Here is a 144,179-nt window from a genome sequence, read left to right as displayed (position 1 = left end):
CCATTCGTTTATGTCATCTTTAGGCAACGAAAACCAAACAGTTAATTCAGCCATAACTTCATTTTATGGTTTTACCGCATTGTACATTTCAGCGAATTTCGTTTGACTTATCGAAGTGCTAAAAAAATGAATTGATGACTCAAATTTTTTCTTATGTACTCAATACAACGTATATACGGACCCTGACGGTTAACAGAGGTGACGGTTAATGGAGAGACGGATAATCGAGGTTCCACTGTACATTATTTACTATAATAGAATATAATCTATCTGATTTCTAATTATATGGTGTGGATTGTGTCTCGGTTCTCGGATATTTTCGTGTATAAATACTTCCCTTTTTTGTATACTTTATTTCTTTTGTATGTTTATTAATTTTATTTTTTTGTTGCAGGTAAGTGTTTTGGATTTGCTGTTGGTATCTTTAATAGTAAGTAATATTCTTTCTACTATCAGATAAAGGCAATTCGCTTGTTATTAAGGATCAAATTTATTATCAGGGTAAAATTTAAGATCTATAATTAAAAATGGACCTTACACAAAATTAGCGAAGGCTCCAACAAAGTCTTTAATAAGATGTTTTCAACTTTATCCAAATTTAATGAATATTTAACAGATTACCAAAGAAAATACTTACTCCTCATAGTAAGACTCATAGTTGTAGTACCATTATCTCTTCAAATTTAATCCAAATAATCATCATTGTTCTGTTTTTCTGTATCTCATGTAAATCATTATTTTACTTAGCTGGTAATTTAGATCTTCTTCTATTTGTTTTTTGTTATTCTCTGTTATATTTTTATTTTTTTGTGTTTTGAGACTGTTTGAAATTTTTTTTGAGCTTGTTTTTGATGTCAGCTAGTAGAGTATTGTGGTCTGAACCGATATCAGTACTAAGATATGTCGTTATTCTGTTAACAATATGTTTGAATCTCTTATTTGCTAGAATATAATCTATCGTATCTCTGATTATGTGCAGTGGATTATCTCCTGGTCCCTTCTAGGTGTAAAGCTTTCTCTTGCGTGGTTTGTATCAGGTAATTGTTATTATTATATCGTGTTCTTGGCAGCAATGGTAAAACCTATCGCCTTGTTCGTTGCACTCTCCTAGCCCATATTCGTCACCAATTCGTAGCCCAAAATCACCAAGGATATACCAAGTTTATTTATTCTCACGTTCATTTATTTATTATTATTATAGCATTAAGCAAAATCACCGTAAACGAAATAGTTATTTATGATATAAGTGTTAAAAGTACACGTTTAAGGCACGCATGTGAAAGTTTGCAGAATGAGCGATAGCGAGTTCTGCAATTCACATGAGTGCCTTAAAAATGTACTTTTTAATACGCATATCATACAATATTTTTTCTACAAACGTAATTACAGGACAATATCTACAAAAACTTTTACTTGAACTTGACTGACGTTCCAATTTTATATTTTTTTGACATTACATCAAAATTGCATATACGGTCAATACGAACTACAGTGCCTTAAAAAATTTTTAAAGCACTAGTGCCTTAATGTAGCATTTTTAACGCTCGTATGGAGTGCTAAAAATTGCATTTTTAACAGGGTTGTAGAAAAAATGTTTTAAAATAACAATTTTTTGTATTATTTGTTTTATAGGTTGCAATATTGAATTTGTTTCTATGCTTTATGTGTACAATCCCTTTACAAACAACAATGTGATAAAAAAAATCTGAGATCACACATAGATCCATTTTCAGAAATTATTTTTCTTAGCAAGAAGAATTTTAGGAAACGAAGAGTTTTATTTACGAGCATTGTGCTATAATATGTAAATCTGACTGCTAGATAATTAAAAACGCTAAAATGAACCTTCATTACCTCAATGGTTCTACGCCACTGTTAAAATCAAAAATCAAAACTTCATTATACACTCAACATTCCTACGCCAATGTTAAAAATATACCGAAAACTATTCGGGTTTTTCATCCTCGTTACTTTAGTAGATAAATCGTCGTTTTTTGTGTTTGCAAAAATTTCTACTTTCCATTTATGTGTCAGAATTCGTATACTTCGTATAACACTGAGATAATCTCGCGTGACATTTATCTGCTTTAATCAATCATATCTATGGTATGCGACATGATGCAAAAGAAAATTTCAATTCAATCTGAACACAGCTGTTCCAGGTGCGAAAAGTGTATGTGTACCGACCGCGCAAATTTTTCGAACTACAGATCCTTACCGCAGGACAGTAGCGTAACTTGTATATCTCTTGTAACTTTTTGATATAAATAATAATTGTTGGACTGAAAACTTCCATAGTAATTTTTTAAATGTGAATCTATTATTCAATATAGTTAATACCTTCGAGGGCGATACAACAATTATAGCGGCCATACAACTTTTCAATACCATTTTCTTCTTCTTCTTCTTCTTTTTATATAGACATTACTCTGTCTGTTTTTCAATGTGCCTCCAGTAAGTTGTCATTCCATCTTTTTCGTGGTCTTCCCACTGATCGTCTTCCTATTGGAGAACCGTCTCTCGCCGTCCTTACTACTCTATTTGTTGTCATTCGGCTTATGTAGTCGTTCCATTCTACTCTTCTGCTTTTCACCCAGTTATTAATGTTGTAAACCTTGCATCTCCTTCGTATATCTGCACTTCTAGCTCTATCCCACAGCGTCTTACCATCGATTTTTCGCAATGTTTTCATCTCCTCTGTTTCTAGCATTATTTTTGTCCTTTCTGTATCAGGTCGTGTTTCTGCCGCGTATGTCATTATTGGTCTGATTTTGGTCTGATTGGTCTGGTTTTGTAAATTCTGCCTTTCACTTCTTTTCCGATGTTTTTATTTCTCCATATTGTTTCATTCAGGCAACCTGCGGCTCTGTTTGCTTTATTCAACTGATTTCCACTTCTGTTTCGAGCTTTCCGTAGCTGCATAGTGTGATGCCCAGATATCTAAACTCCATGACTTGCTCTATTATTTGACCCTCCAGCTCTCATTTACACCTTATTAGATCTGCTGTTATAACCATGCATTTTGTCTTTTTTGGGGAAATTAACATGTTAAATTTTCTAGAGGTTATATTAAATTCGTGCAGCATACGTTGTAAATCATCTTCACTTTGAGAGATTAGTATTGCGTCGTCTGCATAGCAGATTATTTTAAGTTGTTTTTCTCCCATTTGGTATCCTTTTTTTTGTTCTTACTTTTTTTATTATTTCATCCATGATCAGGTTGAGCAACAGAGGACTCAGGGAATCTCTCTGTCTTATCCCATTGCCTGCTTCAATTGGGTCAGTTAGTTCTTCATCTACTTTTACTTTTATTGTGTTGTTCTGGTAGATATTTTCGATCGCTTTAATTATTCCTAGAGGTACAATAAATGGATAACGCCCTTTAATCTGACCCTGTCAAATGCCTTCTTAAGGTCCACGAAACATAAGTATGCCGGTTTGTTGTATTCTAACGATTTTTCTTGAATTTGCCTCATTATAAATATAGCGCCGGTGCATGATCTCCCCGACCTAGAACCTTGTTGTTCTTCTGCTAATGTTATAATTTTATTCAGTTTGTTTGTTATCACTTTGGTCGTGAATTTTAGTGTTGTGTTTAATAAATTAATTCCTCTGTAATTCTCCGGGTCCGATTTTTCTCCCTTTTTGAAAAGAGGTATTAGGATGCTTGATCTTGATTCTTGTGGTATTCTGTTTTGTTCTATCATTTTTTGGATTAGTTTTAATAATTGTTTGGTCAGGTCTTATCCTCCATACTTTAGGAGTTCATTCGATATTCTGTCCTCTCCTGGTGATTTTCTATTTTTTAATTTCCTTAATGCTTCCGTTACCTCTGCTTCTTCAATATGTATTTCTTCGTTTGTTGTCACTTCAGGTGTTGGTGGTTCGTTATCGTTATCTTTAGCAAACAGAGATCGAAAATAGTCTGCCCAAGTTTCTTTCCGAATGTGTTTCGTTTTATTAGTTCGTTCATCTCTTTTATTTGTCCTCTGATCTTTCTCCATATTTCCTTTTGTGTTCCGTAGAAGTCGTGTTCCATCTGTTTTGAGAAACTCTCCCAGTGTTCTCTTTTTATTTGTCTGACTAAAGTGTTTGTTTCGTTCCTAATTCTTTTATAGTGGTTGTATGCCTGTTGTGTTTGTTGTGTTCTGTATTGTAAAAAGGCTTTCTTCTTTTCTTCACATTTTATCTTCACTTCCTCTCAAAACCATGGGGTTTTCTTTTTGATATATTAGTATTCCTTACTTTCCTCTCTCCAATACCATTTTTATAATACAATTTGTCATTAGCCTTAAAATAAGCCTCAGTTTCGGCGATTACGTCTTCATTGGTGCTAAATTTCTTTCCAGCGAGTATTATCTTGAGGTGATCTAGCAGGTGGTAGTCACTGGGAGCCATATCTGGTAAATACGGTGGTTGAGAAAGGAATTCAAAGCCCAATTTATGAAAATTGGCCATCGTTTTCATTGATTTGTGACAGGGTGAGTTGTCTTGATGAAACAGCACTTTCTTTTTCTTCAAATGGAGCCGTTTTTTCGCGATTTCATCCTTCAAACGCTCGAATAACGCAATGTAATAGTTGATGTTAATGGTTTTTCTCCTTTCAAGATAGTGGATGAAACCATGCGCATACAAAAATACTGATGTCAAAATCTTGCCAGCCGAATGTTGCGTCTTTCCATGCTATGGAGTCGGTTCATCCCGTGCTGTCCACTCAGCTGACTGTCGATTGGACTCCAGTGTGAAATGATAGAGCCATATTTCATCCATTGTAACATACCGATGCAAAAATTCGGTTTTATTACGATTAAAAAGCTTCAAACACTTCTAATAATCATCAATTCGTTGTTATATTTGATAGATTGTGAGCTCTCGCGGCATCTAATTTGCACAGAACTTTCGCATACCCCAATATTCATGCACAATATATCCAACACGTTTCTTTAATATCTTTAGAGTCTCATCTAATTCAAAAAACTTCAGTCTACGGTCATTCAAAATTATTTTGTAGACTTTTTTTGATGTTTTCGTCGCCATTCGTCGGTTCCTTTTTGGGGCGTCCACTGCGTGCTTCGTCCTCCATTATCATTTAAACTTAGCAAACAACTTCTTAACGATTGATTTTACTGGTATAGAGTCCGAATAATGTTTATCAAGCCAATTCTTGGCTTTAAAACTAACATAAGTTGTTTCACTCAAAATGCTATATCTCGTAAACCAATAGTTCGACAGCTGTATAATTTATACACGCATCTTTTGAAGGTTAAGGCTGACTAAAAATCATATGTATTTAATACCAGTAGTGCCACCTAAAAACATAAGAGAGATTGAAATTTTCGTCTATACAGGTTTCGTGTAAAACACTCAAAAGCATCAACAACATCTAAGTACAACCAGAGAACAACGATGGTCCAACCGGCGGTGATACTGCGCTCCGCCAGGCAACGAGAAACCACCAGATTATCATTCTGATTCTGACTTCCTGTAAGTAATCTCCTGTGGAGGTGATCATTGTTCCAAGGTATGCATATTGGTCGACTTGTTCGATATTGGCTCCGTTTATGAAGAGATTTTCGTTATTGCTTTGAGTTTCCGATATTCTCATAAACTTTGTCTTCTTGACATTCATTGTTAGCCCATATTCTTGTCCAAACTCTGCTATTCTGGTCACCAGTCACTAAAAATCCCCAGTATTTTCAGCTAAGATGACAGTGTCATCCGCATATCTAATGTTGTTAAGGGGATCTCCATTTACCTTTATTCCAGCGGTTTTACCCTCAAGAGCTTTTTTCAAGTTCCGAGTAGGCATTAAAAAGAATTGGCGACAACACACATCCCTGTCTCACTCCACGTCTGATTTCAATTTCCTCTGACAGCTGGTCGTTAACACGTACTTTTGCTCGTTGCTTATACTATAAATTCGATATAATCCTGAGGCATTGTAGTTTAGCTTCTTTGATTCTAGGACATGCATTAATTGTTCTCGTCGTACTTTGTCGAATGCTTTATTATAGTCAATAAAACACGCATACATATCTTGATTGACGTCCAGGCACCTTTTGTATAAGTATGTTAAGTGAAAAAAGAGCTTCACGAGTTCCCAGGTCTTTGCGGAACCCAAATTGTGTATCATTAGTGTCTATGTCCAGTTTATGATATATTAAAAACAGATAAACTATATAATATACATTAGGTAAACTATATACATTAGAAAACAAACTGATCAAGGATAATGTAGATATCTGCGGAATGTTTGAGACACCCTTGTATAGCCAAGGACATTGAGAGGTCACTCACCATACAGTTTTCATGTGAAGAGGTAACAAATCATGGAAAAAAGGCGTAACGCGTAACAATAATAATTAAAAAACATTAGGCAAAATATGTACAAGAATAATCAAAATAACCCTAATAGCTAAATTAGTCAACATGCACGTTGTACACGTAAACATACCAATATCCAAAGCGGCAGAGGATACAGTAGAAGAAACATACCACCTGATACATAAAACCATTAGGAACTCCAACGTTCCTAAAAAAGAACCAATGAATATAATAGAAGATTAGAATTCAAAAATAAGAAAAACGAAAATAGATGACCAGGTGCCGAAGAAACGGTAGAAAATAATAGGAGATTGGAATGCAAAATTGAAAAACGAAAATCGATGACCAGGTACGGAAGGAACGATAGGTGAGCGAAATGACAGAGCTGAACGGCTCCTTCAGTTCGCCATTGATACGAATCTTAGTATAATAAACACAATGTTTAAACATCATGATGATGCTACGGTAGCATTGGCGTCTTCAGCAGAAGAACGGAACTAAAAATGAATAAAGGAAATGAAAATGTAGTATGTCAAAGTGTGTAAATAATTTATTTCTTTAGCTGAGCGCTTTCGACATAAACGTCATCATCGGAGCTAATACTAAAATAAAATAAGAGATCTTCTAAGAAAAAGAAGTACAAAACTCTTTTTTACTTAAGTCAAATAGTAAAAAAGTACGGCCACATTAAGGTGTAATCATGTGCATCTTTAATGTGATTTTTGATTGCAAATGCTAACTTTTTTGTCCTCCGTACAACACCAAACAGTAAAAAACAGAAAAAACGGCCACATACACGTTGCACAAACACATAAAAACTTTTTTCTTGATATGGGTGTAGGTATCACCCATCCATTCTTAGCCTTTCTAGTGCTAACTGCTTCCATTTCTTGTTGAATTTTTTTATTGGTCTTTTTTATCTGTCTCTTGTTCTTTTTGGTGCCAATATTGATCTCATTATTTTTCTTTCTACTATTCTTAGATCTTCTTTATCATTTTGTCAGTGACGTGTTTTCCGTTGCCTACGTGATAACTGGTCTGATCAGTATCTTATTCATTCTGATATTTTTGTTTGTCATTGTCTGCTGATGTTTTTAGATCTGAGTAATTGCTTATTCTACAAATTAAAGTACTAATTAAAAAATAACGAAAATAGAGACTTTATCTTTAAGTGTCATAAAATGTGAACTAATTTTGTGTTTGTTGTTATCTGCTCAGCGATTAATTAAAGCATGATGATTTTAAATTTCTTTATCGCAGTTATCCTACCGAAAAAGGTAAGATAATCTGTTTTGCGATTAACAAGGCGACATGTATATGTTTCATAAACGCCGAAGAATTGCATATCAAAGAAAACACTTATTGTTCATTGTCCTAAAATATACAGTATAATAGACTGTTGTTTGACAGTTATTTTTGTTAAAAATTGTGGTCAGCAAAAAATTGCATGCTTTTGTGTAACATAAGTATACGCCAGGAAACAAAGAAGTAATTCATATTTCAACAGATACAAACGTCGATACAAACGAATATAAAAAACATGGCATGGTACGAAGTGGTAATAAAATTTAACTACTTACAGTTGAGTCCAGGAATCTTTACTCGTGTGTCATCATTTAAAGCATACGAGATAAGTCCAGAATACCTGTCATGGGACCTCTATTAACAGCATATAGGCGAAGCAATAAAGCACTAAAATCGGCCTTACCTCCGAAAAAAAAAGGACAAGACGGATCTTAATAATTATTTTTGCATTCGATTCGTGAATGCGCCAGGAAACTTTGTGAGCCGGAGCCATGATATAATCTTGAAAGACTGCATACAAAAAATGCATTCGTAAAGTGCATCTCAAACAGACAATAAAAAAAATTCAGAAATCGTCAATTATCGGCGGAAATGAGTTCAATTTTGTTACTCGCAGGTTTTGGGGTCGCTGAAAACGAATATGACGTCAAAAGTGATCTCCGGAGTACCTGTTGCGAAGGGTACCTACTGTTTACCTCGTCATTAAAATTCATTAAAAAATTAGTCAAAAATTATTACTTGGGGGGTTTTTGGGGCCGCTAACGACGAATATGACATTGGAAGTGATTTTCGGAGTACTTAGTGCCCAGGGTACCTACTGTTTAGCTCACTTATGGAGTTTTCGGCAAAAAAATTATCAAAAAATTAGTCAAAAATAATTACTCGGGAATTTTTGGGGTCGCTAACGACGAATATGACATCGAAAGCGATCTCCGGAATACCTGGTGCCCAGGGTACCTACTTCTTACGGAGTTTTCGACAAATTCATTAACAATTTAGCCAAAAATCATTTAACTCTCCTGTCATTAAAAAAAAACTATTCCTGTAAAGGCACGTCTATGATATTTCAGAGAATTACATTTTTTTTGATTTATCACTTACCTGAGAGGTGTACAAAAGATTTACGAGGTCGATACCTCTCGATGTTTCGTTGTTACCTTCCATCCGATCAGCATCTACAATGCAACAGTATTTGGATACCACTGCTTCTGCCTACAGTGACAGCGTACCCATTACAGGGTTGCACTAAGGAGTAATCTTAAAAGATTTTAGTAAAATAGTCACAAAAGTATGTTCATATTTGGCATTTTTATTTTAAAATATCTTAAGGTGTATCTATAAGAATATTCCGATAAGTGATTTTGTTAATTTTGGATGTGATCTTTGAAGACCTTTATCGACTTATAGAAAGCATACTAGAGAAATAGCCTGCCCAGGAAACAACTGTGGGAAGCAATGAGAAGAATGCACGTTAGAAGAGAAATGGATGAATATAACACAACACTGTATAAGAAACATAGTTGCAAATAAAGTAAGACAATGAAAGAACAAAAATAATCACTGCAACAAAAGTCCTCAGACAGGGATGTGGTCTATTGCCTACAATTTTTAACATATACATACATAATTTAATGGCATAGAAAATGCGGAACAAGGGGCATACCAGAACAAGAGAATAATATAATACCCTCACCACTTTTCTTAGATGTCCAAGTCATTTTTGCACAAGACAATAAAGACATGGAATATATGATAAGGAAATTAAAAGTAGAGTTTTGATATATTCCTAATTTCACATAAAATGTCTCAGTCCGACAATCCCTCTCATAAAGATTTCTACACTTCCTCAGGAATATCATAGATAGATTCAATAAGGTGACTTTTGGCCACACTGCGGCCATTTCAGATCTATTGTGAGATTACATTTTCTAGCCTGACTCTTTTTAACAGGTCTAAAAACTTAGAGACTGAATTTTCCATGTATGTAGCTCTTTGTGAGTGGCTTTTCTGCGCCTAATGCAAAGAACCATTTGCCAAGGTTGTCACAGTGACATACAATGTGATGTGATCTGCTGTTTCTTTCTCTAGGTAACAAAATCTGCATAGATTAACATCTAGCACTCCCATCAGCTTGCACGGCCTATTCAACTTTTGCTGGGTAGCAGACCTAAATATTATAACTTTGACTGTTTTTCTGTCTTTGCTTATTAGGTCTGCCAGAAATATCATCTGGTCCAACTGCTATACCTTTCTTTATGTTTTGAAATGTTTGAATAGCTTTCCTGAATGTTTAATTTGGTGGTTCAACTAATTTCCGTCAAATTCTTCATTTAATAAACTGTCAAAATATTGTTTTCAGCTCTTTGTTTGCATCAAATCTTTAGACGTTAATTTGACTGACTTTTCTTCAATGCAAATGAATGAAAATTTGCAGACATATGCATTCGCGGGTACAATATACGAATAGTCAATAAAAAAAAATGTTATGTTTATTAATTGTTTAAATAAAAAAAACCGATTTTAATAGAAAATGCTTAAATTCTCTTGTTGTTTACAATGTAGAAACTTGAAACGTTTACGGATTGTAGCTAATGATATGAACTATACATAATTTCACTTTTTACGTTAATTGATTACGTTATGCTTCATAAATAAACAATAAAGTTTTAAATTTTGAACGGCCATATATTTGTTTATATATAAATCGGCGTTTATTCGTGTCAAATTTTAATACGATACGAAACAAAACTTCAACCAATACTCGAATTAAAAAAATTCGTGTTTTTATCGTAGTCTTAGAAAAACCACCGGTAGAGACGTTTTGTGCTACAATTAACATTAGAATTTGTTTTGTCGTATTAATTAATTATTAAACGCTTTTCTTTAGTTCAATCGTTTGGGTCAAATCTTTGGACGTTAATTTTACTGCCTTTTCTTCAATGCAAATGACTAAAAATTTGTAGACATATGCATTCGCGGGAACAATACACGAATAGTCAATAAAAAAAATTTTTGTTTATTAATTGTTTAAATAAAAAAAACGATTTTAACGGAAAATGCTTAAATTCTCTTGTTTTTTATAATGAAGAAACTTGAAACTTTTACAGATTGTAGCTTATTATATGAACTATACATAATTTTACTTTTTACGTTAATTGTTTACGTTATGCTTCATAAACAAACAATAAAGTTTCAATTTTTTGCCGATTCCGATGTTTTATACATATTTTAATAAACATGACGATATATTTTAATGTTTAAAAAGTGTAAGACTAAAAAGTAAAAAATAAAAAAATATGAAAAAATATTTTTAAGAAACGCTTCTCTTTAAAAAAATCAGCTAAAAAGCAAAAAATAAAAAAAATGAAAAAAATCTAAGACATTCGTTAAAGATAAGCGTGGTGCGAAAACCGTTTGTTGGATGAAGATGCGCCACGCTTTTATTTGACGAATGTGTTAGATTTTTTCAATTTTTTTTTATTTTTTGCTTTTTGTTTGATTTTTTTGTAATACGTTTAATTTTAGTCACACGTAAACTAAAGAAAAACGTTTCTTAAAAATATTTTTTTCATATTTTTTTATCTTCTTTTATCTCGGAAACATCTAATCTGTTTAAAATATTTTGCTTTCTTTGCTCACACCTAAATACATACATAATATATTTATTTTGGACACCTCTAAAAATTTGAAAAATAAATTATTTCTCATAGGTACAATACGTTATCCAAAAACCTTGACCCTTTTGTAAAATACTGTAGATATTATAGGGACATTCATTACCAATGAAAAATCCCCGCGTTCATTTTCCGTTCATCGATCCAAATTCTTTTTATTTACAGAGCCCTTTGTTAGATATCGTTACTTTCAACAACAAAAGAAAAATTATTTTTTAAATGAAACGCCATTGGGAAACAACTAGATTTATAATAAATGGGAGAAAACGAGATAAACAAAAAAAACTGATCGGTAATTATTTCTACCTATTTTATGTTTGTTTTTGTAAAAAAAAATAACCTTTGCTGCTTATTGGTTAACTTTATATCGCCTTTAAAGTTTCAAGTAGGTATTCATTTAGCGAAGCTAGAAGTTAATTGAAAATGTTGGCAAATATGAAATTCTCTTAATTAAAATTTCCAGAGGTTAAGTTGTGTTATATACAATAATAGTGAAATATACATTTAAAAATATAATTACGAAAATATTAGGAAAACTAGACGAGGACTCTGAAATTTCCATTTCATTTATGGTCGGAGAGTTTGGTCAAAATTGAATATCGTAGAGCAGGGGTCACCAATTAGTTCCCCTGAGGATCCGTTTCAAAAACCTTCCGGGGTCCGGATTTATGCTGCCTGTGTCTGACTGTTCTGATTCGGTTTCTTTGTGGATTCTTGTTAAAATATCCTCTATTGGGACCATGCAAGTTCGGAAAAACGACACCTGGTTTCATAGCTCGGCAACTTTTTTCGCACTTTTAATTATATTGGCCAATCATATTGGCCCTGGTTACTGGACAATTGTCAAGGCCATAGCCCAAAAAAATTATAAAAAGAAAAAGTAATATTAAGGTTATGTTATTAGAAAATAAACAATTGTATGTAGTAAATAAAATTAATTATTAAAATGCACTACTACAAGCAAAATACAATTAATTAAATTTACTTTTATACATAATAATTGCATATCATATCAATATTGTGGAGCAACATATAATTTTTCTTCTTCATTGACAGTAGATATGAAATATACGTCAATTTGACAATTTCAATTGACAATGAATTATTTAAGAGGCTACAGTAGCGATCAACAGGTAGCAACAAACGCGTTCCAAGATTGCGGCTCTAATTTTGAATATTTTGTCGAGATATTTGGCACACATATTCGTAATACAGGGTGTCCCGAAAAGATTGGTAATAAATTATACCACAGATTCTGGGGTCAAAAATAGGTTGATTGAACCTCACATACCTATATAAAATAGTGCACACAAAAAAAGTTACAGCCCTTTGAAGTTACAAAATTAAAATCGATTTTTTTTCATACGTCGAAAACTATTAGAGATTTTTTATTGAAAATGGACGTGTGCCACTCTTATAGCAGCAACATCTTAAAAAAAAATTAAAGTGAAATTTGTGCACCCAATAAAAATTTTATGGGGATTTTGTTCCTTTAAACCCGCCCAAACTTTTGTGTACGTTCCAATTAAATTAATATTGTGTTACCATTAGTTCAACAAAATGTTTATAAAACTTTTTTTCCTCTTAGTAATTTTTTGATAAGCCAGTGCTTATCGAGATATTTTGAATATTTTTCGAATCCACCACATATTTGTATATGGTTAAGTACGATTATAGAGACCTGTTAATAATCTGAAAATTGATTTATAATTTATATTTTTAGGTATATATTGGTGACTTATCAAAAAAAGACTAAGAGACAAAAAGTTTTAAAAACACTGTGTTTAACTAATGTTATCACAATAATAGTTTAATTGGAACGTACACAAACATTTGGGGGGTTTAAAGGAATAAAATCCCCATAAAATTTTTACGTAAATATATTGAAAAAGAAGCCCCATCTCGATAAAAACGGGCTTATCGAAAAAACACTAGGAGTCAAAAAGTTTTAAAAGCGTTGTGTTTAACTAATGGTAACACAATAATGAATTAATGGGAACGTACACAAAAGTTTGGGGGGGGTTTAAGGGAACAAAATCCCCATAATTTTTTTATGGGGTGGACAAATTTCACTATAATTTTCTTTTAAGATCCTTCTGCCATAAGAATGAAACATGTCCATTTTCAATAAAAAATCTCTAATAGTTTTCGATATATTGAAAAAAATCGATTTTAATTTTGTAAATTCAAAGGGTTGTAACTTTTTTTATGTGCACATTTGTACTAAGGTAAGTTAGGTTCAATCGAACTATTTTTGACCCCAGAATGTGTGGTATAATTTATGACCAATCTTTTCGGGACACCCTGTATAATAAAGAATGGGTACAGAGCCCAATTTCATAAATATGTTAGTACGTGGAAATGACTCTATAACTAAATAAAAAATCGAAAAAAGGAGCCTGTACCGCCATTAAGAAGAAAACAAATAAACTTTCTTCAAATAAACTTTTTTATCCCATACCTAGATTTTGTGTAATCTTGGAACTACTAAAATCTGCGTCAGATTTTCTCTAATCTGTTCTGTCATCTTTATCGATATCTCTTCAGTGCAGTAGTGTGTTAATTTAAGAATTCGTTATTGTTGTTTCATAGGAAAGTAGTGTTTATTGATAGTTAATTTATTATATATTTGTTGTTGTATAACTTGTTGGCCTCTTCGAAAGAATAGATTGTTGTTAATTGTGAGTTTTAGTTATATGTAGGTAGGTAAGTATATTTTACGTAAAAATATTTCGAATTCTAATGCGAGTAAATACAGTTTTAGGAGGATTTTTTATTCTAAAAATATTATCAATAGTTTAACAAAATGGAAAAAGTAAATCAAACGAAAAATAAAGTGAAACCTTTCAAGAAAAAGTCCATTAAAAACCGTGCCAAAATTATGCAAAAATCGAAATTTGATTCGCTTCACAACAAAAAAAATGATTATTTATGATTGTTTTATTATTAGATATTTCATGCAAATACCTTTCTAAATACCTATCTTAACATAAAATTTTCACCCATTTTGGTTTATTTTTATAAATATCTATTTATTAATAATAAAATCGTTTTCTATTACTTCCATTTAGCGCGACTATGATATTGTCAAAATATTAATCTTAAATAATGTCAAAGATTACCACTGTTGCCAAAGTTTATGATACTATCTCCCGAAGTTATATTTTGTTGCTACCTGTTGATCGCTACTGTTTACTCTTAAGAAAGTTGCAAGATTTCTCCGCTATTCGCGCATTTTTTTTAACAAATTCAAAACATCACCTTTTTTGCCCGAGAAAATATGCTTTTAGCATTTTTGGGTCATGTTAAATACAAAAAAAAATTGTCATTTTATTAAAACAAGAGTTTTCAAACATCGTAAATGAATACTTTCGCATTTTTCAGATTTTAAATCGCTTATAACTCGAAAACTATCAACTTTTCAGAAATATGACAAGAGACCTTTATTATAATTACCCAAGAAACCTAAAAATACAATTTAGTGACGAAATCCCTCGAAACTGCAGGACGTGTAACTCTGGGCTCAGTAACTCTGGGCACCAGGTGCATCAGGGGTCAGTTCTGATTGCGTATTCGTGTTCAGTGACTCCAAAAACCCCTCGAATAACAAAATCTGGCCCTTACTTAACATGTTGACCTGCCTTTTCCCCTGCATTGCCAAAGAGTCATTTGAGTACCATATATGGTACTCAGTCCATAAGATAAACTTAAATATTGAGGACAAAATTTGGTAATCGATATAACTTAAAAAGCTAACACAACAAAATCGTCATGACCTCATGGCCCATGGGTCAAAACGCTCTAGAAGAGCTACAGCATAAATGGCAAGTTAACTGTGTACCTACCAAATTTGGTACTCATGGCTGTCAACCTGTTAATATACTAATTTTGACATGTTTATGCATTTTATGCACTTTAAAATACAATTATGCATTTCCACCCATTTTTTATTGTAGACTTGTTTGCTGACATCATCCTGAACTTAATGCAAAAAGTTTCAAGTCTCTAGCCTCAAGCGAATAAAACTAATTATTGAAGCAAGGAATTTGATACCGACACATCAATTCGGATTTAGAAATAAGCATTCAACAATTGACCAGGTGCACAGAATCACAAATATTATCGAAAGATCCCTAGAAGAAAAGAGAGTATGTTCAACTGTATTCCTTGATGCTGCACAGGCTTTTGATAAAGTCTGGCATGAAGGTTTAACATACAAACTAAAATGTTTTTTACCTATACAGTACTCAAAACTTTTACAATCATACATAAAAGAACGACATTTTAGAATTAAGCAAGACGACTGTTTTCAGACTTAAAAGAAATTAGAGCAGGTGTTCCACAAGGCAGTGTGTTGGGTCCGGTCCTATACCTACTATACACGTGTGATATACCTGTACTGGAAGACAACACAGTTGCCAGTAGGGGCGACAAGTGAAGAGGCGACCAACAAGGTCCAAATAACAGTTAACCAAATCCATAAATGGACACAAAAATGGAGAATCAGGCTAAATGAAGCTAAATCTGTCCATGTTAATTTCACCAACAAAAAAATACAATATATACCAGTTATAATCAACAATATCCAAGTACCATATGCAGATACTGCTAAGTATTTGGGTATACCATTAGATGCAAAACTACGCTGGAAGGTGCACGTTAAGGAAAAAGGGAAGAACTAAATATAAGATATAAAAAAATGTATTGGGTAATTGGAAGAAACTCCACATTGTCGATGCATAATAAGTTACTAATTTACAAACAAATATTGAGACCTGTATGGACTTATGGATGCCCACTATGGGGGTGTACTAGACCAAGTAATATAACAGTAATACAAAGATTCCAGAACAAAATACTAAGAAATATTGTAGATGCTCCTTGGTATGTTGCAAACAGTGATCTCCATAAGGACCTAGGAATGGAAACTGTGGATATAATCATCAAGAAGATGGCAGGAAGTCACGAGCAACTACTTCATATGCACGAGAATATTGAGGCAAGCCAGCTCCTCGATACCACTAGGCAAGTTAGAAGACTGAAGAGGACAAAGCCTTATGAACTAGTTTAAGTGATAGGTGATAGTGAAAAGCAGAGCATAGTGCTTATGCGCGTTAGTGTGTATGCTAGAATAGTGCACTATCTTGTTAGGTTAGATAAGCTCTTAATTTTAAGGAACAGTAATAATTTAGGTTAGATTAAAATTGCTCATTGGTCAAGTATGACCAGATTGTAATTGTAATAATAATCATCGTAGTGGTGATTATGGGAAAAAAATTTTGTAATGCCCTGTTCTAATATTTTCTATATCTTCTTCTTCTTTTGCCATTTAATTCATCTAATTTTGAACATAGTTCGTTTCTAGTTTTTCCTTTCTGTTCCCAGTGTGTTCCTTCTATGTTTCTAATGTCATCTCCCCATCTCATCGGGGGTTGTCCTTTTGTTCTCTTTCCTGTCCATGGTCTCCATGGTTGCATAGTAGTTTTCCACCTATTGTCCGTTTGTCTGGCGTTATCACCTGCGAAACTCCATTTTAGCCTGGACAGATATTGCCTTGCGTATTTGATTTTTGTTTTATATCTTATCCAGTTGTTTTGCTTTTTGTCTTTTAGTTTTACTCCTAACATTGCTCTCTCCATGGCTCTTTGTGCCTTCATTATTTTATCCATGTTTGCTTTGGTCGAGGTCCACGTTTGGCATGCGTAGGTGAGAATTGGGACTATGCCCTGGCCTCTGTTTTTAAGTATTGTTGTATTTCTTTGTTCTTTAAGACCCATTTTAATTTCTCAAATCCTACCCAGGCTAATCTTACCCTTCGTTTTACCTACGCTGTTTGATTGTCCGTATTTATTTTTATTATCTGTCCCAATTAGGTATACAGGGTGATTGATTAGTAGGGTAAAGCTCAATAGTTCCGCTATAGCAATAAAACATAGTAATATAACATAGTAGTATAACATAGAAATATAACATAGTAATATAACAATAAAAGTTAAAAACAAAAGTTTTCGATAACACAGTGGCAGACCTAACTTATGTTTTTTTAAATGGAACACCCTATATTTTATTTTATATTCGAAATCCTGTTAACTTCTCCATCAAAAAAATATAAAGATTTGTTATGTTATACAGGGTATTTACAAAGTTATAACCAATTTTATACGAAAATCGTAGCAAGTTCAACTCCCTGTATAAATAAAAATAAGCAAAACAACAATGTTTTATTAATGCCATATTTTTTAGCGTATTGTCAAAATTTTCAAGAATGGTCGATATTGCTAATTTTCTTTATATCAAATACAGGGTGAGTCAAAACTCAAGTACATTATTTTCGCAGTAATTTTAAATGGAACACCCTGTATTTTATATCACTATTAAAAAGTACCATTATCGTACTTTAATTTTTAGATAACATTCCCTATGACTAAATTTATTAGTTTTCGAGATATTTTCATTTTTCAATGGACCAGTAGCGTGGCCACCCAAATCACCAGAATTTAATAAACTGGACTGATTTTTTTGGAGTTACGTTAATAATGAAGTTTATAAAATACCTCCAACAACAAGGGATGAGATGAAAAATAGAATACAAAGTGTGTTTCGATGTGTTAATTTACAAATGCTCCGTAGAGTAAGTAGCTCATTCAATGATCGTTTTTAGGCGTACATAAATGTGTTAGGAGATAATTTTGAACAACTTATGTAATTAAATATTAAAAATATTTTATTAAAAGTAGCTTCTAATTTTTTCAAACATGTTTTTTTGCAAAATGTATTACTGATACATTATGTTTCGTTCTTTATTTGTTACATTGTTACATTTACATACAAAAGTAGTGTTTAATTGTCTTCACAAAATATTGTATTTTGTGTTTGTGTGTTTTTTTGTAAAATTTATTACTAATTTTCTTTGTTTATTTGTTGCATTGACATAAAAAGATAGTTTTTAATTGTTTCAAAAATGTTGCATGTAGTGGTTGTGTTTTTGTTTGTAAAATGTATTACTAATAAATTATTTTTATTTATTTATTTGCTATAGTGTTACATTGATTACCGGATTGATAATCGGTAATCTTCAATTGTCAATTCAGGCATGGCTTACTTAAAATTTAGATAAATTTAAACACCTAAAATAATTTGCTCTGAAGAATGAAAATATCTTGAAAACTAATAAATTTGGGCATAGGGAATGTTGTATAAAAATTAAAGTACGTTAATGTTACTTTTCAATAATGATATAAAATACAGGGTGTTCCATTTAACATTGTGTACTGAGAAAATAATGTACTTGCGTTTTGACTCACTCTGTATTTGAAATAAAGAAAATTAGCAATATCAATAATTCTTAAAAATGTTGACAATAAATAAAAAATATGGCATTAATAAACCATTGCTGTTGTGCTTATTTTTATTTATACAGGGAGTTGAACTTGTTACGATTTTCATACAAAATTGGTTATAACTTTGTAAATACCCTGTATAATATTACAAACCTTTATATTTTTGTGATGGAGAAGTTAACAGGATTTCGAATATAGAATAAAATATAGGGTGTTACATTTAAAAAAACATAAGTTAGGTCTGCCACTGTGTTATCAAACAACCTGTAACATTCTAACTAATTTTGTAATGTGAAGCTCAAAGGTGGCTAAAATTTTTGTTATTAACTTTTATTGCTATCTCTTACTACAGCGGAGCTATTGAGCTTTACCCTACTAATCAATCACCCTGTATATAATCATTAACCGCTTCTATTATGGTTTTGTTTAGTATTACGTTTCTATTATCTTGTGTGTTTGTCATTGTTTTTGTTTTGGTAAAATTCATTTTTGGACCTATTTGTTTGGATTCCTTTAGTCTACGAGTATATACCAGGGGTGGCCAAGCTTCTTGACAGTCCGAGCCATTTTTCAAAATTTTAAATGTTTCGAGAGCCGCAATTAAACAATTATCTAAAAAGTGTACAGAAGGTATTAAATTTTTCTCACTGTTTAGATTTCACGAATTTTAAAGTGAAATAAAATGGTTAACATCGTTGTTTCAAATATTCAAATAATTCTAAAGCAGCCTTTGGTAATTCAGGATACTTCGATTCTTCATCATTCATCCATCTTTTTCTGGGACTGCCTACTTATCTTCTATCGTCTTTCAAAAGACACCGTCTTTAACACTCTGTCTTCCTCTGATTTACCACATGAACTGCCCATCTTATCTTAGCAAATAATTATCTATACAGTCTTATTTAGATTGTCCTTTTAGCTGTTTAGATCTTAATAATGATGGTAGGGAGTATAATGTTCTATTCCACGCAACTATCCTTGCTGAGACCTCTTTTTAAATGAGCCCATTAGAATCAAAACCTGCTAAATCCTAAATTTTTCGTTCTGCTAAATCCAAACTAAAGTACAAATTTCTGAAGATGTAAGGGGCGTGCAGAAAAATTACAAATTAGTGTGCCATTGTATGATATTTATTGATGCCCATTTGATTGAAAAATACCGAATACTTTTTGGAAAATTTTCATTTTTAATGTTCTTTTAGCCTCCTGACAAAATTTCAACACATGGATCTAGCAGGTTTTGATTCTGTAGGCCTCAGATATAGTTGTCATATGTGATTATTGCCATATATTTAAACTCTTTTTTTTACCAATTCCAAATTGTAGTCATTAATAGTTATGTTCTGCCTAACTCCTTGGTCTTGGATTTTTGATTATTATCATGTATTTCGTCCTCTCTTCATTTATTTGAAGGCCCAGACTACCTGTTTTCTCCTAGAGTTGTGAAAACAACTCTCTCACGTCTCTTGTGTAGATTAAGTGACTGCACCTATATCATCAGCAAATGACAACAATAATTTTGATCCTCGATTCGCAAATCTTCCTGTCAGCTCAGATGATATTTTACTTATTACATATTTTTTGAGTGATACATGACTTATACAAGGCCAAATTGAATAGCAACAGTGATAAGGTGTCTCCTTGTCAAAGTCCTGATGTTACACTTAGTCTTTTATATTTGTTGTCAGTAATTTAAGACATTTTGAAAAACAAAAATTAAAAGTAAATTAGGTCCATTTATTGAGAGCCACAAATAATCCCTCAAAGAGCCACATGTGGCTCGCGAGCCACAGTTTATACTGCTATATACTATATACTATATAATATATACTATTCCTTTACTATATTAGTAAAGTTCCTTAACAGGAACTAGTTAATTAACATTCCTGGTTAGCATGGTTTGTAGTTCTTTAAAACTTGAAGCTATTATTACTACATCGTCTGCATATCTTAAGTGGTTTAGTTTCTTTACATTTATGTATTGTTATGATCTGCTTCTTATTAATTTTATATTAATTATTATTTATTTGATTAATTATTTAATTGTCGCAAATCATACATAAAAAATGAATAAAACAATCTCAGGGTGCCTTTTTATAATATTAAAAATTGTCTAAATTATCTTGCGTTATACTTATCTTCTCTCGTGGTTTCAGTATCTCTTAGTTGATCCTAATCGGGATAAAATAGGAAAAAGAAATAAAGCAAAAATATAAAATAAACATACAGAATTGTCTTTTATTTATCAAAATCAATACTCTAAAAATCTATCAAATCTAAAACCTGTGGACACAGATGTCCGAATGAAAATTTTACCACTTAAATTTATTCTAGTTAAAAAAAAACAATTTATCGGTTTGTTCCCGATGACTTTGGTAAAACAAAATAAACAAAACCAATTTATGTATTCGCAAGATTAGCTATACTTCCTATTTACTTTTTGAAATATTGGAATTTTTTAATTCATATGCTTGTTACTCAAAATTTTAGTTTCCGAACATAAAAATATCTTTCACATAAGTTGACTGACCTTTTGCTTCACTCACTCTGATGTCTTCTCGTGACCCAAAACAGCTCTCCCTCGTTGACTATGTTAAAGGCTACTCATCAAAGCCCTCTCCGTTCTCCAGCTTCAAAACTATCAGCATACCGGCACCAATTCTCCAACGAGCCAAAGCCTCTTTTGACCAGTACTCGATTCACACAAACTCCAAAAATTCTCTGCTCTCCTTCTCACAATAATACAGAACCAAAGAGGTATTTCGTCTAAATTTGATCTGTCTCTCGTTCCACTTTTCAGCACTATTCTCCACTATCAAACAACCACTGGTACTTGCTAACTACTTATCCACGAAAACGTCGAACTGCTCCTCAGCGATGCCAATAACATACTGCCTTCTTTTTCAAATTCACTCAACATTCCAACCACTTTTCCCCTTCCAAATTGCCAAGAATCAGAAACATTTCTCTTTTCCATTCGACAAACAAACAGTCATTTTCAAAATTATTCCGAGCCTCCTAATTACTTTCGGGGAACCCTACAACATTTACTCGGGTTGAAACAAAGATATTAAAATTCCAAACTTTCTTTTAAACCATTTTTCTAGAAAATGATAATTACCTCTACCTGTAGATTCTATAGTTCCCGTAATAAACAATCTTTTTCCATTTTAAAACTAAATACATCGTCCTTTTCACTTTAATTATTCACAAAAGTATTTAATGGTTCATCGGAAAGCTCATTAAAAGAGAAATCTACTTACATCCAAACTAAATTCTAATAAATATTTACAGATCAATATACAGGGTGTATCAAATTTATATGCCCGCGTTATTTAAAAAAAATTTAATTTAATTTTCATTTTGCCTTTGATTGATAAATTGAAAACACAATAGTTTATTCCCATGTTTGTCCATTTCATTGTTTTGAAAACATCTTCCAGTGCTAATGTAAATAGTTTAGAAGAAATAACACCTCCCTGTCGCATTCCTCTGTTAATTGGTATGGGTTTTGTGGTTTCTTCGATTTGTACTGTCATTGTTGCTTTCTTATATAATATATTGTGTATTAGCATTATGTATCTGGAATCTATTCTACAGTTGTTTATAGCTTTTTCTAGTGCCAACATTTCCACGCTGTCAAAAGCTTTTTCATAGTCGACGAACGCTAAGTGCAGATCTATATAGTAATCGTTAGCTTTCTCTATTAGTGTCATAGAAAAGTATCTAGAAAATAAGTGTTCTTAAAATTAGGACACTAATTTTCTAGATACTGTGTGTAAAAATAAAAAATGTGTGCTGCATCAGGCATATCTTTTAATTATTTAAGGGTGTCCATCGTGTCCATCAATGTGTTAAGTGATGAACCACGTTTTATTTCCTACATCCTTTTTCTTCGTATTTGTTTTTAATTTGATATGCAGTTCCACTTCATGCCGGATGAAGTTTAAGTTTACAGAGACCTGTAATATTCAAATGGAACCGAAACTTAATAAATAATTCACGTTCTCTTCACGATACAATCGGGAGTTAAACAACTTTATTGCTCCCTTGATATTTCCGTCATTAAACGTTCTGCATAACTCTTAGTCCACTAGATTAAATAAATGGTTTCAATTAATATTGTAGCTATTATTATTAATAACTAAGTAAAACGAGGTTTGAGAACGATATTCAAAAGTACAAGGATGCCGAAAAGAAAACAATAGAAGCAAATGCTCTATATTCTAAAAAAATTGTAATAAATCTTATAATTTTTCCTAAAACTGTTTACTCCATTATCAGATTTGCCAATTCTACCAAGAGACGGATATGGTTCTAACGTTCTAACGATTACATTTTTTAAATTACATCGAAGAAGGCTTTATACATGGAAAGCACCCGGTGCTACCCTTGGAAAAATAATCTTCTTAGCCTTCTATCGTCCATTTTTGGACATATCTCTCCCACCTCCTTCCGTCGGTCTCTATCCTGAGGAACATACTTCCAATTCGTTCTGGCTGTTATTTATATCAAGAGAAAATCAGAAGAAACCAAATTGATTTTATCAACATAAACAAACCGTATCGAAATTCTGTCACCTCAACAAAAACATATCAAGGCGCAGATGTCTTCTCAGGTAATAGACTATTAGTTAGCAAATATGTATCAACATACGACTCAAAATAATTCATAAGAAAGTAATGCCTACTGAATGAAAATAGCATGCAAGAAAAAGTAAAAACAGAGAATAATAGGAATTTTGCGAAAATATATGAAGACATCTATTAGCACACATTCGCATCTTAAATTAAAAAACAAAAAAGCAAGAACGGATGACAGATAAAATATGATAAAAGAGCGAAGGAAATTAAAAGGTAGGAATACCAATGAATGTATGAATAGGAATGAATAGGAATGAATAGGGATGAATAGGAATGAATAGGAATGAATAGGAATGAATAGGAATGAATAGGAATAATGAATGAATAGGAATACCAATGAATGAATAAAAAAAGTTCCATAAGAATTATACTTCTTCATTCTTTATCCAGCCTCAAAAGTCCACTGCTGAACATAGGCCTCCTCCCCTCGTTTCCAACCATATCTATCCTGCGCCGCTCTCATCCAGTTTTTATTTAGCTGTTAGCTTTATAATGAACGCATGAGAATTCTTAGATATTACGTCTTTAGTGTCCTCCTCTACGGAGTAGAAAGTCTTACAGAAGATACCATAAAACGGGTAGAGTTAGAGGCATTTAAAACGTGGTAGCATCAACATGTGTTAAGTGTCTTCTTAACATTTTCTCCTCAATAGAAAAGATAAAGAAATAATTAACACCGTAAAGAAAACAAAATTGGCTTACTTCGGGTACATTATTTGTGAGAGTCAATACAGAATTCTACAGTTGATTCTACAAGGCAAAATTTAATAGGGCAAAAGAGGCCCTGGAAACAGACTTATATCCTGACTGGCCAGTTTAAGGTATAGAATAGAATAGAAATATGCTTTATTGTCATGAAAAATTTAACAATTTTATAGACAAAGCTTACAAGAATCATAAATAAGAACAATAACAAATAACAAATACAATTTACTAAAATGATATAAATCGTCTATATAAATAAAAATTATGAAGAGAAACAAAAAACACAGTAACAATCTTTGCAAAATTTAAAAAAAAATTGCAAATTGCATAATCTACCTTAAGAAATTTAATAAGTTAAGTTAAGCTGCTGCATATGACACTCAAATATAGATTAAGATTATACTTATAAATAAGAATAAGAATACTGTACTTTCTTAGTTATTGGTTAAGAAACTCTGCTGTTGAATAATATGGTCTTTCAGATAAATAGGCTTTTGTCATTTTGCGGAACTTGGGGAAAGATGTTGCAGATTTAAGTTGTAGAGGGAAATGGTTGTATAGTTTTTTTGCAGAATATAATATAGATTTCTTTACTAACTCACTGGACGGGTTCGGTAAATAGATGTCAAAGGTAAAATTTCTGGTGGAATAGTCATGTCTAGGTCTTGCTGGAAAGACATGTAGATGTTTACGAATTAAGCAAACAGTTTCTAAAATATATAAAGAAGGTAGTGTTAGAATCCTGTGATCTTTGAAGTAGCTTCTGCAATGTGTTATTCTTCTGAGGCCAAACAGATATCTTATTGCTCTTTTTTGTAATTTAAAAATAACATCAGATTGGGCAGCCGTACCAGAACCCCAAAAAGAGAGACCATATCGAACATGTGACTCGAACAAAGAAAAATATGTTATTTTGGAAGAGGCTAAATTCATTTCCTTCGAAACAGATCTTATTGCAAAGCAAGCTGAGGATAGTTTCTTGCTTAACACATCAATATGAAGGGACCATTTCAGATTGCTATCTAAAAAAATACCAAGAAACTTTACAGAATCAACGATACTGATCTGGCTGTTATGAAGAGGTAAGGGTTGAAGAGCTCCTTTATAGGACAGTACTACTGTTTTATCTACGTTAAAAGAAAGTAAATTTGAATCGGACCAAGATTTTATTGTAAGTAGATCAGAAGTTATAGTAGCATGAAGAGTTGCGATATTTGAGTTGCTCCAAGTGATACTGGTATCATCAGCAAAAAGAAAAACTTTTCCATCGATTTTTAAGCTAGTGATGTCATTAATAAAGATAAGGAAAAGTAGAGGACCCAATACTGAACCTTGTGGTACCCCACATAAAACATTTTTGAGACTAGAGTCTGTATCATTTGCTCTAACCAGTTGTTTCCTATTATCCAAGTAAGATTGAAACCAGTTCGAAGAAATACCTCGAATTCCGTAGAAATCTAGTTTTTTTATCAAAATGTCGTGATTCACACAATCAAAAGCTTTGGCATAATCACAAAAAACAGTGGCAGTGTGCAGATTATTGTTTATTGCTTGATAAACCTCATGTAGTACAGAAAACATGGCATCTGTGGTACATTTATTATTTAAAAATCCGAACTGATTTTGTGATAAAATATTGTTATCAACGAGAAAGGACATAAGTCGGGCTTTTATGAGTCTCTCAATAATTTTGGAGAGTACCGGTAGTAATGCAATAGGTCTATAATTGCAGGAATTTGATTTTTCACCACCCTTATGAAGAGGAATAATGATGGCCGTCTTTAGGCACTCTGGAAATTTACTTTTCTCAAAAGAATCATTAATTAGAGAGATGAGGACTCTCAGCACACTGTCTGGGAGATTTGAGAAAATTTTTATGGATAGTCCATCGGTACTACAGGAAGATTTGCTTTTAATATTATTGATTGTCTGAATCAGTTCAGATTTATCAACCGGTCTTATAAAGAATGAATTCGAGACCTTTCCTGAATTAGGGAGATAGGAAATGGGATCTTGTTGTGACACAATAGTTGATGTTATATTTTTACTCACATTAACAAAGTATTCATTTAGATTTTCTGGGTCTGGAAGAGAAAATGTTTGAGCTGTGTGAGTTTTATTACGAAGATCGTTTATTATGGACCAAGTTTCTTTTGAAAAACTTTTAGAGCTTCTCAGACGATTTTGATAGTACAATTTTTTAGCTGATTTTATAAGTTTTAAATAGATTGCCCTGTACTTGGTGATATATTCAGTAACAGAGACGTTGGTAGTAAATTTCTTGATGTACAGTAGTGAACGCATATTTTTGGCTGATATGCGGACACCTTTGGTAGTCCAGGGTTTGTTATGTTTTGGCTTAATTGTGATTAAAGGAAATGCTTTATTGAAGATACAGACAAGCTTATTCAAAAAGTCAATGAAATTATTATCGACGTTCATAGAAGGAAAGGGCCACTCAGAGGTTAAGCATACATTTTGGAATTTACGAAAATTCCGAGCGGAAAAAATCCTGCCTAAACGTCGAGTTTTCGAAGAGTGCTTGCTAAAGATGTTAAACTTCATATAAACCGCTTCATGATCAGATAGTCCCGCATTAACAGTTGTAGCGCAGACATCACGGGGTGAGAAATCTGAGACAATATAATCAATTATATAATCAATAATGGACTGGTCTAAACGCAAACTGACCTATTTCAATCAGCTGTCAATAGAAAAATATGAGTCAAATTAGTCGCTAGCATCACTGGAAGATAGGCACCTTTAGAAGAACGTACGGAAAGGGAGGAAGTGGTCACATGATAGATGTGTATATCACTGTATCGTTAGAAGATGACTTATTTGGAATAAAAATCCAACTGTTTAGCATTTTCACAAAATCCAATGAATACTTTTAAGTATCATCACTTTTGAGTGATCAACTCTATATTTGGAGTAGGTTAGTATTAATTAGGTTACCTTTTAATTAGTTAATACAGTTAATAGTACACTAGTAAATAAACTAATACATACCAGTTTATATTTCACCTGGAAACCAACAGTGGGAAGAGTAGGAGGAAAGCAGTAAATATAATCTTAAAACGGCATAAATATAACTTTAAAGGGTAGTTGAGCATATAACTCCTAACCCTTTTATTGCATAAACACCTCGTAGTTTGCGCCGCATCGTTGATGGTCACTGGACGACGTCGTTTAATCTCTAAAACACCGAGGGAAGTACCTATTGCGGTCGTCAATAAACAAAGCCGTATCGTACGAAATGAATATTACTATCTAAATCAGATAACAATTTACAATGTTGTAGTAATAAACGATTTTATAGTCCAGAAATTAAAAAATTATGTATTAGCATTACTAGGCCTGGATCCCGCGTACCAAAAAAAGTTTACAGAGAAACAAGATATCCCGGTTTTATCCGCTTGTAAAATCTGCATACAGTTGAGACTAGGGTTCTTTACCCGTGCGTCATCATTTAAAGCATACGAAATAAGTCAGAAATTTACTACACGCAACAGCAAGTGACAGAAAGTAGATACTGCTTCGGTCACGGGTTATGTTATAAAATTTGACGTTATCAAATAAATAGAATGTCGAATGAAAGTTTTGCTTTAAAATGTTGGTGCAGAATTACAGCTGCATTTGAAGCAGCTTAATAAATTATTTTATAATTATTAGTGAATAATAAAAAAATAAACAATTTATAAAAAAATATAATTAATATTTCCTTTTTGTCGTTTTATTCACTTTGGCGGAAACACAACCCTTCCTTAACTGTGTGAATGAGGTTAGCTTTGTATGCTGTAAAAATTAAAGGCAAAATAAAATACAACTACCATAAAATTTCAAACTCCAATATAAAATTAGTTGTGAAAACAACTGTTTGTGTAATATAAAAAACTTCAAAATGCAAAAATTCGACAAAAAAAATACAGCAAAAAATTCAACAGACTGACAGCCACAAAAGTAAACAAACCAGAAACGTCAACAATTGTACTTAAAATCTAAAAACATCCGCAAGCGTCTTTTTTTGTACCTATCTCTTTCCGATGTACTGAGTCTAGAGCGTTCATAAACATAACATGTGTTTTTACTTAATAACATGCGGTAGCTGTTTAGAAACGTTCGAAACCTGTAACCTGTTTCACAATTAAAACTTCCCCTGTTCCAGTGTTCCCGTAGGTACATCAAAGTTTGTCCGACTAGACACCGACCGTTATTAAGCTATTAACAAATTTTCAGCTTGCTATTCTTTTTCTTTAAGTGCCATCTCTCCTGACGGAGGTCGGCAATCAGCATAGCTATTCGGATTTTAGAGGCGGCTGCTCTGAAAAGTTCAGTTGATGTACATTCGTACCATTCTCTCAGGTTGCACAGCCACGATATTCTGCATCTCCCTATGCTTCTTTTTTCTTGAATCTTTCCCTGCATAATCAATTGGAGCAAGTTATATCTCTCTCCATGTGTAATATGTTCGAGATATTCCAATTTTATTGTTTTGATGGTATCTAAGATTTCCATTTCTTTATTCATCTTTCTCAGAACCTCTTTTTTGTGACGTTTTGCGATATTTTCAGAATTCTTCTGTACACCCACAGCTCAAATTATTCTAGTTTTTTCATTGATGCAGCATTCAAGATCCCAGCTTCCATTCCATAAAACAAAGTCAAGAAAACGTAGCGCATAGCCAACCTAACTCTTAACTCAAATCTATTTTATCTTTTTCTCAATTTGTTAAACTTTGCTCTAGCCTTTTCTATTCTGGTTTTGATTTCCTGTAAGTAATCTCCTGTGGAGTTTATCATTGTTTCAAGGTATGCATAATGGTCGACTCGTTCGCTATTGGATCAGTTTATGAAGAGATTTTCGATATTTCTTTGAGATTTCGATATTTTCATAAACTTTGTCTTCTTGACGTTCATTGTTAGGCAGTATGCTTGTCCAAACTCCGCTATTCTGGTCACCAACCTCTGAAGATCCCCAATATTTTTAGCTAAGATGACAGTGTCATCCGCATATCTAATGTCTCACAATAAAACACTGAAAAACGTTTGTTTTTCTATACTTCCACAAAATTTATTACAACTATGTTATTACTACAGCTGGTTGTTAATGAGAACTCCATTTACCATTATTTCAGCTGTTTCACCCTCAACAGCTTTTTTCAAGATCTCTTCCTAGTAGGTATTAAAAAGAATTGGTGACAACACGCATCCCTGTCTCACTCCACGTCTGATTTCAATTTCCTCTGACAGCTGATCGTTAACACGTACTTTTGCTCTTTGCTTATAGTATAAATTCGATATCATCCTGAGGTCATTGTAGTCTATCTTCTTTGATTCCAGGATATCCATTAATTGTACATGTCGTACTTTGTCGAATGTTTTATTATAGTCAATAAAAAACGCATATACATCTTGATTAACGTCCAGGCAGCTTTGTATAAATATGTTAAGTGAAAAAAGAGCATCCAGAGTTTCTAGGCCTTTGCGAAACCCAAATTGCGTATCATTAATATCTATGTAATATAATATAATATAATATAATATAATAATCTAATATAATATATCATATAATCTATGTAATAAGTATGTCCAGTTTATGATATATTAGGTTATGGATGACTTTAAGTAGCAACTTTAGCACATGGGACATCAAGCTAATGGTGCGGTAGTCGCCGCATTCACTTGCATTTTTCTTTTTAGCGAGACAAATAAAGATTAACGCTAACCATTCTTTGGGCAATGGGCCTGAGCATAAATTTTGTTCAATCTTGCTATTATTAAACCTTTTTTGGTACGCGGGACCCAGGCCTATACACTGTTCTGTCTTAAGATTTGCATAGGAATGTTTATTGACAGTTCTAACGACTGTTTTACCTTTTTAATATGAAATTTGTTTCGTATACAAGTATCTATAAAATCGGTAATGAAATAGTTAGTGTTAATTGCTAATCTCGACAAATAAAAATAAAAGGTGATGCAAATGATAACACACTCATAAAAACTAAATAAAACCAATGACCAACATAAATAAATGAATAAACATGAACCAACCAATAAGTGAAATTTACAAGAATATGTAGAGCCTGCACATTCCTAAAAATATATTCTTAAAAATTATGCCTCAAAATATTTTCAGAAAACTGTAACAATCAGTTTGGCTTCGGAAACGCAATGGGTACAAGAAACGCCTAGTTTGCCCTTAAGGCGCAATATCGGCGCAAAGCTATATGTATGTTAACCAACCTCTTTATATCTGTTTCCTTGATTAAAACAAAGCGTTTGACAAAGTCCTACATAATCGCCTCCTACAGCTACTTAAAGATAAAAATCTGGATATGAAAGAAATTAGAATAATAATAAACCTTTACAATAACCAAGTTGCATCTGTAAAGGTTAGCAACGAACTATCAGGAGAAATAGAAGTACAACGAGGGGTAAGGTAAGGATGCATACTGTCTCCACTTCTCTCTAACCTCTATTTAGAAGAGTTTGAGATCAGAATCGCCGATGATACGTTAGTAATCGCCGACACTTGAAGATTTGCTGGTTCTGATGAATAAGATTGTAGATAGTAGCAATACTATGGTAGCAATAATATGGATAGTAGCAATAATATGGATTAGGAACACAGTACAACCAGACCATCGTCACCGAAAACAACGATTATACACAGAAGATAAAATTACGTATAGGAAAAGTCCGATCAATATTCAATAATATACGATGGGTTTTTGACAAAACATCGTAACCGACAAAACGCACATTTTACAGGAGACGACTTTTTCTTCTACCGACTTTTTGGTTAATATAATTAAAATTTTAAAACTATGATAGATTAATACATAAAAAAAATATCAATTTAAGAAAAAATAAACTGTAATATAACATTCTTTTAATAAATTATGTAACATACGATACTTTGTTAGACCTTGTCTGTGTAAATTTTAGTTGAAGCTTGTCGCTTAAGATAAACATACGATATATTATATACGATACTTAAGATAAACATACGAATATTCATCGTAAGTATCTTAACAGAAAAAATATTTTTAATAATAAAAATCGACAAAAAAAAAATAAAATTTAATACGTATATTAATCTGTGACACTCTGTGACACTGTACTAAATGATGTTCTATTCAAAAAAATCAGATTCAATCAAAAATTTAATTGAAATGATACGACGTCCCAAAAAATGTAATTTTTTTGAAAACTTTTTAAGAGGGTATTACTCAAGTTTGAACAGATATTACATTTTTATAGGTGTTTTTTAAAGCTTAAGATGTAATATTTAAAATGCACTAAACTATTTTGCTTTGGACATGAAATAAACAACTTATTTAATATCAAAATAAGTCATCAAAACCTTTTTCTGTACAACTTACCTAAAATACATTTAATAACAAGCTTAAAAAATTATAAATATAATTTTTTGAGCTCTTATACTATACAGTATATCTTTACTTGGAACCTATTGATAACTATTTATTATCAGATATTAAATTTAAAGAAAACTATCAGATATTATTTTTTTTAATTTCATACCAGGTATGTCAAACAATATGAATCTTGTTCAAGAGTAAAGTAGCTTTATATTTCACAATATCGAAAATTGTTAATAAAAAAGTTGTTTGGAATTAAAAATTAAGTTTCAATATTTGTTCTATATTGACTGCCCTGCATTTGTTTCAGGTTTCAGTGAACTTACTACAAGTTGATATATTTCTGTTGCAGATATAATATTTATGATATTTGCACAAGAACAACTAAAAAACATAGGATATGCCATTACCAAATTAGTAAATTAGACTTCAAGTTCTATTAAAAATACAATAAACCATAAAAACAAGTATTAAAAACTTGCCGCATATTATATTGAATAACAGGTTTTATTAAAACTACCACTATTTTCGTTTTAAATTTTTCTAGCGAAATAAAATTTGCACTGAGTTCTAACACATTTAAGATACCACTGAGTAATCCTAACGGTCATTTTGGTCATTTAATTTTATCGTAAGCGGCAAAATATGCAAACGTAACCGACAAGATTTTTGGCGTTTACTATCATCTGTCGGTACTACCTTGCCGTTTACGATACCAAAGGCACAAAGTGAGGTTGAAATGCGGTGGTTACAATAAAAATTAAATTAAATTTTAGACACTTAGGATGTTATTATGGGAAAAATAAATTTGAATCAGCTGTAAACTATCGTAAGGAACCATTTAAGATAAAAATCCCATTTTCGGAAAATTGATGCTTACGATGTTTTGTCAAAAACCCGTCGATTAGTTAAGAAAAGTATTTCGCAGCAATGATCTGTGTCTGAAACTCAGGGTACGAAGGTGTTATGTATTTTTAAATAAGGAAATTTCAGTATCTGGGTCATATCATGTCGATGATCTTAATGCGACCATTCAGAATTTTCAGAATTCTTCCAGGAAAGTTGTTTTCATCCAAATCAGTTGACACAGTCGTAAACAAGGATGACGTAGTCGGCTAACCTTGACTGTGCAATGGAACGAGATTGACTGTGAAAAGGCTAATGAATAATATCATTGGGGCAACGATAATCAAAGAAAAATACAAAGGAGAGGACGTCTTGATCCCTCGTATATCGATGATTCCAGTGGGCTTACGATTCAATTTTAAGCGTCTACAATTTACCGTGCGTTTGACTTTTGCAATGACTATAAAAAATCGCAAGGCTAATAGTCCAGGAACCGAAGCTTTTCACCGCGCAATTTTTACAGAATGGATCAATTTACTTGAAAATTTTTTGCTCAATTAGAAATCCAATGAAATCAATTAATTTGTGGTCATCTGATTGAATACAACCAATAAAACCAACATTATACTGAAAACAGATCCCATGGGCTGTTTTCACTCAATCATGTAGCTATGGATACCTACATTTCGTTTCATTTCGATTTTGACATTTCAAATATTCAAAATTTCAAAATGTCACGATTTGGTTGTAATACTGATGAGAATATTAATGAAATTATCGAATCAAATATACCAAAGAATACTGTTTACAGTAAAAAATTTGTATGGAAAACGTTTATGGACTTTTGCAATGATAGAAAATATGAATTAGATGGAAATCGGACGGTGGAAGAATTGGCGTCGATTTTAAAGGATTGGGCTGTGAACATGAGAAGAAAAGATGGTACAGAGTTTAAAGAAGCTACTCTCAAAACCATGTGGAACCTAACAAGTAAGCTTTTACAAGAAAAGTATTATAAGGAAATGAAAGTTATTATTGACCCATTCAAAAGCGTTGTATTTCAACAAGCGCGAGCTGCCCGCGATTCTATACGACGAAAACTACAATCGGATCCCTGTAAAAGGAAACAAAGTTCACAGGCATTGAGTGCAGTAGAAATAACAAAAATGATAAATTTGTGGAACGAATACACCCCTGAAGGGCTACAACGGAAATTCTATCACATAACCGCCGTAGAATTAGCTTGGCGAGGTGGGGAAGCTGCTGCTTGTTTGATTGACTTTTTTCGTATTGAAACAAATAACGATGGTTCTGTAACAAATCGAGTACAATATAACCCTGTATTCAGCAAGACTTGCCAAGGTGGTTCAAGAAGGTGTACTGACAGCAAATTTTTAATAGAAAACAACGACAGTAACGTATGTCCTGTCAGATTATTTAAAAAATTGTTATCAAAAAGGGGCCCAAATATTAAAACGGATAGATTATTCCTAAGAACAAATCGTTACTGGAAAACCGAAAATGATCATTGGTATGATAATATGCCCATTGGAAAAAATATGATTCAAAATTGGACAAAAACGTCTGCCGAAGCGATTGGCTTGAAAACCAAGGAAAAAAAAATTACTAATCACTCCAATAGATCGTCCGCGGTCAGTTGGTTGGCCAAAAGTGGTGTTCAAGAGCAAGAGCTTATAAAAATTACGGGGCATAACAATATCAACTCAATAAAACCGTACTTTAACATTGACGAAGAACATCATAATAAAATTATTAACAGCATGCGTAGTGGAAATACATCTTCATCAGTTATAGAAACTAACATGTCTGGATCTTCATTAAATTTTTCTAATTGTTCCTTTGTTAATTGCACATTTAAATAAATTGTTTGTGCTCTGTATTTTTTTTTTCATAACCAGCAAAAAATTTTCTATCCGAATAACCCTCGAACATTGATAAATGCTCAAAAATTTTTTAACAACTTTCTCAAGCTTGTTGCTTACAGGCAACAGACCTCCGCCTACGGCGTCGGTCTGTTTCCAAGCAACAAGCTTTCGAAATCTGTTATAAAATTTTTTCGAACAATTATCAATGTCCTTGGGTTATTACTACTGAAAATTTGAGAATAAGTAGGGGATAGCCCAAGGATTAAAATCTATATAATGCCAAAAGGCGCTTTTACCATGGGGGTGGTTGCCACCCCATCACGGAGGTGGAAAGTTTTTATTATATTTTGACTGCAAAAGGTAATAAAAACATTCTTCTAAGCAAAAAATGTTCCATACATTTTTTTGATAAAATGAATAGTTTTCGATTTATTCGCTATCGAAAGTGTTAGTTTTCTATCGAAGTGTTTTCCAATAATATACTAATTTACGATTCACTCAATTTTTGCCATAGAAAAATTTTTTTTAAACCAAGGTCTTGGGAATTAAATAACCTACAATTTCATATGTAAACATTTTTTCGTATCTCTGATGGTAATCTTTCTATTCTGAAGAAATTGACATTTTTACCAAACTACAAAAATTCGTTATTCGCTTTTAACTGCAGTTTTTTAAGAACTAGCCAGTCTTAGCCAGTCAAACTTCTAGAATCTATTAATAATACATAAATAAAGAAGAACAAATAAGGCCAATGACTAAAAATACCGCTAACTTACATTATTATGCTTTCAATTGGATTTCTCCTTTTTTTTTTTCAAAAAATTATATTGATTTTTTAGCCGTAACTTTTCTATTTTTTATCTTAGAAAGTTTGGTAAAAAAGAATTTTTTAGGTTTTTATAAGGTCTATAAGCCTATTAATATTAAATATTTTTAAAATCCTCAGTCGCAAAAAGAATTGACTTTGAAAAGGTTGGTAAAGGTGGTTTTTGTATGTTATTACAAGTTTTAATTATCAATAGCTCACTCAATTTTTGCAAACCAATTTCTTGTGAATTAAACAAGCTAAAATTTCATATTTAAACATTTTTTTGTATCTCTGATGCTAATCTTTCTATTCTGAAGAAAAGGCCTTTTTTCCAAACTACAAAAATTCGTTATTCGCTTAGAACTCCATTTTTTTTAACAAATCATTCTAAGCCGGTCAAACTTCTACTACCTATTAATAATATACAAATAAAGAAGACGAAATAAGGTTAATGACCAATTTTAATTAGCGTGGTGATTAGGAGGTTGCTTCGGATCACTTTTTCTCTGAAAAAAGTAGGGACTAACATTCTTTTCAATATACGTCACTTAATTTTTGAGCTAGAGACTTTGTTTTTATTTCTGGAGATAGATATTTTAACATGTTTTAAATTAGTTTGAACAAGTTATCCTCGAAAAATGCATAGTTTTACTTTTGACTTTGAAACTACTGTATTTAGCATTTGACGAAGAAGAGCTAACATTTAATAGTGTGTAGCTCGATTACTATTGGTCGTAAAAAAATTAAAAGAAACGGTTTTGTTTATTTTTTCAAAAGGTACATTTTTGTTAAGTAAAGTTGTTTTGATAAAACGAAAACTTTTGGAGTTATTAGCCGAAAACTTATTAACAACATTGATTTTTTCGATATAAAACTCACACTTTCGATATAGCGAATAAATCGAAAACTATTAATTTTATCAAAAAAATGTATAGAACGTTTTTTGCTTAAAATTAATGTTTTTACTAACTTTTGCGGTCAAAATATAATAAAAAATTTCCATCCCCGAGATGGGGTGGCAACCACCCCCATGGTAAAAGCGCCTTTCGGCATGATATAGATTTTGATGCTTGGACTATCCACTACTTATTCTCAAATTTTCAGCAAATCGATCCATTCTGTAAAAATTGCGAGGTTTTGTCCTATTTTAAGTTTCATTACTTGGACTATAACCGTTTTTGAATTTAACTCTTCTATGCTTCGCGTATGGAAAATTACTAGCGCATCGAAAAAACGTGATCGTTGTATATTATCACTTATTACACAACAAAAAAACCAAAAATCCTGTTTAACAATTTTTTTTATACTTAATATTTTTGAGCATTTTTTTTGTTTTCTGTTAATTTTTAATTATTAAACTTTGACACATTTTATAACTTTTATTTAATTTTCAAATTTAGGTAACTACAAACAAGCATTTTCTCTTGTATTTCCAACAAAAAATTTCTTTCCAGCAGCTTTCCCATATTCACCTGATAAATCAAATTTACCAGGATTTCATATTTTTATTACCCAGTTTTTGTAGCTCTATCCTGTGAACAGAAAAAATTTATGATCCTCTAAAGATATTAGTTTATGAATGTTCACTTTACCCTTACGATTTCCTTTCGGTTACGCCTGCCATTGTTTGCCGTATCATATTCCGCTACACCCTTTTACTTATTATGATTCATATTTTTATCTTTCCCAGGACCTCGATTCGTAACTTGTTGATACACGTTTCTACCTTCAGCCAAAAAAGTAAATCAAATAATTTTACCCACCACCCTTGTGTAATGCGAGATGGTGCTTCCTCACTTTCAATTCAAAGTTTTATGGTCGTGGTTGAGATATAAAATACAGGTTAGGTTAGATAGGCTAGCCCTTCTGATGTTATCAGGAGTGTACTTACAGCTTGTTGCAATTAATAGAAAACTCAGTTTCTGTCTATGAGGGTTTGGAATTGCATTGTTAGCTTTGTTGCGGTTTACAATTTTTTTTTACATTTATTTAATGTTGTCAAAACCACAGGGTTTATAGGCGTCAACAATCTAAAAACCGATACAAAAGTTAAAATATTAACAACATAGATTTTAATTTAAATGTATTTTATGCCTATTATACAGGGTGTCCCGAAAATATTGGTCATAAATTATACAACAGATTCTGGGGTCAAAATTAAGTTGATTGGACTTCACTTACCTATATACAATAGTGCACACAAAAAAAAGTTACAGTCCTTTGAAGTTACAAACTGAAAATCGATTTTTTTTTCTTATATCGAAAACTTTTAGAGATTTTTTATTGAAAATGGACATGTGGCATTCTTATAGTAGCAACATCTTAAAAAAAATTAAAGTCAAATTTGTGCATCCCATAAAAATTTTATGAGGGTTTTGTTCTTTTAAACCCCCCCCCCCCCCCCAACTTTTGTATACGTTCCAATTAAATTATTATTGTTGCACTATTAGGTAAACACAATATTTTTAAAACTTTTTTGCCTCTTAATATTTTTTCAATAAGCCAGTGTTTATCGAGATATTTTGAATATTTGTCGAATCCACCACCTATTTGTATATGGTTAAGTACGATTATAGAAAGCTGTTAATCTGAAAATTTATTGTTTTCACCCAATTTTGAAAAAAATGTGAAAACTTTGAATTATCCACGTCCGTCTGTCCGTCTGTCTGTCTGTCTGTCTGTGAACACAACTACTCCGTCATTAAACTAGGTAGAATGACAAATGAGGTGTCAAATGAAAGCTTATAATCCAAGGATGGTACTAAAGGTGATAAATTTGACCTAGGCTGTCTGTCCGTCCGTCCGTCCGTCCGATCGCGAATATAACTCCTCCGTCATTATACCAGGTAGAATCACAAATGAGGTAGAATGACAAATTAGGTGTCAAATGAAAGCTTATAATCCAAGGATGGTACTATAGGTGAGAAATTTGACCTAGGCTGTCTGTTCGTCTGTCCGTTCGACCGCGAATATAACTTCCCCGTCATTTTATCAGGTAGAATGACAAACGAGGTGTCAAATGAAAGTTTATAATCCAAGGATGGTACTAAAGGTGATAAATTTGACCTAGGCTGTCTGTCAGTCCCTCCGCGAATATAACTCCTCCGTCACGATACCAGGTAGAATGACAAATGAGATGTCGAATGAAAGCGTGTAATCCAAGGATGGTACTAAAGATGAGAAGTTTGACCTAGGACTTCCGTTTTTAGAAATGCGATGAGAAGTACTGTCTTAAAGTGACCGGAATAGTACAAGCGATATATTATTCGACGCGCCTTCGCAAGACGAGAACAAATATATACAGTAGACTCCCTCTATAACGAGAACTGAAACGGCGGACTAATTACCTCGTTATAAGCGGATCTCGTTATATCAGGCAACAATAATATTGAAACGAGTTGATGCCTCTTACGTAGTTTATTAAGTGCCGATGGTCGACCTGAATAAGGGGAGACTTCGGCATCGTAAATTGTAAATGTCCTACAATATTCAATATCGGTCAATAGATAAACAAGAAGTTCATTGCAGGCGGCGAGTTTAATACAGTACTTGCCTCGATAATAACAGATGTTGGGAATTTTCATATACAGGCAGTTGAGGTGTTTATTTATAGCCATTACAGCCCTAAAAACACGTAAAAAACATATTATTCGGTTTCGTTTTTCCTCGTTATAACCAAATATGCCTCGTTATAGAGGGTTACAGTTCAATAAGAATTTCATGGGACATCTAATGTATCTCGTTATAAGCGAAACATCGTAATATCAGTGTTAATTATGGAGAGAGTCCACTGTACTTCCGGTTTCATGACTATCTGTCCGTCTGTCTGTCCGTCCGCGAATACAACTCCTCCGTTATTAATACAGATAGAATGACAAATGAAGTGTCGTATGAAAGCTTATAACCCAATGATGGTACTAAAGATGAGAAATTTGACATCGGACTTCCGTTTTTAGAGTTGTAAACAATTACTCAAAATTAATAAAATCGTATATCAATCGACGCAAAGTTACACGAAGAAGTCAAATATCGACTTCCAGTTCTACTTTCGATTACTTTGGGCGAAAACCTAAGATTTACGAAGTTAAATTACTTGTTTATAATTTACATTATTAGGTATATTTTGAAAAAGAAGCCACATCTCGATAAAAGGTGACTTATCAAAAAAAGACTAAGAGGCAAAAAAGTTTTAAAACACTGTGTTTACCTAATGGTGCCACAATAATAGTTTAATTGGAACGTACACAAACAGTTGGGGGGTTTAAAGGAACAAAACCCCCATAAAAATTGTATGTAAACATATTAAAAAAGAAGCCGCATCCCGACAAAACTGGCTTATCTAAAAAATACCAAGAGGCAAAAAAGTTTTATAATCATTGTGTTTAACTAATGGTACCTCAATAATGAATTAATTGGAACGTACACAAAAGTTTGGGGGGTTTAAGGGAACAAAACCGCCATAAAATTTTTATGGGGTGGACAAATTTCACTATAATTTTGTTTTAAGATGTTCCTGCCATAAGAATGCCCCATGTCCATTTTTAATAAAAAATCTCTAATAGTTTTCGATATATTGAAAAAAATCGATTTTCATTTTGTAACTTCAAAGGGCTGTAACTTTTTTTATGAGCACATTTGTACCAAGGTAAGTTAGGTTCAATCGAACTATTTTTGACCCCAGAAGGTGTGGTATAATTTATGACCAATCTTTTCGGGACACCCTGTATATATAGCTGTTAGAAGCAATATGATGTTTTCTAGATTTTGATTGTCTCAAAGAAGCTCGGATATGTCATTGGGAAAGTTGAACTTACATTTCGATTCATGAAATATTATTTGCCTCCAGACCATCTGTACGCATCACATGACTAGATAGGCGGTGATTTTTTCGGTCACAATGTTTCGATTTCGAAGCGTACTTGTAACATACAGTTAGCTAAGAATAGAATTGTTGGTTTGGTTCTTCTTGCGGTCCAGGGTATTCACAATATTATTCGCCAGCAAAACATTTCAAACGCGTTTATAGTGCAAAAATCAGCATTTAGATCCATATAATAAAATGTAGAAGACCATTGTTTTAAAATCCTTAACTTTGTGTCCATGGTGATGTTGTGACTTTTCCATACTTTGGTGAGCTTTGTCATTGTTCCCTTGGCCATGGTTGATATTTTTATTTTTTGGTGTATCCAGCGGAATTATTGGTTATGAGGAGGAGGGGGGATCAACCAGGGCATATAAAAAATATATAAATGTAACTGGTCTTTCACAAGCAATACAAAAAATTTTGGTGCCCAAGCCAACCCCACCCTCCCAGAAGGAAAGGTGCGCCACTGTCCTATTGGCCATTCTAGTGAGTTAGTTCGTGGATTTCGTTTAAAAGTAATCTGGCTGGATATTTATCAATGATGTGGTGTACTGTTCAGCAGCATTGCATTCTCCACATAGCGGACTATCTGTAATGCATTATTGGTTAATTGATTTATTGCATACTCTACGATCTTCTCTGAACTCTGATTCGGTTCAGATTACATCATCCTCCATGAAATTGTTTGTAAGATTGTTAGTTGGTTTTGATATTTTAGTCTCAATTGGCTCTGGCTTAGCTGATCGATATTCTGATGACATTTAGCTTTAAAGGCAGCTAACCGCCATGTTTTGGTGGCTATTCCGATCAGCAGTAGACAGCATGAAGATTGTGTAATTTATTATTAACGTTCTAGGAGAACATACTATACTTTTTTTAAATTTTAATGGCATGGACTTTATGTCATTCAGCCAGTCACAACATGAGGTACTTAGTATCATGTGTAGTGTGTGTGTTGAGTAAGTGTCTTGTTACTTTGCAAAGTAGACGTCATTGTCTTTGCAAAGAGACGCTAATTGTATCCGAACAGAAGAAAGAAACTATCTTCATTTATTACTTTATAATAAACGAAAAATTCTTGACCCTGGTGAGATTCGAACTCACGACCATTCGGACCTTTCGATCCAAAGGTAGGCGCTCTTACCGTTGAGCCACAGAGGGGGTAACATACTATACAATAATACAATATGGCAGCTGGACCAGATGAAATCACTTCAGAAATACTCAAACCACTGGATGAACGGGGAATTTCAGCACTAAACAAATATTTAACTTTATTTATGAAACTGGTTGTTATGTTGCTATCCTCAAAAATGGTTACGCTCTACCTTTATTCCCTTACCCAAGAAAATCAATGGAAAAAGGTGTGAGGATCACAGACTCATTAGCCTAATAAGGCACACTTTAAAGATATTCTTAAAAATACTACATCAAAGATTATACAAAAAATGTGAATGGGATATCAGTGATTCTCAGTTCGGGTTTAGGCAAGGCTTAGGAACAAGAGAAGCAATAGTAGCAACACAGGTGCTTGTCCAAAATTGTTACGATCAGAGAAAGGACGTGTTCCTATGGTTTTTAGACTACGAAAAAGCGTCTGATCATGTCCAACACCACAAGTTAATGCAGACATAAGACCAAAATTTTGATAAAGACCAAAAAGACATAAGATGCATTGAAAACTTGTACTGGTATCAAACGACACAATTAAAAATAGACAATTCTATATCTAAACCCATACATATAAGAAGGGGTGTTCGATAGGGATGTTTGCTTTTCCCTCTTTTATTTAACATTTATTCGGAAGCCATATTTCAAGAGTCCTTGGAAGATGCAGAGATGGGAATCAAAGTGAATGGAGTATTGATCAACAACATAAGATAGGCTGATGAGGGTGTCTAAATTTGTGACAACATAGTCGATCGTCAACAACTTGTCACTATAATTGGAGAATACAGTAAGCGAATAGGATTAGAGATTAATACCAAATAGACCAAATTCATGATCATCTCCAGAAACCTGAATGCACTTGAAAACTCCACCACAACACTGAATACCAAGTCTATTGAAAGAGTGAGCAAATTTAAATACCTGGGAACGTGGATTTTTGAAGACTGGGCATCGGACAGGGAAGTAAAATGTCGCATTGTCGCATTGAGCAAGCTCGACAAGCTTTCGTAAAATTCTTGAAGTCACTACCTGTTCAGAGTTCGATCTTCAACTGAGATTAAGTTTTACTAAGTGCTACGTATGGTCGGTGCTGCTATATGGAGTAGAGGGCTGAACACTCAAAACGAGGGATATAGACAAATTGGAAGCCTTCGAAATGTGACTTTATCGCCGTATCCTAAAGATACCATGGACGACGAAAGTCACAAATGTAGATGTTCTTAAAATAATCAACCAAGAACGCCAACTTTTCGAAACCATCAAGAAAATGAAGACGGCATATCTGGGTCCCATCATGCAAAACGAAAAATACCATTTCATTCAACTTATAATCGAGGGTAAAATTGAAGGCAAGAGATGAATAGGACGCAAGAAAATGTCCTGGCTCCGAAACATAAGGTAATGGACAGGGATTAACGACATTCCATCTCTGATACACATTGCAAGAAATAGAGGGTTAATGGAAAATGTGATCGCTAACATCCTGGATTTGCATCTGAAGAAGAAGAAGGAGCATATAACAACTCAAGAAGAAAACGGACTCCATATAATGTTGGTATATTCTTCTTATTTAATCGCCCAAGAAATATAAACTTTTACAGATTAAAAAACTGATTTCTTTTTGCAATTTCTTTTTTATACCTACTTTGTTATACTATACTTTGTTATGCTAATAACCCTAGTGGTTGAAGCAAAAATAAATAAAAAAATAGAAAGTGATTTAACAAAAGATACTTCGTTCATGGTCAGATCATTGGAATAAAATAAAAACTACATTGCATAAAACCATTAAACAGCAGAAAAGAGAAATCTATTATTCGCCGGCTTTAAATAGGATACACACATCTCACACCCACTACCCAATGACGTCTGGCAATCATCCAATTTGGCAATGCTGTAATAATCATCTTTCCGTTAAACATGTGCTAGTGGACTGCTATCTGTTGTTCAGTATAGGACGAAGGAGAGTGCCATGGATGAAAAATTTAAGGGACTGGTTCAAATGCAGTTCTGTAGAACTCTTCAGAGCAGCAGTAGATAGAGTAAAGATAGTGATGATGATATCCAACATCCGATTGGGAGACGGCATTTTAAGAAGAAGTGGACTATTTTGGACTTTCTAGAAAAAACATCATCATCCTCATCAATCAGCCCTAATTTATCCATTGTTGAACTATTAAGAGCTGTAAGACTTTTAAGTATTTAGTGTCAATGATAAGCCAAGATGGTATTTGTATCAAAGAAGAAATGAAAATAGCAGGGGGAAAACAAACCTTGAACGACTGCATGGAGTGATATGAAGCAACACTCTAACTCGAACCAAAGAAAACAAAAAAAAAAGGATCTTTCAGAGCGTAGTGCTGAATACCACCCTATATAGAGCTGAAGTAAGGCCAATGACAACAATAATACGAAATAAAATACGAACAGTTGAATTGAACTTTATGAGATGATCTCTACAAATCACCAGAGAGGATAGAATAAGAAAAGAAGAGATATGGAACATAATGTAAGTAGAATGCTCAATTACAAAAAAGTTGTAAAACGGAGCCCCGCAGGGGTACGGGTATGTATAAGGAATAGAGTACATGGTACAGGTGACCGAAAAGATAATTGGACTGGGACCCACCAGGAATAAGACGAGATGAACACCTGCTATGAGATGGAAATCTTACATAGGAAATGCTATGATATATAGAGACCTCAGAGAAGGTGACTAGGGGAATAGAGTGCTTTGAGGACGAAAACGGCGGACCCATAATGGGAAAAAGCGGAAGAAGAAGAAGATCTCTCACTTCTTTGTCGAGGTCTCCATAGCTGGACAGTGTATTTACAAGGTATTTTATTTCCACTACTTGTTCAATATATTTTTGAAGTTATACTTCTTTAGGCGCGATTGAGATTGAGGGTGAATTTATATTGATCTGCGCGCATGCGCACACCGACAGTATGGTATAAGTCGTTATACGGGCTCTGATTGGGTGTTGAAATGGTCTGTCAATAATAAATAATTGTTCAATATGAAGGTAAACAAATGTATAATATATTAGTTTTATTGTTGTGAGGACAGAAACAAAAAAGTTTATAATTGTAGTGACTTTTAAATAGTTTTTAAAGCAACAGGTACGTAATAATTGTAAATGATCATAGGTACCTACCTATTTGAACCTACCAAAATACATAGTATGTAATACTTTTATTTACATAATTTGATTACCATCAAAATTTCTATTAATATTCACCTAATATATTGTTTTCTTACTCTATGTTTTGTTGTATTTTTTCAATTCTAAATCATTTCAATTCAAAATCAAAATAATTTGATTTACATAATTCAAAAATGTCAAAAGTTTAATCCGTTTAGTTAGTCGATCTTCACACATAATGACACATTGTCTCCGTGGCGAAGCGTTTAATGCGAATGAACCCCAATACAACGCCAATACCAACCGCGCTGATAAGTTGGTTCGAATCCTTATAGAAACTTTCATTTTTTTTTATTTTTTTATACATTTTATGATTGTAAGTATATTTATTATATAATTTTATTTTCAGAAAATACGTATTTAGTTAAAAAATTTTCCGACAATTAATGTTCAGAAATCATTTGTGGCATTTTTAATGTGTTTGTGTGTGTTTTATTCTTTTATTATTTTAATTTTTGGCACTGTTTTAATAAAAATGTTTGAGAAGTAGTAAGTATAAATTAGTTTAATATTTAAATAAAATATAAATAAAAAGTGTATTAATTTCGTTTATAATCATATAATCATATAATAGAAGTATAACTTCTTACGTGCGTACAAACTACACACACATCCTTTTTTTCATTATTTCTTTACTTGTTCAAAAATATTTTGTTGGGCGCTGTAATTCCTAAGCCGGACCTGTGCGTATAAATTCCGACACGACACAAACCACCCTTTTGCGTAACATTTGTTTCATAACGTAACACCTGAATCAACGAATTTTCATCAATTTATAGGGTGTTATTTCAACTAAGGTTCGGGGGGTGTCCCTGTCCACCCTAATAAAATCATTGCAAACGTGTCCAATGAGTTTTATTGTTGTCATAAATTTTTATTAACACAAATTGTACCCTGTAAAACTAATCGATTGGTCATAAAAATCAGCATTTGTCAGTGTGATTTATTGGTGACTATCAAACAATTAAATTTTAGTTTATTTTGTTGAAAAATAACAGTATGTATTTATGTCACTTTCTATTGATAATAGACGTTTGCACTTTGCAGCATTGGAATGACATTCATCAAGGTAGTTGGTGTTTTGTTGGTTTTAATGCCGTAAATATATCAGGTGCTTTTAAATGGGAATTTGTTAATAGGTATTCAAATTTATCACCAAGTTTGCTTTATTCCTATAAAAATACCCCAGTTAAGGACGAAAAAAGCTGAAAAAAAAATAACAAATATTTGAAGGTTCCAAAAGGTGTATGAGGGGTACCTGATGAAAAATCCTTGTGCAGACGTGCATACGATATTTTTTTTAAAAAGTCAACAGGAAAAAATATGCAGTTTTATTTTATTATAAATACATTATTTCCTTATAACAAAACTAAAGCATCCTTGATATGTAGTATTGCGTTAGTTGTTAGTTAGACGGCTCGAATTAATTTGGATTAAAAAGAAAATGAAGAAAATTTCTCTATAATACCTAGAAAGCTGAGAAAATACATTTTTTTAAGGTATACCGATTTTGAACTTTGAATGATTTTTATGATGAATGGTGATTATTGATCATTATATGATGATGAATGTAGTTTATTTTTGAATACTCGTACCTAAAGTATAATTTTTTTGTAATGTGATAACAAAAGAAGCAAAAAATGAAATCTATCAAAATTTGACGATTTCTACCAAAAAAATAGAAGCAGTCTCCCGAAATTTTGTCCAAGACCTGTGGCAGCACTGCTCAAATATTATATTTTCCAGATTTAGTCATACTCATACGACTCACACTTACTCTAAGGATCAAATACACTATTATAATCCCAGATACCTACGGTATCAAAAGGATTGATAGACTATTCACGACTATTAATCTCACTGGTCTTTCTTTACAATAAAGATTAACCTTTCAACCATCAATGGGTAGGTACGCATGGATTATCTAGTAAAATACACATTTTTATATCTTTATTGTATCGCAAATTTGAAACGTGGCTTTTCATGAGATAAGGTTTATACCAGTGTAATGTATTTGCATATTAAAATATCATTTTTGTTATTCTTTGAATTAAGGAAAATATTTCCGTTGTTTATGGTTCCACCGGTACCCAAACAAACACGCAGATTATTTTTCAGAGAAGGGTGTTTTATTAGATTTTATGGCTTCTTTCAATTATTTGGAAGCGGTTGTCGTGTAATTTAGTGTTGTACTGATGGCGTAAAGTTTAGAGTTAACAGAAAAAAATAATAAATAATAAAAAAATACTTATAGACTAAATACAATTCCATGGACCCGTTGACCCCCCCCCCTGTATCTGCACCTGATTACTAGTACCACACAAGGGCATTCACCAGTCTCATCTTGATATTTTGAGAGATAGATATGTCTTTCCAAACTTTAGTTAGGCGACTCATCGCATTTTTTGCCATACCAATACGTCTCCGGACTCCTGTTTCGCAGTAGTTATCAACGTTAGTTATGCTATACATCCGAGATAGACAAAGCTGCTTACTATCTGGTATTCCTGTAACATGTTAGTCAGTTGAATAGTGTGGAATCTGTCGACCACCATTATTTTTGTCTTAGCTTTATTGATTTTCAGACCAACTTTATTGCTTTCGCACTCAACTCTTCGCAGTATATCAAACATTTATTGCTCATTTGCTGCTATAAGTGTAGTGTCATCAGCTAATCCTAAATTGAAGATTTTCCTACTAGCTACTGTTACTCCACCGACCGCCATCCTTCTAAAGCCACCCTCATGGCATGTTCACTATAAATGTTAAATAAGTCAGGTGACAACACTTGTCAGGCATCCTTGTCTAACACCTCTCTTGGTCTTGAATTGGTTTAAGATGATCCTTCTTATGAATAGCAAAAACGGTAGTGGATGAAAAAATATGCCACATATAATTAAAACTTAATTACTGGCATTATTAATTATTAATCGTTTTCATCTAATATTGAATTTTTGCATAGTAATCTTCAAATTAATAAGAAAATATTTTCGTGATACCCCGTATATCTTAATATCTTAACGATCATGATATGATATATATCACATACATCTGACCGATGCTGTAATGAGCTCAAAGTCATTCCAACGTCACCGGTTTGATTTTTTTTCGAGATTATTGAAGCAGCAGTTGAAAATCAACACCATGTGGCAGGCCGTCGTCCAACCAAACTTTAATCACATAAATTATATAGAATGGTGGTGCCACGCGTTAGTCCAAAAAAGAAGAAAGGAGAAGAAAAAGTGGTTGCACCTGCCAAGAAAGCACTTTGGAATATAGGTACAGGAAACACGTGTTGAATGGACAGATGGAAGGCAATGTCGTATAATTTAATTTCTATGTTTTTTAAATTATCTTTTGATGACTATCGAATATTTCCCCTAATTTAGGACCGGGTAAAATTTACAATGTAGTGAAGTAAACATGGCTCAAGTCGAATTTCCGACTCTAATATGTTAACTAACGACAGCCGAAGAATAAAACTTAATTGTGGAAGAGTTTACATATAGAATAAGCATTCGCAGAAGCAGTGGCAGACTCTAATAAGGGTATTCAAGTAAACGACATATTTATTAACAACATAGAAGATCTTCATTGTCTTTTAAATGATCAAAGTCTTGCAAATGAAGCTATGAGTTTGGAGATAAATATAAAGAAGACAAAAAAAAGATTTAAAGTAGAAATAAGTACACAAATGCAAAGATACATCGTTGGTTTGGAAGAAAAACGTCACAACTCAAAAATTGCCATTTTTGAGTTTTACCCTCTAACCAACTCTAAATGTTAAACTTTATTATGGGAAAATTGTCAGAAGTTGCACTCATGTAATTACCGCTAGATGGCGATTTATAACAGTTTGACTTTGTCAAATCCATGCATTACATTTTATGGAAGAGCGTCGCAATATAGTTGTGTTTCAGTTGTTGTGGAAATTACCACGTGTTTTTTGGAGAACAGTATTACAAGTTAAAAAAGGAACGTATTTTTTTGGGATTTCGTGTTTAGTATTTAATGCAAGACAGTTACATTTCGTCTTAGGTAAGTATTCCTTACAGGATATGTGCGTTTATATAGAATTATTATGAGCAATACAGTAACAAATTTTGCAAAAAACTGTTATAAATGCTAATTACAGGTAGAAAGGTGAGAACAAGAAAGGTCTTTCTATTTATATTTAAATGATAATAATGGGCTCTTTAATAGATATTGTAAAAGATTTTACCTCTTATTTTTTACCTTACCAAAATTATAATGAAAACTAGCACATTAAAATTTTAAAACGTCGCTCCTGAAAATTAGAACTTTTCGACTTGTAACAGTGTTCTTCCAAACCAACGACATGTAGCTGGACAATAAATCAAACACAGTCGAGCAGTTGGTCTTTTTGAAATTACATCTTCTGAATGCGATCTGTTATTAAATCTCCTTCTTGTGGCCTGATAATTGGAAAGATGTTTATACCAATTGGTCTGTGCTGAGGTTTAGCTATGCGGCCATGTACTACTTATGATGAAGAAAAAAAAAGAAAAAAGAATATTCGAAAAGAAAATCCTCAGAAGATTTATGGGTCCTATAAGAATAAAAAACGGAAAAGTGAGAAAAAGGAACCATGTTCCTTTAGAACATGGTTCTAACATGTTATAGTTAGATTTATTAAAACAACCCATATATGAGAGATGATAACGGGATGTTGCTAAATGAACCAGAAAAAATAATGGGAAACTGGCAAAACTATTTCACAGAACTGCTAAATAAGAGCGAAGTACAAAAGGAAACAAACCATGAAATTGAAGATGATCAGATAGCAATAGAAATACCCACAGAACAAGAAATAGAAAACGAAATAAAGAGCTTGAAAAATAACAAAAGCCCAGGAATAACAGAAATATCGTCCGAAATGATAAAATCAGGAGGGAACAGACTACAGAAAGAGATATATGACCTGATAAAAAGAATATGGGAAGTAGAAAAAATGCCAGAAGCGTGGACCATAGCAAGGATATGTCCTGTACATAAAAAAGGTGATAAAATGCTATGCGAAAACTACAGAGGCATCGCACTACTAGAAATAGTTTACAAATCTTGGCACAAAGTATAAGAAAGAGGCTAAGCCAATATTCGGAAAAAGTACTGGGAGAATACCGAATACCAGGCAGGTTTTAGAAACAACAGATCAACTACTGACCAAATATTTGGCTTAAAAGAAATACAGACTACCTGTTCCTGTTACGAACATAAAACAGTACTATATGCTTTGTTCATCGACTTTAAGCAGGCCTACGACACAGTAAACAGACAGCAGATGTACGAATTGTTGAAAGAATTGGGGATACCAAGTAAAATTGTCAGGTTGGTAAAGATGACGATGGAAAACACAACAAACGAAATAGCTTGGAAAGGGTATACATCCAAAAAGTTTGAAACCAAGGAAGTATTACGACAAGGAGACCCACTGTCAACAAGTACATTCAATCTAACATTGGAAGGAATAATCAGGAAAAACAGAATCAACATGCAAGAAACGATATTTAAAATTTACAAGACTGTTATCAGACCTACAGTAGCATACGCATGCGAAACATGGGTGCTCAAAAAGTCAGAAACAGACATTTTAGAAAGATGGGAGAGAAAAATGCAAAGAGCAATATATGGAGGTGTGAAAATAGAAGGTCAGTGTAGAAGAAGGACCAATAAAGAATTGGAAGAACTATATCAAGAGCCAACGATCACGACGACGATCAAAGCACAGATAATACGATATTTGAGGCACATCGAGAGAATGGGAAGTAAACGAATGCCAAAAATGGTACTCTCACGAAGTACAATACAAAAGAGGAGGAAAGGCAGGCAAAGGAAAAGATAAGATGAAAGGACAGTGTGTACAAAGACTTGAACAAAAGTAACATTGAGAGATGGAAAGAACTAGCATTGGACAGAAGGCGATGGAGGGAGGTGGTGAAGGAGAGATAAAAAGACTGAAGTGTAATTAAATAAAATTTATAAGTTATGTAAGTTATATTAAGTTATTTATTAGTTATAATCAGAAATGTAAACATTTTAGCCCTAGGCCTACAAGGCCTGTTGCGCTTAATAATTAAATAAATTATTAAAGAGCAAATACTGAGTTGGCCAGGATACATGGAGAGAAGGAAAATGGCTTACTGATTAAGAAGGTCACCAGATGGAGGCCAGAAACTGAAAGAGCAAGGGAAAGACCAAAAGAGAGATGTGATGTCCAGGACATGAGGGACATTAAATCCTGAAAGTGAGAAACTAGAGGGAATTGTGCACAAATCGAAATGAGTGGAAGAAAATTGTAACGAAAGCCAAGTCATACAACAAACTTTGACAATACACAAAAAGAATGCGGAGTGATTCACCGCAATAAGTGAATCAAAGAGCCTATTTTTTTGAACTTCGATCCCTTATCTAAACTAATTAAAACTTTTTTTTTAATGTTGTAATATTTACAATCTGTCCTTAACTAAGAACAATAGGTAAATTATTTGACAAAAATTGAAAATTTGACCTGTAGCGGGAGATCCAGTGATCACCCTCTTTACATAATTTAAATTAAAACAAGTTAAAAATAAGTTGTGTTATCACAGATTATTCGAATCTTCTTGCTAGGTCCACTACTTTGAATCTCTTCAGGCGTCGTACATCATTGTGGTCATCAGTGAGGTTGCTGGCTAACTTGTTTGGATGAGATTCTATTAGTCTCTTGGAATATTTTTTAAAGTATTCTGTTATTACTGTTTTTATGGATGGCACATCGAGGTCTTGCTCTATCACATAGTTTGGCACGTACCAAGGGCATTCTGCATTGTTCTAAGGACTTTGTTCTGGAATCTCTACAGTATTTCTAGGTTAGTTTGACTGGCTGTCCCCCAAATGTTTGACATAGGTCCACACTGGTTTTAATATAGTTTTATATATCAGCAGTTTGTTTTCAAGAGATAGTTGAGATTTACGACCGATGATCCAGTACATTTCTCGGAATTTTATTCCTAGTTGTTTTCTTTTTGTAAAAATGTGCTTTTGCCAAGTTAATCTCCTATCAAGATGGATTCCTAGGATGGAGTTGCGTTTCATTTAGTGTTACAGATGGACATGTTTGTCTTTTCATGGTGAAGGTTACATGGATGGATTTACTCTCATTCGCCTTTATCTTCCATTTTTTACGCCATTTTTGTATATTATTAAGGTCTTTCTGAAGGGTTCTGGATGCTGTATTTGGATCATGGTGAGAAGCTAGTACAGCAGCGTCATCAGCAAAAGTTGCAGACGTTGTTCTGTTACTTGTGGGTAGGTCAGCAATGTAGAGTAAGTACAATATCGCTCCCAAGACACTTCCTTGTGGTACTCCGGCTTTTATTGGTCTTGGGCTTGTGTATTCATTATCCTGCTTGACTAGGAAATGTCGGTTGGAAATATAGCTTTTTAGGATTTAATAAAAAGGATGGGGAAGGTTTTTCTTTAGCCGAAAGAGCATACCAGCGTGCCATACCTTGTCGAAGGCCTGACCAATGTCCAGGAATGCAGCAGAACAATACCTTTTATTTTCTAGATCACTTCTGATATGTTTTACCAGTCTATGTACCTGTTCTATCGTTGCGTGTTGTGTTCTGAACCCAAATTGGTGTTGGAGAATTAGTTTCCTTTCTTCTATAACTGGCGATAATTGTTTAAGGAGAAGTTTTTCCAAGATTTTTGATAGAACACGTAGCAGGCTTATTGGTCTGTATGAAGTCACCTGAGTTTTATTTTTCCCTGGCTTAGGTATGAGAATAATTTAAGCAACTTTCTATTGTTCTGGGTAATAATCTAGCCTAAATATTGCATTAAATACTTGCTTTATCATTTTCAGACCTTTGCATGTCAATTGCTGCAGTACTTTCCCGTTGATCAGGTCACACTCTGGAGATTTTTTTTAACTGATTTCATGCTGGATCATATTTCTAACTTCTTTAGTGGTGATTTTTTGTATAAGTAAGTCCATCTGAATCTAGTAGGGCGATTCCAGGAAGTCATTTATTTCTTCCTCTGTGTCACCACCTTCCATGGGATGTGGCTGGAATACATTAGTGAGGTGATTTGCAAATGCTTCGGCTTTTTCCTTATTATTTCTACACCAGTTTCCCTCTTGGTTTCGTATTGGTGGTATTTGTTGTTTCGGGTGTTTGATTTTTCTCGTGGCCTTCCAAAGGGAATATTCACTATCTGCGTTTGCTGATAAACCTGTAAGATATTCTTGTATTTTATTATTTTTGGTATTATGCAATTGTAGTTTAATTTCCTTGGTGATTTTATTTAATTTCGTGTTGTTCTCAGGTGTTCTTTTTCTTCGCCACTCCTTTATTTTTCTCTTTCTAGCAATCATTTCCTTTATTACTGTTGGGCGATGCTCTTTAAATTCAGTTTGGTAGCATTAAAACTTAATGTGATTAAATTTAAGTTTATTATTAAATATCTTAAATTTGAATTTTGTTCAATATTTTCCAATTTACCTTGTAGGCTAAAAAATTTGTTTTTTGTATCTCTTATCTGGTAGTATCTACTTACTACAAATGAAAAATGTATACATCAGCGTACAAAATCACTTTACATGTCTATATTACCCGAGGACAAAGAATCCTCAATATAGACGTTTTAAAAAGGCTATTGTGTAACCGTAAAGCTATTATTTAAACAAAAATCTACCATTTACCACGGTGGAAAGCTACACCTCAGTTAAAGCTCCAACAGTAATGGTTATCCAACCTATAAGCGAATGTGAATGGAAATCTGATGTTGTAAAGTTGAGTTATGTCTGATACGCCGCTCCCAATTCTAATTCGCTAATGGTAAAACATTTATGAATACACCGTTTTCTCTTTGGAATAATAATTACAAAAGATGGGAGAAGACTGCTTGATGGTGTTTTACTTAAAATAACAGATAGCCCGATCAACGAACACAAAACTCTTCGAAAACCTCCAAAAAAAAAGGAAAGATGAAAATCTGGGAATAGGTAGTTGACATTGTCTATTATTAAATAAGAAAAAGTTTACAATTCTACATCCCATCCATTTTACAAAAATTGGAAAATACAATAATCGTGAAAAATATTTTCTCGGGGGCGAAAAAACATATGTTCAAAATAAGTCCGGAATTGGATAAAATGACTAATTCTAAGCAACTTTTGTTCTATAGAGCTTTTTCACTAAATCAACACTTTTTGAGTTATTTGCGAGTGAATATGTTCATTTTTAACAAAAATAAAACATGTATTTGGGCGGTTTTTCGTTTATAACTCAAAAAGTAAGTATTTTAGCGAAAAACATATGCTTAGCAAAAATATAGCTTATAAAAACATCAAAAAAATAGTGTATGCATGAAGACTTTAGACTCACTAGAAGCAGAGTTGTAGCTAATGAAAAGTAGGTTCTTATTCGTCAAATGATAAATTGAATATTTCAACGTGAAATTACCAAAAAAAGGAGCACTTTTCGGGAAAAACTCATTACAACTTTTTTAAAGTGTTTAAAAAAAGGTTTATTCTTGTTTTAAAAAAAAACTTCTAACATTAAAAATAAGTGAGTTATACTCAAAATATTGTTGGTCCCTTTTATTTTTTGGTAAAAAAATCGCGAAAATCACTCCCTAATTAGCTTCCTAAATAAAATTATTCGTTACCGCTTGATTCAAAGTGCTAATTTTTGAAAAAAATTGGTTTTAAAATAAAACATTTTTTTTAATTTTGAAAAAATATTCCAATTTTTTTCAAGGTAACTTAAAAATTATTAGTAATACCAAAAATCTCAAAGAGTAGTAAAATGTACGTTTTGCTTTTCTGAATATTTTGGATTTTTTGTTTTCTTCTTAGACAAAAATTGGTTATGCTATGGCTGTTCAAAATTTGCCTAAACTCGTGATTAGCTACTCGTTCAAGTCATTCTAACTACAGTCTTTTTAAAAATAAGCACTTTGAACCGATGAAACTTACAGATCATATAGAGAATACACAGTTATAGCCCAGTAAATGACCGGTTTGGCGTGTAATTTTCAGGGGCAAGACGGATTTGCTTGAAAATTTGGATTTAGGTTCTACTTACCCTATATTTCACAGTTGAAATTGTGCCGTTGGTTGCTTTTACTTGGGGGGTGAAATTTACCCCTTCTCGCGGGTGAAAAAAAGATATGTTTAAAATAAGTATGAAAATGGATAAATTGACTAATTCTAAGCAACTTTTGTTCTATAAGGTTTTTTAACTGCTTTAATACTTTTCGAGTTATTTGCGAGTGAAAATGTGCATTTTTCAACAAAAAAAAAACACGTTTTCTGGCAGTGTTTCGCAAATAACTAAAAAAATAAGTACTTTATCGAAAAAAATATTCTTAGAAAAAATGTAGCCTGTAAAAAAAGGAACAAAATGGTGTATTCACTTGGACTATAAACCCAGAAAAAGCAAAGTTGTATATCATGAAAAATACGTTCGTACTCGTAAAATTCCGAATCGAATGTTTCAAGCTGAAGTAACCAAAAAATGACGCACATTTCGCAGAAAACTCATAAACACTCTTTTAAAGCGTCTAAAAATATATTTATTTTTATTTTTCATAAAAGTTTGTAGCATCAAAATTATGCGAGTTACGCTCAAAATAAAGTTGTCCCGTTTTTTGTTATATATAATAAGTCGTGAAAATCTCCCCCTATTTAACATGCCAAATGAAATTAATCGTTACTGCTTTACCATTTACTTTATATATGTATTGCTAATATGATCTGTAAGTTTGACCGGTTTGAAGTGCTTATTTTTGGAAAAATCTGGTTTTATATTAAAAAAACGTTTTTTTTAATTTTGGAAAAATTACACTCTTTTCAAAATAACTTCAAAAGTATTAGTGTTACGAAAAATCTCAAACAGTAAAAAAATATAGTTTTAACTCGCATAAACACTCCGTTTTTTTTTAATTTTATGTAAGATAAAAATTGGGTAAGATATGGCTGTTCAAAATTTGCATACACTGGTGATTAGTAACTCGTTCAAGCCCTTTTAACTCAAACTCTTTTAAAAAATAAGGGATTAAAAATATATTTAAGTACTCTTATTGCCCTTAGAAAAACCTACAAATTGGTTTTTTTAGCACTTTATAGCTTAAAAAGTAACCTAGTTATGAGTAAAAAACCAACCACATACAGGATGGGGCATTAGTGCGAGGAAGTCCAATTACTCGTTTGTAGTAAGAGATACGAAAAAAGTTATTTAGATAAAGTTAGGGCAGAGATAGGACCATACCCTAAATATATTTTCAAATATACAGGGCCACTCGTATTGACAGGGTGACACAAACCTATGTTTTTTTAAATGGAATACTCTGTATATTTTTGCATTTTTGGATTCTCCTTGATGTCTTTTCTCTTAAAATAAAGGATTTTGTACTATTATATGAGATAGTTTAAAAGATCTATGGTTTTTGTCATTTCGTTGTAAGTCCATAACATTTCGAGGATACATTTGTATTTTAAAATAACTTACATATAAAATCAGAGTTTGTAGTGAATTTTGAGAGTAAACTAAATGTAAGGTCAAATACTTAACATGCCGGGTTAGTATAATAAGGCTTATTTTCCTGGTTTTTCCCTCGTGAGTCTTATTATGAGATCACTAACACGAGAATTTTGATCAAATACTACAATTTTTACTACAAAACTTAAAGTTGATTTACAGAGGAAAGGACTATCTTCCAATAAAGTTGTCGAAACAACGCAACTCATAAATATTGGCAGTATCATTTTAGTCATCGAATTTATAATGTATAATTCAAGCAATTGAACTCCGTAATTATGTTAAAGTTAACATTACTGAATGGAGAGTTGAATAACCTTTCAAATGCGCTACCACACGAGTCCTATTCCCTATTTAAATATAAGGGGTGGGATAAGTGGAAGGGAGGGGGTTGACAAATGACAGATGTATGTACCGTAAAAATGTGTCCCCATTAGATCAAAAATCAACCTGTTTCGTCATTTCGTTAAAATCTAATAAATACTGCCAAATATCGAGGTGTACTGTTTTCTTTGGCCCACACTGTATACACAATGTAACTATTCGAATTTCTTCGCAAGGGGTAATTTTTATAACGGTAGAAATTATGTGGCAAAAAATTTAATCATTAAAGGAATCTAAGTTTAATGTGACCGTATAATTAGATAATTCCAAATTGCTTGAATTTACAATTATATGATTTTTTATCATAGGGGTAGTTTTCACCCCTAAAAAAATTAAAATCAACTAACGGCAGTATTCAAATTTTGAAATAAAAGGTAAGTATAACCTAAATCCAAATTTGAATGCAAATCAGTAACGACATGGTATTCAATTACATTGTTTGTTTGAATTGTAACTATTCTAGGGGGTGAAATTTAAGGGTTAAACTGTGATAAAATCTTAAACTATGTTATTTCATGTTAATTGACATTCATTCATTTTATTAAAATATGATTTGAATCAATTACCCGCTTTAATTTACAATTATACGATTTTCTTTAATAGGGGTTGTTTCCTCCCCTAAAAAATAAAAAGCAACCAACGACACAAATTCAACTTTAAAGTGGAGGTCAGTAGAGCCTAAATCCTAATTTTCATGCAATTCGGTGCTGCCCCTTAAAATTACACGGTATCGCCGTATTTCCCGTTCATTTACTGGGCTATTAAAGTAACTTATGAAGCGATAACGATTGAATTTATTTGGGGTGCTAATTAGTGTTTCTTTTTACCAAAAAATAAGAGGGACCAACAATATTTTGAGCGTAACTCAGTTACTTTTAATGTTAGCACTTTTTTTTTGAAAAACAGAAATAAACGTTTTCTTAAACACTAAAAAACTTCCCCGAAAAGTGCGTTTTTTGGTTATTTCACATTGAAATATTCGATTTGGAATTTGACGAAGAAGAACCAACCTACTGTTCATTAGCTACAACTCTGCTTATACTGGGACTACAGACTTCATGCGTACACCATTTTTTTCCATTTTTTATATGCTATATTTTTGTCAAGAATATTTTTTGCGATAAAATATTCACTTTTTGAGGCACTTGCAAAGAACCGTCTAAAAATAAGCTTTTTCTTGTTAAAAATGAACATAAGTATTCATTCGCAAATATCTCGAAAAGTATTGACTTCGGGAAAAAACTCTATAGAACAAAAGTTATTTAGAATTAGTAATTTTATTTAATTCCGGACTTATTTTAAATGTATATTTTTCACCCCCAAGAAAGGGGGTATCTTTTGTAAAATGGAGGGGAATTGTAAACTTTTTCTTATATAATAATAGACAATTTCAACTACATATTTCCAAATTTTCATCCTTCCTTTATTTTTTTTGGGGTCAGATTGTTCTTTGATCGGGCTAAGAATGAGGGGATTAACAAGATATTTTAGCAAGATAGTAAGAGATATAATTGGGAATAAGGCGAACGTATCTAAAGAAGAAGAGCAATCTTATATCAAAATAGAACTATAGTGGACGCACTTCTTCTTCTTCATGTTCCTCATAGTCCTCATTCTTTTAGGTCATTAGAGATCATCATGGCCCATTTAACTCTGTCTGCAACGGTTCTGGTGAGTTCTATTTTTCTTTTTCCATTCCACTGCTTTAAATTTTTCAATCAAGACATGTGTCGTCTTCCCGGTTTCCTATTTTCCTTCCACCTTTTCTTGTATGACCAATCGCATCATCTTATAGTTTTCATTTCTTAGTATGTGACCAAAGTAGTTCATTTCATTTTTCTTTCCTTCATAGCGTTCAGTATTTCTTTTCCTTTTTTCATATTTTTTAATGTTTCCGTGTTTGTTTCGTATTGTGTCCATGGTATTGTCCACATTCTTCGATAACACCACATGTCAAAGCTGGCAAGTCTTTTTTCAATTGCGTCTCTAATTGTCCAGGTCTCAACTCAGTTCACACCCCAAATAGAAAGCGTTCAAGTGTTACGTAACGCGATTTTTTAAGATTTTTGACCCCCCTCCCCCCTACGTAACGCACTGTAATGGGCGTTTAACTATTACGTAAAGCAATTTTTGAAGATTTTTGACCCCCCCTAACCTGCGTTACGTAATAGTTGAAGGGTCACTAATTGTATCTGGTTACTTTCTCCAAAGCTTTTCCTCGTAGATTGTTTCGTCTTCAATTTTGTTACCATTGACAATCATCATTTTTGTTTTTTTTTGTGTTCAGAGCCATTCCATACGTCTTGCAGTACTTCGTAGTGCAATCAACCAGAAATTTGCAATCCTTCTCTGCTGTTCGGAAGGAGTATTGTATCGTCTGCATATCTGAAATCATTCACTAATATTCCGTTAATTGATATGCCTTCATTGATGTCTTCATGAAACAACTCTTTGAAAAGTCTAGAGAATTTCAAGTACCTATGATTAGTTGACTCCCAAAGTCAACGATTAGCCTCGTTGACTACCAAAAGGCATTTGATTGTGTAAGCTGGATAAATCTGTGGTCAATTTTAATAGAAATGGGTGCACCAATGCATCTGGTGACACTTATTAAAAATCTGTACCAGTCAAATATACCGACAGTACGACTAGATCAGAAGTTCTCAAACCAATTCATGACCGAGCAGGTGTTAGACAAGGATGCGTGTTGTCACCTGACTTATTTAACATATATGGTGAACATGTCATGAGGATGGTTTTAGAAGGATGGGCCGGTGGAGTAACAGTAACTGGTAGAAAAATCTCCATTTAAGATTTGCTGATGACACTACACTTATAGCAGCAAATGAGCAAGAAATGTTTGATCTTCTGCGAAGAGTTGAGTACGAAAGCAATAAAGTTGGTCTAAAAATCAATAAAACTAAGACAAAAATAATGGTGGTCGACAGATTTGACACTATTCAACTGACTAACATGTTACAGGAATACCAGATAGTAAACACCTTTGTCTATCTCTGGTCTAGTATAAATAACGATGGTAACTGTGAAGCAGAAGTTCGGAGACGTATTGGTATGGCAAAAAATGCGATGAGTCGCCTAACTAAAGTTTGGAAAGACAGATCTATCTCTCAAAATATCAAGATGAGACTGGTGAATGCCCTTGTATTTTAAATATTTCTATACGCAGTAGAGACTTGGACTCTTCGCGCATGCGATCCCCAAACAATTGATGCCTTTGAGATGTGGTGCTGGAGAAGAATGCTGCGCATAACTTGGACAGCTTATAGGACAAAAGTATCCATTCTAAACCAACTCAATATTAAAAAAAGGCTGTCCACAATATGTCTGCAACGAATTCTGCAATTCTTTGGTCACGTGGTTCGCGCAGAGGTGACGACAGTTTGGAGAGATTAATTGTTCCTGGAAACGTTCCGGGGAGAAGATCAAGAGGACGATCACCAACTAGATGGTCTGACCAAATAAAGCATTCAGCTGGAAACTCATTCTGCGAAGCTCTTAGAGCAGCTGAAGATAGAGACCAATGGAGAAACATTGTTAGGAATATTGGAAGAAATCACGATCCTCAGTAATGGGGAAACGACAAGAGAGAGAGATTGATGTCTTCTAGTGCGTCTTTAAACATTTCTTCTAAGCACATATTAAAAAGTAGAGGGGATAGTACACATCCTTGTCGTACTCCTCTTCCTATTGGAATCTGTTTAGATTTTTGTTGGTCTACTCGAATTATAGCTTTCTGAGATCGGTATAAATTGGTAATGATTGTCATATCCTGGTCATCTATTTCTGTGTTCCTTAATGTGTTTGGAAGCCTTCTGTGCCGTATTTTTTCCAAGGCTTTCTCAAAGTCAACCAGGCATATGAATACGTCACAGTTGACATCTCGACACCGTTCTATGAGTTTTTGTATATTAAATAATGCATCTCTAGTGCCAAAGCCTTTTCTAAATCCCAGTTGATTTCCTGTTATACTATCGTCTAGTTTTTTGTAGACTCGTTCATGGATCACTCACAAGAATATTTTTAAAATATGGTTCATCAAACTGATCGTCCTAGATTCGTCACATTTCATTGAGTTGGGTTGTGTTGTGTATTGGGATGAACTCAGATATTAGTCATTCTTTCGAAATTTCCCCGGTATAGCAAATTTCGTTGACGCAATACTGGACATTATTCTCAGTATTAGAGTGGATTTCAGCTACCAAAAAAAGACGTGGAAGACGATCCATATGGATACAAGAAGTAAAAAATAAGCTCAACACAGCGGATAAGTATACGGCATTGGAGAAAAATAACCAGATATATAGAATTGTGAAGAAAATAACTGAGAAAATTAAATAGAGAAAATGAGGATTAATATCGATCTATAGTTAAATTATTAATAACTCAAAATATAAAGTAAATTTTATATATAAAAAAGTAAATTTTATAATTTAATCTCTCATAGTTCTTTGTGCTTCATATATTACATTAACCCTGCATTGCATTTACATAGATTTATAAAAGCCAATTGGAAATAAAGAAATGCAGATATCAAAAAAATTATTGACATAATATGGAAAACAGAGATAAGAAACATACAGTAGTAACAGTGGAACTTCAGTAGACCACTGGCTAATAGCATAAAAGTCAAAACTGACAATAAACAAAGTTACGGTATGCAAAACTATTTTATTATTAGTCTGAAGATTTAATAGTCTACCACAAGAAGTCACACCAATATTTATAGTGGATATACATAAAAATACTTTGAATTTCTATTCAAAGTCTTTCGTACGTTCACTAATGCTCCTTTGTATATTTTAAACAAAACCATAATCACAAGACCTCAAAATGGCAACAATAAAGGAAAATATTTTCAAATTTTGCCATTTATATGAGTAAAGACTAACAGGCTATCCCATTTTAGTGCAAAACCTAATGAGATAACCAGTTAGAGTTAGACGAAATCCCAACTAGAGGCTTTCACAAAATTTCACCTTTGGATTGTAAAGATTGAAATTATAGTACATATAGTATAGTTGATCCAAAAGATGGTATAACCCAGACATCCAAAGTGAAAGTTATCCTTCAACACCAAATTGTTCTATATGGTCCACACAATGTCCAGAAAAAAGGCACACCATTTTGAGCGTCGGGTTTGGGGGGGACAGGGGGAGAAATCGGTAAATTCGTAGTTTTTTAAGTTTTTCGCTAATATTTCTAAACTATGCGGTTTAGCATGAACAACCTTCTATACAAAATTGTTTTACATTAAATTTGAAATAAAAAAGGCCCTATGCATAATCTTTCTAAAATGAATGGTTCCAAAGTTACGGAGGTAGTATAGTATAACAACTGGTCCAAAAAAGGCCTAACCCAAACATCCAAAGTAAAAGTTTTCCGCAACACCAAAATATTCTATATGGTCCACATATTGTTCAGTAAAAAGTTACACCATTTTAAGCGTCCGGTTTGGGAGGGAGATGGGAGAGAAGCCGGTAAATTAGTAGTTTTTTTACGTTTTTCGTCAATATTTCTAAAACTATGCTTTAGCGTAAACAACGTTATACATATACAAAAATATTCTACATGAAATTTAAAACAAAAAATATTCTATACATAATTGTTATAAAATCAACGGTTCCAGAGTTACGGAGGGTGAAAAGTCGAGGTTTTCGATACTTTTTATATTTTTTGGGCAACATTTATGATATAACTATCCCAAAAACCCAGACATCCAAAGTGAAAGTTATCCTCCAACACCAAACTGTTCTATACTGTAGGGGAGCAAAATACTCTCCCCAGCAAACCCGACGCTCAAAATAGTGTGACTTTTTTCTGAACATTATGTGGACCATATAGAACAATTTGGTGTTGGAGGATAACTTTCACTTTGGATGTCTGGGTTTGGGTCTAACTATACCATACTATTAAATATTTTACTCATTTCTACTTTTTTCTGAAGTTTTAGTTTTTTTTTCAGTAGTCTGCCCCTATTTATCCAGTATTTGCCATAACTATCTTACGGTATTTTCTATCAACACTGTATCACCAGAATATATTAAACGCATTAATTATTAGTGCAGTCACTGAAGGTGGATAAGAGCTATTACCTCAGATTTCGTTGAACCTTCATCGATTTGCATGAAAATTGGTGAGTGATTAGAGGATATCTCAAGGAACAAAGGTGACATGGTGCCAATTTGCGCTTTTGCCCTGGTGGTGGATGCATCCCTTCTGGGTGGTGAAAATTATTTTATTAAAAATAACCCCATAAATCGATAGAGAGACAAAGTCTAAACAAAATTTTCTATATAAAGTTATTCAAATAAATCAAAATCTTTTGAGTTATTAAAGATCAAAAATTTTATTTTTTCTTGAGAAAAATGCATGTTTTAAACCGATTTTTCAGAAATAACCCAAAAACTATAAGTTTTTACAAAAAAGATCTTATTACCGAAATTGAATCTAATAAAAAACGAAATAAACTCCTTACTTACAAAAACCTTTTAGTGTTAACTGAAAGTGAGTTATTTATTGAATGTATATTTTTTTCGGCGAATACCCAAATCTAAGTATTTAAGCTTAATTAACGGGAAAATTATGCATTTTATAACATAAACTTATAAAACATTAGTCAAAGCACTTAGAAATATCTATCAAATGAGCTGCAGAACAAGTTGATAACATTGAAATTTATGCTCCAAAAATTTTTCAAAATTTTTCCAAAAAATGTTATTGTTTTTCTTTTAATAACTCCGTTAACTTTTACGATGTCAGGTTCACCTAAAAACCGTTTGAAATTTAATTTCAAGGGTTATTAAACCACGTTAAATTTAATCTTATAAACCTCTCACTTTTTTTAAATATAAAAGGTTAAATGGCCCCGGTTACATGGTTTTCGCAGCACAATGTAAGCTTTAAACGTTTATATCTCGGTTATTTTTTACCCTACAGAAATAATAAACAAAATAAAATATTTGATACTGAAAAAACTAAAATTTAGTAATATATAATTTTTTACGTATATTGAGTATTTTTGGAGTTATTATGAAAAGAAAATAAAAATTACGATAATTTTAAAAATTCTGATAAAATTGTTGAAATCATTACTTATACTAACAGAAAGAAATTCTTGTAAGGATTACTATAAATTTTAATTTTTGTGGAAATGGCGTATGTTTTATTTTTCACTTTTTCCTAAAAAATTCGAAAGGGTTCTCTTATTTTCATCATAACTTGCTTAATTTTGATGCTATTAACTTCTTCTGGAGCTCATTTGGTAGGTATTCCAAAGTATTTTGACAAGTGTTTAGCAGGTATATTTTATAAAATATACCTGAAAAAAATACATATACATTTAAATACACATTTTGAATTAAAATTAGTTTAGTACTTATTCAACGAAATCGGAGGTGAAATCCTTCAGTAACTGCACTATATTTTCTGTGTGAGAAAACAAATTATTATTTGGTGTTAAGATTATTTTAGGGGATTATTAGACGGATTATAGTGTTCTCAGCTGCAGAAAAACCGGAGAAAGCAATTAATCCAGACTACGGTCTATAAACTCAGAAAACAAACTTCGATTTCAAAACACAGATCGCTAAAAAAACGCTGTGTTTCAAATTATCAAGTTAGAATATTAGCGATGTTTGCAACTATCTCCAAAATAATTTTTTTGTATAGGCACGTTTCTTTTTCTTGTTCATGTGCCATCTCCTCTAAGAAGGTCGGCAACCATCATGGCAATTCGCACTTTCGATACCGCTGCTCTAAAGAGATCAGCAAAAGTGCAGTTAAACCAAGCTCTCCAAATTGTTTAACCAGGAGATGCGTCTGCTTCAACGGCTCTTTCTACACAGTATTCTTCCTTGTATTATTAATTATTGCAACAAGTTATGACGTTTGCCCCTCATGACATGTCCCAGATATTGCAGTTTTCTAACTAACATTGTAACTTTAATAACTTTATTTTCTTGTTCTAGGTAAGTGTTTTGGATTTGCTGTTGGTTTTTTTAATAGTAAGTATATTATGTCCTTATCTACTAGCAGATAAAGAAAATGTGACTATTATTATAAATAACTATTGATTTAACAAATAGTTACTCTTGGCCCAACGCCTACGTTATATAAATAATCAAATTGGATTACTTACACTACAAAAAAAATATAAATATTTGATCTTGATATTTCGAGAATTATTTTTAGACTTCTGTTATCATTTCCACTTATCAGGACAACTATATCAACTACCTTTCTTTGATCAAAACACCGGTAACTATGATAAATTCCTTAAAGTAGACACAGACGGACAAAAGTAAAAAAATCCTTAATTTCCTTGTCTTTTTTAGCCTACGAAAAATAGTAATATTTCACCACATTTCAAATGCCTCTAACTGTTTTATAACATCTATAAGACTTCAGCTCTCTTCTCCGTAAAGAAAGACACTAAATACGTAACATTCAAGAATTCATATGCGTATATTGATACTTTAAGATAAGTTGCAAAGAATTAGACCGTGAACAGAGATTCTGGATTCTTTAATACAAATTTTTATTTCGTAGCTATGATCCCAGGTATCCTTAATGTTGCAGCCCAAATACTCGCATACATAGATTGAAGCATATCTTTTCACTATTTCTAACGGTGTATCGTTTATGGTAATTTGGGCGTTTATGTTGGTGTTCTTTAGATATCTGGGAGGTTTAGATATCTGGGAATAGATATAACCAGTTATGGAGATGTTGAAGAGGAAGTACGACAACAAAGCTTAAAAGCAAGTAAAGTAAAGGCAAGTAAAATGACGATGGTATAGGCCTACCAATCACAGACGACTTGTTGTACATACTTAGTTTTACAGTCATCTGTAAGTCTCAAGATGAAGAAGATTAGAAGAACTATTCTATACGCTTCAAAAATTGAAGGAAGAATACACAAAATCGACTGGAAATAAACCTACAAAATGCCGAATAGATAACAATAGAAAAAGAATCAGTGAACAACTTGGAACTAAACTAAGATAGGGAAATTAACGGCAAAGAAAAATTCAAATAATTAGGATTCATATTCTCAAACAATGGAACAATTGACCAAGAGATAATCAGCGAACTAGCACAGTTAATAACATGTATTAAACAATTGAATAGGGTACTATGCAAAGAAGAGAATATATAAAACCTTGGTTCGTATAGGTAGTACTGTATAGGTAGTGTAATAACTTATGGGGTAGAGAATTGGCTAATAAACAAACGAAACAAGTCCAAAATTACAACAACCGAACTGAACTTCATGACAAGAACCTATAGATACAAGACTGGATCCTATTAGAAATAATAATAATAATAATGTTTATTTAATAAGCGTACATTATAAAATAGATTTACAAGAGAAATAAATGAGGGGATAAAAAGAAAAATAGCAATAGAACAAAACATAACATACATACTAAGCTAGATTGAAGAAAAACGTTGAGTTTGGTTATAGTAGATATAGACAAGTGGGAAGAGCAAATCGTACAAAGTGGATAAAGTCGATTCGCTTTTCTGAGACACAACTGTCTAGTGACGTTAGTAATTTCTTTTTTGGGAAGTTCAGTTGCTAGTCGTGACTGGAAATTACTACAAAACCAAAAATACCTGCTCTTAGCCAATATTATTACTAGTAAACAGACATAAATAACATAAACCTTACGCCAATCAATAAGTATGTATTACAATTATTTATTGCCACCATTATAATGTATTGGTAACAAATGAGAAAATTATTTATTGTATAAAATAAAAATATTTTGTAGAAATAAACTCCACAAAATTTTATGAGATTAGTATAGGTACACTCCCACTATTTCTAATAATTCTTTTTTTAATGAAAGATTAAGTTGATTTGAGCAGTTTAGTGTAAGGTAAAAATGTTTGTGTTGTATGTTTCCTATACCGAATGTGTCAAAGTAAATCTCGGCAGAACGAATTCAGTATATCAAAGATTTCTGATTTGAACCCAACAGAAAAGACAAAAGAGGCAGACCCCGAAGATAATGAAGGGATGAAGTGGACGAGGCCATAGAAAGACGAGATCTTTAGAGAGGTAGAAGTGCAGGATAGAATGGACTGGTGACGTTGACTGCATCAAGGAAGACAGTGACAGTCGTAGAAATCCTTGGACGATAGTTCCTGCAATTTAGGAACCTCTGTCAAACATTGCAGTATTCTTTTGTTAATAATTCTATTGCAAACTATCAATACTTTTTCGAATCGTTTGGGATGTTTCGTTTATTAACTTGTAAATATTTATATTTTCTTTACAACTTTTTTTGAAGTAAGTAAGCGATATAATACTTTTTACAGGAAAATAGAAGATTTTAAATAAGAAAAAAATCAAGAATAATTCGCTTAATCCTCAGTCCGGTACTGAATATTTTCGAATTTCAATCTGAAATGTAAATCGCGTTCAATTGAAAACAAAAACGAACCGAAAAAAGAGTGCGATTGATTCCGTGTAGTGATGCAGAGAATTCTATTCACCTGAGAGAGTGTATTTTTTTCCTACTTTCAAGTTAATTGCCTGTAAGATCATTCCAGAAGTAAAAACAAGTCGAGTCAACTCGGGCCGTGGAACGTAAACGTCCGTACAAAAACACATAAAATCGAAATAAAAGCCCAAAAGGGTCCCATAGCCAACTCGCCTTTAGTATATAGAGAAATAAAAGATAAACAATCGACGAGCATCGTCTTGACGAGGCAGCTGCTCATTCTTTTTGATCAACTGTTTTTCAAAGCGCCAATACGATCGCATGTAAGAAAAGGTGGCTGGGTAAAGGTTGGTTTTCTTTTGTTCGAACCGTGTGCCGGCTGCCGGGTTGTGCTGGGCCTTTGGTGGATGGCATGGCAGATGGCAGCTGGCGGGCCAGGTGTGTTGCCCAACCAACATGTGTCTACTGGTACCCTATAAGTAGTGTAGAGTATGAGTAACCCCATCTTTGCGACCGACCGATGATAATGCCGGGAATATCAGATCGGTTTATAAGTACACAATCACAGAAAATGATTATTACACTTACGATTTTTATACCTATCTCCGCATATAAACTGCAGTAAATTTTTATAGCCTTTCATTTCAAACTACATGTCCGCTCGTAATTACCTGTCCTAATACTTGATTAATGATTATTTTTATGTATATTCTTCTTCTTTTAGTGCCTATTCGTTTCGAATATTGGCGATCATTCTGGCTATAATTATTTAATTAACTGATGCTTTAAATTTTTAATAGATTAGTTGTTGTTGTGGACAGAGCCTATTTTACTTCAAATCAGGCCCGAGGCACTACACAATTTTCTGGCCCCTAAATATGATTTAATAATACTAATAACTTTTTTAAATAAATTAATTGTTTAATAGAAATATAGTTGCACCAAAAATTTAAATTTTAAATAAGTTTAAATTTTTATTATTAATAAATAACATTTAAAAACGATTAAACGTTGTTTATTATTACAGTCATACAGGTTAGTCCTGTCGCCAAGGGGGGTACAACGGCCTCCTTAATTCAGATGGACTTACCCAAGTTTTTTTTATATATTTTGACCCGTAGAATACGAATTTTTTGGGTAACAGTTGATCCGGATGTCGATAAGATTGTTATAGACAAAGAACTTGAGGAATTACTTAACAGCAATTTCTCGCAAAACTAAACATCTTTTTGTATTTTTTGGGTCATTTTAAGCAAAAAATATTCCTACAAGTTTTTTCGTAGAATGCATAGTTTTCGAGATAACCGCGGTTGAACTTTCAAAAAATCTAAAAATTGCAATTTTTAAACCCGAATAACTTTTGATTAAAAAATAAAGTAGCAATTCGGCTTACCGCGTTTGAAAGTTTAAGTCAAATTATATCGGTTTTGATTATTTGCATTGCTAAAAATTAATTTTTTTATTGTTAAATAAAGCTATAAACACATAGTGTTTCCCGTGCCTAATACATGCGTTTTAACGCATGCTACGTAGAAATTGCCTCGCTTGCACTTGTAGCTACTCTACCTACTCGTTCGATTTTATATGAGAAATCTTTAAAAACATCACTCACGCACTAGGTTTTTATAGCTTTGTTTAACAATAAAATAACAAATTTTTAGCAATGCAAATAATCAAAACCGATATAATTTGACTTAAACTTTCAAATGCGGTAAGCAGAATTGCTACTTTATTTTTTAATCAAAAGTTATTCGGGTTCAAAAATTGCAATTTTTCGATTTTTTGAAAGTTTAACCGCGGTTATCTCGAAAACTATGCATCCTACAAAAAAACTTGTCAGAGCATTTTTTGCCTAGAATGACCCAAAAAATACAAAAAGATGTTTTGTTTTGCGAGAAATCACTGTTATGTAATTCCTCAATCTCATATGTCTATAACAATCTTATCGACATCCGGATCAACTGTTACCCAAAAAATTTGTATTCTGCGGGTCAAAATATATAAAAAAAACTTGGGTAAGTCCATCTGAATTAAGGAGGCCGTTGTACCCCCCTTGGCGACAGGGCTAGGTTGAAGGTTCACATTTTTTAAGATACTCAACTGAAATTTAAATTTTAATCGCGGCCTACTGCGAATCCACAAACAGGGTAATTTTTCTATATTTTACTTCGCGTTAGCTAGATATCGGAAAAAGTTATTTGAAAAAGTACTTCCAAATCTTATTCTAACCCCACATACCAAATTGCATGACAAAATTCGCACTTTTAGTTTTTTCAGTATTTGTAGTCAGGACCCTAAAATTCGTCTGTCCAGTGATGCATCTCAGGAATTTTGTTATGAAATTTGGTACGTGGGATTAGAATAATATTTGGAACATCTTTTTCAAATAACTTTTTCCGATATTTCTAACGGCAAGCAAAATATCGAAATTTTACCCTGTTTTTGGAGTCGCAGTAGGCTGCGTTTAAAATTTAAATTTCAGCTGAGTATCTTAAAAAATGTGAACATTCAACCTGCATAACTGTACAAAATTTCACATTTGTATTTATTTTGATAGTCAAAATGTATGGCTGTCTTCGTCTTAAATGCGACACACTGTATATATGTCATCCCCTTTTGTAAATAATTTGGTTGTTGTACCATAAAAGGATAGACCGTTCTTTGACAAAAATATAATGGTTGCTATTGCTGTTATTCGTTGAAAAAAGTTTTTCCAATGTGCCTTTTCTTCTAAATAACTTTTTTTCCATTAATGTTACAATTTTTCGTGCTATACTACTTCTCTTGACTAACATACCAATTGATGAAATATATTCAGGAGATCGCTCGATCATGTTGAATAACTGTCCTATTGATATTTTTTCAGTCATTAAGTATACCTATCGAAAGTTAGAAAAATAATAATTTTCGTGGAAATCAGTTTACAAACGTAACAAGGCTACATTTAGGACTGTACATTAACCACTCACGAAGAATTTTTCTCCATTAGCTTTCATGTCATAAAAAATTGCACTTTGCAAATGCCTGGTTTTATTATTATCCAGTTGTGTAACATATTCACTAATATTATCAATGTATTGATTCGGTCGATTATTTAATGTTTTGAAAATTTTCAGGAGGCTAAAAAATATTAAAAATGTAAATTTTCCAAAAAGTATCAGGCATTTCTCAGTCAAAAGGGTATCAATAAATATCATAAAATGGCACACTAATTTGTCATTTTTCTGCATGTCCCTTACATCTTCAGAAATTTTTACTTTTAGCTGGATTTACATAGCAGAACGACAAATTTAGGATTTAGCAGGTTTTGATTCTGATGTGCTCATTTATAAGATATTGTTGAAATTTCAGATTTAACTAAATGTTTTGGTCAATCCCCTATATCGCTAGGAAAAGAGTTATTGACATTGTCGTTTTCTATAGGAGATGACGGAGATGTACTTGTAACAGGTGAAATCGCTTGAAAATCAACAGTGGAGTCATCATTTATCATTTCCTGTTCGTAAAATGAAAGAATTTTGTAAATTTATTTTGTTATTGTAATAAAAATAAAAAATTTTTGGTGATCTTTCCGGGCCCTATTAAAATGCGGGCCCGAGGCATGTGCCTCACGGGCCTAGTGGTAAAATAGGCCCTGGTTGTGGAGAACCATTTCCTCAGGTTCTTTAACTATGATATTCTTCTTCTCCCAACTCCCTGCTTTTCGAATGCTTTACCTTGAAGGATTACCTTCAGTAATCTGTATTTAGTGCCGTTTCTCATTATGTGTCCGAGATATTCTAACTTTCTCCTTTTAATGGTATACATCACCTCTCTTTCTTTCCCCTGTCTTCGCAATACGGTCTCGTTCGTATAGCCACATCTCGAAGGCTTCAAGTTTTTCTCCATTGCTTCAGTGAGTGTCCAGGATTCAATTCCGTAATATAATATTGAGAAAATATAACATCGTTGGAGCCTTACTTTTATATCCAGATTAAGGTTGTGGCTTTTAAAGAGTTTGGCCATGTTACTGAATGCATTCCTAGCCTTCTCTATTCTACATTTTATTTCTTGTGAGTGATTCCATTGTTTGTTTACCATTGTTCCAAGATAGGTATACTGTTTTACTCGATCCACCAGTATTACTGATAAGTATGTAGTTAGGGGTCTCTAATTTTATTTTTGCTCATGATCATAAATTTAGTTTTTGATATATTTACTTGAAGTCCAAATCTTTCACTTAGGGACCGTTCAAGTGTTACGTAACGCAGGTGGGGGGGGGGGATCAAAAATCTTCAAAAATTGCGGTACGCAATAGTTAAGCACCCATTAGAGTGCGTTGCGTAGAAGGGGAGGGGGGTCAAAAACCTTAAAAAATTGCGTTACGTTATAGTTAAACACCCATTAGACTGCGTTACCTAGGGGGGGAGGGGGGGTCAAAAATCTTCAAAAATCGCGTTACGTAATACTTGAACGCTCCCTTTCATTAACTTTGTTTATTAGTTGCTGTAAACTGTTCAAACTGTCTGCAAAAATAACGGTGTGGTCTGCATAGCGGATGTTGTTTAGGCGTTCTCCATTTAGAAGTATTCCATGTTCGCAATTTTCCAAGGCTTCAATAAATATTTCCTCTGAATATAGGTTAAATAATATTGGTGAAAGTATACAACCTTGTCTAACCCCTCGTAGAATCTGGATCGCTTTCGTTGGTTCATCTCCAAGATTCGTTCTTATTGTGGCTGATTAATTCCAGTATAAATTTTGTATTATACGCCGGTCTTTATCATCCATTTGGGCTTTTGTTAGAACATCCATCATTTTTCGGTGTTGAACTGTATCAAATGCTTTTTGGTAGTCCACAAAGCAGGTGTAAATATCGCAAGTCATATCTCTGCATCTTTGAAATAAGACCTGTAGACTAAACATTGCATCTCTTGTACTTACGCCTTTCATGAATCCAAACTGTGTGTCTTGTATTCTCTCTTCGCATAGCTTGTATTCTCTTCTTCTTCATGTGCCGTGCTCGATTATCGAACGTTGGCTATCAAATTGGCTAGAGTAATTTTGTTAACGGCAGCTCGGAAAAGGGATGCAGAGGATCTGTTATACCATTCTCTCAGGTTTTTAAGCCATGACGTTCTTCTTCGACCTGGCCCTCTTCTTCCGTCTACCTTGCCTTGTATTATTAAATGGATTATATTATATCTCTCTGGGTGTCGCATAACATGGCCAAAATATTCAAGTTTTCTATTTTTAACTGTTCTGACGACTTCTGTGACTTTTCCCATCCGGTGCAAAACAACTTCGTTACGAACTCTATCCACCCAACTTATTCGTAGGATTCTTCGGTATACCCAAATTTCAAAGGCTTCCAATTTCTTGAGAAGAGTATCTGTTAAAGTCCAACCTTCGACACCGTACAAAAGAGTAGAGAACACATAACATCTCACTAATCTAATTTTAAGATTCAAAGTAATGTTGTTTCCACATAAAAGTTTCTTTATCTTAAAGAATGCAGCTCTGGCCTTCTCTATACGTATTCTAATTTCTTTGCTCATGTCCCAGTTCTCATTTAGATTACAACCAAGGTAGGTGATACTGTTAGTTCTTTCTAATTGTTCACCATAAGCTGTTACTACTTCCGGTTGTATTGGCGTCTTACTGACAACCATCACCTTGGTCTTTGCGGTGTTTAGCTTGAGTCCATATTCATCACACGTTGTGGTAATCCTATTAATCAGATGTTGAAGTTCTTCATAATTGCTCGCAATTAACACCGTGTCATCCGCATATCTCAAATTATTAATATTGACGCCATTAATTTTGATACCACATTGAGCATTATCCACTGCTTTATTGAAAACAAACTCAGAATAGATGTTAAATATTAGTGGGGACAAAATGCAGCCCTGCCTTACTCCTCTTCGTATTTGAAGTTCTTCAGACGTGTCCCAGCCAATCCTGATGTTTGCACGTTGATGCCAGTAAAGATTTTTGATAATGCGTAGGTCTTTATCATCAATACCCACTTTCTGAAGAATAGCAATCATTTCCGTATGTTTTACCCGATCAAAGGCCTTCTCAAAGTCAATGAAACACATATAAACCGGATGTCCGACATCTCTGCATCTCTGTACCATAACCTGAATACTAAACAGTGCTTCTCTGGTCCCAAGGTTATTGCGGAATCCAAACTGTGTATCACCAAGCTGTTCTTCTATTTTTTGGTACATCCTAGAGTGCAAAATTCGTAGAAATATCTTTAAAACATGACTCATCAAACTAATGGTTCGGTAGTCACTACATCTTTTCGCGTTTGCTTTTTTAGGTATCGTCACAAAAGTCGACAGCAGCCAATCCGTTGGTATATAGCCAGTTTGATAAACTTTATTAAAAAGATGAAGGAGAGATCTTTTACCTGAATTTTCGAAGAGCTTTATATAGCTTGTATTCTATGATGTATAATTTAAAAAAAAAAGTTTTAATGTATGGCTCATTAGACTTATTAGTAAAGACTGGATTATATGCAAAATGCATATGCATATATATGCTGCATATTTCTCATGTTTTTCATAAATGCATATGCCTTGCATATTTGGAGATTTAAGAGCATATAAATGCATATTTTGATGGGAATTTACTCTACCCCATTTAAAAATAAGGTATATATTAGTAACATCAACATCCATTAAAATAAAATGTGAAAGTAAATATTTTGCTGTTAAGCTCCTTTGTTGTTGTACCCATAAACATAATGGGCGTTATTTATAGCTGCAGGTATCATTATCCGGATATTTAAGATTTATAGACTTCTCAGAATTTACAAATTACCTAAGTAAATACCGATTATATTTTGAATAACATTACAAATATTACCTGTACTTTCTGCTGGTGTCGGCTAACTATGAATTATTCTGGGAAAACCAACCAAAACGAAATTTTAAGCATTTTAAGGGTAGGATAGATTATTTTATTTTATGAATGGTTAGTCTTAAATCAATCGCCGATTATTCAACTTTTGTGATTGCAAGTTATTGACTATACTGTGTAAAAAAATCATTTTATTATTATTGTGAAAATGCCTAAAGTAGCAAGGGAAAAATCAAGTCTTCTCAGAAGTTGGATTGGAAGTAACAATCATCTAAAAGTTATCGACAGTGAAAGTATGTTTTGCACCATTTGTGATAAAAAGGTAAGTTCTCCACTTCAATAGATTTTTAAACTTATCAAACTTCTTTGCACATCTATGTGTCTGTCTATTCTAAAATGACAAACCGTCCCATTTCTTCAAAAACTGTTTTTTAAAGTTCGCAACGGTTTGGCTTATACAGAGCGAGGTGTTGAGAGTGGCCCACCCTGTATACTACGGTACACTGACTGTACTTTATTGTTTGACGATTTCAATTTCACTTTGAGAAATAAAAAAAAATTGGGGGAGGTTTAAAAAGTTTGATCATTTTAATGTAGGTATCTATTTACGAAAACATCTAAAACATCATTATCATTATATTCCAGATTCCATGTCAAAAGAAATTCCAAGTAGTTCAACACATAAAAACTTCACTTCACCAAACTAAGCTATCAAAAAATGATAATAAACCTCGCCAGCAGATTCTACAGAACAGTTTGCAGATTCAGAATACGTCAGTTGGGCAAGAAACCTTTGCAAAGGATTTATGCCATTTTTTTTTGAACTGCAATATCCCTCTGCACAAGTTAGAACATAAATCGTGTCAAAACTTTTTAAAAACTTATTGCAAGATTAAAGATAAACCAGCTCAAATACCAAGTTCTTCAACTCTTCGGAAAAAATATGTCAGTGCATGTTACAAAGATGTGATGACGAGTATTAAAAATCAGTTAAAAGCCGAATATCTTTGGATTTCCGTCGACGAAACAACGGATACAAAGGGTCGACAAATTGCGAATCTAATTGTTGGAGTTCTTAACGACTCTGGCGATTTTAAAAACTCATACTTAATTAGTGTAAAATGTTTGGAAAAAACAAACTATGCTACAATAGCTAGATTTGTTAACGAATCCCTAACAAATTTTTTTTACCTGATCAAGTACCATTTGAAAAAATATTATTAATGCTTAGTGATGCCGCCTCATATATGATGAAAGCTGCATCCAATCTTAAAATCTTTTTCCCTAATTTAATTCACTGTACATGTTTGGCGCACGGCCTAAACAGAGTTGCAGAGAAAGTTAGAATTGAATTTCCCAATGTAAACACCTTAATAAATAATGTAAAAAAAGTATTTCTGAAAGCACCACTACGTGTACAGGTATATAGGGAGATGCTTCCCGATATTCCTTTACCACCAGAACCAGTATTAACCAGATGGGGAACTTGGCTTAAAAGTGCTATATTTTTATCTGAACACTACGACGACATCAAAAGCGTTATTTCAAGTTTTGATCCGACTTGTACCGCTATTGATAACTGTCAAAATATTTTTAAAGAAAAGTCTATTAAAAATCAATTGTTGTATATAAAATCGAATTTCGATATCATTGAAAGTTCAATTACAAAATTAGAGGCTCAAAATTTATGTCTTCACAATAGTATGTCTATTGTTGATTCGGTTAAACAGAAAATAACAAATCTGAATGGGGAAATTGGAGTAAAAATTAAAGATAAACTTGATGACGTTTTAAACAAAAATGAGGGTTTCACTTTATTGCGTTCAATAAATAATATAATCAATTTTGGAAACTTCGATGAAAATATTAATATGGATCCGTCTCTACCCACATAACAATGATGTTCGCATCATGTTCTAAGCATATCCTACCAACATTCGTCGAAGTATATCCTTTTTAGTATATGCGTAGTACAAGCATAGCATGTACCATTAAAAACATTCTAAATTTCATGTTCTTTGCAATACTTTGCATGTGCCTCAAAGAATATTCTTGCACCGAATATACTGAGCACATTCGGGTACGTAGTATCTCGGAATGTTCGTAAAAGTTTATTCTTAGAATATACCTTAATAGAATATTCTTAGTATATGCGTAAGTATATGCAAAAGTATATGCTTAACACATACTTGTATATACTTTTAAAATATTTTAAAAAGAATATACTGTATGTACCTATAGGAAGAAGAATAATGTTAGCCAATAGATTATCAACTTCGCGTTAAGAATAATTAATAAAATTTATGTATTTTGGTAGGTACTGAACTATCTAAAGCATTTTTTTTAAACCGTTTTAATTGTATGGTAAAAAGTTTAAAACTTAATTCTATTGAAGAAAAATGAGAAATTCTCGTTTCGTTTTCAGTTGTAATGAATATACCATTTTGATTTGAGTTTATACCATAAGTATTTTTACCTATAATTTTCGGGAATCCGGAAACGGCCATTCATTGTCATTCTGACCCTTGCATTGCATTTTATACCTACACAAGGGAAGGGGGTATAGGTAACAAAAGAGCAAAATATGAAAATAGTTTCCAGTACAGTTAGTTATGCATTTATGTCTACGCTGTTAGGTAGGACCAAGTATTTCTAGCTACAAGGACTAAAACATTCTTAAGAACATAAAAAGCAGTTTGAAAATAATAAATTCATATTGGTACTTCAATATTTCCTAAATACCTAGTAAGTAAAAGTATGTATAATGTATATAGATACCTATAAATTTTAGTAATTTACATACATATTATATATATTTGGCTATTATATAATTATATAAGCAGAATTTTTATTTTGATGTGCACATAATAACTAAATATTTTATATTACTTATATTTTATATGTAGGCTACTTACCCATATAATATTTATTATACATAGGTACCTATATAACTAACTAAAGTTTATATATTTTATACTTACTTTTTACGTAATATTGTAGAATGTAATAACTACATTCTCATATGCAATTAGAATATGTAAATATAATATATTAGTAGAACCAAAGAATACTAACACACCCAGTGGGTGTGTTAGTATTCTTTGGTAGAACCTATAGGATGAAATTGGGTGATGTTGAAAACATACTTCTGAGAAATACAGCACATCCTTGGAATATTCTTCCCATATACTAAAAATATGTGCGATAGTACATTCTAAGTATATACATAGAAGGTATATAGCACTTCCTTGGAATATTCTTCCCATATACTAAAAATATGTGCCATAGTACATTCTAAGTATATAACTAGAAGGTATATAGCACTTCCTTGGAATATTCTTCCCATATACTAAAAATATGTGCGATAGTACATTCTAAGTATATAAATAGAAGGTTTATAGCACCTCCTTAGAATCTTCTAAAAAGTATGTTCTTGGTATATACTGAAAAGAAGTGCGGTAGTACATTCTAAGTATATACATAGAACGTTTAAGTACTGTAATGTAGTATATACTCAGTATGTGCTCTGCACATTCTCAATGGTAATTACGCATATTCTAAGTATATACTTTTTCTGAAAAGTATGTTCTATGAATCTACTAAGAACATGAAATTGTTATGTGGGTAATAGCAAAGTTTAAATATGCCCCAATTACATCTTGTGACGTTGAGAGATCTTTTTCTGCCTATAAACAAATATTAACAGATAGAAGACATAATATTAGTTTAGAAAATATGAATCAATATATGATTATTTATTGTAACAATAAAAATATGTAAATTTGTTTTATTGTACTCTTTTTATAATATTAGTTTAGAAAATATGAATCAATATTGTAACAATAAAAATATGTACATTTATTTTATTGTACTCTTATTTATCTTGTGGTCAAAATAAAATATTTTGCCGTTTTATTTGTCACAAAACCTGAAGTTAAAAAAATATATTAAGAAATAATAATACAATTTGGTTTAAATTCAAACCTATTTATTTATTTTTATTATTTTTTATTTATTTATGTATTTAACGTAAACCATAAAATTATTCATATAAAAATAAGTGCATATATAAATGCATATTTGCATGTTAATTGTGCATATTCAGCTTGTTTTAAAATGCATATTGCATGCATATTTTAGACATTTTTTAGTGCATATTTTCCAGTCTCTACTTATTAGCCTTCTTCGCACTTTTTTGCTGCCTGTTTCTTTGGTAAGTTAATAAATTCTGAAACTAGCCAATCTTTTGGGATATTGCCTGTGTCATAGATATTATTGAAGATTTTACATAGTATTCTTAAAGATTCATCATCAAGAAGTTTACGAAATTCAGATTGTACTCCGTCTGGTCCTGGAGCTCTCCCTTCTTTTAGTGATATTATGCTCTTATTTCTGCCACTAGTATAGATGGTCCTGTTTCCGTAGGTAATGGGGACTGGTTCTCCCTGTCATCAAAAAATAAATTTCGTATGTAATTTTTCCAGGTATTATTGATACTCTCTTTGTCGTCTTTGTCCACGATTATCTCTCCACTGTCATTAACAAGTTTACTTCTCTTCTTGTTTTTACATCTGCCTGTAATTTCTCTTACCTTCTTATGCATGTTGAAGTCGTCGTATTTACTTTGGATAATTTCGATTTCTTTGCATTTTTTCTCCAGTTCTTTCTGTTTGGCTTCTCTGATCTTTCTTTGTATCTCTCGCTGTAATATTTTATACATGGAGTTATCGTTCTTGTTTTTCCTTCTTTCCTCCATTAGTTGCAGAATCTCTATCGTCATCCATGTCTTATTCTTACCTTCTTCGTTCTTCATAAAATTATCTTTAATGTCGTCTATCGTTTTATTATAAAGGAATTCTATCGTATCTTCTGTGCTTTCCGTTGTATTATCGATTTCTTTGAATTTTCTATTTAATGTTTTGTTGACTATTTCTTTTACTTCGCTACATTTCAGTTTTCTCATGTCATGTTTTTTTACAGTTTTTCCGCGTATTTTCTTTAACTTGGTTCTGTACACGCCCACTAAAGGATTGTGGTCAGATTGAATATCAGCGCCTGGGTAAGTTTTAACACTGTTGAAACTATTTCGATATCTTTTGTTAACAAGCATAGTCTATTTGATTTCTTATAATAACGTCTTATCCGTTGTCTCTAGGTGATTTCCACGTATACAGGCGTCTAGGTGGTAGTTTGTAAAATGTGTTTATTTGTAAATGTGTTTTATGTAGATAGGGTAAATTTCGCGAAGATAGGCGTAGCTTTTGTCAGACACTAAAAAATAAAATTATTGTATTTTTTAGAAATTTGTATTTTAAACCAGTCTTTAATCAATTACGTATTAAAAGAATTGACGAATTTTAATCGAGTAAAAAAAACATGAGTAAATCCTTCGATTGTTCATCTGTCTGATGAGTCCGGGATAGACGGCCACGATAGTTACGTGGTGATGTCCAATAGTTTACTCCACTCTTTTTTAGTTTCCTGCTATTCTTATCTTCTCTTTTTTCGGCATATTTATAGCACAAGTTGTCAAATTCTTTAGTTTTTATGAACCCAAAGCTGGGTAGCATAAGTTGGGTAGCGTAATAATTTCCCCACACCCAGCACAGTTATCTTGTTCATTTTTGGTATCAATATCTGAATCGCAGATTATTGGTTCTTCTTCGTCCTCACTGCTTTCTGAAATAGGTATTTCGAAGCATTTCGCTTTTCAATTACCATAAGCTATTTACAGCTTTATTCTCTTTTCTTGCTTCTAATTTTTTTATGTTTAACTTCTCTTTTTTTGGCGCTTTTCCTTGCTCTCTGGCTTTTCTTGACTATATACTCTATATTACATTCATAAGTTAAAAGAATGCCCATCTCTGCTTTGCCCGTTTTCTAGCTTTAACAGCTTTGTGTGATATTAGTGAAATTTCTTCCATCATTTTTGAGAGGGTGAAAATTCTTTCTCACGTTTTTCCACAATATCGTTATTAGAAGCTCTATGTTCTTACATTTAATTTATAGCTTGTCCTATGCCTTAGTCAACTAGGAGAATTTTCTTAGGAAGAACCAAGTGGTATTGATTGGTTGGTGCCGAACATTTTCTATGCAGCAGATGGCATTTTAGATGTTAGTATTGCCTCAACCATAGACGTTGCATTGTTGGCACAGGGTATTCGAACTTTTTGTATTCATTGTTATTTGTACCTTTAATTTCCTTTCGGTATCCCGCTCCTCGATGATCTACATCTGCAATATTTTATATATCATCCATTCTTGCTTCTTTTTTTATTTAAGGTATTCATTCAAAAGTGTGGTAATAGATGTCTTCATTTCATTCTACTGTTCTTCTATGCCACTAGTTGCTAGTAGGTAGTGCCTTTAACTATTTTCGCAAAATTCTTAGTAATCTCTGTTTTTACTTTTCCCTGGATGTTACTTTCTTTCAGTAGTTTCATATCTATTTTAGGCCTCGTTTGAATTATTTTAAGTCGTATGTTTATACAAGAATAAAAAACCGCTAAACGTCCTAAAAATGAATGCCGCATACAATATTCCAGCTATAACAAAAGATCTGATATGAATATTACGTGGCGCGAAAATGTATTTTCATTTTGATGCAAAATAAAATATTAGTTTTATTTTATAGTTAAAATAAAACTAAAATTTTATTTTGCATCCAAATGAAAATACATTTTCGCGCCACGTAATATTCATATCAGATCTTTTGTAGCTGGAATATTGTATGTCCCACTCATTTTTACGGCGTTTAGCGGTTTTTTATTCTTGTATCAGGAGTTTTTCAAAGATTTTTTATGAATTAAATGTATGAAGTTGAATGCAATTTTTCTCGATTACACGTTAAGCTTTATAAATGGTCGCCTTTGTCGCATTATCTCCCAAATAATCTAGTGTCCATCGAATGTACACTAGATTTTTTTCTATTCGAAATAGATTGAAAAAAATTATTGAGATGGCCGGTTAATGAACTCGGATTGCCCGTTGCCAGATCAATTTTAGCGTCGTAACCACTACAACTACATAAAGCATTTCGGAAATAATCGTTAATTTTATTATACTTTTGTAGCTTAATAACTTCTAAAAACGGCTTAACCGATTTTGATCACTAAACATGAGTTATTTGAAACGTATTGACAAGAAGTATCTGATGCATTTAAAGTTAAGTATGATAACTGAAGCTATTAACAGGAGTTATTGAGCTTGAAAAACCGTTTTTCCCATAGAAAATAGATTTGATCATACTTATGAAGCCTATAACTTAAAAATTCGAATTTTCCCGGATATGAGGTATAGGTATACCGTCAGATTCGTCTAGAGTCCTTCTACAAACACTCCCAAGTTATTGGCGCAATTCGTAGGTTGAAATTTTGAGTAATTGTCGAAAAACCAAAATTTTCAAAGTGTCTTTCAGTTTTTCGGCGATACTGACCCCTGTTTATGTCTGATCCTGACCGCTTAAACACCATTTGAAAGCTTAACTCAACACTATTGATTTTTGGTGTATTTGCGGTTCTTCTGTCTCTTCTTGAACCGAAGATATATACCCCCAAAAAATATGCCGTTTTGTACTTAGCAACTTTTATAGCTGGCTTATGGGTGGTCAAAAGTCACAAACTACACCGGTTCTGAATCGGCCCTGACCCCCTCTTCAAACACAGAAAAAAAAGTTCAGATCGGTTTAACTTTTCCAGCCACATACATACATATCCACAAACATTTTCCCTTTTTTAAATAGAAATTGAGTCATATTTTTGAGCTCGGTAACTTTTGAATGGTATAACCGATTTTCAAAATTAGACATGCGTTGGAAAGGTAATGATCAGTAATATAAGAAGCCGCAAAGGTCCGACTTAAATTTTTGAAGTTTTTGAGAGTTTTGGGAACGAGAACGAAAAACAGGCCCTAAATAGGAAGAGCTGTAAAATCCACACCCTTGGACCAAAATGGATGGTTGATATATGAATGGGTGAGTCTTTTCCTGACTTTAAGATGAGAGTTGGTACAATTTTCAATTCCGTCAGATTTAGAAAATCGAATATTTCGTGTATATATTGATGTGATCTTGATTATTGATATGAGATAATATTCTTATATGTCATTTAATTTAATCAATGTATTAATAATAATCTAATTAATTAACCAGATCACATATCAATATGTTTTCAATCTCAGGGCGAATTATAAAATTAATTACTTACTCTCGTGGCTTCTAAGTATTTCTCAATGGTTCCTAATCGGGATAGGAAAAAAAAGTAAAATAATACACACATATGGGTTACAATTATAATCAAAATATTGTTTATTTTATTTAAATGGCAATCACTGCTTAATATTTGCTAGATCTTATTTTTCTTAAACATAACATTTACAAATGGGAATCTTATTTCCTTTTGGTTTCCAATTGAAAGTTTTTATTAACATTTAACTATTAGGATTTATTAGCAACAATTCTATTTAAGTTTGATGAAGCTTTTCTGATATTATTTATTATGTTCTTCAATTTATAATGTGGTATTTAATACGAAAAACCCATACATTCATGTCCAAACAAATGAGACTGACCTTTTTCTGGTGAACTGAGAATGTCTTCACACAAAACCCGTTTCCTGCTATCCTTGGCTGCGATCAAAACCTCGTCCTGGTTTTCAGTAATGTTCTCCTTTGAAAACTAGCTCGTATAGCTCTCGCTCCTGCTTCTGTCGTGATGCTGTATTCTACCTTTTTCGAAACTGCAATCAGCTACCGGGACACTTATGGCTCAAGGAGGTTCTTTTACTCTCAACCTGGCCTACCTCTCGTTCCACGATAGATACTGTTGGGTTATTACTGTACTGATTTATTTATTTGTGAAATATTACGCGAATTGACTTTTAATTATTATTAAATAAATAAAAGACTTACTTGAAATTGTTTAATTTATAACACTTACAATTTAACACTTAATTTTACAACAATATATCTAATTTATTTTACACTTACATACTAACTTATTTAATTCATTTGCAAATATTTATTTATCTACTTTAAAAATACATTTCAACCCGTTCACAAAAACGTAACAATATAATATCGCGTCGAAATTAGTAACTGACTGGCCTGCGAATGAGTTTCGGTTCTTTATATATACTTCGGCAGCGCTCGCTCCGAACGCTGTGGATAGGAATGGTATTGTCTCGTAACCCCGGGAAGCATCGAGAATAATTAGGCCGGGTTGTGAGGCGTCACATTCGCCCCTCCTTAAAAGATGGTTCCTCCTGGAACCTTGTCGGGACTGGAACTGGATGCTGGTATCTGCAACTGGACCCTCTTTTACAACTCCCAGTTGTATAAAAGTGACAGGGGACGGTCTTCTCTCCGCACCAGTAACTATGCGGATTGCAACAGACTAACACCTGGACCTCGGTGTCTTGGAAAATTTCTTCTACCATATTTCGGATAACTCTCCAGTCTAATTGGCTGCATTCTAACTTTGGCATGGCTAACTTTTGCACGTCGGACTCCAACACGTGCTCTCTCAACTGAATTAATGCATCCCATACATCTTGGTAGGTAGGTTGGTCACGGACAGTGTCTTTTGTTACCAGATAGAATAGGTAACGTGATGCATCTTGGAGTTTCAATGCTTTGCCAGGAGCTGGCAGTTGGCATTGAAGTTCTGCAACTCGACCAAACTTCCTTCGGAAGGCGGATGCCAACCCTCGTGCGTCTTTGATACTGGCCGGGATGGTATGGGCCAGCGAATAGTCATCGGGAAGTGCGAGAAAATCTCGCTTTTCTTCAGTGGTAACACCATGTCTTGCTTTACCGGTACCTCCGTAGGCACTCATGAACTCTTCAAAGGTAAGGTCAGGTATTCCTCGAATTTGGTTGACTTCCACTTCTTCATCTACGTCATGGTCTCCCTCGTACGGCGCCAACCGGTTATGGTGGACTATCATCGGCTTTCCCCTAGGAATCTTGCTTATTCGGTAGATAACGTCATTGATTTTCTTGACAATGAGGTACGGACCCTCCCAGAACTGCTGCAACTTGGGAGAACAACCTGTTCGCTTCTTTGGATTATAAAGCCAGACTTTGTCGTTCTCCTTAAAACATCCCTTCTCGGCTTGGGTATCGTATCGTTTCTTCATTCGGTCGCTAGCGATCTGAAGATTAGAACGGACCAACTCATGTATATCGTCCATTCTTCTTCGCAATTCATTCACGTAATCCTCACCAGCAACATCTTCTCCAGGTCGACATCCAAACTCTAGATCACAGGGTAGACGCATCTCACGTCCAAATAGGACTTTTGCTGGTGTTTGGCCAGTTGATTCATTAACAGCAGATCTATAGGCCATTGCGAAGAACGGAAGGTACTGGTCCCAGTCTCGTTGATGATTGGACACCATCTTTGTCAAATACTTGCCGACTGTCCTATTCATACGCTCCACCATTCCATCCGATTGCGGGTGATAGGCCGTGGTTCTCGTCTTCTTCATGCCTAGTTTATCACAGATTCCTTGAAATAGATCGCTCTCAAAGTTCCTTCCTTGGTCACTATGGATCTCCAGAGGTACTCCAAATCGGCTGATGCAGTCTTTGATTAACACATCTGCAATAGTGGCGGCCTTCTGGTCTGGAATTGCGTAGATCTCCACCCACTTCGTGAAGTAATCCATTACCACCAACATGTATTTGCATCCAATGTCACTTTCTGGAAATGGCCCGGCAATATCCAAAGCTATTCTTTCAAACGGACTTCCAACATTGTATTGTCTCATAGGAGCCTTTCTTTTCCGGTAGGGTCCGTTACTTGTAGCACAGGTAGTACATTTCTTACACCAGTCCTTCACATCGTCGGAACTATTCATCCAATAAAATCGTTCCCGAATTCTCTGAAGGGTCTTCTTTACACCAAAATGCCCTCCTGATGGACTGTCGTGTAACTGACGAAGTACTTCGGCTACTCTGCTCTTTGGAATCACCAACTGTGTTCTCCTCACTGAACCATCATCATTTTCTATTACTCGTTTAAGCAAGCTGTCTTCCAAGATAAATGAGTCCCACTGGGCCCAATACGTCCTAACTACTGAGCCTAGGCTTGATATTTCTTGCCAAGATGGTCGACGATTTTCTTCTTTCCATTTTCGAATCTTCTGTAAAACTGGATCTTTTTCTTGTTCTTCCTTGATCTTGGTAGGCGTCCACTCGTCGTTGACCACTGTTGTTCTTAGTACTGCTGCTTCCTTTGACTCTGTTTTGTTGCAATGGGAACATTCTGCTGGACACGGTCTTCTAGATAGAGAATCAGCGTTCCTGTGGCTAACTCCGGCCCGATGCTCGATCTTGAAATCATATTCTTGAAGTCGTTCAATCCATCTGGCTATCTGACCCTCTGGATTCTTAAACTGCATTAACCATTTAAGGGCGGCATGGTCGGTTCGGATTAGAAACTTCCTTCCGTAGAGGTATTGATAGAAGTGTTCCACTGATTTTACTACTGCTAGAAGTTCTCTTCTCGTGACGCAATAATTTCGTTCAGGTTTTGAAAGCACTTTACTAAAATATCCAAGGACTCGTTCCTGTCCTCCTTGGATCTGCGACAGCACTCCGCCAATTCCCACATTGCTTGCATCCGTATCTAGGATGAACTCTCCTTCTGGCAGTGGATACCCTAATATTGGCGCTGTAATTAAATGCCTCTTCAAAGTTTCAAAGGCCGTTTGGTAGTCTCCATCCCAGCAATAATCCCTTGCTTCCTCTGTAAGTCGCGTTAATGGCTTAGCGATATCTGCAAACTTCTTAATGAACCTCCGGTAGTAAGTACATAGTCCCAGAAAACTTCTCACTTGATGTTTATCAGTTGGTTCAGGCCATTCCTTAATGGAATCGATTTTTCCTTTATCCACGGCTACTCCTTCTTTGCTGACTATATGACCTAAATAATTGACTTTACTTTGAAATAACTGGCATTTCTTGGGATTTAACATTAACTGGGTAGCTTTAAGTCGATTAAAAACGTCTTCTAAATTCTTCAGGTGGTCTTCAAACGTCTCTCCCAAAACGATTATGTCGTCTAAATACACCAGGCACGTTTTCCAAGATAACCCTCTCAACACATTTTCCATCAGCCTCTCAAATGTCGCAGGAGCATTACAGAGTCCAAACGGCATAACGTTGAATTCCCATAATCCAGATCCTATCGTAAAGGCCGTCTTCTCTTTGTCTACTGGATCCATTTCTACCTGCCAATATCCAGACTTCAAGTCCAACGTAGAAAACAATTTACTTCCAGCTAATGTGTCCAACGTGTCGTCGATCCGAGGCAGAGGATAACTATCTTTTTTGGTAACATTGTTCAACAAACGGTAGTCCACACAGAACCTCGTAGTTCCATCTTTCTTCTTGACCAGGACCACCGGAGAGACCCATGGGCTCGTAGAACTTTCTATCACCCCGTCTTTCTTCATTTCTTGAACAATCCTTTCAGCTTCCTCTCTCTTCGCCTGTGGTAATCGTCGAGCTGATTGACGAATTGGCCTAGCGGTACCAGTGTCAATTTTATGTTTGACAACTGTCGTTCTTCCTGTCTTTCCTCCTTTCGGTACGAATATGTCACGATATTGCCGAAGAAATTCCCTTAATTTTCTTTTTTCTACTTGGCTTAGAGACTGGCCTGCAACTGCAACCATTTGGTCGAACTTGTCGTTGGAATTATCTGATGTTGTCGTCTGACGGATTATGGACGTCACGGGTACACAAGTTCCTACTTTTGTCTCCTTCTTGATGGTCACCGGGTAGTCATTGACATTAATCAATCTCACGGGAATTTCTTTAGCAGAAGTAACCAATTCCTTTCCAATTATGATTCCTCGGCCAACCTCCTCGTCGTGGTTCCATGGCTCCATCATAACAGGTGTTCCTTCTTCTACAATTCCCTGTAGCCGCGCTACGATGATCGTTTCACTCCTCGCAGGCACAACTGTATCTTCTCTAATAGCTGCTAGCATAGTGCTGTCATCATGTGGATGGAGAAATACCTCCTCGTTGCCAATTTTGATTACCCTATTCTTAAAATCCAATTGAAATCCATGCAAATTCATTACGTCCATTCCTAATATAACATCTTCTTCGATGTCTGCAACTATGACAGTATGGACGAACTTTTCTGCTCCAATCCCTAATTGTATCTGGATTTCTCCATGGGTGTTGGCATTTTCACCTGTGGCAGTCCGCAGTCGCAACCTCGTTGGTAAGAGTTTCTTACGGCTGTTTAAAACTGACGGTCGTATAATGGTCCTGGTCGCTCCGGTATCCACCAACAATGTACACTTTTTACCATTTATTTCTCCATCTACATATACACTATCTTCACGACATTTCAAAGAAGCTATTAGTATTAGATGGTCTTTAGAGTGGTTCTGAGTCGAAGCTGCCCCCCTAGGGTCTGTGCGTTCTCTTATTTCCTGCTGGTGAGTTTCTTGATTTGCGTTCTTCCTTAAACTCCGTGCGTGCCCCTTTTCACCACAATTGCAGCAATTCATGGTCTTCGTTTTCTTCGATGTAAAGCCTTTCACCATATTTACCAGCTGGTCAAGTTTGTCTTCATCCTCTTCTTTCACAGTTCGAACTGCACTGTACTCACCAGAGGCCTGCGTAGCTGATTCGAACTCGAGGGCCGCGGACAATACATCGACCCGCGTCTTGTGACGAGCTAATCGCAGTGTTCTCTGCATTTCAAAATCACGAAGACCATCGGTAAATGTTTGAACAGCTAACATTTCCATCATGTCTTCGGGAGCTGTTGGATAAGCAAATCGCACTAGCCTGGCAATATCTAGCTCATATTCTTGAAGAGCTTCATCTTTCTTTTGTCGTCGATTTTTAAGCCGCGCCTGATAGACATACTCCAAATGTTCCTGCCCATAGCGCATGTTTAGTCTCTTCATAAGTTGTTCATAATCATTAGTTTCCTCTACTGCTACGGTCTCAAGTACATCTAAAGCCTCTCCTCGAAGAGCAATAACCAGGTTTACAGCTTTGTCTTTTTCAGACCATCCGTTCGCTCTTGCACCTGCTTCGAACTGTTTCACATAACTGTTCCAGGAAGACTTTCCGTCGAAAGTTGGAATTTTGACTCGAGCAGAACTTACACTGCCTTCAGTTATCGGCCGTGGCTCCGATTTGTATTTGGGCCTATCCTCTTCTATCTTCTTTTCCATCTCCTTGATCTTTACTTCAGAAGCAGAGACTTGGTTTTGTAGCAACGATACTAGTCCATAGATTTTGGTCACACAGCACGAAACTTTCGAAATTAATGAAACCAAAGCAGCATGCTTGTCCTCGAATAAATAGGCTTCTGGATCATGACCATCTTCTTTTAGGGCGTCCTTCAGACGTTTGACTAAATCAGCCTTTTTGTCAGTAGAGTTCAGGTCCCTTTCTTCCAATTCAAGCCCCAGATCTGCAGTTGTTAGCTTACACAAGGAAGACATGATCACACACTTTATTTATTACGATTTATATTTTATTTATTTTTAAAAGATTCAACACTATATTTAAGTCGAAAATTTATGTTGATTATATCCACTTCTGATCACCAGTTGTTGGGTTATTACTGTACTGATTTATTTATTTGTGAACTATTACGCGAATTGACTTTTAATTATTATTAAATAAATAAAAGACTTACTTGAAATTGTTTAATTTATAACACTTACAATTTAACACTTAATTTTACAACAATATATCTAATTTATTTTACACTTACATACTAACTTATTTAATTCATTTGCAAATATTTATTTATCTACTTTAAAAATACATTTCAACCCGTTCACAAAAACGTAACAATATAATATCGCGTCGAAATTAGTAACTGACTGGCCTGCGAATGAGTTTCGGTTCTTTATATATACTTCGGCAGCGCTCGCTCCGAACGCCGTGGATAGGAATGGTATTGTTTCGTAACCCCGGGAAGCATCGAGAATAATTAGGCCGGGTTGTGAGGCGTCACAATACTCCACACTCACGGAACTACACCGGCTTTCTCACTCTCCGTACACTACCGTCTACTACTGGACTTCACTTCTCGACAGCTCAAAACATTCTGATCTCTATTTGTCATTCATTCCCCTATTTTCTAAATATCCCTTCCAGATTCACAAATCAACCTTCCACCACCAACTCTCATTCGCAGTATTCCTCAAAACCAATTTTTAATCTTTCTAAATATGCTTAATGGATTTCAAAAAAGAAATAGTTAATTCCCATTCTAAAATTACTTTCTACTATTTACAAAATTTAATGACCTATTATCTACTTCAACTGAGTCTTATTTAGCATAGGCTAATGATCGAACCTTCCGCGAACAACGATAATGAACTATTATCTATTTCAACTGAGTCTTATTTAGCATAGGCTAATGATCGAACCTTCCGCGAACAACGATAATGGTACGCGCCATTCACTTTGTTTATTCTAAGCGCATTGTCCCGAGTTTCGTATGCTTCTTCTAATCACTTCTTAAAATTAAATATAACAATTTGTTGTATACAGGTTGTTCTAAATTTATATGCCCGTGGTTGAGAAAATTGAAAATATTTTATGTTAAATTGAATTCTGTTTATAATTATCAAAATTTAATTTTCATATCAAATAGAAATATAACAAATCCCCGCCTTGTATTCGATAAAATTTATCTGCATTTTTAAATAAATTTTCTCGAGGCAAAACCAACTCCCTGTATATTTCCTTACTTTAATCTACGTCTTATACCCCTTCTTCTTGTATTACTCTAATTAGTCCCACCTGTAGAGTAATTGTTTCCTTATTTTCAGTGTCCTCATCCTGTGTTAGAGTGTCGGCTATTATGTTGTCTTTCCCTTTTTCCCATATCAATCTTCTGTCTTTTTCCTCAGATTTTTCACATACTTTTACCGTGTATTCTGCATCCTCGTTTTCATATGCCTCCTCTTCAAATGCCACTGTTTCGATCATATCTTTTTCGCTTTCATTTGTTAGCTTTATTTCTTCTTCTCCTGAGCTCATCTCTTCTTTTGAGGAATCCCAGTTTTCTTTTGCTTTTGATACTCTCAATTTTTCTTCTTCTGGGCTCAACTCTTCTTTTGAGGAGCCACAGGTTTCCTTTTCTTTTGTCTTTTTCTGACTTTTTCTCCCTTTTCTTCTTTGTCCTTGCTTCGTTGCCAAATTCATTTCCACTGTTTGTTCTTTACCTGATTCGTCCGTATTTTGTTTCTCCTGTTCCTTGTCCTGTTCTTCTTCTTTTTCTTCTGTTTTCTCTTGGTCTGTCGGATCTGTTTCGGTTTTCTCGATATCCCTGTTCATTTTGTCTACCATTATTTCTGTTCATAATTTCCTCTTCCGTTGTCTCTATTTTCGTTTTCCCTTCTGGGATTAATATCTCGTCTTGTATAGTCCCTCCTATTTTGATTTCTATCTCTGTAATCCTGTGTTTCTCGGGGCCTGTAATCTTCTCGCGACCTTCTTGATTTTCTTTCTCTTAAATGTGATTCTCTTATTTGTAGGAATTGGCATAAACTATCTATGTCTTTGTAGTTTTGCAATGTGATATGGTCTTCCAGCGTTTCTTCGAAATGTCTTGCAATCAGTTCGACTAATTGTTCCGATGAGTAATTATATTGTAAATGTTTTGCGTTATAGTAAATTTGTAATGCATATGTCCTTTCTGATATACCCATCCTATCATTGTATTTCCCATTTTGCAATTCCTTGTTAATTTCCAATTGTTGGACTTTTCCCCAGAAATAATTCAAAAATTTTTGTTCAAATTGTTGCCAACTGTCAAATTCTTCTTCTTTGCAATCGAACCATAGGCCTGCTTCATATTTGAGATGGTTTCTGATAGTTTCTTTTGCTGTTTCGAAATTTCCGATGTGTTGTATTTTCTTTTTCAGGCTATTTATGAACGGCACTGGGTGTAATCTTCTTACATCCCCGCCAAACCTTATCTTCACGTCATCTGTGCTATGTATAACCATTTCTCTTCTTTCTCCTACATTTTGTTGCGTCCGATTTTCGGTGACTTGTTTTTCTATTTCTGTGATTCTTTTTTCCACTTCTTCTCTGTCTACTTGAATAGCATTTTCCAACTTATTTTCCAAATTTTCTAGTTCCTTTATTTTATCTTGAATTTTCATTTCATACTTTTCTATGCGTTCCTCCATTTTCTTGTTGTTCTCTTCTATGGCTTGTTTTGTTTCCTTCTGATTTTCTTGCATTATTCTTTTTGTTTCATCCATTTTTTGATCCAATTTTTGTTGTGTTTCATCCATTTTTTGTTGTGTTTCAACCCTTTTTAGTTGTGTTTCATCCATTTTTTGTTGTGTTTCATCCATTTTTTGATCCACTTTATCCATTTTCTTTGATGTTTCTTCCTGATTTTTATCCATTGCTTGTTTTGTTTCCTGTTGGTTGTCTTGGATTCTATCCATTTTCTTTTGTGTTTCATCCTGATTTTTATCCATTGTTCGTTTTGCTTCATCCATTTTTTGTGACTGGAGTTGCATAAGTTGTAATATCTTTTCCAATTCTGACAATTCTTTTTTTCCTGTCTCCATGATTGTTGTGTTTAAAATATCTTCTTGGTCTGAATTTTCCTCTTGATCTGAATGTTCTTTTTGTTTTTTGTTGTCTTTGCTTTGGCTTCTTGTCACAGACATTTGTTTTCAAGAAGTACTATCCCCGCCAAATATGAAATTTTACTAGTATGTTACCAAAAACGACTTTTTCTCCCCCAAATATTATAAATTTTCAAAAAATATATCAAATGTAAATATCGTAAAAATAAAGTATTAAATCAGTTATGTAAAATTTGTACCTAAAGAGATCTAAAATTTTATGTTATCAAATGTAAGTGTCTCACTTTTTACCACAGGCATATAAATCTTCAAATACCGGCTTTACTCTTTCCATCCTTCAAATTTGCCACTAGAAATACTTTTCCATGCTTTCCACGTTGGACGACAGTTGATGTGATCTTGATTATTGATATGAGATAATATTCTTATATGTCATTTAATTTAATCAATGTATTAATAATAATCTAATTAATTAACCAGATCACATATCAATATGTTTTCAATCTCAGGGCGAATTATAAAATTAATTACTTACTCTCGTGGCTTCTAAGTATTTCTCAATGGTTCCTAATCGGGATAGGAAAAAAAAAGTAAAATAATACACACATATGGGTTACAATTATAATCAAAATATTGTTTATTTTATTTAAATGGCAATCACTGCTTAATATTTGCTAGATCTTATTTTTCTTAAACATAACATTTACAAATGGGAATCTTATTTCCTTTTGGTTTCCAATTAAAAGTTTTTATTAACATTTAACTATTAGGATTTATTAGCAACAATTCTATTTAAGTTTGATGAAGCTTTTCTGATATTATTTATTATGTTCTTCAATTTATAATGTGGTATTTAATACGAAAAACCCATACATTCATGTCCAAACAAATGAGACTGACCTTTTTCTGGTGAACTGAGAATGTCTTCACACAAAACCCGTTTCCTGCTATCCTTGGCTGCGATCAAAACCTCGTCCTGGTTTTCAGTAATGTTCTCCTTTGAAAACTAGCTCGTATAGCTCTCGCTCCTGCTTCTGTCGTGATGCTGTATTCTACCTTTTTCGAAACTGCAATCAGCTACCGGGACACTCTTGGCTCAAGGAGGTTCTTTTACTCTCAACCTGGCCTACCTCTCGTTCCACGATAGATACTCCACACTCACGGAACTACACCGGCTTTCTCACTCTCCGTACACTACCGTCTACTACTGGACTTCACTTCTCGACAGCTCAAAACATTCTGATCTCTATTTGTCATTCATTCCCCTACTTTCTAAATATCCCTTCCAGATTCACAAATCAACCTTCCACCACCAACTCTCATTCGCAGTATTCCTCAAAACCAATTTTTAATCTTTCTAAATATGCTTAATAGATTTCAAAAAAGAAATAGTTAATTCCCATTCTAAAATTACTTTCTACTATTTACAAAATTTAATGACCTATTATCTACTTCAACTGAGTCTTATTTAGCATAGGCTAATGATCGAACCTTCCGCGAACAACGATAATGAACTATTATCTATTTCAACTGAGTCTTATTTAGCATAGGCTAATGATCGAACCTTCCGCGAACAACGATAATGGTACGCGCCATTCACTTTGTTTATTCTAAGCGCATTGTCCCGAGTTTCGTATGCTTCTTCTAATCACTTCTTAAAATTAAATATAACAATTTGTTGTATACAGGTTGTTCTAAATTTATATGCCCGTGGTTGAGAAAATTGAAAATATTTTATATTAAATTGAATTCTGTTTATAATTATCAAAATTTAATTTTCATATCAAATAGAAATATAACAATATAGTGTCGCGTGTAGGGGGTGTGAGTGTACGCCACTGGTGAGAACTCCCGTTCTCTGGTAATTTGCAACTAGTAGAGGTAGACTGATCTGAGAAAATATCTGCCTTTATTTGCTCTTGTTAAGGTGATAGAATTGCGAAACCTTTTGTTTATGTCAATAAAATCAATTTGGTTTCTTATGATTTTTCCTGAGGTATCACCGGGTTTTTTCCATGTATAAAGCCTTCTTGGATGGAATTTAAAGAATGTATTCGTTACAACCATATCCGTTTCTTGGCAGAGTTGGATCAGCCTTTCTACTCTTTCTTTTATTGTGTCAAGTCCATATAATATATCCTCAAAATATTCTTGACTGTACCTTGTCTTATTTTGGCGTCAAAATCGCTCATGATAATAATAGTTTAGTTCATGAAAAAGATAAAGGCAGTTTTTGTTTTTATTTGATTCAGAGTTGGACCACCATCTCCATATAGCTATTTCAGCATCTATGCATCCTCATTGAAGCTATGCAGTCACAACTCTGAAGCAAATATCAATAATCCTGTCTATTTAAGGGAAAACATCGCGATGCAATATTTCCACCTTTTGAGACGCAAAACAGCGACATCTCTCGTAATACGAAGAAAGACGAAAAGCCCTAGATACAAAGTTTGCTACTTTTATGCAATTAGAATAATTGAAATAAAAATAATAAACAATATTTTAAATCCAAGACTTTTCGTTAAGAAACTGCTTTCATGTTTAGTTCATGCTCAATTTAGTTCATGTTTTTTTGTCAGTTTTAGAGAGTCTGATAGAAATTCTCTATTTCTTCTTCAGTTGATTTGGATGTCAGTGCGTATACCTGAATGATTTGTAGGTAGATATCTCTGAGTCTAGATATCGGGCAACGCAGCCGCACGTTTTAAACCGATTGCATTTACAAAATAATTATTGAAAACGAATGAGTGTTTAGTCTTCAGGGTATAACAAAGGCGAAAGGTAAATGAATATATTTTCTATGCTCTCTGGTTTTCGAGAAAGCATTTGACAAAATTAGACACAGCCGAATGAAAGAACTACTGAAAGCTGCAAACATTGGATAAAAAGATATTAGACTCTTTGGTTGCTTTTACTGAGGTAAAAAAATTATACTGGGAAAAAATTTTCACTAGGCACTACAGGACAATCCGATCGGCATGAATATCAAGGGTATTCCATTTAACTAAGATATGCAGATGACACGGTTATACTACCAATAATTGTTAAGACAATGACTTGCAATATCTATTAGATCTAATAGTTACAGCTAGCGATGAGCAGAATTAGTCAGGTTGAATAAATGACAGCAAATTAGACAGATGTTTTCTTATTTCAGTGCTATCTCCGCGACAGAGGTCGGCAATCATCATAGCTATTCAGATTTTAGAGACGGCTGCTCTTAAAAGTTGATTTGAAGTACATCCGTACCATTCTTTTAGGTTGCGAAGCCACGATATTCTGCGTCTCCCTATGCTTCTTTTTCCTTGAATCTTTCCCTGCATAATCAATTGAAGCAAGATCTCTCTCCACGTGTAATATGTCCGAAATATTCCAATTTTCTTGTTTTGAGGGTATTTAAGATTTCCATTTCTTTACTCATCTTTCTCAGAACCTCTTTGTTTGTGACGTGTTCTGTCCATGATATTTTCAGAATTCTCCTTATTACACCCACATCTCGAATGATTTCAGTTTTTTCATTGATACTGCATTCAAGGTTCAACCTTCCATTCCATAAAACAAAGTCGAGAAGACGTAGCACCTAGCCAACCTAACTTTTAGCTCCAACTTCAAATCTCTTGTGCAGAGCACTTTTCTCATTTTGTTAAAATTGACAGATATAGATAGCGTTTAACAATATGACCGCTATTAACTGTTAAAGTTTGGAAGTCTCCATTGAAAGATCTATTATATGGTCGATACAATAATCAGTGGCAATATACAAGTTAGTATAAAGTCATTAAGGCTAACGATATGTTCCTCATTAATTAACATTGGTAATATAGGTACTTACTTCATTGTTCTTTATATCCTTTATTATCTTTATTAATTTATTGAAACAAGACCTTCGGTCGGTTCAAACTATTTGATAAAACTAATTACATTAGTACACACATGACCAAAAGTTTGGAATACGTACAAATAATATATCTACGCCTATGGTGGTTTCAAAACTGTTGTTGATATTCATTTTAGAGCGTTTTTAAATAAAAATGATAAAAAATTTGAATCGTTTCAGGGTTTTAGTCAAAGTGATATTGCGAATATTGTTGATGTTACTCAGAGAACTGTATCGAAAATTAAAAAAAAAATTCCAAGATGCAAATGACGTCAACGATCGTCCCAGAAGTGGTAGTAGTCGATGTACAACAGCAGCACAAGACCGGCAGATAATATTGATAGCTCGTAGAAATCGTATGGAATCTACAAGTGGTGTATCCAGAGAAATTTCTAGGCTTTAAGGGCTGAATATTTCACGGCAAACAATAACAAGCAGACTAAATGCGGTAAATTTGTATCGTAGAAGACCCTTACATGTTCCTAAACTAACCTACCAACACAAAATTGTAAGGTTGCAATGGGCTAGAGAAATGGTGCATCATGGTCCTAACTGGAATAACGTGATGTTCTTTGGTAAGTCAAAAATTGACTTGGTATCTGATTCGCGAACAACACTGGTTTGGAGGGTCCCAGGACGACAAGCCCGACTGGATACAGCCCAACCGCGTGTCCCATTTTAAGCTGGCAGTATTATGGTTTGGGGTGGTATTATGAGTGGTACACGGACGCCACTGCTGGTTCTGGAGAGAAGAGTCACTGGTGCTGGGTACATAGAGGAAGTTGTAAATCCTGTCGTACGTCTATTCCGAGAGGCAGTAGGTGATGAATTTGTGTTTATGCATGACAACGCACCTCCTCATCGATCAACAGCAGTACAACATTTTTTGGAAGAAGAAATAATATCTACATTACAGTGGCCCTCGAATTTCCCCGACATGAACGTTATTGAACATGCTTGGGACATTCTCAAAACAAGCATCGATAAGTGGAAAAATCCCCCTATTACACTTCGAGAACTAAAAGATGCTGCTCGTGAGAAATGGGAGAGAATTGCGTAAGCCCAGCTCGATCAGTTAATCGAGAGCATTCCAAATCGCCTACAGGCATGCATGCAGGCCAATGGAGGAAATACTAATTATTAGTTATGGTTTTATTAAAAATTATTTTTTACTACTTTAATTTATTTTTAAATGTAAGTTGTACATTGTAAATTTTTCACTCCAAGAGAATAAATCATTTTTGAAGTTATACTTCTTTACGCGCGATATGAGGGTGAATTTTTATGTGTTAAAACCTACAATCCCGGCGCATGCGCATTATAACTTTGTTCTGATTGGATGTTCAAATGACATGTCAAAAATTATCCAATATGGCAGCTGTAGCGCAGCTGTGGTTTGGACGGTTGACGGTTTGGTTATGTATGGTTGTTGCGTTTTAAAATTTGTGGGAAGAGGAACAACAAAGGTTAGTTAATAGTTATACTGCCTTTTTAAATAGTTTTCATATTATATTTTTGAAGTTATACTTCAAAATGTTTTAATTTATGTATGTATCAGTCCAGAAAAGATGTGGAAAGAATATATTAGTGTTTTTAAATATATTTTTCTACAAACGTGTTAAAAATGCAATTTTTAGGACTCCATAGGAGCGTTAAAAATGATACTTTAAGGCAGTAGTGCTTTAAAATTTTAAGGCACTGCAGTTAAAAGTGAATTCTCAAATTGTGAAACATCAAAATATTTATATTTCATTTATTAACATTAATATTAATAATACAACTTGCGCAATTTGAAAAAGGTGGTTTAAAAGGTTTTTTATTATAATTTTGTGTCTTTGGATTTGTCTTCCTTGGGCGTAAAATAATAAAACATCTATTTTTATATTTCACTTGTCACCGTGATGTATAATTATGTATATCTGAATGGTAAGTAGCATGCCGCTTGATGGCCTTGTTGGTAGAGCATTGGACCAGAGATCAAAAAATCGCGAAATTGCGGGTTCAAATCCCGGACAATTCATATTTTTTTCTTTTTTTTTTTTTAATATTTGGCATTGAAGTTTTGGTTCATTTTTGGTAATTATTGTTAATTTTTTGTATTGTAACTGTTAAGTAGGTATATTTATTTCGTTGAAATTATATTATAATAGAACTATAACTTCTTACGTGCGTACAAAGTACACACACATTCTTTTTTTTTGCATATCGTTTATCTGGTTTTGAGATTTATTTAGTATTGTTGAGAATTGAAGCAAAATGATGTTTGACTATTCAGAGGAGTTTATATTATATAAAAAATCAATAAAAAGATGAAATATTCCAATATTCCAAACTTTTGGACATATGTGTAGCTACATAGTTATGGTTTTAATACTCGTAAATACCATTAAATATAAACTAAACTGAACCATTGTCTTTTTCAACCTTTCGTTTCAGATTTACTCATACAAATTTAATCATATTCCCCCTACAACATTCTTCAATATTCCGGAATGCGACATTTTATTGCGACTTCTTTCAAAGTAAGATAATCTTCAAACATTTTACTCACTTTTTCGATTGTTAAGTTTTCTCTTATATCAAATATTACGTTCAAATACGAAATATATGGATACGTTCCTCTAATACTATCAAAGCAAGACCTCTTTTCCTCTTCTTTTATTCATACTTAAATCATATTTAAAACTGAAAAAACGAGGGAAAAACATCGCAGGATATTGCTGGAGCGTGGTTTCACATTCGGATCTTTTAAAAGTTTTACAAAGATTCACGATAACAATATAGGTTTCTGTACGCTGGATTTCAGATTGTAGGCCAGTAGCTAAGAGGATAAAAATTTAAAAAAATACTGTTATAAGAAACTGCGCGAAAAATGGCGAAGAATTTGAGAACATTGAAAGAGCAATTTTTGTTGTCCATCTATGGTCTTTCATTTAAGAACGAGTGATAGAATGATGTCAGTGAAATTTGTAATTGATAAAGAGGTATTGAATGTTGTGTGTGTATGCTCCTCAAACAGGTCTGGGTGAGAATGAAAGAAGAACATTCTATGACCAATTAGGAGACGTACTGAGTGATATTCCAGCAGAGGAGAAAGTTATAATAGGAGGCGATTTCAATGCACATGTGGGCCAAGCCAAGACAGGATATAAAACAATACATGGGGGATTAGGCTTTGGAACTAGAAATAAAGCTGGAGATGTCATGCTTGAATTAGCAACAGCATTGGATATTGGATATGGCGATTGTTAACACATTCATTAAAAAAAAAGAAACTCAACTTATTACCTACAAAAGTGGACAACATCAATCCCAAATAGACTACTTCATGATAAGGAAAGAAGACATACGTGAATGCAAGGTAATAGTTAGTGAGACAGTAAGCCAACAACATAAGCTGCTTGTTCTGGACATCGAAGTAAAAAGCGAAATTAAACAAAAATATCGGAGAGGACCACAAAAAATCAAGTGGTGGATGCTAAAAGATGAGAAAGAAGGTCTGTTCAGGGAAAGAATAGTAGAAAAAATATGTTGGAACATGAAAGGAAGCCCTAAAACAATTTGGAGAAAAATGGCCAATATTATTAGAGAGATGGCTATTGAAATACTTGGGAAAACGTCAGGAAAAAAGTTTGAGGATAAAGAGACTTGGGGGTGGTCAAATGAAGTACAAGGAAAAATAAAAGAGAAGGGAAAATTATATAAAAAGTGGTAAGAAACCAGATTGGACATAGATCTTCAAAACTATATGGTCGTCAAAAAGGAAGCGAAAGTAGCGGAGGCAAAAGCTAAAGCAGAAGCGTATTCAAACCTATTCGATCAACTTGATACCAGGGAAGGCGAAGCAAAGATATATAAAATAGCCAAACAGAGAGCAAAGAAAGCAAGAGATTTTAATCAGACGAGATGTATCCGAGATGAAAATAATAAAATGCTAATTCACGAAAAGGATGTCAAAAAGAGATGTAGAAAGTATTTTGACAGTTTAATACATAAAGAATTTGACAGACAGCCTGTGGAGACGGAGACAGTAACAGCAATGGTTACCAGAATAACAAACGAGGAAGTTGGACAAATGCCAGACGAATGGAGAAGCAGACTATTAGTACCTGTCTACAAAAACAAGGGAGACATACAACAATGTACAAGCTACAGGGCTATAAAACTACTTAGCCACACCATGAAAATATGGGAGAGAGTAATTGATAGACAGATACGTAAAGAACCCGAAATATCCGATAATCAATTTACTTTATGCAGGGCAGATCAACAACAGATGCAATTTTCATTGTAAAACAACTGATGGAAAATACAGGAATAAGGAGACCAACGCTCATATGGTATTCATTGATCTTGAGAAAGCATATGATAGAGTCCCTCGAGAGATTCTGTGGTGGGCACTTACTAAGAAAGGAGGCCCTAGCGAATACGTAAAGATTGTGAGAGATATGTATGAGGGAGTAACGACTAGTGTTAGGACAGGTGTGGGAGAGGTGAAATTTCAGGTGAAAGTAGGATTGCACCAAGGCTTGGTGCTTAGTCCTTATTTATTCTCATTAGTTTTACAGGGTAGCATTAACTACAGGGTAGCATTCCTTGGTGCCTAATGTATGCTGATGATGTAGTGTTAATAGGAAATAGTGAAAGAGACATAGAACAAAAACTGGAACAGTGGAGACAAGCTCTGGAGGAAGAAGGTTTAAAACTTAGTAGGACAAAAACAGAGTATTTGGAATGTCCATTTAAAGATAGAGTGACTACAAATAAAATGATATCTTTGGATGGTCAAATGATTGTGAAAAGCAATAGTTTTAAGTACCTAGGATCGGTATTACAGAGTAATGGAGAAATAGATGGAGATGCATGCAGTAGAATTAGGGCTGGATGAATGAAGTGGAAAGAAGCGAGTGGTGTGTTGTGTGACAGAAAAATTCCAGTGAAGCTGAAGGGAACATTCTATAAAAAAGCCATAAAACCGGCTATGATGTACGGAACTAAATGTTGGGCAGTGAAAAAGAAAGAGGAACAACGAATACATGTGGCGGAAATGAGAATGCTTAGATGGATGGGTGGGGTGACAAAGAAAGATAAAATTAGAAATGAGTATATTAGGAGAAGTCTAGGTGTGGCACCAATTGATGCCAAAATGAGAGAGCATAGGTTAAGATGGTTTGGTCATGTTCAACGTCGAGACGTTAATCACCCAATACGAAGAATAGCTGAAGTGCAGATTCCTGGAAGGAGTAGGAGAGGAAGACCAAAGAAGACCTGGGGGAGACGCTAAGGCAGGACATGTCGGTAAAGGGGATTAATATTGATATGACCCAAGATAGAATTGAGTGGAGAAATGAAATTAGGGAAGCAGACCCCGCATAGGGATAAGGCAAGGAGAATGATGATCTATGGTCTTTCATTTTTGCTTGAGTGCAGACCACGAACGGACAAGTGAAGCCGAGGAAGATCTCAGAAGAATGAAGAAGAACCAAGAGGTACTTCCAGGAGGACCACTATCAAATCTCGAAAATTACAATAGTTTGGACACATTATGCGAAATAGTCTAGATATTCCCTCCTACCAGCAATCATCATCATCATTTTCTTTGCCTTTTCCCTATGCGGGGTCTGCTTCCCTAATTGCATTTCTCCACATCATTCCTAGGATTTCTATCAGCAATCCTACAAGGAAAAATATTTGGAAACCGAGGTCCAGAAAGAAAAAGAACATCATGGTTAAAGTACCTCAGAACCTGGTTCAACACAACATATGTGCAGCTTTTCTGCGCTGCTTCAGATAAAATAAAGATCGCCATGATGATCGCCAACATTCGTCACGTTTAGGCACATCAAGAAGAAGAAGAAGAAGAATGCTAACTTAAAGAGGCCTTCTTATTCTTTAAGTGCCGTCTCCTATGTAATTGGAGGTTGGATCACTATCTTTACTCTATCTACCGCTACTCTAAAGAGTTCAATAGAACTGCATTTAAACCAGTCCCTTAAATTCTTTAACCATGACACTCTCCTTCTTCCTATACTCCTTCCGACTCTTATCTTTTCCTCTATTATGAGTCTCAGCATTTCATATCACTGTCCCCTTATTACGTGTCCCAGATATTGTAACTTTGTTATTTTTATTGTGTTTATTATTTCGCATTCATTGCCCATTTTTCGCAATACCTCCGTGTTCGTTTTTTTCTTCTGTCTCCATGCTATTCTAAGCATCCTTAAGGGGTGCTATTCTAAGCATCCCCAAACGCGTACGGTTTTTTCAAAAAAAAATAGGGCAGATATTCAAATTCACGTGCCAAATTATTCAGCTTTACTGGCAACAATCAGCACAAAACCGTAAAGTGTGGAAAAAATTGGAGGAGACTGATGTCCAACAGTGAACGTAAATTGGTTGGATGATGACGTTGATGATGATCCAACTTTAAGTTTAATCTCATTCTGTAGATTAATCTTTTAGAATAGTTATATTGTACCTATAAATAATTTAATGTACCTATGTTTAAAGCCTCGTTTTCACGCTACGTCTTATTGTACGTTTTGTGTGTCATGCAAAATGTACGTTTTGTCAATACGTGGATTTCATCTTTAGATTCGACAAGACGTACGTTTTGCTGTTTACACGCCACAATTATTATTGTATAGGATTTGTCCTATCACACAAAACGTACCATAAGACGTACAATAAGACGTAGCGTGAAAACGGGCCTTAATGTGGCGTGTAAACAGCAAAACGTACGTCTTGTCGAATCGAAAAATGTATAGGATTTGTCCTATCACACAAAACGTACAACAAGACGTAGCGTGAAAACAGCAGAACGTACGTCTTGTCGAATCGAAAAAATTATATCCGCTTATTGACAAAACGTATGTTTTGTCGTACGTTGTGTGTGACACACATAACGTACAATATGACGTAGCGTGAAAACGACCCTTTTAAAGACGACAAATCGGACGAAAAATTAAAAAAAAACAATATTTGACCAAACTGGTTTTCCCTGAGCGGAAATTTGGTCTCAATTTTAGATATTGCGCTGTTACATCTCAGACTCTTTTAACACTTTTCCTGTTTATTTGTTTACATTATTGAACACAGGAATGCAACAAGTGGTCCTCCCTATATTTACCTCTGTGATGGTGATAAAACACTATCCTCGTCAAAAAGTGTCTGAAGGTATTCTTTCCACACCGCTGTGTAAATTATGGCAAGTTCTGGAAAAATCCCTGTTAATGTAACTTTAATAGAAGCAGTGCAAAAATTCTATAACAGATTATCCGATATCTTCATGGTGAATAAGGGACTACGACAGGGATGCAGCTTATCGCCAACACGGTTTAAAATCTATATAAATGAGGTCATGAATAAGTGGCTGAAATCATGTTCTGGAATGAGGATACAGCTAAACGACGACTCAACACTATACAAACTACATTTTGCTGACGATCAGGTGGTAATTGCCCAGGATAAAGATGGTCTAATATTCATGACAAACCGGCTGTTTCGAGAATACAAAAAATGGGGCCTATACGTCAATATAGATAAAACCAAATATATGTATAGGAGCAGAGAAAAATGAGTTACAACTAGAGGATGATATGGTCTGATTATGTATACCTTGGAACGAAAAGCCAACAAAGTGGAAGGACAGAATTCTAAATAGAGGAAATAATTGTGAAAGGAAAGAATGCAATAGAAGCTTTGAACTTACTACTTTGGTCAAAAACCATATCAAAAGAAAAGAAAACGCTATATCATAGTTTCTTTAAAAGCGTGGTACTGTATTGATGTAAAACCTGGCAACTGAATAAGCGAAGAGAACAGAAGTTCCTCGCACTGGAAATGGACTTGGCGAAGATCAATCTGCACCTCTAGAGTCTCACACGTAACGAATTAAAGAGTACGAGATATTATGAGAAAAACAAACATAATTGAACAAATCCAGGAAAAACAACTTGGTTGGTATGGCCATGTACAAAGCATTGAGGAACATCGACTAACAAAGCTGATATTGGAACGGCAACACTCGGAAAGAAGGAAAAGGGTCAGACCGAAAACTACCTGGATAAGTGCAATCCAAGAAGCAAAAATAAAGACAGATCGAACTAAAAATAAAAAAACTAATATTTGACGAAATGAGTTTTGCTGAACTGAAATTGTGTCTCAATTTTAGAGATTGCGATGATATATCTCAAAACTGGCCTAAAAATCAAATACTCCCCGGGTTTTGTTTTTACGCGGAGGAAGCATTAAAAATAAGCCAAGAAAATACTCCCACTACGACACTTTTAACCCTATTCCTGTTTATTTGTATACATTATTGAACACAGGAAAGCAACAAGTGGTCCTCCCTATAATATTTACCTCTGTGATGATGATAAAATATTTACAATAGCTACAAGTTGATTTGATGTAAAAATAGCGGTGTGCGGTGTGGTAGGAAGGCAGCTGCACATGCGATGTTTTTTATACATACATTCAAAACCTCAGCTGCTTCAATATTGCGTATTACTTTTTTATGTCCGGGCCCACTTGTACATTAATTTTAGTATGAAGCAACAGTTTATAATGTGGAACCCGGATTCATTAAAATGATTTGGTCTCAAAACTACTTAAAAAATATTTATATGAGTTGAACATATTATTTTGTTCTACCCAGTTACCAATAATTTGCTTTTGACAACAGAACTGTATAATTAAGAAAGAACTTAGGATGGTGAATGTAGCCAGATAATGTACAGAAAAAAAAACATTACTGAACTGCTTAACATATTCTTTCAAATAAGAGAAACATCGTACTAGGTACAAAAGTGAAAAAAAAACGCTGGACGGAAAGGCCGCCCGTGAACTTTCTCGTACCGATCTATTATCGTTATGGTACTAGATACTGGCATTCTATAAAAATAACAAGAATTACTCGTTATTTTGATATTTTAGAAACAGCTTCTGTACTTGAAAGTATTTTATGGTTCTACGCATCATTAATTCCTGCATTTGAGAAAATGTCCGATGCCATATTTCGAGGACACACTATAGATGTATAGATTATTGCATAAATCAATAGAATATTATAGTCATACTTTCATTTCAAATTACATAGTTCATTTTTCTGAGAAATTAATAGTTTACAATATTTGCATTTCATTCTACATATTTCCATTACGCCAGTGAATGCGCGAGATTAAGAATAAGATATTATCCTCGAATTCTATCCTACTGCATGGATTTTAATGAAATTTTGGGAGTAGCCCAATCTCCTAATTCAAAAAAATTGCTCTTAATTCAAAGTCTATCCTATATACTATGGCGCTTTTATCATGGGGGCGGTTCCGACCACTTCTCAGGGGTGAAATAATTTTATTTTCGAATTACATGGAGAAAAAGGAAGATTTTTAAGAAAATTTAAAAATTCATTCTATAATTTGATCACATTTTTTACAAAAACCATTCATTTTAAACCCGTTCAACTTTTTGAAAGTAGAAATAACACTATATTAAAAGGTATTGCAAAAGAAAAACCATGCATTTAAATTATGGTGGATGGGGAGTTAAATGTATATACTTTTCATTTTTCCTTAAAGTACATTACCCATTAATTTTTTGCACCATATCTCGCTTAGTTTGTATGTAACCGACATTTAACGGTGCTCGTTTTAAAGGCCTTTTAAAACACTACAAAAGGTGTTGGTAGCATTATATACCTAAAACCTACCGTTCCTCTGTTATTTCAAGTTGAATACACCAATTTGAGCATGCACCAAAAAACAAACTATTTTCACCTACCATATCTCTTTTTGTATTATAAATAGAACATTTACGAAGGAACGAATCTCTTTATTATTTATAATCTAAAAAATGTTTTATATAGTGTTTTTAGTTCGATGCATAGTTTTTAAGATATTCACAAAAAATCAGTCCGAAAAGGTGTACTTTTTCAATGAAAATGGCCAATTTTCAACTACGCATAACTCAAAAAGTATTGAGTTCTCAAAAAAAAGTATAGACCAGTTTTTGCTTAGAAATAGGTTCTTTAGCCACTTCCGTGATTACTTTGACCAACAAATTTTCCACCCCCTTGAAGAAGTGGGAACCTCCCCAAGATAAAAGCGCCATAGTATATAGGGTAGATTTTGTTTCTTGAGCTATTCCCTACTTACTGTGAAAATATCAAGTACCTCAATGTAGTAGGATGGAATTCGGAGCCAAATACCCTCATTGACTGCCCTACAATATATAATGCTCTGCTATGATCGCGTGAGAGAGGACACACATAAGATTATAGCAAAATTTCTATTTACTGTAACTTTTCGAGTTTTTGAGCTACATCAATGAATTTTATGTCATTAGAAAGGTAATTTTGCATTCTTTCAAAATATGTAAAAATATACAGGGCATATCTAAAAAACTTAAGATTTTTTATTCATTTCCGGTTCAACCGGAAGCCATATTTTTGGTAAAATTTATTGAGATAATAGATAATAAAGTACCATATATGTCTGCAAAATTTCAAATTTTAGTTTCTATTAAGAAGGAAGTTACGGGCACTCGAATATTTTTTTATAAAAAAGTCATAACTCCCCTCCTATGAGGAGTTAAGGAATCTGACTAATGTCAAGTTACCGACAGGATATCAAAAATATATCAAAAAATAAAAAAATTCCTTGGAGCCATTTTTGAGAAAATCTAGTTTAAATTTATGTCAAATTTTGACCCATTAAATATAGGCAACCCGTAACTTTTTCTGAAAAACGATAATATTCTTCTTATAGGCCCATCTTTAGGCTATATAACGACTTTTTCAAATTAAACTTATCTTAAACAAGTTTTTAGATAGGTAGGGAAATGTCTCGGGTGGGCGGTCGGCCATGTTGGCCGCCATTTTGAATTTGGAAATTTCAAATTCCGTATTTTATTTACCTGTCAATGAGCTTACTTTGAGTTGAATTTCATTCATTTCGGTCAAAGTTTGCAAAAATGGGCCCTAAATAACCCCCTATTTCGGCCCCCCTTTGAGAGGTTTTTTTTTAAAGCTTAGTTTCTGGACAAAATTTTCTTAAACTTACTCATACCGAATATCATCAAAATCGGTCTGGTAGTTTTTGCTGGGCGGTGGCGACATACGTACGTACGTACATAAGTACGTACGTACATACTTCCGACATGTTTTTTTTATTTGCTTTTTAGACTCAGGGGGACTCAAAACGTCGAAAAAAAGTGAAATCTGAAAAAAAATTTTTGCACGATCCTATAACTTTATCTATTATACTATACTACGTATATAGTACGATAAAGTAAAACACTCCCAAATATATATTATTTCGTCACAAAAAGAAGATATACATGAATATAAGAATTGTAAGTTAATATGTTTTATCCAGATAATAAGCCAACAACATAAATAATTACTTCTGGACGCTGGACGAGCTGGACGTCGAAGTAAAAAAGCGAAACTAACCAAATAGTCCATTCTTTCACGGTTTTTGCTCTAAATTTTAAAGAACCGCTTGGATTGACATAAAATTTGGCGTACGCATAGCTTACACGTCAAAGAAAAAAAGTGATATTGTGCCGATATGTGCTTTTGCCCCGGGGGTGCTTTTAACTCCCTCTTGGGGCTGAAAAAGTATTCGTCCAAAGTATTCGGAAATTGATAAACTGACTAATTTTCAGTAGCTTTTGTTCTATAGAGTTTTTTCACTAATTCAATACTTTTCGAGTTATTTGCGAGTGAATATGTTCATTTTTTCAACAAAATAACCACGCTTTTAGACGTTTTTTCGCAAATAACTCAAAAAGCAAGTATTTCGTCGAAAAAAACGTTCTTAGCAAAAATATAGTCTGTAAAAAAGTAAAAAAATGGTGTACGCATTAGGTCTCTGGACCTCGTAAAACCAGAGTTATAGCCAATGAAAAATAGATTCATATTCATCAAATTTCAAATAGAATATTTCGAAGTGAAATTTCCAAAAAATTAAGCACTTTTTGGGAAAAATCCATTATAATTTTTTAAGGTGTTTAAAAAAACTTTATTTCTGTTAAAAAGTTTCTAGCATTAAATTTAAGCAACTTACGCTCAAAATAAAGTTGGTCGCTTTTGTTTTGGCAAAAAAATCGGGAAGACCACCCCCTAATTAGCAACTTAAATGAAATTAATCGCTAGCGCTCCACAAATTATTTTACTTATGTTGTGTTTATATGATCTGTAAGTTTCATCGATTCAAAGTGCTTATTTTAGAAAAAATAAGTGCCTTAAAAATTTTAAAGCAATAGTGCCTTAAAGTAGCATTTTTAACGCTCCTATGGAGTCCTAAAAATTGCATTTTTAACACGTTTGTAGAAAAATATATTTAAAAACACTAATTTATTCTTTCCACCCCTTATCTGGACTGATACATACATAAATTAAAAATTAAAACATTTTGAAGTATAACTTCAAAAATATAATATGAAAACTATTTAAAAAGGCAGTATAACTATTAACTAACCTTTGTTGTTTCTCTTCCCACAAATTTTAAAACGCAACAACCATACATAACCAAACCGTCAACCGTCCAAACCACAGCTGCGCTACAGCCTCCATATTTGATAATTTTTGACATGTCATTTGAACATCCAATCAGAACAAAGTTATAATGCGCATGCGCCGGGATCGTAGGTTTTAACATATAAAAATTCACCCTCATATCGCGCGTAAAGAAGTATAACTTCAAAAAGGGACTAACTTTATTTTGAGCGTCACTTGTTTACTTTTGATGCTAGAAATTTTTTTTATAAAACAAAAATGAAGCTTTTTCTAAACAATTTAAATAAGTTGTAATGAGTTTTCCCCGTAATGTGCTTCATTTTTGGTTATTTCACAATATAAAGTATTCCATTTGGAATTTGACGAATATGAACCTATTTTTAATTAGCTATCACTCTGCTTCTACTATGTATAGAAACGTGATATGTACACCATTTTTTTTTAATTTTTTACAGGCTATATTTCTGCTATGAATGTTTTTTCGACAAAATACGTACTATTTGAGTTATTTGCAAAGAACCGTCTAAAAGCGTGGTAATTTTGTTGAAAAATGAACATATTCACTGGCAAATAACTCGAAAAGTATTGACTTAGAGAAAAAACTCTAGAACAAAAGTTACTTAAAATTAGTCAGTTTATCAATTTCCGGACTTACTTTGGACGAATACTTTTTCACCCCCAAGAGGTGGTGAAAAGTACCCCCGGGGCAAAAGCACACACCGGCACAATATCACTTTTTTTCTTTGACTTGTTAGCTATGTGTATGCCAAATTTCATGTCAATCCAAGCGGTTCTTTAAAATTTAGAGGTTTTGCAATATTTTACCGTTAAAGAACGTACTAAAAATATCGGAGAAGACCAAAAAATCAAGTGAGGAATGTTAAGAGATGAGAAAGGAGAAGAAGAAGATTCAGCTCAAGAATAGTAGAAAAAATATGTTGTAACATGACAAGAAGTTCTAATACAATTTAGAGGAAGACGACCAGTATCATTAGAAATACTGCTATTGAAATAGTTGGAGAAACCTCAGAAAAGAACATTGAGAATGGACAGAGAAGAGCTGCAAGGACGCTTAGGCAGGACATGTTGGGAAAATGGATTGATATTGATCTGATCCAAAATAGAAACTTATAAAGAAATGTAATTAAGGAAGATCACCTCGCAAAGCCATAAAGGTAAAGAGTGATGATATCGTAGCGAGACGTGAAGTGTTATAGTCCGTTCTTTAACGGTAAAATATTGCAAAACCTCTAAATTTTAAAGAACCGCTTGGATTGACATGAAATTTGACATACACATAACTAATAAGTCAAAGAAAAAAAGTGATATTGTGCCGATATGTGCTTTTGCCCTGGGGGTGGTTTTCACCCCCTCTTGGGGGTGAAAAAATATTCGTCCAAAGAAAGTCAGGAAATGGATAAACTGGCTAATTTTAAGTAACTTTTGTTCTATAGAGTTTTTTCACTAAGTCAATACTTTTCGAGTTATTTGGCAGTGAATATGTTCATTTTTTCAACAAAATAACCACGCTTTTAGACGGTTTTTCGCAAATAACTCAAATAGTAAGTAGTTTGTCGAAGAAAGATTTTTAGCAAAAATATAGCCTGTAAAAAATTTAAAAAATGGTGTATATATTACGTCTCTACACCTAGTAGAAGCAGAGTTATAGCTATTGAAAAATAGGTTCATATTTGCCAAATTCCAAATGGAATACTTTAACGTGAAATAACCCAAAAATGAAGCACATTTCGGGGAAAACTCATTACAACTTATTTAAAGTGTTTAAAGAAAGCTTCATTTTTGTTTTATAAAAAAAAATTCTAGCATCAAAATTAAACAAGTTACGCTCAAAATAAAGTTAGTCCCTTTTGGTTTTGGTAAAAAAATCGAGAAAATCACCCCCTAATTAGTATCTTAAATGAACTTAGTCGTTACGACTTCACAAGTTTATTGACTCATGTATATATTTTTTATATGATCTGTAAGTTTCATCGGTTCAAAGTCTTTATTTTTGAAATGGCTGTAGTTAAAAGGGGTTGAACGAGTCACTGATCACGAATGTATGCAAATTTAGAAACACCAAATCTCAATCAATTTTTGTCTAACAGAAAAACAGAAAAATACGTGATATTCAGAAAAGCAAATCTGACTTTTTTTGTTTTTCTAGATTTTTGGTATCTCTAACAATTTTCAAGCTATTTTGAAAAAAAGCATATTTTTCAAAATTTAAATTTTTAAAAATTTTACTTTGAAACCTTTTTTCAAAATTAAGCACTTTGAATCGATGAAACTTACAGATCATATAAACACAACATAAGTAAAATAATTTGTGGAGCGGTAACGATTAATTTCATTTAAGTTGCTAATTAGGGGGTGGTCTTCCCCATTTTTTTTGCAAAAACAAAATGGACCAACTTTATTTTGAGCGTAACTTGCTTAAATTTAATGGTAGAAACTTTTTGTAAAAACAGAAATTAAGCTTTTTTTAAATACTTTAAAAAAGTTATAATGGGTTTTTCCCAAAAAGTGCTTAATTTTTTGGATATTTCATGTCGAAATATTCTATTTGAAATTTGGTGAATATGAATCTATTTTTCATTGGCTATAACTGTGGTTCTACGAGATCCAGAGACCTAACGTGTACACCATTTTTTTTACTTTTTTATAGGCTAGATTTTTGCTAAGAACATTTTTTTCGGCAAAATACTTACTTTTTGAGTTATTTGCGAAAAACCGTCTAAAAATGTGGTTATTTTGTTGAAAAATGAACATATTCACTCGCAAATAACTCGAAAAGTGTTGACTTAGCGAAAAAGCTCTATAGGACAAAAGTTACTTAAAATTAGTCAGTTTACCCATTTCCGGACTTAGTTTGGACATATATTTTTTCACCCCCAAAGGGGGGTGAAAGTCACCCCCAGGGCAAAAGCACACATCGGCACAATATCACTTTTTTTCTTTGACATGTAAGCTATACGTATGCCAAATTTCATGTCAATCCAAGCGGTTCTTTAAAATTTAGAGCAAAAACCGTGAAAGAATGGACTATTAGTTTGCTCAAAGTTACTAAGAAATGTCGAATTGAAAGAGGTGTACGGCAAGGGTCTAAATTATTAGACCGCAAGCTATAGTAGAAACCCGACTGTAGACCGCATACTATAGTAGCACCAATACTTTTTAGTTACTCTTACTTTTATTACTAAAAGTTTTGTTTATTTTTAAGTTACTTGTTTCTTCTTTGTTCTTCAACACAAGAAACGAACAAAGTAATTTCATAAAAAAGAACTTTTTGATACATGTATGTATCAGAATAAAAGATAATAGATTATAGATAAAATGTTAATATTTTGCCTGTCACAGAAAAAATCATTTTTGCCACAGAGTAAAACAAGATATTTCAACTATATGATTTATCTATGGGCAAACTGCATTAAATGCAATGGCCCACCCCGAACGGACAAACGATACGAGTGGCCTGTGACGTCAGACCTCAGGTCTCGCTTTTGAAGTTGTTTAAAACGGAAATTTTAGGCGCGGAACTTTGATTAGATGTTGTACGTACACTATTCATTGTTAAGACGTAATATTTTGAATATGACATTTTAAAACATAAATTAACAATTTTATGCAAAACAAATTTTTGGTGCAAGTTCCCTATTGTCACAGATGGTGCCAATACCCTTCTCTATATCATTCTTTCAAAGGAAGTTTATTGCTTTTTCTGTCATCATCTATATTTGATGATGATGACAGAGCGCCATATGTTGCTATTTTGTCATTTATTTCCCTATGGATGTCTTTTGATCCAAACACTTGCGACAGAGAGAAGTGTGGCAATCATTATTCTCTGCATTATTACCTCCTCCTCGCTGCCGTCCTCAGTTAACTGTACGGCCAGGTATGTGAACTGTTTTGCAACTTCAGTATTTGGATCATTGTTAAATTTTGTAAATTTCGTTGTTTATTGATTGTATCAGGACTTTCATTTGATCTACGTTGAGAGCTAGCCCTATTCATTTTATATCGTCTTCAAACTTCACATAAAGTTTCTTGTGATTCAGGCCTTCAAATTTACATTATTTGCATACATCACAATCTGTTTAGATTGATTAAACAATATATATTTTGGGTTTACTAACACCTTGCTTTAGCATATTCCATAACTTCTATAGTTTTTGTAGCTGAGTTTGGTCTTCGGTCTTGTGGATTGGGCATTTAAATGGTTTTTTCCAGTCTTCTGGAATTTCTCTGGTATTCCACACGTCTTTTATTAGTTTATGGAATCTACCTATCAGGTTTCGCACTCCAAAGTACTACCTATAATATTAATAAATATTTAAAAGTCTAAGTTTTTCAACCTAATAAAAATATTTGTAAAATAAATTACTTTTAAAAAAAGAATGTGTGTGTACTTTGTACGCACGTAAGAAGTTATACTTCTATTATATGATTTAAACGAAATTAATATACTTTTTATTTATATTTTGTTTAAATATTAAACTAATTTATACTTACTACTTCTCAAACATTTTTATTAAAACAGAAATTAGAAATTTTGATGGTAATCAAATTATATAAATAAAAGTATTACATACTATGTATTTTGGCAGATCAAATAGGTAGGTTTATACCCATGATACATTAACAATTATTACGTACCTGTTGCTTTTAAAAAATATTTAAAAGTCACTACAATATTATAAACTTTTTTGTTTCTGTCCTCACAACAATAAAACTAATATATTATACATTTGTTTACCTTTACCTTTACCTCCAAACCACAGCTGCCATATCGGATAATTTTTGACATGTCATTTGAACATCCAATCAGAACAAAGTTATAATGCGCATGCGCCGGGCTGATAGGTTTTAACATATAAAAAAATCACCCTCTATCGCCGATAAAGAAGTATAACTTCAAAAATTTTTAATTGAAAAACTTATAGGACCATCTTCCTGTGACAACCTCCATGGCTTCTAAAAATTGCAAGCCAGATGGATGCTGCAGTGAAGACAAGAGAGAATTCTAAAAAGTTGCAATTCACAACATCGTCTAAAGCTTGGTAAAGTTCCAACGGAAAATGGACCTAGTTACTCTATAGAAGTAATACTAATAGAAAATAATAATGTATACCATTTTTATTCAGTTGCAATGCGAAGCCAAAACTGTCTTAATCTTTACTTAGGTTAGAGAGCGCAACCAGCACCCTTATCGACGATTTCACCTCTTGTTAGAGGCTCTTCAGAGAATGCATAGGCTGCTATCTCTACTCCTGGTAAAAATTTTCGACACTTATTAGTCCCCCATTGCAACTGACGTGAAGGTGCGTAGCGGCATATAGGACAATTTTCCTGGTGACAACCTCCATGGCTTCTAAAAATTGCAAGCCAGATGGATGCTGCAGTGAAGACAAGAGAGAATTCCAAAAAGGTGCAATTCACAACCCCGTCTACAGCTTGGTAAAGTTCCAACGGAAAATGGACCTAGTTACTCTATAGGACTAATACTAATATAAAATAAAAATGTATACCATTTTTATTCATTTGCAATGCGAGGCCAAAACTGTCTTAATTTTTACTTAGGTTAGAGAGCGCAACCAGCACTAGGGTGGATCGAAAAACGGTTTTTTTCTGTTATACAATTCTAATAGCACGGAAAACTTGCGCATAGACGTCATTATAAAGGGAAAAATAATAAAAAAAATGTTTTTTCAAATTTGAAATCGCGCAGAATGCCTAAAGTTACAAAAAAAGACAAAGTACCGGTAATTTTCAAAAACACGTAAAATTACAAAAAAAAGTCTGTTTTCGTTCTAATAGTAAAAAAAGTGTTGTCAAGAGTGTCCTTAATGCATACAAAAAATAATTAGACCTGTTCCCGTTTATCTGAATTCGCGCAAAAAGCCTAAAGTTGCAGGTTGTTTCGTAAAATCACGATATTGCATTATTTTTGACGATTTTTAGACATATTCCAAAACCATACCATTTGTATTTGTAATTTGTAATAGTGTGAAAACCATTCAAAATTGTTTTCCTAATCCATAAAAAAGACTTTCAGACCTGATATTCCTTAACTGTATTCGCGCAAAAGAATAACGCTTACTCCCCGTCGCTCGCCGGCACCAAGTGGACTCGCCCACCCGTAGTTGAACTCGCACACGTTACTACTTGATCAGTGAGCCAGGTGGTAAATACATTGGTCATGTCACACCAAAGAAAGGGACCGCCAATGAAATTGCAGACAGTATTTACGAACATTTAGAAAGGAAGGAATTTGATATAAGATATAAGTGCAGTAGAGGCCATCGGATGTGATGGAACAGTCACAAACACTGGATGGAAAAGCGGTGTTGTACATAACATTGACGTTAAGTGTCGTCGTCCTTTACAATGGTTTATATGCTTGCTACATTTCAACGAGTTACCTTATAGGCATTTGTTTGATCACTTGGATGGAACGACAACAGGACCAGTTTAATTCAGCGGTCCAATTGGAAAACAACTCCCTGGCTGTGAGAAACTCCCTGTTGTAGATTTTGAGCCGATCCAATCAGAAGAAGTCATTGATATCACTAAAACCGATCTGAGTATAGATCAGCAGTATCTCCTAGACATTGTCAGAGCGGTCAACACAGGAATCTGTAATCCAGAATTGGCTGCTAAGAATCCTGGACGCATCAGTCACTCTCGTTGGCTAACCTGTGCTAACCGGGTTTTAAGATTGTATGTCTCCCAAACTACTCCAACAATTGAGTTACAGACTCTTGCAAATTACATAGTGAATACATATGCACCTGTTTGGTTTGATATAAAGAAAAACTACACTGTGAAAGATGGACCGAGGCATATTTTGAAGGTATTAAAACAACCAGACATCTACCGGACAATATCAAGAAAATCCTTCATCCAGTAGTTCAAATGTTGTTCTGAAGCTATTTTCTTGTGGCATTTTTACAATTTTAACTATTTAGAATGGGAAATAAGCCACAATATTATTAAAAAATGATTTTTATTAACGTTTCGTTATGAAATATATATAAAACAAAATGATTAAATTGTGTCGCAAATTCCTCGGTGGAATGCAGTAGGATGTGGATACCCATACTGAAAGAGGAAGTCAATAGAAAGAAAATACCACAATTAGTAAGTCAATAGTCGAGTTAGTACATATTTTATATTTTAGTATTACTTATATACCCATGTATTATTGATATTATTTATAATTTAAACAAAATTATAGTAAAGTCAGAATTTGGTATTAATTTTGAGAGTAAATTAAATGTAAGACCAAATACTTACGATGTCGGGATAGTATCACGAGGTTTTTCCTGGTTTTCCCTCGTGATTTACTATGAGATCTCTAACGCGAGAATTTTAATGTCACCGTTGCATGTGGTTGTCTTTTTAAAGACAGATCACATGCTATGATTTTTTGTGACGGATATTCTTGAGTTGGGGTTGATTTCATGTAATCGAATGAACTATCTTTCAGTAAAGTCGTCCCAGGAACGCAACTCATAAATATTGGCAATATCATTTTAAAGTCTTCTACTTTAAAATGTATCATATGTATCTGAATTGCCGATATAAATGAGTCAAATTAAATAAATTATTAGAAGAATTTTTTTACTAAGCAACAACATTTTTGTTTATATTAATAGTATTTTGTATTTTGACAACGGCACCCGATTTGGGCGTCGAAACGTTAATAAAAATCATTTTTTAATAATATTGTGGCTTATTTCCCATTCTAAATAGTTAAAACAGTAGTTCAAAGGAACGCATTCTTCTGCTACCCTGAAAATATGATGTTGGCTATGATAATGGATGAAAGACCACACATTAGGAAACTTGGCTACAGGAGGATCCTAAAATCCAGAAATGAGCCATCAGCTGAAGGATGCGTTAGGGAGTTTAAAATACCTTCAACAAATTTCAGTGCAAACGACTATACCGAACTTATTGATTGGTCAATCTGTAAGTTAACACCACCGCCACTACTGTCCAAGATACCAACTGCACATATTACTTCTTTATTGAAAGACAAAACTTTACCAGAGCTTAAATACCTCAAATTCCCATGCCACACAGTCAGTTGAGAGGTGTGTAAAACTGGTTACGTAAGCAGCAGAAAAATTGTGCGGGCATGAAAATCGAGATGGTTATATTCGAGCTATACTTTAAAATCAAGGCAGCTGATGCCCACATTTAATTCAAAGTCAGAATTTAAAGGGGCTTCTATGTAAATAACCTTTTGCCTACAACAAATACATACATAGTACAGAGTAAATAATTACTGTAAATAACATTCACCCTGGTTGGTTGGTTTGGTAGGGTGGGGGTGAGCCTCGCCTTGCAGCCACGTCCTCGTCGTGAGTCCTGGGTCATTTCAGCACAGATTAAATGTTGAAATGAGCTGAGAGCTGCAATATGATGTGTTGGCTAATAAATTTGTTTGTAAATCACTTGTTATAGTCTTATTACAAACCTTAATGTGTTAAAAAACACTCATCAGATATGGAAAACCGCGTTTTTACGGGACTGTACAACTTACGTATACTACACTTTAGACCAATTGCGCTCATACAGTTAAGGAATAACAGGTCCGAAAGTATTTTTTATGGATTAGGAAAACCATTTTGAATAGTTTTTACACTGTTACAAATTAAAAATACAACTTGTATGGTTTTGGCACATGTTTAAAAATCGTCGAAAATAATGAAATATCGTTATTTTACGAAACAACCTGCATCTTTATGCTTTTTGCGCGAATTCAGTTAAACAGGAATGGGTATAATTATCTTTTGTATGCATTAAGGATACTCTTGACAACACTTTTTTCACTATTAGAACGAAAACAGACTTTTTTTTGTAATTTTACGTGTTTTTGAAAATTACCGGTATTTTGTCTTTTTTTGTAACTTTAGGCCTTCTGCGCGATTTCAAATTTGAAAAAAAATTTTTTTTATTATTTTTCCCTTTATAATGACGTCTATGCGCAAGTTTTCCGTGCTATTAGAATTGTATAACAGAAAAAACCCGTTTTTCGATCCACCCTAACCAGCACCCTTATCGACGATTTCACCTCTTGTTAGAGGCTATTCAGAGAATGCATAGGCTGCTATCTCTACTCTAGCAGGCGGATCACGAAACTCGATTATCGACTTTAGTCGATCGAGTTAACTCGATAATCGGGAACTTTGTTTCACGACACTCGATAAATCGACTCGACTCTACCAAAATCTCTCGACAACCCTAAAGGTGTCGAGTTAACCAGTTTTGAAGGTTATGCTAGTAATTATTAGTGTGTTTTATACGAAATGAAATTTTTATTTTATATAAAAACTCTATATTTGTAATTATTTTCTATAAAAACTTAATCTTATATAAAATCACAAGTGCTTTGGACCAAATTTGTTAATTTCTTAATTAAAATAACAAGTATGCTGCCAATTGTTCGAGAACATTTACTGAAAATTCAAAGAAGGCAAGAAAATCTTGCATTGGTTCGTAAACGTGGATAACTCAGACAAACTGCATTTGAACTCAGGCATTTGAACTGCCTGAAAATAGATTTATAGAGTTATTCAGACTCTCTAAGGACTTAGCATCAATACTCATCCAATTTGTAAGCCATCATGTAGCAGAGAGAAGAGTAGCTAGAGGAATAACTGTAGAAAGTATAGTTCTGTGTATGTAGTTTACGTTTTTACGCAACAGGGTCATATCAAAGGTGTTTGGGAGAGGAATTTAATTTTGGTATAGCCCAGAAAAAATGAATCTAATAAAATTTCCCACTGTTTTGGGGTTGGTCTAGTTGACATTGTTATTTCAATTTAAATCAACCGTAACAACAATAACGACAATTATTTTAACCTTAAACAACGAAAATAAACGTTTTGAACGAGTCTTCGGTTGCCTACATAAACTGAACAGAAGTTAGGTACAATCGAGAAACTCGATTTTCTACTCGTTCGAGGTTCGTGAACAACTCAATAGACTCGATAACGAGTTAAGTCGATTTAGTCGAGTCGAGTTTCGTGATCCGCCTGCAGGTAAAAATTTTCGACATTTATCTGCTTTCTGGCTTCACGTCAGTTGCAATGGGGGACTAATAAATGTCGAAAATTTTTACCTGGAGTAGAAATAGCAGCCTATGCATTCTCTGAAGAGCCTCTAACAAGAGGTGAAATCGTCGATAAGGGTGCTGGTTGCGCTCTCTAACCTAAGTAAAAATTAAGACAGTTTTGGCTTCGCATTGCAACTGAATAAAAATGGTACACATTTTTATTTTAATAAATATTTACTTAATAATAAAATCAGTTAGACAATGTTCGCAAGAATATCAAGGTAAACCACAAGTTTGGGCAGTAGACATTTTATTAAGTTTGTTAATTCATACAATGATAAAAATCTTAGCACAACTTGGTTAGACCACTACATAGTAAAATTACTAAGGCTTTGATCATATCAGCTTCCTAGCTCCTCAGTCAAAAGGGGGACTCTTCAATACCTGTAAGTAAAATTTCTTTGAACCTTGTCATTTTACCGACAATTCATGGGGAAAAGCTAGATGCTTTACAGGACAATAAAATAGGCTACAGAGGCCATAAATTAGAGTTTGGTATTAGCCTAAGGATCACAAATAACAAATTCTGAGAGAAATTTCGCTATTTCACGTTGCGTTGAATCCTGTCCTCAGTTTTTATCTTTTTCTGTTACATTTTTCTATTTGTCTCGGCCTGCCGTGCCCACGTTCCGTAAAATTTCTTTTTAATAAGTTATCAATTATATGTGTTTTCATTCTCATTTTTAAGTGTATTACCTTTATCATAGACATACCAAATTCTACCAACTTTAAGAAATGTTACTAAATAAAATATCAAGCAAATAATATCATTTTGGCAAAATTGAACATATCAAGTTTTGCCATACCACTATAAAACTGTAGGTCCCTAAATCGGTCGCCTTTTTTACCAACAAATAAATTCAAAAGATTGTGATTGTGTATTGACCTTTTTTTCATAATTCTGCATAAAAAAATATTGTATCTAAAAAGACACTCTACAACATAATATAAAATCTCAACTGTTACTCAAACGAGTCATAACTTGTTTCCTATAGATTTACATACGGCTGTGTGACTACCTGTGTGTTACGTTCCGCTCCTTTGTCGTAAGGGCAAGGACATCCCTTCTCAAAAAACTCATTTTCACACCAACCACCACGAAGAAGAATTTCTTTTTGAAATGAGCCAATTCTACACCTGGATACGACAAAGAGGATTCAAACACGTGCAGACTAATTCTTATTCCTTATTTATTTTCTAAGATCGTTCATAAAGGATCAAAGCGGAACAACTAGGGCATAAAAAATTATTTGATCGAAAAAACTTTGTCTTTCAAATAGAACCAGTAGCGGTACCAAAAACTGACAGTGAAAATGGTCATAGGAAATAAAAATTATTATATTTTTTATGCTGAGGTGTATTTTAAAACCAAACAACTAGCAAATTGTTCTCTTTAATGTCGAAATGTACTTTACTTGTCACTAGATAACAAAATAGTTCCTATTGCCGTTCTTTGAAACGTACAGTATTGTGCGAATTAATGTGAACACATCAGTTTTTTTAACTAAGAGAACCGAATCAACCATAAAAGTTATTGGTTAAGATGGCAAGTACTTAAAATCAAATACACTTCTCCAAGAAATAAACGCAAAAATTGGTAATTTGTGATGTCTAGAATCTCCTAAACCTGCTGTCCGATTTAAGTGATTTTTTAATATGTTATAGCCTTATTCTTTAGCAATATCGCTGTAATAATAGTACCAATCAAACTGTGTTTTTTTTTCTCAAAATTCGCAAAACCCCCTTCACTATTGTAGCATTTATAAAATATTGAACTACTATAAATAGCCTCAAGTTTTCTTAACATTTTGTTGTGAGCGGCCGTAGCGCAACGGCATAATCGCTGGCCTCATACGCCAGTGCACGTGGGTTCGAGCCCTGCCAACGACAAACAATTTTTCATTTCTAAAAATGATACGAGCCGTCTCACCGTGCCTCGGAGAGCACGTTAAGCCGTCGGTCCCCCTGGACTAGTTGTACATCGACACTAGTTATTTACTTGAAACAGGGTTAAAGATGTAAATGGCGCCGGAACCTGTCCGAAAGGATCTCCCCGGCAAAAATGCCATACGATATTATTATTATTAACATTTTGTTTTTTGATTCATTCACTTATGTTGGACGATAAAGGAAGTTAGGTACTTTAACAACTACTATCCATGTTTTTCATCAATATATCCTTTTCTTCTCCCAAAAGATCTCGTTAGTCACATCATGATCATCACCATCATCATTCAACCCGGATCTATCCACTGCTGGATATAGATCTCCCTCAGTCTTCTCCATGCATTTCTGTCCTGTGCTGTCTGCATCCAGTTTCTGTCGATCCGTTTGATGTCATCAGACCATCTGGTTGGCGGACGTCCTCTACTTCGATATGCTTCTTGTCTTGGTCTCCAGTGTATTATTCGCTGTGTCCATCTGTTATCCGACATTCTAGCTATGTGTCCAGCCCAGTTCCACTTTAGGGTCATAATTCTTTCTACGGCATCCGCCACTCCTATTCTCCGTCTTATCTCCCTGTTCGTAATTCGATCCCGACGAGAAATGCCTAACATTGAGCGTTCCATGGCTCTTTGGTATCATGGCACATAGGTAGTTCTGACTTAAGGACATAGCTCAGCTTTCCGAATTCCACCCAAGTGAGTCCTATGCGGCGGCTTAGTTCGCACGTTTGATTATCTCTTCCTATGCGTATCTCATGCCCTAATTACTTATAATAGGTGGTTTTTTCAATAGGCATGCCATTTACTAAAATCTTTTCACTTAACACAAGATTTTTCATGATTTGCGTTTTTGTATGGTTGATTTTTGGAGGCTAGGTATAGTTTTTTTGTTATGTAAGGAGGCTAGGTATAGTTTCTGCAGTTGCGATACTGCATCATCGATGCTGTCAGCAAAAAGAACAATATCGTCAGCGAATCTCAAATGACTAAGTATTTCTCCGTTGATATTAATTCCGTTTTCACTCAGATTTGCGTTCTTAAACATATGGTCTAATAATGTTGTAAACAATTTTGGCGAAATTGTGTCTCCCTGTCGCACTCACAGTTTTATTTTAAATGCGTTGGTCTTTTTATCTGAGAGTTTCACGCTTGCATTTTGATAGATGTATTTAATCATGTTTATATAACGATGATCTATACGACACTCTGTTAAGGCTTTTAACATTTTTTGATGACTTATGGGTCAAAAGCTTTTTCGTAGTCAACAAATATTAGGACTAATGGCTTGTTATATTCAACACTCTTTTCTATTAAGTTCTTAATTACTTGTAAATGATCATTTGTGCCATATCCTGCTCTAAAACCTGCTTGCTCTTTTGGCTGATAGAAATCCAACTTATTTCCTAGTCTGTTGGTAGTTGGTAATAACTCTTGTGAATAGCTTATATACTTGTGACAACAATCTAATGGGTCAGTAGTTTCTAAGGTCGCTGATATCTCCCTTCTTGTGGAGTAAGACGATTTCTGCGTTGTTCCACTGCGTCGGTGTTATCGCTTCGCACAGACATTTATTAAATAATTTAGCAAGTGCCAGTAGAAGTTTATTGCCTCCTAGTTTTATGCTTTCAGTCATTATTTTGTCTTCACCTGGGGATTTATTGTTCTTTATCTTTTGAAGCGCACTTTTAATTTCGCCAATAGTTATGTTCGGCATTAACTCTGAGCCTTGATTCTCTATTTTTGGTAAAGGGCACCTTTCATCGGATTCACTTGTTTCATAAAGTTGTTTGTAGAAGTCTTCTACTGTTCTCATTATTTCTTCCTTATTAGTCACAATGTCGTCCTGTTTATTTCTTAACTTATGTATGTTCTGTTTTCCTGTGGACATGTTGTGTCTTAGAACTTTTAGAATTCTCTTTTCCTCTACAACCTTTGTTACCTCTCTCATGTTATGTTGCCTTATGTCTTTGCGGATCTCCTTGTTTATTGTTTTACTGAGTTGAGTAAGTTCTGCGTAGTTTGTGTTATACCTGTCCCTTACCCTCCTTCTTTCTTCTATAAGATTTTTAGTGTTGAGACTTTTTTTCATGTTTTTTCTTCCTTTTAGGACAACATAACTTATCCGCTTCTTTAATCGCATTTATGATATTTTCGTTTAGAACTTCGACCTCTGTTTCGTCGTTGATTTGTTGCAGATTGTGGTCAATGTTGTCACGAAAGTGGTCTGTATTTTCAGGCGGGGTCCATTTACGCTTGTCTGATTTTATCATTTTTGTTCGTTCATTCTTTAAATTGAACAGAATTTTTGCTCGAATCAATATGTGATTGGTTAATCACAGTGTGCACGAAATTTTGGGCATAAAAAAGCTGTTGGCGTGATGGCTGCCGCATTTTCTAACTCCGAACAATAAACGCAACCATGAGACCACTTCAGAGCAATGTCTGATGCTATTTAAGCGTAATCCAAATGAGTTTCTACGTTGTTTGGTATCCGTCGACGAAACATGGTTGCACCGGTATGGACCAAGAGCTAGCAACGTCGGGAAAACAGTGATTTTAAGACACTTGGTTTTTTAATATATTTTTCCCTATGCTTCCTTGAACACCTTACCGGCCATCTGGCTACTGAGACAGGTTGCGTTCATTACGGCGCAGCTCACCTGTACCGGTAAATATATCGAATTTAAAATTGTTTTAAGACGAAAAATTTTTTTGCCATTACTTTTTAAACATTATTAGAAATATGAATTATAATTGCCAGGCATTTCTGTGGTTGCTAAATATGCGCCAGGCGCTATTTTTTATAAATAATAATTAGGGGAGTGCATTTAGATTTTCACTTCGGAAAAAATCAAACAAGATAAAACTTTTTGTAATTTCATTAAGAAATGTTTAATAAACAACGTATCAAAAAGTTCTACTCGAGAAGTGGGTGCTTCATTTTTTATTAAACAAATGAACAGCGAAGTTAGATGTTTTTTTAAATAACTCCGAAAATATAATTTTTAGAAAAAAACTGACTTGACCATTGAAAAATTCAGAAAATTTTACAAAAAAAATCTTATATAAAGATTTTTCTAAAATTAAATCTCTAGCTTCTGTAATTTTTTATTTATAACGCTAAAGTCACCCTTCTCACACACATTGGCGCACTGTAAACTAGCGTTGGAAGAAGTGCACGGCTGAGATTTTTAATGTAATTCTTTAACTAATGGATCAAAAGAAATTTTACAAATTGGACATGAAATAAGATGAAATAAGCTATCTTATGGTTGTAATAAAAAGAAATAAAATATATGGACATAAGTACGGTGTGGGCGGAAAGTGAGCCTTACATGAATTTTGTTTAAAAATGATTTAAAAATGTGTAACTAATACAATTTTACTTACAAAACTCTCAAATTTGCACAACTTAACTCTCAATCATCTTACTAAACGATGTTTTATTAAAAAAAAAATCTCAAAAATTTAATTAAAATAATACGATGTCTCAAAAAATGTAATTTTTGAAAACTTCGTAGTTTTACAGAATTCCCACCATTTTAAGACGGTATTACTCAAGTTTGAATAAATCTAATACAATTTTTTTGCTATTTTTTTAAAGCCTGGGATGTAATCTTTAAAAAACACTGAATTATTTTAGTTTAAAAATGAAATAAACAATTTATTTTTGAGAAAACTAAGAAAGATAACAAAAATGTAATACAAAAACCGAAAATTACCAGCTGAAAAAATGTATATACAGAGTGATCAAAACTTTTTTCTGTAAAACTTACCCAAAATACATTTAACAATAAGCTTTAGCAATAATAAATGTTTAACAAAAAAATTTTTTTTAGCTCTTATACAGTATGTCTGCGTAACTTGGAACCTATTGATAACTTTTTTAATATCAGTTTTACGAAAAAAAGTTATTCTTTATAAAATACTCCGCATCGTATATAACATAAGATGCAACCATCAAATATCAAATTTTGTTAATTTTGTACGAGGTATGTCAAAAAATATGAATTTCACTCAAGAGTAATGTACCTTTATATTTCACAATATCGAAAATTTTTATAAAGTAAAGTTGTTTGGAATTAATAACTATGTTCCAATATGTAATTATATCCTTCTAATCGAAAATTTGTTTTTTTTTTAATATTCTTTCTAATACATTTTAATTTTTAATATTATTGTGAAAATTTTTGTTTATCTTTTTTTTTAAGAATGAAATTCCATATTTGTTTGATTGGATTCTACTTGTTTTTCATTTAAATATCCGCCATTTTCGATCCGGAATTTTGAAATTTAAATTTTTAATCTTTAATTCAGATTCAACAACCTGTTAAAAATAAAGACAATAAATGTTTTAGAAAAATGTTCTTTTTTATGTTCTTTTTAGAAAATCCGCATTTTGGATCCGCCATTTTATAGTTTATAATGTTAACATTTAAGTTAGGTTTATCAAAGCACTCAAAAATAAATATATGTAGAAATAAATATATTTTGTAAAGAAATTATGATTTTACAACTATTTTTTAAGTTATTCGCCATTTTGGATCTGCCAGTTTATAATTTAAATTATCGAAATTTGATTCAGGTTCAGCAACCTCTCAAAAATATCCACATATATGCAAACAAACACGTTTTATAAAAAAATTCGGATTTTACAACTACTTTTAAGGATTTTTTGGAAAAAATCCGCCATTTTGAATCCGCCATTTTGAATTTGCAAATTGTAATGTCAGATTCGGGTTCAGCATAATCAAAACTAAAATAAAAACATTTTTTATCAAAATAAAATGTTGAATTCACCCAAATTCTTAACATTATTTATACAAGACAATTGTTATTGTTTAAACAATTAATAAACAATTAGCGGCGAAAGTTGTGAGTAGAACTTTTTACTTTAACATATTTATAAACTAACAAAGAAAGTTTTAGAAAAATATAACCTTGTTTGATTTTTTCCGAATCATTGTATCTTTTCGTTCTAATTGCACTCCCCTAAATTGAAAAATTTAAATCATTTTAGTATGTTTGAAATTTTAATATTATAATATTTACACATAAATAAATCCAAAATTAATTTGCCAGGAATTAATTCGGTTGCATTCATCAGCCAGATGGATTTAAAATCATAAAAATAATGTGTATTTTCAGCAAAACGATCGCTGGTTGGGTTAAGAAACTAGACAAACAAAAGATACGACAATTTCGGGGGTGAATGTTGTCCGCACATGTTATTAAGATGGGTCAGTCACAATAAATTCACAGTTTGTTAACGATTCTTGTCGAGTTTCTATTTAGTGAAAAGTAATTGTGATCCAATATAATGGCAAATAAAATACAATGTGTGTTTGCAAGGAAAAAAACGAGAATGAAATAACTTTTGTGGATGAAAAACTATTAAAGTGCAAATAAGTTTTGAGTGCGCGTGCGCGTGCGCGTATTAAATAATAATATAATTTAAAATATAATAATTTACAGTTACCGGACCAAGTGAATACCACTGATGGATACCATAAAAAATGTTACAATTCTTTTGCAGCCTTAATGGCTAAGTATCGTAACATATCTGACATTAATTCAGTTTAGTCAAATCTTCGTCATACATCAAGTTCTTCGCTGTCAAGTGTGAGTGACACTGTTTTAGATAGTGATGAATTTTCCAATTTATCGTCGACAGTTTTTTCTGGTACATCTAGTTCTAAGACATTATTACCAAAAACTTCAATTAGTATAAGTGAAACAGTGGCATATGACGAGGCTTCTTCAAGTTCATGTATCAATTCAAATTTCCAAGGAACAAACTTTTGTCCTGAAATCCCGCCGATTGATGATCATCAGTCAACAGACACAGGTAATAAAAGAATATGTTTTTATTGTGGAAAAGATCGAAAACAATTGAAGTGTAAGAAACAAATTTTACATTTATGTAATGATGTTAAGATATATGATAAAATAACAGAGTGGGTAAAAAATTACATTCCTGTCTTTTATTCCTGTCTCTTTCCGCCAGTCTACTCTACCGCTATCTGTCTGTAATAATTAATATATTACTGGAATACCCTACAACTTTAATTTGATCTGGCTGATGACTACAACCGAGCTAATGTCTGGCAAATTAATTTTGCATTTATTTATGTGTTAATAATATAATATTAAAATTACAGACATACTAAAATGATTTAAATTTTTCTATTATTATTTATAATAAATAGCGTCTGGGGCGCATTTAGCAACCAAAGAAATGTCTGACAATTATAATTCATGTTTCTAATAATGTTTAAAAAGTAATGACAAAAAAATTTTTCGTCTTAAACTAATTTCAAATATATTTACCTGTATCTTTTGTTTGTCTTATTTCTTAATACAGCCAGCGTACGTTTTGCTGAAAATATATATCATTTTAAACGATTTTAAATCCATCTGGCTGATGACTGCAACCGAGTTAATGTCTGGCAAATTAGTTTTGCATTTATTTATGTATTAATAATATAATATTAAAATTACAGACATACTGAAATGATTTAAATTTTTCTATTATTATTTATAATAAATAGCGTCTGACGCGCATTTAGCAACCACAGAAATGTCTGGCAATTATAATTCATGTTTCTTATAATGTTTAAAAAGTAATGACAAAAAAATTTTTCGTCTTAAACTAATTTTAAATATATTTACCTCTATCTTTTGTTTGTCTTATTTCTTAACACAGCCAGCGTACGTTTTGGTTAAAATATATATCATTTTAAACGATTTTAAATCCATCTGGCTGATGACTGCAACCCAATTAATGTCTGGCAAATTAATTTTGCATTTATTTATGTGTTAATAATATAATATTAAAATTACAGACATACTAAAATTATTTAAATTTTTCTATTATTATTTATAATAAATAGCGTCTGGCGCGCATTTAGCAACCACAGAAATGTCTGGCAATTGTAATTCATGTTTCTGATAATGTTTAAAAAGTAATGGCAAAAAAAATTTTCGTCTTAAAATAATTTTAAATTCGATATATTTACCTGTACAGGTGTGCTGCGCGGTAATAAACGCAACCTGTTTCAGTAGCCAGATGACCGGGAAGGTGTTCGAGGATTCATAGGGAATAATATATTAAAGAATCAGCTGTCTTAAAATACTTTCTCGAAAACGTTGATAGCCATTTAGACTATAGCGTCTGGCACGCATTTAGCAACCCCAGAAATGTCTGGCAATTATAATTCATATTTCTAAGAATGTTTTACAAGTAATGGCCAAAAAATTTTTCGTCTTAAAATAATTCTAAATTCGATATATTTACCTGTATAGGTGCGCTGCGCAGTAATGAACGCAACCTGTCTCAGTAGCCAGATGGCCGGTAAGGTGTTCTAGGATGCATAGGGAATAATATATTAAAGAATCAGCTGTCTTAAAATAGTTGCTCGAAAACGTTGCTAGCTCTTAGACCAGTATACGCCAGAGACCAAGGAACAGTCGATACAGTACGTCTGTCTGTACAAAGTTCTCTATTATCGTTTCTATTTCTCTCTGAACCTTGATACTTATTTCTTTTTTCCTTTCAGAGTTTTTCACTTGTGAGATGTATATTTTTCTTGTTACTTTTCCTGTTTTAACTTTCAGAAATCGATTTACTCTAAAATCAATTATAACGGGATTATGATCACTATGAATGTCAGCTCCAGGGTATGTTTTAGTAGATTGTATGTACTTCTAAAAGTTTTGGTCTTACAATATGGTGTCAATTTGATTCCTAACAATTCTATCTTTTCACGCCAATGAACAAGCAAAATTGCTTATATAGAAAAAGAAGAAGAAGACTTATTTTAATATGTGTAACTATATCATACTGCATTCTAGTGGATTCTTGGAATGCTTTTATTTAGTAAAATTGGATCAACTTCTTTGATTTTTCTTTTTGTATTATTCGTTTTTTCAACTATTTATCAATTATCCAAGACTATTGGTGAACATTCTATTGGAATGATGATGTTTCCTTTTTATAATGCAGTCAGTTAGTTCATGGTACTTTTTATTACAATAATAAACATAATAAATAATAAACAAACCGGCAAACTTATATTCGGGTAAGGATATAGTTTTATTATCCCCATTACCTATCCATTTTATAACCGTTAAAAATTTTACCTATTAAATGTAACACTGAACTCTTTTTATGCCATCGTTTATTCGGATAATGAAATTCCCATCAAGAAACTGCCAATAGAAGGACCTAACCTAACCGGGGCCTGGCAGTATTTAGGGGAAGTGTCTCTTAATGAAATAATGAAGCCAATAAACTCTCTCTCTTGCCTAACAAAGGATAACTCAGTATAAAACGTATTTAATAAAATGCAGGCAGGAACAGAAATATCCTTTCATTAGAACCAGTGGTTATAATTTTATTTTCGCTCCGGATCCTTTGAACGCGATATTTATTATTGAGGTCACATTCAAGATTAGGGTGCCTTCTTACGCAGTGGCGTACGAATTCAAGAAGTTTTTATAGGAAATACGTTGGATTAAGTTAAGAGAGATTAATAAAGAACTCATTAGATTTGTTATAATTAAGGATCCTTTGGAGACAAAAAGCTTTAAAAAACGGAGAATACAAAAAATCTACTAAGCAATGGAGACAGATTAAGGCGAATTGAAAGAAAATGTAGTTTGATAGAAACGTAATAAGGTTAGTAACATATCTTTTAGTATTTGTTTGAGCTGTCCGATTTTCATGCATTCTATTCAAGGTTTACGAAATATTCTGATTCTTCTTCTGCATTTTCTTTATGCCTAAGCAATGGACCGTGATAGTGTGACGTCAAAACGTCAAAAAGGTTTCCAAACAAAGCAAAAGTTTGACGTGTGTCAATTGATTATACATGTGATTTGTGTAATCATTTGTAATTTTATTTTGTTTTAACAATCATCTGCACATTTTTTCTAAAGACACAATCCTTGTTAGTCATATCAATCATGTTGCTTTTAATTTTATAAATGTCTTTACACAAAATCAATGATTTACATACTACATAGTACTTACTGCGTTTCTTCAGGTTCTTAACCAGTCCTATTTGGAAATATGGTGCATTGATTACAATCACGGGTACCCAACACATTACCATTTTGTAAAAATTAAACATCCTACAAGCAATATATTCCAACTATAAAAACGAAAACAAACACCACGTGTGAATTTTTGCTTTGTTTGGAAACCTTTTCAGAGTAGCAAACATTGATTTGACGTCACGACTATCACGGTTCATTCTGCTTGTTCATTGGCGGATTGATACTCTTATGGAAAGTTGTCACTTCATCTGTTGCGGGATTGTCTGATACTTCTACCGGTTGGTGATTTATCTCTTGCTATTTGACTATAGGAAATTGTCTCCATTCTGCTGAGCAGTCCCGGATTAAGAATCTTGAGGCCCCTAGGCAACCGAAGCTATGAGGCTCCTTAAGGCCTTTGCCTTATCACTCCAAAACCACCTCGGTTAACCCCTCAATCTCCATCCTCCATTTGCAGCTTTAAGTTAAATCTCTTCTCTCTGTAATGATTTACTGACAGCATTGATGCATTCTAAAATTGTTACCCAAAACTCATTCATTACGAATGTTTCTTCTTTTACTTTTCTTTCAACAAACACTTAGCCTCTTGAACTGTTTCATGCTTTTGATTAGTGTTTTCAGCAAGAGAATCCACAGCAGATTTAAATACGTTGTAATTTTTGGACAAAGCTCTTGTTGCACTCCATCTAATGCTGCTTGCTCTTTTAATGACTAGATCGTGGCGAATGGGATCACTTTGTGAAATTTTAGTTAAGCATTTGATCATAACTTTCCAACGGTTGGCCGAAAAAAAGTTGTATACGGACTGAACAAACCCAAAATACGATATTTCTCCAACGCAACTTTCAACAGCTCTTCATCAACAACTTTGAGTAAACTAAGCGAGTGTGTTAAACTGTTATTCGGGTTTTCAAGTGTTTTTTGAACTTCCTGTATGTTGGTGTTTTCGGTTCTAGCGTCATGTGTTGCTCCTCTTTATACATATAGTTTCTTTCGATAATCAATAGATGTATCCCTTTCTATGTGTTTTAATATATTCTGTGTTGATCTGATATTTATTTACCACTTCACTTAGTCATCTAGATTCAATTTCTACATAAGTCTTATTCTCTACTTCATATTTCTACTGCAAATAGGACTGCAAATTATAGAATCCATTAACAGCTCAATTATATCGTACGCCACAGAAAAGTTCGGGATGCGAATTGAAAAAGTGCTGCTAAAGCTCTTCGTAAAAAGGATTATCACAGCGATTAGGAGCAGAAAATCAATATTAATTAATAACAGAAGTCACTTATAAACCCCGACCTTAATGAAAAGTACATAAAGATTTATTATAGCGAGAATGTGTATATTAACAATTTTTTATGAACGTTTTCTGCTTTTTAGGTCATTAGAGAAATTAACACACATTAACGGAGATATTGCAAACTACTTCCTTCACAACTTTTCAGGCAAAAATTTTTCTAACAATAAAAAACTGAAAACGTTTGTTTTCTATACTTCCACAAAATTTATTATATCTAAGTGACTACAGCTGTTTCGGCGGAGTGCCTTTCTCAAGTAATATAGTTTACAATGTGTTTGCCTTTTTAATCTTCAACTGAAGAGGTTGAGGAGTGGGGAGCTGTTTGTCTCGAGTTGGTCATTCAGAATTATATCTGTATTTTTCAGTTCATTAATTTCCATAGATTCTAAAAAAGATAGCTTAAGGCCTTTATTTTGGATATGCAGAATTTTAAACTCTTCATTGAAAGAATGATTATGATCTAGAAGGTGAAGTGCGTATGTAGAAGTGTCTGTTTTCTATTGTATAATCATTCTTTCAATGAAGAGTTTAAAATTCTACATATTCAAAATAAAGGCCTTAAGCTATCTTTTTTAGAATCTATGGAAATTAATAAACTGAAAAATACAGATATAATTCTGAATGACCAACTCGAGACAAACAGCTCCCCACTCCTCAACCTCTTCAGTTGAAGATTAAAAAGGCAAACACATTGTAAACTATATTACTTGAGAAAGGCACTCCGCCGAAACAGCTGTAGTCACTTAGATATAATAAATTTTGTGGAAGTATAGAAAACAAACGTTTTCAGTTTTTTATTGTTAGATAAAATGAACTTCCATCAACTAACGGTCGAATCCATCAATTATTTACAAAAATTTTTCATTTGAGGTCGCTGCGAAAATCCTTATTTTTCAAAATATTTTACAAACATTACTATGATATAAAAATTTCATTCTTAAGTAGTAGGGTTGATAGATGTACTAACACAGTTTTAAATTCTAATATGGATAAATAAACAAATTATGAATTTTAAAATGATTAATTATTTATATGGGAAATAAGCCACAATTAAAATGAAAAAAATAATTTTATTAACGTTTCGACGCCCAAATCGGGTGCCGTTGTCAAAATACAAAATATTACTAAAATAAACTAAAGTGTTGTTGCTAAGCAAAAAAATTCTTCTAATAATTTATTTAATCTCACTCATTTATATTGGCAATTCAGACATATATTATACATTTTAAAGTAGAAGACTTTAAAATGATATTGCCAATATTTATGAGTTGCGTTCCTGGGACGACTTACTGAAAGATAGTTCATTCGATTACATGAAATTAACCCCAACTCAAGAATATCCGTCATAAAAAATTATAGCATGTGATATGTCTTTAAAAAGACAACCAAATGCAACGACAGTAAAATTCTCGCGTTAGAGACTTCATAGTAAATCACAAGGGAAAACCAGGAAAAACCCTGTGATACTATCCCGACATCGTAAGTATTTGGTCTTACATTAATTTACTCTCAAAAAATAATACCAAATTCTGACTTGTAACATGTTTAAATTATAAATAATATTAATAATACTAGATATATAAGTAATACTAATACTTTTTATGACGGATATTCTTGAGTTGGGGTTAATTTCATGTAATCGAATGAACTATCTTTCAGTAAGTCGTCCCAGGAACGCAACTCATAAATATTGGCAATATCATTTTAAAGTCTTCTACTTTAAAATGTATAATATATGTCTGAATTGCCAATATAAATGAGTGAGATTAAATAAATTATTAGAAGAATTTTTTTGCTTAGCAACAACACTTTAGTTTATTTTAGTAATATTTTGTATTTTGACAACGGCACCCGATTTGGGCGTCGAAACGTTAATAAAATTATTTTTTTCATTTTAATTGTGGCTTATTTCCCATATAAATAATTAATCATAAAAATGCCACAAGGAAATAGCTTCAGAACAACATGAATTTTAAAAGTTCTAAAATCTAAGTTATGGTATTTTCAATAATGGTTGAGTTATCTCAGCAAAAACTGGTACTATAAAATGTTTTTATATGTTTGAAAAATTGTCTGGAACACGAATATTAAGAAAGTATTTCAAAATTTTTAATCCCCGCGACGTTATTTAAAAAAAAAACAAGTAATACACCAATTACAACTGTTTTCAAACGCCATTTTGGAGTGAGTTTATTTGAAATTTTGATTTTTCACCATATTTATCGAAAGTATATATACCTAAAAACAAAAAATAATAAGACCTTATAAAAGTGTAATCAATTCATGCTTCATAAACTGTTAGTCCTGTCGCCAGTGGGGGTACAACGGCCTCCTTAATTCAGATGGACTTACCCAAGTTTTTTTTATGTATTTTGACCCGTAGAACACAAATTTTTTGGGTAACAGTCGATCCGGATGTCGATAAGATTGTTATAAACAAAGAACTTTTTTGTTTTTTTGTTTTTTTGACGATATATTTATTTCTAATCATCGTAAAATCATTTTTTATTGCCTGTAGCATAGTATTTTTTTCAAAATATTTGGCGCAAAATTCAAATTTTTTTTTGGTTTTGAAATTTATAAACTTTGTTAAAAAAAATAGATCGAAAAAATGCCGAAAGAAAATATATTATTTGTTGGGTGTCAAATTATCTCGCATGATGTTTGTTCAGATTTTTGTAGGCTGGACATCATGGTCAAAATAAGAAAAAATAATTTTTCATTATTTTCTTTAACCGTTTTGACTCTTGATTCAAGTTTAAAATTTTTCTTCAAGTACATCCCAAGAAAAATCAACAAAATTTTTAGCTTAAACATAATCTCAAAAATAATCGAAACGTATTTTTTCGACGGTATTTTCGGTTCTAATCCTTGTAACAATTTTTTTTTTAATTTGTAGTTTTTTATAAAAATAAATTTGAATTTCGCGCCAAAAATTTTGGAAAAATTATGTTTTAGGCAATAAAAAAACTACAAATTAAAAAAGATGTTCCTACGATGTTTAGAACCGAAGGTATCGTCAAAAACTAATAATATGTTTCGATTTTTTTGAGGTTATGTTCATTTCTTGGGGTTTAAATCAGACAGAGGCAGATTTTAAAATTACATCAGGAGTCAAAGCGGTTAAAGAAAATACCGAAAAAACGATTTTTTTTCGTTATTTTGATCCTGATGCCCACCCCATAAAAATCGGAAAAACATCATGTGAGATAATTTGACACCCAATAATTAATATTTTTTTTTTCGGCATTTTGTTCATCCATAGTTTTTTTAAACACAGCTCAATAATTTCAAATGAAAATTTAATTTCGCGCCAAAAATTTTGGAAAAAGATACTATGCTATAGGCAATAAACAATCCTACAAATTAAAAGAAGAATGAAGTTCCTACGATGATTATAAATGAATATATCGTCAACAATCGAAAAAAAGATTTTTTAATTTTTGGGGGTTATGGGTGGGGCTAGGGGCCTAAAAATTGTTTTGGTCGAATACGTTTTGATGTAGAAGAACATGGTATTTTTATTTTTGGAATATTACTGGACCGTTTTTACCATGTTTTTACTATCTTACGGCTAGACACTTTAAGTATATATTTAACCATATTTTATCAGTAGAGTTTAGAAGTTGGACCCCTCAAGTTACTGGATAAATCACAGCTTTAAATTACAATATGTATTGTTGTAGAATTGTTTTTTTGGAAAAATTCAGAAAATAAAGTTATATCAAAGATCACGAGATCATAGATTTTCTTCACCCAGTATATGACAAAAAATTGTATAGATTCTAATTTAGTTAATAAACAGTGCTTTTTCGGGGAAGGTGAAATCGTTAATGTAGTTTTCGTTAATGGGTTTTTTTTAAAAGGATTCACAATGGGTCGAACATATTGGAAAGTGCATCAATAGGATTTTTGTAAATAATTGATAGAAGATTTAAACGGTAAACAGATTTTATTGAGTTTAGAATGTAAGGCCTTTTGTTTAGTTCTGTGAAAAAACGATAGTAATTTGATGTCTCTTAAAATTTTAACAAAATGGAAAGTTGGATACAAATTAAGTTGGTTTCTTAGGAAAGGAAAGTATCAATGTTTTGGGTAAAAAAAGATCGATGGAAGGGATGAGAATGTGGAGTCTGAATTTGAGAGAGAAAAGATAAGTCACTGTGTGATTAATATCGGGAGAGGGCAGTCCAGTTTTTGAAAAGTGAGAAGTCAGTGTAAAGTGGTGAAATCGGCCTTTGCGAGCAGAATCAAGTTGAAACGAAATTGTTGACCGGTTGAGAAGTAAAATTTTCCTGTGTCCGAAGAAGATTCCTTTGTTCTGTCTAGAACGACTAGCTGATTGGTATCTATTTGCACAAGGTATCGAGCAAGGAGAAACTGAGAAGAATTCGAGCAAGTCCTGGGTTTGTTTGTTTTTTGAAGCAGTTTGGACGAGAGGGACTTTGTCGCAACATCCCAAGAGTACGTGAGGAAGAATCAAGGACGACGCAATCTGGGAGAAGAAGGAGTGAAGAAACAGAAAGATTAGTCAAATCATTTGTTGAAACTGGGAGAGTTTGTTTTTATCCACACCATATTATATTTTTTTTGTATTGAACAGTTCTATAACTCAGTTAGTCATTCCAACTTTAAGTAATCAATTCCAAAGAAAAAAAGTAAATGTTATTAAATTTAGTATGAATAAATGAAACTTTTTTAAATAATTCTTTTCTGTTAAAACAAGGAGACATCAGAGTTAAAACTTGATTTATTAAGTAAGAAATTGTTGCAACAAATTTAGATTTTAGTATTTTTGTTAAATCTTATCTATGCGGCATATTGGATAAATAAGTAATAGATTATATTTATATGATATTGAATGTGTTTAATTTCCCTGTCTTATCCTGGAAGGAGTAAGCAACTAGAGATACTGGAAGCCACGAAGTAAAGGTATTGCATCGAATACAAAATTAGCCATGAGAATAAAGTTTATTTGAAAATTTAATTTGAATTTGGTTTGTTTACATAGGCAGCAATTAAATTAATTGAGTGATTAATTAAATTAAGAATTTGCTTATCAATCTAATAAAAGAGATAAAGTAGAGCATAACAGTATCTATATTTAAAAAAAGTTTTAAAGTGTACATAATTTTTATATCACCACTTTTCTTTTCTTTTTTAAATCTAATAATTAACAGTCTTATAAATTTCGAGATCGTCATTAGTCCAGGGCGGATCTGTTTTGAGATGGACGTTGAGAGGTGACTCAAATTTTTTTGCAGAAATTGCTTGAAAATAAATCAAATAATAATATTTGAGTTATCCTCCCTCTCAAAAAGGTCCGGAACATTGTTTAAATAATCAAAATGTCAAAAATTGAAGGAAAAATTCGATTTTTTTCTTCGTTTTTTGATTATAACTTTAAAAGTATTCATTTCCGAGAAAAGTTGTACTGACATAAAAGTTGCGTATTTAAATTTCCTACAATATAAAATTGGTTAGAAATTTAAAAAATAGTGACCCTAGTTGCAAAATAGCAATAATTGCGAAAAAACCATACAAAAACAAGTATTCGCATTTTACGGTTTTCAACCATTTATGATACACTTAGGACCTTCATATTTCACCCAGAAAAACTTAATGATACAGTAAAACAATACTGTAAATTTCTTTAAGATCGGTTTAACAGATTTTGCAAAATAAATTTTGCAATCCAGCTTTCGCAAAAAAATTTAATTTTTTCAAAATGTTACAGGACTTAAAATAAAGCAGATAGCAAGTTAAAATTTTTTTTTGCTTATAGAAGTGTACTGTACCTTTCATTTGCAATTTTCAAAATTAAAATCGATTAATTACCACGGCGTCAGAAAATTTTTGAAATAAACAATAATTTTTGGTGCTACGCGCAGGACAGCGGTGTTCGATTCACACAAGTTGATTTCCACCAAAATGTCTTCCAATCTTTATCTAATATATTATTTTCTTACTCTATATTTTGTTGTATTTTAATATTTTAATTCCACAAAAATCAAACTAATTTTATTATTGTTTGTGAAATATTGTTTAAACAATTGCATATGTTTAAAAATAATAAACTTTTATTATTTAAGTTAAAATATATGAACAAAGAAAGTTTTTGCTAATAAAATTGTTATATCAAAGGATAGAGTATGTGTTTTTATTTTTCAATAAACAAATTTATTTATTTACATCGAAATGTAATAAAAATTAAAATGTATCAATAATTATCAAAGGTCATTGGAATGCCCAATCAGAGCAAACTATCCGCTGTCCTGCGCGTAGCACCAATAATTAATGTTTATTTAAAAAAATTCCTGACGCCGTGGTGTTAATCGATTTTAATTTTTTAAAATTGCGAATGAAAGGTACAGTACACTTCTATACGCAAAAAAAATTTCAACTTACTATCTGCTTTATTTTCAGTCCTGTAACATTTTGAAAAAATGAATTTTTTTTACGAAAGCTGGATTGCAAAATTTATTTTGCAAAATCTATTGAGCCGATCTTAATGAAATTTACAGTATTGTTTTATTGTATCATAAAGTTTTTCAGGGTGAAATATGAAGGTCCTAAGTGTAGCATAAATGGTTGAAAAACGTAAAATACGAATACTTGTTTTTGTATGTTTTTTTCACAATAATTGCCATTTTGCAACAAGGGTGACTATTTTTTAAATTTTTAACCAATTCTATATTGTAGGAAATTTAATTACGCAACTTTTATGTTAGTACAACTTTTCTCGCAAATGAATACTTTTAAAGTTATAATTAAAAAACCAAGAAAAAATCGACTTTTTCCTTAATTTTTTGACATTTTAATTATTTAAACAATGTTCCGGACCTTTTTGAGAGGGAGGATAACTCAAATATTATTATTTGATTTATTTTCAAGCAATTTCTGTAAAAAAATTTGAGTCACCTCTCAACGTCCAAATGTACTAATATTTTTACAGATGCGCCCTGGTCTAATATACATCAAACTCATGAAATAGTAAACCCTTGTAATTTTGCTTTATTTCAATAAACTCAGTTTGTACTCATATCATATGTACGTTCTTGCCACGTGACTCTCATATCGAGTACGATACAATTTGAAATTACTCAAACTAAACACAATTTTAATCCTCAGCTTGATCGAATGTAATCGTCCCCGAGTAGGTACACGTAATCCCTTGGCCACACATTCATGCACAGCGTATAAGAAGAAAAGGGAACCGCTGAGCGGGCCGGGTGAAGGGAGAGGACGATATGCTGTACAGGAAACAAGATCCAGGGAGCTTTGTTAAGGACAATAAGTCTGCTGGGATCTTTGTTCATGAGCCACCTGGACCGCGATTTGCCTGGCCTGGGGGTTTCTTAAACGACTTATTTCTTCAACTTACAAGGTGGTGCAGTTAAAAATTTTAATTGCTTTGAATAATAATATGTGAGATACAGAGTCTTTTTTATTAACCAATATTTAAATTTGTAATATTTCAAAATTATTCTTCAAATATTGTTAGTTATTGTTTAGTTTTCTTAATCATAATCAATATGACCACAGTACAAAAGAACGGCATTGGATAATTATTACGGAATCTTTTAATTTTTTTAAATTTTTTATGTATTCTTCTTCTTCTCCTTGATCTTTATAACCAATTCTGATTGTTCATTGGCGGATTAATACCCCTATGGAAGGTTGTCACTTCGTCTTTTGCGCGGTCGGCCGATACTTCTTCTACCCATTGGTGATTGGTGATTTAACTCTTGCTATTTTAAAACGTTTTTGAAGTTATAGTTCTTTACGATCGAGAGTGAAATTTTATAATGCCGGGCGCATGCGCACACAGACAGTATGTATTTCGTTGCTAATCTTTCAAGATATGTATGTATCAGCGCTGTCAGCGCAAATAAGTCATACTATATCATATAAAAGGATATTAGCGTTCTTAGTAAATGTATTATTTATTATAATTTTTGTGTCTTTGGATTTGTCTTCCCCGGGAATAAGATATTTTATAATAGGTAATAGTAAGTATTGGTATGATCTGTTTTCTATTACTTTTATATTAATTATTATTTATTTGAGTAATTATTTAATTAACGCAAATCATACATAAAAATATTAAGAAAAAATCTCAGGGTGCCTTTTGTCAAAAAAAAATGAATTAAATTCTCTTAGGTTATACTTATCCTTTCTCGTGATTTCAGTATCTCTTAGTTGATCCTTATCGGATAAAATAGGAAAAGGAAATAAATAGAAAAATCATAAATAATCACATACAAATACAACTCGTCGAAACCCAAAAGACTCCATTTTCAAACAAATAAATGTTTAAAAATAATAAAATCTTTGGATTTCTTAGTTCGGAAACAGATTCTCTCTTATACCTATTCCTTATCCTTCTAAAATTTGCAAGGAATAAAGGGTGATGAATGCAGAGACATGGGGAGTCTATATAGTTGCACTCCACAACACATCAATTCACCGAGGCAAAGATCAACAAATCTGTCTCCTAGTACTCAATACGTGAGTAAGAACGTAGGTAGATAAAGGCATTATTTTTATTTTCGATTCAGAGATCATTACCAACTTCCTATGGACCATTTCGAACTCCTTAGTTCTCTGAATCGAAAATAAAAATAATGCCTTTATTTACATACAAATACCTTTATTATCAAAAGCAATGCTCTACAAATTTATCAATTAAATCCTGTGGGCATAACTGTCCAAACGAAACTTTTACCATATAAATTAATCTAGTAATAAGACATATAGTGCGGTAACAAAAGGTCACAATGAAAATTATCAGAATGATAAATACCAAAAAACAACAGAGATTGAAAAAGAAACAGAACAAACCCTACAAATGATATTACAGGAGTTGAAAAAATTAAATGAAAGGGTCACTTCCCTGGAATACAGAGCTCAAGGTGCTATTCCAAAGGTAAGAAATGGCTAATGATCTTAGAATTGTCGCATGGAATGCCAACGGGTTGCTTAATCATCAACAAGAACTACAAGCAATCCTTGACATCGAAAAAATTGATTTGTTTCTTGTCTCTGAAACGCATTTCACAAATCAATCCTACATCAAATTTAAAGGATATAAGGTATATCATACAATACACCCTGACAATGCGGCCAAAGGAGGCAGTGCAATCATCATAAAGGATAATATATGTCATCATGAAGAGTTGGAATATAAAACTGAACATATTCAAGCCACTACAGTACACATAAAAACTAAAAGTTTTAAAATAAATATAAGTTCAATATACTGCCCACCTAAACATTCCATTAAAAAAGAGCAGTATAATGAATTCTTGAAAAGCTTAGGGGAAAGGTTCATTATTGGAGGTGACTTCAATGCAAAGAACACACACTGGGGCTCTAGAATCACTACTACTAAGGGAAAGGAGCTTTTGTTAGCCATTAAAGAACAGAGGTGTGAAGCACTATCAACTGGTAGACCAACCTACTGGCCTACGGATAGAAACAAGACCCCTGATTTAATAGACTTCTTTATTATTAAGAATATTTCAACTAATTTCATAGACATTGATGACTGTTGGGACTTAAATTCTGATCATTCCCCTATAGTACTAACCATGAGTGACAGGATTATTAAAAAACAAAGTAACCCCACATTAACAAATAAATGGACGGATTGGGATAGTTTTAAGCTAAGCCTTGAAGAGAGAATAAATCTAAGTGTACCAATACAAAACGCAGAGCAATTAGATAAAGAAGCAGAATTGTTGGTGAACAATATCCAGCAAGCAGCATGGGAAAACACTCCTACGCTGAAACCTAGGCTAAAAGGAAATAATTATCCAAAGGAAATAAGGAACATGATAATTGAAAAAAGAAAACTGAGAAGAATCTGGCAACAAACAAGGTCTCCTCAAGATAAGACTAAACTAAATCGTGCAAGTCAACAACTCAAAAGAACTATCCTACAATTAAAGAATGACTCGATTAATTCTTACTTACAGGAGCTAACAGATGACGGTAGTACAGATTATTCCTTATGGAAAGCTACTAAAAGACTGAGAAAAGACCTATTATGCACTCTCCTCCTATTAAACTAGAAAATGGTAACTGGGCCAGAAGTAGTGCACAAAAAGCAGAGCTATTTGCCATACATCTTGAAAATACATTCAAACCAAATGAACCTCAAGGGGATGAAGAAAGATGGGAGGAACCTGTTCAATTAGAGGAAGAAATTCGGCTAACTACACCAAAAGAAGTACTTGAAGAAATAAGGGAAAATATTAATCCGAAGAAAGCTCCGGGCTATGATCTAATTACGGGTGAGCTGTTGAAAAATCTTCCCCGAAGAGCTATCGTAAAATTAACAAACCTCATTAACGGTGCATTCAGATTAAAATATGTACCAATGATATGGAAGATGGCGGAAGTGATTATGATTCCTAAACCAGGAAAACCAGCACATGAGGTTTCGTCATACAGACCGATATCTCTGCTTCCTGTAATATCGAAGCTGTTTGAGAAACTGCTCCTTAAGCGAATAAAACCAATTATCGAAGCAAGGAATTTGATACCAACACATCAATTCGGATTTAGAAATAAGCATTCAACAATTGACCAGGTGCACAGAATCACAAATATTATCGAAAGATCCCTAGAAGAAAAGAAAGTCTGTTCAACTGTATTCCTTGATGCTGCATAGGCTTTTGATAAAGTCTGGCATGAAGGTTTAACATACAAACTAAAATGTTTTTTACCTATACAGTACTCAAAACTTTTACAGTCATACATAAAAGAACGACATTTTAGAATTAAGCAAGAAGACTGTTTTTCAGACTTAAAAGAAATTAGAGCAGGTGTTCCACAAGGCAGTGTGTTGGGTCCGGTCCTATACCTACTATACACGTGTGATATACCTGTACTGGAAAACAACACAGTTGCCACCTTTGCTGATGATACAGCTATTCAAGCAGTAGGGACGACAAGTGAAGAGGCGACCAACAAGGTCCAAATAGCAGTTAACCAAATCTATAAGTGGACACAAAAATGGAGAATCAGGCTAAATGAAGCTAAATCTGTCCATGTTAATTTCACCAACAAAAAAATACAATATATACCAGTTATAATCAACAATATCCAAGTACCATATGCAGATACTGCTAAGTATTTGGGTATAACATTAGATGCAAAACTACGCTGGAAGGTGCACGTTAAGAAAAAAAGGGAAGAGCTAAATATAAGATATAAAAAAATGTATTGGCTAATTGGAAGAAACTCCACACTGTCGATGCATAATAAGTTACTAATTTACAAACAAATATTGAGACCTGTATGGACTTATGGATGCCCACTATGGGGGTGTACTAGACCAAGTAATATAACAGTAATACAAAGATTCCAGAACAAAATACTAAGAAATATTGTAGATGCTCCTTGGTATGTTACAAACAGTGATCTCCATAAGGACCTAGGAATGGAAACTGTGGATATAATCATCAAGAAGATGGCAGGAAGTCACGAGCAACGACTTCACATGCACGAGAATATTGAGGCAATCCAGCTCCTCGATACTACTGGGCAAGTTAGAAGACTGAAGAGGACAAAACCTTATGAACTAGTTTAAGTGATAGGTGATAGTGAAAAGCAGAGCATAGTGCTTGTGCGCGTTAGTGTGTATGCTAGAATAGTGCACTATCTTGTTAGGTTAGATAAGAGACGCTATGGGGCAAGCTCTTAATTTTAAGGAACAGTAATAATTTAGGTTAGATTAAAATTGCTCATTGGTCAAGTATGACCAGATTGTAATTGTAATAATCATCATCGTAGTGATGATTATGGGAAAAAAAAATATAAATTAATCTAATTCAAACAAATATTTATCGCTTTGTTCTTGATACCCTTAATAAAAAACAAGCTAAACAAACAAATTTGGTATTCGCAAATTACTTATACTTCCTATTAAATTTTTGAAATGTTGGAATCTTAAATGCATATGCTTTTACGTAAAAAAATTTAACTTCTGATTATAAAGAAAATCTATCACATAGGTTATTGACTGACCTTTTTCATTCACACACAATGATGTCTCCTCTTGACCCAAACAGCTCCTCCTTGTTGATTATGTTAGGCTACCAATCAAAGCCCTCTCCGCTCTCAGCAAACAATCCAGCAGGATACCAGCAACTATTTCTCCAAAACACAAGCCAGGCCTCTTTTTGCCAGTACTCGTTCAATAAACTCCAAAACTCTCTCCTCTCTTTCTCTCAACAATAATCTCCTGAGACCCAAGTATCTTTTTACTTGGTGTCACAAATAATTTTAATAACGATAATTCTTGTAACTTACTCTCTTGGACTTTACAGAATCAAAGAGGTGTTTCTTCTCGATTTGATTTGTCTCTCGTTCCACTTTTCAGCTACTCTCACTATCAAAACAACCACTAGTACTTGCTTCTAAACTACTCACGAAAACTTTTGACTGCTCTTCTCGAATGCCGGTAACACAATAATCCCTCTTTCCAAAACTATCTGAAAATTCAACCTTCTCTCCTTCCCATTCCAAATTGCCAAACCAATCAGAGACATTTCTTCTTCCCCATTCTTTTTTTCATTCGAAACACCTACTCATACTTTCAAAAATATTCCTACCATCATAATAGTTACTTTCGGGAAATTCTACAAAATTTACTCGGGGTTAAACAAAAAGAGATTAAAATTCCAAACTTTCTTTACCTTAATTTTCTAAGAACTAATTACCTATGGCTTCTACCTTTCCCGTAATAAACAATCGGTTTAAAATAATAATCTTTCATTTCACTTTTATTTACCAATGTTTTTAATATTCTTCATGGAAAATTTCATTAAGGAGAAACCACCTTGCGTGAAAGCTAACTTCTAATAAATATTTACAAATTAATATACAGGGTGTATCAAATTTAAGTGCCCGCGTTATATTAAAAAAATAAAAATTTTTATTCTATCTTTGATGGATAAATTGAAACACAATAGTATATTTAAAATATTTTTGTATACCACTTGGTCTATTAAATTTGTCAGTATGTATGAGAAATCTTGAAACCTGTCAAAGCAAAAGGGATATAGCTCAGTGGTAGAGCGTGTGACCGGAGATCAAGAGGTCCCTGGTTCAAATCCCGGACGATTCATATTCTTTTTTTTTATATTTTTGGTATCGTTTTAATAAAATTTTTTTAAAAGTGGTAGGTAAAGAAAGTTAGTTTAATATTTGGGACCGTTCAAGTATTACGTAACGCAGGTTGGGGGGGGGGGGTCAAAATCTTTAAACATTGCCTTACGCAATAGTTAAACTCCCATAAGAGTGCGTTACGTAGGGGGGGGGGTTAAATATTTTCAAAAATCGCGTTACGTAATACTTGGACGCTCCCTTTAAATAAAATACAAAAAACCTGTTAAGTATTTTAATTTTGTTGAAATCAAATCTTAATAATAGAAGTATAACTTCTTACGTGCGTAATAATAGAAGTATAACTTCTTACGTGCGTACAAAGTACACACACACACACTTCTTCTTCTTCTTCTTAGCCTTCTATCGTCCACGTTTGGACATAGGCCTCTCCCAACTCCTTCCATCGGTCTCTATCCTGAGCAACATATTTCCAATTCGTTCCGGCTACTCTTTTAATATCATCAACCCATCTCATCTGTGGTCTTCCTCTCGGTCGTTTACTTTGGTAAGGTCTCCAATGTTGTATCGTGGCATTCCAACGTTGGTCTTTTTGTCTAACAGTGTGGCCTGCAAAGCTCCATTTAAGTTTGGCAACTTTTGTTGTTATGTCCTCGACTTTTGTTTTTGATCTTACCCAGTCGCTCCTTTTATCTGACAGTCGTATACCTAACATTGCTCTTTCCATAGCTCTTTCTGTTGTAGCTAGTTTATTCATATTTGCCTTGGTTAGGGTCCAGGTTTGACACCCATATGTCATGATAGGAAGGATGCACTGGTTGAACACTTTGGTCCTCAAATATTGATGTATTTTGCGGTTCTTAAGTATCCAACCAAGTTTTCCAAATCCTGCCCATGCTAGTCTTGCTCTCCTATTAATTTCCGCACTTTGGTTTTCTTTGTCAAGTTTCAGGATTTGGCCTAGGTAGATATATTCCTGGACTTTTCCTATCTCACTGCCATTTATAGTTATGCGTCTGGGGTCATCTGTGTTTGTCATTATTTTTGTTTTCTTCATGTTCATTTTTAGACCGACGTATTGGGAGCTGCCTGCGAGTTCCTCTATCATAATTTGCAGTTCCTCGAATGAGCTCGCTATAATCACAATGTCGTCAGCGAATCTGAGGTGATTTAGC

This window comes from Diabrotica virgifera, chromosome 3, assembly GCF_917563875.1.
Source record: "Diabrotica virgifera virgifera chromosome 3, PGI_DIABVI_V3a".
In the NCBI taxonomy this organism is placed as follows: Eukaryota; Metazoa; Arthropoda; class Insecta; order Coleoptera; family Chrysomelidae; genus Diabrotica; species Diabrotica virgifera.
This window is presented reverse-complemented; position numbering follows the sequence as displayed.